This window comes from Eschrichtius robustus, chromosome 4 (assembly GCF_028021215.1).
Source record: "Eschrichtius robustus isolate mEscRob2 chromosome 4, mEscRob2.pri, whole genome shotgun sequence".
NCBI classification, from domain to species: Eukaryota; Metazoa; Chordata; class Mammalia; order Artiodactyla; family Eschrichtiidae; genus Eschrichtius; species Eschrichtius robustus.
This window is the reverse complement of record NC_090827.1, coordinates 79407886-79552064: the sequence shown is the minus strand read 5'-3', so window position 1 is coordinate 79552064 and position 144179 is coordinate 79407886. Positions and strand designations below refer to the sequence as shown.

Below are 144179 nucleotides of genomic sequence, written 5' to 3'. Positions count from 1 at the left end.
GGAGGAACACTCCCAAACTCATTCTACGAGGCTACCATCACCCTGATACCAAAACCAGACAAAGATGTCACAAAAAAAGAAAATTACAGGACAATATCACTGATGAACATAGATGCAAAAATCCTCAACAAAATACTAGCAAACAGAATCCAACAGCACATTAAAAGGATCATACACCATGATCAAGTGGGGTTTATCCCAGGAATGCAAGGATTCTTCAACATAAGGAAATCAATCAGGGTGATACACCATATTAACAAATTGAAGGAGAAAAAACATATGATCACCTCAATAGATGCAGAAAAAGCTTTTGACAAAATTCAACACCCATTTATGATAAAAAACCTTCCAGAAAGTAAGCATAGAGGGAACTTACCTCAACATAATAAAGGCCATATATGACAAACCGACAGCCAACATCGTTCTCAATAGTGAAAAATTGAAACCATTTCCACTAAGATCAGGAACAAGACAAGATTGCTCACTCTCACCACTATAGAAATAAAAGGAATCCAAATCGGAAAAGAAGAAGTAAAACTGTCACTGTTTGCAGATGACATGATACTATTCATAGAGAATCCTAAAGATGCCACCAGAAAACTTCTAGGACTAATCAATGAATTTGGTAAAGTAGCAGGATACAAAATTAATGCACAGAAATCTCTTGCATTCCTATACACTGATGATGAAAAATCTGAAAGAGAAATTAAGGAAACACTCCCATTTCCCACTGCAACAAAAAGAATAAAATACCTAGGGATAAACCTACCTAAGGAGGTAAAAGACCTGTGCTCAGAAAACTATAAGACACTGATGAAAGAAATTAAAGATGATACCAACAGATGGAGAGATATACCATGTTCTTGGATTGGAAGAATCAACATTGTGAAAATGAGTATACTACCCAAAGCAATCTACAGATTCAGTGCAATCCCTATCAAACTACCAATAGCATTTTTCACAGAACTAGAACAAAAAATTTCACAATTTGTATGGAAACACAAAGGACCCAGAAAAGACAAAGCAATATTGAGAAAGAAAAACAGAGCTGGAGGAATCAGGCTCCCTGGCTTCAGACTATACTACAAAGCTACAGTAATCAAGAATGTATGGTGCGGGCACAAAAATAGAAATATAGATCAATGAAACAGGATAGAAAGCCCAGAGATAAACCCACGCACATATGGTCACCTTATCTCCGATAAAGGAGGCAAGAATACACAATGGAGAAAAGACAGCCTCTTCAATAAGTGGTGCTGGGAAAACTCGACAGCTGCATGTAAAAGAATGAAATTAGAACATGCCCTAACACCCTACACAAAAATAAATTCAAAATGGATTAAAAACCTACATGAAAGGGCAGACACTATAAAACTTAGAGGAAAACATAGGAGGAACACTCTTTGACATAAATCACAGCAAGATCCTTTATGACCCACCTCCTAGAGAAATGGAAATAAAAACAAAAATAAATAAATGGGACCTAATGAAATTTCAAAGCTTTTGCACAGCAAAAGAAACCATAAACAAGACAAAAAGACAACCCTCAGAATGGGAGAACATATTTGCAAACGCAGCAACTGACAAAGAGTAATCTCCAAAATATACAAGCAGCTCATGCAGCTCAGTATCAAAAAAACAAACAACTCAATCCAAAAATGGGCAGAAGGCCTAAACAGACATTTCTCCAAATAAGATATACAGATTGCAAACAAACACATGAAAGATGCTCAACATCACTAATCAGAGAAATGCAAATCAAAACTACAATGAGGTATCACCTCACACCGGTCAGAATGGCCATCATCAAAAAATCTACAAACAATAAATGCTGGAGAGGGTGTGGAGAAAAGGGAACCCTCTTGCACTGTTGGTGGGAATGTACATTGATACAGCCACTATGGAGAGCAGTATGAAGGTTCCTTAAAAAACTAAAACTAGAACTACCATAGGACCCAGCAATCCCCTTACTGGGCATATACCCTGAGAAAACCATAATTCAAAAAGAGTCATGTACCACAATGTTCATTGCAGCACTATTTACAATAGCCAGGACATGGAAGCAATGTAAGTGTCCATTGACAGATGAATGGATAAAGAAAATGTGGCACATATATACAGTGGAATATTACTGAGCCATAAAAAGAAATGAAATTGAGTTTTTGTGTGAGGTGGCTGGACCTAGAGTCTGTCATACAGTGTGAAGTATGTCAGAAAGAGAAAAACAAATACCGTATGCTAACACATATATATATGGAATGTAAAAAAAAAAAAAGGTTCTGATGAACATAGGGGCAGGGCAGGAATAAAGACGCAGACATAGTGAATGGACTTGAGGACATGGGGAGGGGGAAGGGTAAGCTGGGACGAAGTGAGAGAGTGTCATGGACATATATACACTACCAAATATAAAATAGATAGCTAGTGGGAAGCAGCCGCATAGCACAGGGAGATCAGCTGGGTGCTTTGTGACCACCTAGAGGGGTGGGATAGGGAGGGTGGGAGGGAGATGTAAGAGGGAGGAGATATGGGGATATATGTATATGTATAATTGATTCACTTTGTTATAAAGCAGAAACTAACACACCATTGTAAAGCAATTATATTCCAATAAAGATGTTAAAAATATAAATAAATAAAATGTAAAGTTACAGCCCAGTTCGGTAGAGCTTGACTTCAGGTGTCTCTACATTGTTTAGGCTTTCACTCTCACGCTTCTCAAAGTCCTTCTGTCCATTACCCCATTTCAAAGTCACACTCATAGGTTCAGGATTTTGTTATGGCAGCACCCCACATCTGGATTAGTTATCAACTACTGAGTAAAATAATATCTCAGAGCTTAGTTTGGCTTAAAACAATTGTGGAATAATGGAAAATATATAGAGTCGTCTTTATCCACAGTTCCTGGCACACAGCTTCTAAGACCCCTGGAATTTCTGCAAGGGTGTGTCTTTTTTTTTTTTTTTTTTTGCTGCTTTCGGGATCTTAGTTCTCCAACCAGGGATTGAACCTGGGCGACCACAGTGAGGGCACCAAGTCTGGACTGACAGGGAATTCCCCAAGAGTGTCTTTTATATGCTAATGAGATGACTGGTGGCCTGGGACCCCTAGGTAGCTTCAGGGTGGGGCTGGTGGCCAGAAAGACCAAGGCATGGTTAGAGGGTTGGAAATTTCAGCCCCACCCCCTCAATCATTTCCCAGCCCCTCCCTGGCCCTCACAGGGGAGAGGGGCTGGAGGTTGAGTTCGATCACTAACAACAAATGATTTGATCCAGCATTCTTATGTAATGCTACCTTTGTCAAAACCCTGAACAAGGAGGTTCAGAAGGGTTCTGGCTTGGTGAACACATCAAGGTGCTGGGAGGGTGGTGCCCCCAGTGAGGGCATGGAAGCTCCACCCGCTTCTTCCATATCTTGCCCTGTGCATCTCTTCCATCTGGCTGCTCCTGAGTTGTGTTCTTTGCAATAAACTGGTAACGAGGAGTAAAGTGTTTCCTAAGTTCTGTGAGCTCTTCCAGCAAATTTTATTATCTCACATTTTCTGTGAATAAGGAATCTGGGAGCAGCTTCATTGGATGGTTCTAGGTTGGAGTCTTTCTGGGAGGTGGCAATCAAGAAGTCTCGGAAGGTTACAGTCATCAGAAGGCTTGAGAGAGTGGGTCAGGAAGATTTACTTCCAAAGTAGCCCACTCACGTGACTGCCATGTTGGTGCTGGCTGTGGGCAGGAGGACTTGATTCCTCACCTCTGGGGCCTCTCCTGGGGGCTGCTCAGGACGTGATGGCTTCCCCCACAGCAAATGTACCCCAAGAAAGCAAGACGAAAGCGATCATGTGTTTTCTGTCTTAGCCTCCTAAGCCATACCCTGTCATTTCCACAAAGTCCTCTTGGTCACCCAGGTTGGCCCCACGGATTATAGAAGGAAACTACCACATAAGAACATAAATAACAGGACAGCCGTCTCAGAGACTGAAACGCAGTGTTCAAACATATTTTTCAAATAAATGAATGAATGATTTAATCAACTCCAAGTCCTCTAAACTCAGTCCATTTGGATCTAGTGTTTAGCATGAGAGCTCAGGCTTCTGGCAGCATGAAACTTTTTATTGGCTTTTGTGTTTTCACTCTGGAGGAGCTCAGACAAATGATCTGCTTTCATTGCGTCTCAAGTCTTAAAACGGGGGTTGTAAAATCACCATGAAATTAAATAATTTTAGAGCCATGAAGAATGTTCACTATTAAAATTCTCCCACAGGGCCAGCCCCGGGCAAAATTGTGAAGAAAGAGGAACTTGGCTTTTCTACCCCAATTCTACAAATCTCCACAAACCCTCCACCCACCACCGTTACCTAACTAACACATGCAATACCCAGCTCCATGGACAGACATGTATTTTGCAGGGTTTGCTTGAGAAAGAACCAGTTAGAAATCATAAAACTATATCACTGCACATTTTAGTAAATTCAATAAGACCAATTCTTCCCCTGGCTTTGAAACACATCACTCAATCAAAGTTGAGCATCTGATAAAATCATTGGCTTACAACTAGGAGTTGAGGCGTATGGAAATCCTTAACACTAGGAAAGTTCATTGTGGGGAGATAATCAATGTCTAGATCTCCCTAAGGTGCAGCAGATTCCCACACCCCATCTCAAGCTCACCTGAAGAACACATGCATTGAGTGGAAAGATGATAGAGTTTACTCATCTGTTCATTTAACAAATCTTCTCTTAGCCACACATTGTTCTGGGTGCCAGGTTACTCTCTCTCACTTCCAGTCTTTGCTCAAATCTCCTTTCAGTGAAGACTAGCCTGACTGTTATATTTTAAATTGCAATTTAAATTGCAGACTTCTTGTATCCTTTACTCTGCTCTATGCTTTCTTGTTTCATAACATGTGCTACCTGCTAACATACTATAATTTACTTTTTTAAAATTTTATATTGGACTATGGTTGATTAACAATGTTGTGTTAGTTTCAGGTGTACAGCCAAGTGATTCAGTTATACATATCCATGTATCTATTCTTTTTCAAGTTCTTTTCCCATTGAGGTTATTACAGAATATTGAGCAGAGTTCCCTGTGCTATACAGTAGGTCCTTGTTGGTTATCTATTTTAAATATAGCAGTGTGTACATGTCAATCCCAAACTCCCAATCTATCCCTCCCCCTCCCCCTTCTCCCCTTATAATTTACGTCTTTATTGCTTTTTATTTGTATCTTTCTCCCCCACCCTGACTCCATGCTGGAAGTTCAGCTCCAGAAAGCAGGAATCTTAATCCATTTTGTTCACTGATACAGGGCCTGGCTCATAATAGGTACTGAATAGTTGGTGAGTGAACAGAATGAGGCCTGGGGGTACAAGAGTGAATAAAACAGACTCAATTCTCTGCCTCCTGCAAACTTACCCAGCTGCCCCACTCTCTCCATCCATGCACAGAGTTGCGATTCACTGGGTTTAATCTAGCAATGATGGATTTAACACATGGTCCTGAACTTTCCGCTGTTTTCTGCAGATGCCCCAGGCAATCTGTGGCTTCTCCTTTCCAGAGAAGCCTAAGTGCCTTGGCTGCAAAACCTACATCCTCTAGGTCACTCCAGATTCTAATTTCACACTTGTTCTTAGGAAAATAGAGTTTGCCCTTCAAATGTAAAATGTTCCAGAGCTCCAGCCCTGCTTCCTGAACTCTCTGCGTGGCAATACTTCTGGGCTTAAGGAAGAAAACCTGCTTGTTTTTACTCTCAAATCATTCAAAACAGGGTTACAAAGCTACACTCTTTTGTCAATAAAGTTAAGATTATCACCCGTCCCTTTCCAAACTATGAAAAAGACAATGCCCGTTCCTCCCCAAAAAGCCACATTAAAGGCAAGAACATTCCAGTGACAGTTTAATAAAAAACAGGGCATGCCAAAAGGAAGCATACAGAGAATGACAACTGGAATTAAACAAGGGGGCCAGAGAGGCCAGATTAAAGATTCTTAGTGAGCATGTCGACAACAGGAATGTTTTAAGGCGGGTTTTCATTAAAGTGCATGAAAATGGTAACTCGCTTAAGTAACATCCATGACCTTTCAACAGAGATAATTACATTAGTGTATGTGATACAGATTAGACACGAGGAAGTATTTTTCCAGGTAGAAAACAAAATGGGAACAAAAAGCATTATATGTGGAAACCAACTGGGCAGAAAACCAGAGGAAAAAAAGAGAAGATATGAATAGAAGAGGAAAGATGCTGAAACCAGCAACGAAGGGCTGTCTCAGGAATTTAAAGGAGTGTTTTAGTGGGAGGGTGGGAGCAGAGAGGAACACACACACACACAAAAACCTTTGCGGCTTTTGTTTCTTTTGCTGAAGAAAGAAAGGCCAGTTGTATGTGGTCCTGCAAACCTGGGACAGAATTATAACAAACCCGGTCCTCTAGAGCTCAGTCCAGTAAGGTAGCCCCCAGCCACATGTGCTATTTAGAATTAACTAAAATTAATGGAAATGAAATAAAATTTAAAATTTAGTTTCTCAGTCACATTAGCCACATTTCAAGGGCTCAGTTGCCACATATGACATAGCATAGTGCAGATAGTGATCGTTTCCATCACTCCAGAAAGTTCTCTAGGGCAGCACTGCTATAGAGCTTGATAGTGAAAAAGCAAATACATGTCAATACCTATACCAGCTTGACCTATTATTCTCTTATCCCCCTAAAGAGAGGCAGACTCATAATGTTGTAGTTGGCAAGGACCTTGGCAACCTAGGTCGAAATTCTTCTTACTGCTCCTAAAGCTTTTTTTTTTTTTAACAAATGAGGCCCTGGGAGGTTAGTTTAAGCCACTTATTGAACATATATTTATAAAGATGCCAGAGACACTGAAGTGAATAAAACACAGTCCAAAACCTCTAGATGCTCACATCTAAGTCAGAAGAATGGACATGAAAGAAACTAATTGTATCAAGTTGGTAAATATTATAATAGATGTGTGTATAAGGCACTGTAACAGATGGTTTTTCTAAAAACAGCCACAGCAGTATTTTCAGTTCCACATGCCTTTCCAGAACCCTCTCCCCCCCATCAAGAGGCAGAATCAATTTCCCCACCCCCTGCAACCTAGGTGGGCTCATGACTGCTCTGCAGGATACAGTATGGCAGAAGTGATGCTATGTGACTTCCAAGGCTGCTAGATCATATAAACAATACAGCTTCTTCCTGGCTCTCTCTCTCTCTCTCTGTACACCTCTGGAGCCCTGAACCACCTTGTAAAAAGTCCAGACACCTTGAAGTTGCAATATGGGGAAACAGCAGAGATATAGAAAAAGATGCCAAGGAAGCCCCACTGTTCCACCCCACAGATGTTTGGCCCTTTCCATCAACCCCCAGCCAAGTGAGTGAACAAGTCATCGGATGATCCCAGCCCCACCATCAAGCCTTCCAACTGAGGCAGGGACAAGCCACCCTGCTGTGCCATGTACAAATTCCACGGAATCCAGGAATATAATAAACGGTTATTTTCACCACTAAGTTTTGGTAGATTGTTACACAGATATACTAAGTGAAACAGCCACTCTGGGAGAATGAAATTCTTCACTCTATTTAGGGAAGTCAAATAAGATTGTCCAGAGCTGCTGATAATTGAGCTCAATCCTGAAGGAGGATGCACAAGGAATTCCCTGGATGAACAATAAAGGGATATTCTTCCAGACACAGAATAAATTGTGCAAAATGCAGAAGCCAGAGAGCAGGTCTGCAAACTGTTAACAGTCAGGTACAGCTGGAGTGTGGGAAGCTGTCCTCGAGGTAGGAGTTTCATTCATTCATTCCCTTATTCATTCATCCAATAAATACATATTGAGCCCATGGTGTCTGGTACCCAACTCATGTTATCACTGAGGATTGCTTTTGACTGCAAATCCCCCCTCCAAAAAAGTGGTTTCAACACTAAGGAACTATTGTTTACTTAATGAGAAAATCAGAGGTTGCCAAGGCAGGCAGCATCAGGTAATGCAATGCAGAGCCACGGAAAGACATGGAAAGGTTGCAGGCAGCACACTGATTTTTTTCAGAAACACAATGGGAAACAAAGGAGAGGGAAAGAAGGGGAAGCAGAGTATAGTAATTTCCACATCACACCTTCACAACAGTCACTCTTACACACACACATACACACACACACACACACATACACACACACAATCATATAGTTATTATTTAATTCAATAAGAATAATAGGACACATTAGAAAACTCTGGTGCAGTATGGTAGATGGATTGGCTGGGACTAAGTCAGAAGCAGGAAGACTAGACTTGTCAAAAAAAATCCACCTTAAATAGATATTTCTCCAAAGAAGACATACAGATGGCCAAGAGCCACATGAAAAGATGCTCAACATCACTAATTATTAGAGAAATGCAAATCAAAACTACAATGAGGTATCAGCTCACACTGGTCAGAATGGCCATCATTAAAAAGTCTATAAGTAACTGCTGGAGAGGGTGTTGAGAAAAGGGAACCCTCCTACACTGCTGGTAAGAATGTAAATTGGTACAGCCATTATGGAAAAGAGTATGGAGGTTCCTTAAAAAACTAAAAGTAGAGTTACCATATGATCCAGCGATCCCAATCCTGAGCATATATCTGGAGAAAACCATAATTCGAAAAGCTACATGCACCTCAATATTCATAGCAGCTCTATTTACAATAGCCAAGACATGGAAGCAACCTAAATGTCCATCAACAGATGAATGGATAAAGAAGATGTCGTATAGATACACAATGGAATATTACTCAGCCATAGAAAAGAATGAAATAATGCCATTTGCAGCAACATGGATGGACCCAGAGATTATCATACTAAGAGAAGTAAGTCAGACAGAGAAAGACAAATATTATATGAAATCTAAAAAAAAATGATACAAAAAAAATGATACAAATGAACTTATTTACAAGACAGAAATAGACTCACAGACATAGAAAACAAATTTATGGTTACCAAAGGGGGAAGGGGGGAGGGACAAGTTAGGAGTTTAGGATTGAAATATACACACTACTATACATGGAGTAGATAACCAAAAAGGACCTACTGTATAGCAGAGGAAACTATACTCAATATCTTGTAATAACCTATAGGGAAAAGAATCTGAAAAAGAATATACATATATATGTATATACATATGTATGTATAGCTGAATCACTTTCCTGTACACCTGAAAATAACACAACATTGTAAGTCAACTATATTTCAATAAAATTTTTTTTAAAAACACAAAAAATCCACCTTAGTTTTAAAGCAAATTTGAAGCCAAGTTTGAAGAACCTAGTTCATTATTATATGATCTACAGAAGCATAAAAATTGCCTTCTCCAGAATTCCTTTCGATTTAAATGTTTTCTATAACCAAAGCAATAGAGAAAGAGGCAGAAGTAAATTTCTTTAGATTCAAACAACTTTCCAGTGCATTAAAAAGGAACAAAGGAACTTTGTAACACAAAGAGTGTCAGCTCCAGAGAGGATGCCCGCCCCCTCCTGTACCAACTGCTCACCTTCCCCCAGCACAGGAGGGCAAAATGCAACTCATTTTTCACTGAACTGCCAAAGCACATTTTCTCTCCACCAAGCTCAGTCCTGAGCTTGATAGACAGAAAGTGTTCTAGTAAGAAATGGCTCTGAGATGTTCTAAAATAGTAATTAAGCTGCATACACAATTGCTCTAGCCAAAAGGGTCTCTAATCATTTTTCTGCGGATAAGAAATAGACACAATTACCCAAAGGCTTCTGAGCGTTGGTGTTCAAAGGGCATATTGAGAGTGTAATTACACTGGAAGGCTAGACTAAACATAAAAGTAAACTGGCTCATTCTTCTAGGAAAGGTTACCTTTTTGCTGAAAAATGAATCTGACTGCTAGGTCTTGCTTTTCTCCCAAATGGGTGTTCAACCAGGAGATTGGAAGTATCTACAGGGATGAAAAAGGAACGTGTGTGAGTGTTGGGTGTATACGGATGGAAGGCAATGGGCACAGCTTTTTGCTGAGGGTGGAGAAGGAGGTGGATTGTACGTAAGAAGTGAAATCTCCCCGCCAGCTGCTCTTGTCCCTGAGTTGCCCCAGCCAGGTGTAGCTCTGGGTGACTCCAGCACAGCAATGTGGGACCCACCTAAGACAGGCAAGTAAGCATCGACCCGGCTGCCCAGGGTTCTTGGTGTCCTGCAGAAGCCACTGGAGCCACACTCTGCCCCTCCTGCAGGCTCCTCAGTCATCCCCTGCATTCAAGCCATGCCCCTCGAAGGAAGGAGCCACTCAGCCGGGGCAGGGTGGTGGCACATGTTAGAGAGTGACCTGTTTGGTTGAGGAATAAGGGAGATGGGAGAGAGGAGTGGCCGGGAAACTGCACCTCCTCCACCCCAAGGTCTAACCCTCCCGCCCTCTCTCACATGTATGCATAGTGGTGGTTCATGTGTCAGCTTGGCTAAGCCACCCTACTCAGATATTTGGTCAAACACTGTTCCAGATGTTTCTGTGAAGATATTTTCAGATTACCGTTTAAGACAGCTGACTTTGAGTAAAGCAGATTACCCTCCATGATGTGGGTGGGCTTAATCCAATCAGTTGAAGGCCTTAATAGAACAAAGATTGACCTCCCCTGAAGAAGAGGGAATTCCACCAACAGACCTCCTTTGGACTCAAGCTGCAGTTCCTTCCTGGGTCTCCAGCCTGCCAGCCCACCCTATAGATTTTGAACTTGCCAGCCGTCACTGTTGACTATTGTGTGAACCAATTCCTTACAATTTTTCCTCTTTTTCTCTCTCTGTCATGCTAGAGGGAAGCAAGCTGCCATGTATGACCAGCCCGACAGAGAACACCATGAGACTAGGAACTGCTATCCCCAGCCAATATCCAGTGAAGTTCTGAGACCTGTCAACAGCCATAGGACTTAGCTTGGAAATGGATATCCTGTAGCCTGCCAATGGTGACCTGAGTGAGCTTAGAAGCAGATCATCTTGTAGTCAAGCCTTCAGCAGCCCCAGCTTGAATGCAGCCTCATCAGAGATCCTGAGCAAGAGGCTCTCAGCTGAGTGACACCCAAATTCCTGACCCATAGAAACTGAAATACTGGATATTTGTTGTTTTAAGCTGCTAAGTTTTGGGGTAATTTGTTACACAGCAATAGATAACTAATACACTGCTGAAGAAAGTACAACCACTTGGAGGGCAATTCGGCAACATCTAGTAGGGCAGACAAGCCTTCGAACCAGAAATTCTAATCTTGGGTATTGTGGTAAACATTTATTATGCTTTTTAGCCACCAAATACCCTTTGAAAACTGTCCTCCATTTGAGGGATTTCCCACCTTTAGCTCCATCTCCACGGGGCAGAGCCTCGTGCTGCCTCTTTCTCAGCCCCCCTTACTGCTAAAGCATAGGAATATGACCCAGGCTTCACCATTTAGATACACTCACGTGAACCTATGATTTAGAAGAGAATAGGGTGGAAATGATTCTGGCAAGGGGAAACCACATGACGCTGGCCTTTCAGAGGAAGTAGACATGGAGTTCCCAGTGATAAGAGCCATGCCTGGCGTCATGGTGAGAACGGCAGTGCCCCTGCTAGAAGCCTCAGCAACGCCTCTCCCCTGGGGCAATCTGACAGTGTTGGTGGATATTTTCCCTCACTATGAGCTTCCAAATCTGCTTCTCTTCCCTTTCTGGAGATTCTGTTTGAGTTAGAATCCTCTAATATATCCTTTTTACACGTGCCTAAGCCAACTAGGGCAGAGTCTGTTTTTTGCTACTAAGACCCTAAAGAAGTTCAAGGAACTGTTGGGTTGAAGGACTTAGTTCCTCACTGGCTGGTCATCAGAGGCTTCTCTGAGTTTCTTAGCTGATTTGAGTTGCTATAACAAAATGTCATAGACTGGGGAGCTTAAATAACAAACATGGATTTCTCACGGTTCTGGAGGCTGGGAAGTTCAAGATCAAGATGCCAGAAGATTCAGTGTCTGGTGAGAGGCTTCTTCCTGGTTTACAGAGGGTCTCCTTGTTGTATCCTCACATGGGAGGGAAAGTGGGGGGAGGGAATGGTGTCTTCCACCTCTTATAAGGACATTAATCTCATTAGGGCAGGTCTACACTCATGCCTTTCAAGTTGGCACTGAACTATACGTTGTGCCTGTGATGTGAACACTGAGTATCCTACATGCAACTGGTGCGCCATCAATGCTTTATTTTGTCTAGCAAGATTTGTGGATTCTTGTGTCTACAATTTCCAGGCCTGGACGCTCTCTGTCCTTTGGTCCCTACAGTGGGGTCAGCCCACTGAACATAACTAGAATCTTTTTTTTTTTGGCTGCACAGCAAGGCTTGTGGGATCTTAGTTCCCCCACCACGGATTGAACCCGGGCCCTCGGCAGTGAAAGCACAGAGTCCTAACCACTGGACCACCAGGGAATTACCCATAACTAGATTCTTAATTAAAGCCGGATGAAGACCAAGCAGTCCCTATCAACCCTCTACTGGATAAGGCAAAATTTCACCACCTAAAAAATTCACCTGATGCCACTGGACACTGCAGAGAAGGTGCAAGTCAGCTCTGGACCTCTCACAGCTCCTCTCCAGTTACCCATGCTGCCATCCCTACCACCCCTTCCCAAGGTTCAGGGACAAGGAAAGTTTTGTGGGAGTAGGTGGTGCCGGCTGTTAGATAGTAGTAAAACTGGGTGTCAGGGAGAGTGAAAGGGCACATCGAACCCTCTGTGAATTTCTTTTTTAATTTGCACTAGAGTTACTAAAGCTATATGATTAGGCTACTCAGAATTTTTAAAGGATGTCCAATCAACGTGATCTTATTTATCTCCTATTCCAAGTAAAAGGGGAAGCATAGTTTTATTTATTTTTTTAGTATATTGGCCAATAAATTTGCATGGGCTCTTAGAAGAACTCTCCTAGTACTCTCCCTTTTCCCCTCCACTACCTTGGCCTAATTATATTCTTGTCCTTTGGATCTTAGCTTAGAAGTAATCCCCTCCAGCATGTTAATTTTACTGCCACACATGATACTGCATGTACTTGCCTGTATACCTGTCTGTTTCCCTGAGAGCAATATCCATGACTTACTCATGATTAAATGCCTAGATCTTGGCAGAATGCTGAGCACATGCTAGATAACTGTTGAGATTAATGAATCTGGCCCAATCCTTTACCATGCCCCAATATCATTTTATCATGTTTGCTTTACTAGGTGGGAACAAGGCACTCCCCGCCCCACAAGACAGCTTGCTCCAGATTTAGAAAGTTCTAGATATCAGAAAAATAAGTCTTCCTTAAAATGGGCTTCCAGCTGCCTTCCTGTAATTGTTTCCACCCACTGGCTCCAGTTCTGCCTTCCTAAGCTACACAGAAGAAGCCCAGTACCTATTCCATCAATCAATCCTTGAGAGTTTGGAGCCACAGCCTCCCTTCCCAGACTGGGCAAAGCTCCTTCTCTTTAGTCTTTAGATCAAGCATCTGGATACTTATCAACACGTGTGAAGTGTGTGATTTCCTAGTGAATACTGTTTATAGGAAACCAAATAGACTTCAGACCCAAAAGAGGTAAGACATTTCTTAAGGCCAGCAATTGCATGTTGCTTTTCTTTATATCTACTTCCCAGGGCTCAATAGACGTTCAAATTCAACTATTTTGGCTATTCTTTTTCTTTTATTGTATAAATGTGAAAAGACAAGCATGGCTCCACGAAGTCTTCCCCTACATTGTCCCTCCTCATGCCCACCCCCAGCCCTGTTGGAAAGAATTCATTGATCCTTCAGGTACTTTCACAGACCTTTGTACAAACCTATGTAAGAGTCCTGATCACAATAGATTATCATGAAGTTTCCTGTATGTGTCTATTTCCACACTAGACCATGAACCCCTTGAGGAGGGCAGGGTCTTATTTGTTATTGTATCACATTACCTAGCACAGTGCCTGGTACATCATAGATAGTCAATATATGTTGCAAGTAAGTGCCATAGAGTATCTAAGCTAAAAATACCTTATTTGTACACAGGATGCCTTGTCTTATCCATTTTGAATAAAGGGATAAAGTTCTGCTTTGCTGGGCCATTTGGGGGCAAGAAAAGATGACTGTACCTATATTGTAGGTATAATGTTCAGATGTTTGGGGGCTCTCAAAAGGGAGTCTTTGCAGGTTTTCAGAAGAAAAGGTATATATTTTTTATGCTTCCATGTAGCAAATTTGCAGAGCACAGGCTACACCCTGAGCTGAGTTTAATGGCATGACACTTCATTGAGGACACTCTGATGTTCCAAAACATGATGCCTGGAGAGTGCAGAAAATGTCCTTGCCCCTTTAAGGAAACCTCTGTGGGAGACAGCAATCCAAGACAAGACTCCCCCCTGGGAGTCAACCCTTACAATGAAATTTCTTTCTTTCTTTTTTAAAAATGAATCTCTATAGTCACTTTAATCTTCTTTAGGGACCTAATGGATTGGTGGGTTAGAAGTCAATAGCCATGAAAAGCTTTTCCCAAGAGGTATCCTCACAGCTGCTATGAAATCGGAAATATGTGTGTAGCATGGAAGTGACGGGTCAGGGAGACTTCAGTTCAAAAAGAACCAGAGGGTACTAGAATTTCATTGAGATGCCCCCAAGGACAGACACTCAAATTTACAAAAGTGAGGTCCAGACAAATTCCATGGCAACCACCGTTAGGAGATGTTGGGTTAGTAAGAGAGAAGAGAGTTGGGAACAACAGATGAGCTTTTATCTTATGGCTATTGCAAAGCATGTAACTGTCCATTTCCCTTTTGCAGTTGGCTGTTGAGTGAGCCAAATCTGTGGTCCACCCTTAGGAAGTGTGAGTTTACATTCTGCGTACAACCTCTTTGCTGAACCATCTTACTTGTCTACCTTATCTTTATCAGTCCTCATAAATTAGTTTGGGAACAAAGTCAGAAATAGTGGAAACTCTCTGTACACAGGGCTTGTTGCCTGGTGGGCTTCTCTGATGGGACAGTAGGCTAGAAATCACTAATTCTTTGCATGCTCGGGCTAGATACCACTAATTCTTTTCTCTTGGGCCGATTGGTTTTACCAGAGAGGCATCTTCTGATTTCCTGCCTAGTAGAGAGGGACTTAAAGCCTCTTTCCCTGTCTGCATGTACTTTCAGAACCCAGTGGGGAAGGGGAACTACGGAAGAGGGTGGTCACTGTTCAGTTGATGTCCTCTTGTGATTTCCCCTTTGGTTGCCCCTTAACTAGATATTAGTGATGGGGGAAGGGTGGTGGACTGAGGTAAGCATGTGTTTTCAACCTACCATGATAAATTGCAAGTCCTTCCAGGGATGCCAGGGCACAGTGGGGCCCTGTAAGTGATTGCATGAGCAGGAACATCAAGTATGACCTGTATCAAGTATCAAGTATGATCTGGAGAACACTCAGCTGAAATTTCTCTTTGGAAACAGAGCTGCTATTCTTCAGGTTACCTACCATTCCTTGGACCATACTAACCTAGTATATTCCTGGGGGACTTAAAAGATCCATCAGTGAAAGTTCCAGAAAAGGGTCAGACACTGTCTGCTATGTAGGTTCTAAGCCACCCCCAATTGATCTGGGGTGGCCTCAGCCTGCAATGACTTGAAGCAGGATTTTGGATCCTCGGCTGGAGATTGAAATCAGGCCGCAGCACTGAGAGCGCTGAACCCTAGCCACTAGTCCAGTGGCCAGTGACAAGGCCCCTGGCCTGTTGTCTTTGTAGAAATGAATTCCCACAAAGAGACAGAAAGTAGTGAAACAAGTGTTTATTAGGAGGAAAAAGGGTACGTGTGAACAGACTCACACAGGTGGGCTCAGAGACAGAGTTGTGCCCTTGTGGTAGTTTGAATCACTTATGTGGGGCATTTCTTCCAGGTTTCCTTTGGCCAATCATCTTGCTTTGCCTGGTTCTGAGTCCGTATTTGGTTTGTCTCAGGGTCCTCCCCTGTGTGCATGCACATCTCTTAGCCAAGATGGGTTCCAGCAAAGAGGCCTATGGGTAGGTTGACATCACTCCCTTTTTGACCTCCAAGGAGCCTTTCTGCGCATGCATAGTCGGGAAGGTCTCACTGACCCTGAGAATGAGAAATATGTGGTTTCTCTTTTATCTGGGCAGGGCCCAGCCTCTCCTATTATCCTCCTGCCATTATCTTCATCTTGGGGTATCTGTCCACAGGGGACAAACTCCAGCTGCTCAGCCTGGAGCCGATCTATCTCCTGCCTCACAATCACTAGGGACCCCATGGTCTTTGGAACCATTATTGAGAGAGGTTTGGGTACATACCAGGACCGTCCTGGTCCACTTCCTCCAAAGGGGTGCTCCAGATTAGATTCCAGGCTAAGGTCCTGCTAGGGGTGCCTAGTCTCCTTCTCTGTGATTATCAACTCTAGAGAGTCCTAGTGTCCTCAGGTGACCCCCAAGCAAACTCAAACCCAGGAAGCTCTGGGAAGCTGGGAGAATGTGGGGAGGCTGCCCACGTCGTACGAGGCACAGTTCTACATACCAGGGATACAACAGGGAAGAACATAGGAAAAAATCCTGCCCTGGTGGAGCTTACATTCTCAGGGGGATGAAAGAGAGCTTAAATTTAAAGGGAGCAAGACCAATTTTAGGAAAAACCTACCCACTCATTCTAATTTGGTAAGAAAAATAAATACAAGTGGTGCATATAGGCTTCTAAATCTTAGGAAACACAGGTCTTTATAAACTCAAAGAGTGAAGGCGGTGGCCACAGGGGAGCAGAATGGCAGGTTAGCAGGTCAGCAGTGAGTCAGCAATGTTCCCTGAGCCCCTGTGAGGTCTGGACTGGATGTTCCTCTCCATCCATTGCTGAGCTGGTGATCTAACATTTTAATTTTTCACATCTGCACTTTCTCTATTGGATACTGAAACACAGGTAAAGTGCTGTACACAATGCTCAAAGGATAAATGCTGCTATTACAGCCACTGTAATGAACTGTCCTGCTTCTACCCCTTATTCAAGTCTTACTGTGTACACATACGTTTCCAGACACACTCCTCTTATCTGAAACTTTGTTCCCTTAAAGCACTTGGATTTATGCTCTAGATAAAATTTCTCATTTAACCCCATACAAAAACATTTGGAAAATTGCAGTCTCCTTTGACTGTTTAGGGTGTTGACTTCTTTTGTTATCTTAATGCAGAGATCAGGTTTAGGCAGGTCTGGTAAAGGACATTTGTTGATTTGGAGTCATCCAGTATCCAGTCACCCTGCTTCCACTAATAGGCCCTGTTCTCATTTTCTTTGGGGAATCCACACTCCCTTATTCTTATACCAAGTAGATCAGATGTACACCACCCTTCTTCTCCCCATGACACCATCACCCCTGCTAAAGCACAAGGGGTGAATCATGTGAACTCAGCTAAGCCGCTCATTCAAACTCCCCACACACAGTGATTGACCTAAGGTACCAACACACGTTCTAATCAGAACTACGGAAATGCAATGAGACCTTCTGTGGAAATGCTAGGATAGAAACCAGTGCTCTTTCCTGATGAACCTGAACCTCAGACATTGGAAGACCTAGGGCCACAGACATCTTGAACCAGGAGGACACTGAGAATAGAGCTAAAATTGAGGAAATAGAGCTGAAAGGGTGAGAGAAAATAGGAGAGACAAAGGATACAAAAGGAAAGAGGAAAGAGAGATTGGCTCCTGTTGACGTTATATGAGCCCTGGATCGACCTGTGCTGGAGGCTGGAGAGAGAGCCCTGGACTTTTCAATTATGTGAAGCAATCATCTCCCATTTCCACTTAAACCAACTTGCATTACACTGATTGTCATTTGCCAAGAAAGAATCTTACTTGATAAGCAGTTGCAGCTACCAGCAGAATGAGGAGGAAAGGACGCCTCACGGATGTGACTTGAAGGACACCAAGTCCAGGACCAGCTGACGTGATGGGAGAGAAGTGCACACATCAGACCCTCCTGGTCATCCTACAGGACCTCGGACTGCTGAGAGCTTGGAAAGAGGATACACTGTTTGTGTCAAGTAACACTGAGCCTATATGGCTATAAATTTGGAGAGGACATGTGATTTGAGAGATTGCAATTAGGATAATAACAAAGTGCTTCATAGGTAGATTTCCTAAGTCTCTCAGATTCCAGAAAGGAAATGATTCTCACAGGGTTCTAACACATGGATTCATCAAAAGATCACTGGGTCAAAGGAAAGAACCCAGTTCCCACATTCTAAACCCCAGAAACTCTTTTTAATGTGAGGTACAAAGTAAACCACTGTCTTAGCTCAGGCTGCTATAACAAACATTAAACAGATGGCTTAAACAACAGACATTTATTTCTCTCAGTCTGGAGGCTGGGAAGTCTGAGATCAGGGTGCCAGCATGGTGAGATTCTGGTGAGAACCCTCTTCCTGGCTTGCAGACCGCTGCCTTCTTGCTGTGTCCCCTCATGGCAGGGAGAGAGGAAGCTCCAGTGTCTCTTTCTTTTCTTATAAGGGCACAAATCCCAACACGAGGGCTGCACCCTCACGACCTCATCCAAACCTAATTACCTTCCAAAGGCTCCACCTCCTAATACCATCACATTGGAGGTTAGGGCTTCAACATATGAACTGGGGGGAGAGGGGAGGCAGGGAACACAAATGTTCAGTCCATGACAATCACCAAGATGCTGCAGATATTCAGAAGATTCCTGGCTGGTGCAGCTATTTAAATTTCATACTATTACAAACCCCTTCTGGTTTTTCAGAGGCTGCTGTGGCGATTTTGATAGCTGAGATTCCAGACCCTCAGTTTTGACCTAGCACCCCAAACCAACGTGCCCCTTTCTCATGGAGTCGGCAGGTTTCCTCCGCGTTTTCCTTCCTTCCTTCAGTTCCAAGTTTGGCCCTGTTTTCTAAATTGGTATGCTGCCCTTGGCTGCTGATCATGGTGACCTGCTAAAGGGGCTTAGCCAAGAGAATAAGCTTCATTCATATGAAAGACCCCTGCTGGAAAAGCTTAACTTAAACCACATTCCACAAATCACACCACCCCCGGAGAACCCTCCGTTCTAAGAAGATGACTGCACTTTTTGTCTATTAGGTAGAGCTCAAACTCCTGTAAATTCTGTCAGGATTCTCCATGGGATAATGAGATTTGGGAATAGGATGAACACCAGAGTATGTATTCCCAAAGTATCAAAGAATTACTATTCTTTAAATCCTGTTTTTCATTTTGTTAGAAAATGAAGTTAAAGGGACAGCAAATTACTCATTGGCTTGTTTGTTAATTAAAACAATATGGAGCAAAAATTCCATCTTTGGTCAGCTTGAACAAAGCATTCTCTACCTAGTGATGTATCCTTAAATTCCAGAGTGTGATTTCCACCTGGTCCAAGCCAAAACGTAAAATAAAAGAGAAGAAAACTAGGCAGAGATTCTCATCTTCTCTGTTAGAGTACACTCACTATTGCAACAAACAACCCCAACCTTAGTGACTTAACATTAGTCAATTTTCTTTCTTGCTTATGCAAAGCTCAGTTGGCTGTAAGGCGGACAGTCTAGTGGGGCTACCGTCTTCCAGCTGAGCCCTGGGGTTGTCGCTACACCCTCTGTTCCTGGCCAGCAGATGAGGGCAGGAGGGAGAAGACGAGGAACACGCAGGAGGATTCAGGGGCAGGAGTCCCTGCTAACTGCAAGGGAGGCTGAGAAATGCAGTCCCACTCTGTCCCCAGGGAGAGGAGGGCATGGGCCCTCTAGCTGGACTCTGTCACCTCTGCTCTGCCCATCACTCTAAGTCAGCATACAGGCTTCTCTTCTGTCTTCTATGTAGTTCTTATCAAAATCACAATATTTGCATCATATTTTGCAGTTTGTAAAGCCCTTGCCTGTGCACTATTTTACTAATCCTCCCAACCATTTTAAGAGACGGTGATTAATGTCAATGATTAATCCCCACTTTAATGATGAGCAAATTGAGGCAAGAGTGAATGAGCAACAGAGCCGGGTCTGGAACCCAGGGCTTGTGGCTCCAACTGCTCTACTTCCCCAGGGGGACAGGGTAGCGAGGTGGCCAAGGGACCTGGCTCTGGCACCAGACTACCAGGCTGCAATCTGAGCACTGCCACTGGTTGACCACATGATCTATGGCACTTGTTGACTCCCAGCACCAGTTTACAACGTGGGGCAATTGGAAAACAGCCCTCGTAGGGCCACTGATGAAATTCCAGCTGGTGATGTCCAAGGGGCCTACAAAGCACCTGGCTTCTAACAAACATCCTCAATGATTGCTAACAGCAGCCAGGGGAAGAAGACTAAGAAAACATCCAGACTCTTGTAGGGCCCCTGCTTAGAGCTCCAGGGTTTGCTATTGAATAACATTTTCATAAATTTCATTTCCATGCAGAGAAAAAGCCCTTCTGACTGCATTTTCACTTTTCATCACCACAGAGGGGTGCCCTCTGGTCTCTTGGTGAGGGACCCACGGAGTTAGTATTCTCTCTCCTGGCTTCCGTCATGACAGCCCTTCATTAATTGCCAGGATGCGCTCAACCCAGAGAGGGAGACTCTAAGACTGGAAAAAACTTCTGAGGGTCCCATGACGAGGACCCATGCCCAGGGACCCAGCCCAAGGTGGCCTTCAAACTGGAGACTCACAAACACTTGGACTATTTCATTTCAACACCGTGGGTAATTACGAATGATACCAAGACCCCACCAAGTTTCCGTAGACTCAGTAATTTACGAAGACATTCCCCACTTGACTGTCCCACACTTCCCCCATGAGGGAGACATGGAAGATGTTATTACTGGCCATTTCTAAGACTAAGGAAACTGAACCTCACTTAGATGACCTTTCCAAGGTTGTATGGTTATTAAATAGCAGGGTCAGTACTAGAACCTTGCTAGAATATAAAGCGTGATTGCCTTTCTTAGTATGGAGTCCTCAGATGCAGACTCTGGTTAAGGATTTGAAGGCAAGTAGTTCATTTTAGAGATGATCCCAGGAAGGGGAGAAAGGAAAGAAGAAAGGGAAGGAGCCAGTGTGTCCCCTGTAGGCAACTGTGCAGTTCATCCTGCTGGGGAGCTCTGGAAGATGGTGTAGAACATGCCACCCCAGGGATGCTTGTCCTGTAACCCCCATATGTCATTGGCCAGGGGGGGTCCCAGGGACATTAACTCCTGGGCCCGTTCAGTCTACCTCATACCCAGGCTGAGAGCAAGTCTCTGTGTGGAGAACCCTGGGGCCTGCAGTAGGATGCTTCTGACATGAGCCCAGATGGGGGGGTGTGAAGGGGAAATGGGTGGGACACCCACAGCATCTGCCGGGCTCAGTGTGGGACCAGAGGCCTCCTGCCAGTGCCCCCTCCTTAGCCCCCAACCTATACCCACTGACAATCTCTACAGGGGGTCCATAATGGAGACGGGATTTTCCCAAGGGCTGCACATGTTTCCTGAGAGAGACGGGATTGGAAATAGCTGATGATAGGGATGTAGATTGAATCCAGCTCTGCCATTTCCTTGGGTAAATCACCTTAACCTCTTAGAGCCTATTTCTCCACCTGTAAAATAGGGATAATATATATTGCAGTGGATTCGGGGGAGGATCAAAAATAGAAAAACTAATGTGTAAGCCCCCATGACAGCAGGGACCATGCGTGTTGTAATCATCAATGTATTCCCAGCATTTAACACAGTGCTTGGGAATGAATGAATGAGTGGAGGGAAAGATAGAAGTAAGGAAAGTGGGGGTGGAGAGAGAGAAAAGAGAGACAGAAAGAAAGAAAAGGAAGGAAGGAAGGAAGAAAGGAAGGGATGATGTCAAGTACCTGGTCCACTGAAGGCTCTCAGAAAGTGCTGGTTCTCATCCTGCCTTCTGGTTCCTGGCCGGGTGGTATACTACGTTATAATAGCTGAACCAGGAGAAAATGAAACCTTTAAACCCTGATAAATATTGTTTCATTTCTCAGGCGAGCCACAGAGTATAAAGTTTAAAAAGTGTTTCCCTAAAAAAGAGGCTCAATGTCTCTTTAGCTGTGGTCTGTCAAGCATTGGGTGGACTTGCCCTCTCTCCTCCCCCTGCCTTCATCCTGTGGTTCCTTCTCCCACCTGGACTGGTGCTTTTTCGGCCCAGGACCCCCAGGTGCAAAGGACAAGGGCTAGGCAAAAGCTCCAATTTTCTTCCTGCTTTCTGCACCTTTCCTTTTATGTCCTGCCTGCCGTGCACCACCTCTGCTCACCTCCCTCCTCTCCCATCTCCCACCTTACCCTAGCGGTGGACTCCAGCAGTGGACCCCAGCAGTGGACTCCAGCAGTGGACCCTGGCAATATACCCCAGCAGTGGATGCCAGCAGTGGACCCCAGCAGTGGACCCTGGCAATGTACCCCAGCAGTGGACCCCAGCACTGTTCCTCAGCAGAGTACCCCAGCTGTACTGCGAAAACTCGCCTCACATGAGAAAACTCGCCTCACGTGGAATCTCCTACTCATCTTGGGTCCCAGTGAGTGTTACTGTGAACACTCATATATCCCCCAAAGCCAGAAACACGCTCTGCATTGACAGTCATAATGACAGTGCTGAGACACCCAGGCTGATTCACTCCTCCCACAAGCCTTTACTGAGCCACTGTCACGTAGCCGGCAGTGTGCCCGCTTGTGGGGAGACAGTGGCAAATAAGGTAGAACCTGTCTCTCCTCTCATGGAACTTGAAGCCTAGTAGGAGAGGCAGATAGTAAACAAGTAATCACCAAACAAATACATATTTACAGAGTCATACACAAGGTGAAGGACACGTACAAGAGCCTCACCTGGGCAGGTTTGCTGCGGAAGTGGCATTTGGTATGCAGAGGCTAACTAAGGCAAGAGGTATGAGGAGGAGACGGGGACTGCCTGGTAAAACCCTAGAGCAGGAAGAAACCCACTATGTGCCGAGACCTGAGGCCCATATGACTAAGGCACCGTAAGTGAGGAGCATGGGACGCCGGTGAAGCCTGAGAATTTCAATGACCTGTCCCGAGGTCACACAACCAGGACATTGGGGGACTGGACTGGATCCTGAGCTGGATGATGCAGAGCATTATAGGTTTAAGTCATTCATTCCATGGACACTTATTGAGCACCTACTGTGTGCCATGCACTGTTTTAGGTATTGAAATAGAGAAGAAAATAAAGTCTCTTCTCTCAAGGAGTTTGATCTTTGTCCAGAGCCCTGGAAGCCCCAAGGAAGGATTTTAGGCAGGAGGTAACAAAATCAGACCTGTATGAGAGACTGGGCTGTGGCAGCGCGGTGAAGGGTGCAGAGCCCATCTGGAAGGCAGCCCGGTGGTCAGGGTGAGAGCCAACAGCAGCTTGGCCCAGAGAGTGACAGAGGACATAGAAAGAAGTGGACACATTCCAGAGACATTTAGAAGGAAACGGTTATAGCACTTGGTGATTCATTGGATGTCAGGGTGACGGTGATAGAGACACCACAGGTAACTTCCAGGTCCCTGAAGATATGCAGTGCCTTCTGAATCACCTAAGAATGAATAGTTTGTGGTAAGGTAGTGTAAATATTTGGATTCCTAAAACCGTGGACACTGGTATGGGACACCATAGTTAACCAGAACTCGCCCTTTTCTCATCTATGTTTAGCTTAGGATAAATGAAAGGTGCGTGTGAGGAGGGGGTGTTATTTGTACTGGCAGAAGTATCCTTGCTGATAAAAAAAAAAATGTTCAGAATGTCCTTAATCATCATGAGGGTTATATTAGTTTCCTAGGGCTGCCATAACAAATGACCACAAACATGGCAGCCTGAAACAACAGAAGCGTATTTGCTCACAGTTACAGAAGCCAGAAGTCTGAAATCAAGGTGTTGGCAGGGTTGGTTCTTTCTGGAGGCTCTGAGAGGGAATCCACCCCATGTGCCCCCCTCCTAGTTTCTGGTCACTAGCGGCAATCCTTGGCCTTCCCTGACTTGCAGATGCAAAACTCTAATCTCGACCTCAGTCTTCACTGGCTTTCCCCCTCATAAGGTCTCTTATAAGGACCCACCCTACATCCAGGATGATTTCATCTCAAGCTCCCTAACTTAAGTACATCTGCTAAAACCCTATTTCCGAATAAGTTCACATTCATGGGGTTAGGACTTGGACATGCCTTTTGGGGAGATACCCTTCAACCCATTACAAGGAAATAACCACAAATATTAGGAAACATGATTGCAGGAAACAGACTCGGAGAGAGACATTTCTGGGTTTCAAGGATGTGCATAGAAATGCACCAGTTTTCTCTTTGTTGCTAAACATTAATTACCATAGTCTTTTTTTTTCTTCTTCTTCTTCCCGAAGTGCCTTAGAGGAGAGATGAGATTTCCATAGTTCTATCTCACAGTTTATATATAAACAGAGGAAACAAAAGATTTGTTTCATCGTACATGGCCCTGGAGATTTATACAAATTATTTCAAGCTAAGACTAATTGTTTAGTTTTAAGGTTGGTAATTTATGTGCCTAAGAGTAAGAAAATAACCAGAGATTAAAGAACAGCTGTGGATGAATTAATTTTATCCCCAATCACATGGCTGAGAGCTGGAAATGTACCAGGAGGAAAAGCAAATAAATGAATTGAAAATCCTAGTCATGTACATCAGACTTAAGCTGATCATTTCCAATCTATTCCCCATTGCAAAGAATAATAATAATAACAGCTTACAATATTGAACATTTACTTTGTGCTTGCCAACTACTGTTCAAAGCACTCTACATATATTATCTTATGTGATCCTCACAGCAACACTATGACAATTATCACCCCCATTTTGCAGAAGAGAATATTGAGGCAATAAGAAACTTGCTCAAGGTCACAAAGCCACTAAGAACTAGAGAGGCCAAGATTTGGACTCAGGCAGACATCAGAGCACCTACTTTAAATCAGTATGCAATGTTTAAAGTCTTCTTTATTTCAAAACTATATAATAACCACTATTTTTTTTTTCTGCTTAAGGCAAAAATGTTGGATAAATTCCTGCCAGTCTCTACCAAGCTCCCAAACTTCTAATCAACCTTCATCTTCCTACCTTCCAAAATGATCATTTGACTGTATTTAATGTCTTTCTACAGAAAACGTTAAGTGTAAAACTGTTTTTTAGGGCAGGCGGTCTCTGTTTGCATATCTAGCCAGTATATAAAGGACTTCAGACATTGGGGCAAGGTCACATAAAGGACACCCTTCAAGATTAAAACCGAGAAAACTCAGACTGTGGATTTTGTTTTAAAAAAAAAAAAAAGGATGAGAAGAAACCTGCTGATTAAAAGAGACTTAAAAGATATAACAATTTTTTAAATGATCAAGTCTAAATAAACCATAGTGTCCGAAGATGCACACCGGGTAATAAAACTATTTTTAAAAACACAAGAAAGTGATAGCAGTTAAGTCAGCAGAGTGGTTACCTCTGGGGAAAGACGGGGTGGTGATTAGGATGGGGCATGTGGAGGGGCTTCTGGGTGTCTCCCCAAGTTCTATCTCTTATCTTGGGTGATGGTTACAGGGAGTTCAGTATGCTCTCCATGTCCCATTAAACCATTCATTGGCTTTATGTGGTGTTCTGTGTCTGTGTTTTATTTTACCTTAAACACGTTTTATAATTTAAGAATAATTTAAGCATATTATTTACAAATACAGAGGTAATCAGGAGAAACGGCTAAAACAGGAGAGGGTAGTTCCTTCTAGGGGGTTGTATGGCTTAGGGGTGATGAACTCCTATATTTCATTGTAAATCTTTTGATGCTGAGTCTTTCTGATTAAAAAAATTAATTAATCTTAAAAATAATATAAACTAGGTATAGTAAAAGCTTACCTGCGGGACTGTCAAAAGGATTTAATGATGAATACGGAGCACCCAGCCCAGTGCCTAGCTCTTAGGAGGCACTCAGTAAATGATGGGGATTCTATTCCTTCTCCCATGCCAAACTGAGGGATGGAGAAATGTGTCCGTGTAGCCCCAGCACTGCCTGGCACGTAGTATGCACTCAATATATATCTACTTACTGAATGGATAAGTGAATATAGGGGTCTCTTTATATAATTCAACGTATTTTCAACATAAGCTTCCTAGCAAATCCTTGCTAGTTCTGGCTGTGAGCCAGCTCGGAAATGCCACATCATATTAAGGCATTTATAATTAGTGTGAGGGAGGTATTGAAGCAGGGTTCGATGAAAATAGTTCAGAGGAATATAGCCCCTCTGCCCCCAGAAATTTTTGAATAAAAAACAATATTAAACTCTAAATCGCAAAAGTAACATGTATACTAAAAAAAAATATTTTTTTTGGCCACGCCCCGTGGCTGGCGGGATCTTAGTTCCCCAACCTGGGATTGAACCCACACCCTCAGCAGTAAAAGTGCAGAGTCCTAACCACTGGACTGCAAGGGAATTCCCAATATATTAAAATTTTTTAAGCTGCCTTTTGCCCCTCCCCACCACATCCCTAAATGTGGGCTGGACTTAATGACTTGTTTCCAAAGAATGGAATAGGAAGAGGAAAAATAATAACATTACAGTGGCCAAGTCTGAGATACCACCTTAACCCAGGGACCAAGATTAACATCTACAGTGATAAGTCCTGTTGATGGCTAGCAATGAGAAGGCTGGACACCTCCTCTCTGTGGAATTCTTTCCCCAGATTCACAACTTCAATCCAATCATGAGAAAGTCAAAATTGAAGGACGTTCTATAAAATATCTGACAAAACTGTCAAGATCATGAAAAAACATGGTAATTAATTTGATCGTGGTAATCATTTCACAGTGTATATATAGATATATAGATATATATATACATATATAAAATCATCACACTGTACACCTTTAGAAAAAATAAAAGTTTGCTGAATGAAAACAAAATCATGAAAAACAAGGAAAGAATGCAAAACTGTCCCACACTAGACTGTGGCACATGACAACTAAATGTGATGTCTGTCGTATCCTGGATTGGATACTGGGACAGAAAGAGAACAGTAGTGTAAAGACTGGTAAAATCTGAAGAAAGTCCAGAGTTTAGTTAATAATAACGTACAATCTTGGTTTCTTACTTCTGACAAATGTACCAAGGTGATGTAAGATGTGAACATTAGGGGAAAGTGGTGAGGGCTGATACAGGAACTCACTGTAATATCTTTGCAACTTTTCTGTAAATCTAAATTATTCTAAAATTAAAAGTTTATTTTTTTTAACCCTGAAATCCTGTTTTTACTAATTTTAGTGCATGTGAAGGTGCATAAGTTTATACAGCCTAAGATCCGTTCACTGACATTACTACTTTTAAATTTATTTATTTTATCTTTGGCTGCGTTGGGTCTTCATTGTGGTGCGTGGGCTTCTCATTGCGGTGACTTCTCTTGTTTCAGAGCGCGGTCTGTAGGTGCGCGGGCTCAGTAGTTGTAGCTCGCGGGCTCTAGAGCGCAGGCTCAGTAGTTGTGGCGCTTGGGCTTAGTTGGTCCGCGGCATGTGGGATCTTCCCGGACAAGGGCTCGAACCCGTGTCCCCTGCATTGGCAGGCGGATTCTTAACCTCTGCGCCACCAGGGAAGCCCTAAAAGTTTATTTATTTATTTTTATTTTTTTTTAATTTTTAAAAATTTTTATTTATTTATGGCTGTGTTGGGTCTTCGTTTCTGTGCGAGGGCTCTCTCTAGTTGCGGCAAGCGGGGGCCACTCTTCATCGCGGTGCGCGGGCCTCTCACTGTCGCGGCCTCTCTTGTCGCGGAGCACAGGCTCCAGACGCGCAGGCTCAGTAGTTGTGGCGCACGGGCTTAGTTGCTCCGCGGCATGTGGGATCTTCCCAGACCAGGGCTCGAACCCGTGTCCCCTGCATCGGCAGGCAGATTCTCAACCACTGCGCCACCAGGGAAGCCCCAAAGTTTATTTTTTTAAGTGCTGCCTTTTAGATTCTCTTTTTGCAAAAAGCTTTCAGAAACAAAAACAAACGCTAAACGTGCCGCATAGGAGAAGGGTTACACTTCGGAGTGCGCTGGGAGCGTTTTGAGTAATGCAGCATGAAAGCAACGAAGCAAAGAAAACAAAAGACAGGTAGACTTAGGGAGGGAAAAATATTTTGAACACAAATCATCTTGCAGCGACTTCCATTTCAAGGGAATGGCAATTCCTCACTCTCTTCCTTGGGTAAACTCCTGGAATGTGCGGACCGGCCGACTGTGAGAATGGAGGGGGGAAGAGCTTTCCACGGAGACGGATTGATCGGCTCAAGGAACTGGAGGAAGCCCAGTAGAGGTGGTGTGGCGAGGCTAATTCAATGACATGCCTCTGGAGGGAGATTAACCCAGCAGAACCACAGGCTGATGACTTTCCATGGTCCCTCTGACCCCTGATGTGATGCTCGGAGAAGGAACCTATCCAAAATGAATCACCCACATTTATTTACTCATGAGGAAACCTCAGAAGAACCCAAGCGGAGGAGTGTTGTATAAATGACAGGTCTGCACTCTTCAAAAGAGTCTCATGTTACAGAAGACAAAGTCTGAGATTAAAAAAGGCTCAAGACATAACAACTAAATGTCTGCTGGGGACTGGATCCCTGAAGAAAAAAGAATTTTATAAAGGGCATTTTGGGGACAATTTGTGAAATTTCAATATGGACTGTATATTAAATAATAGTATTGAATCAATGTCAAATTTCCGAATTCGATCATAGTACTGTAGTTCCTGTGTTAAGAGGATGCCCTTGTTCTTAGAGGATACAGGCTGAAATATTTAGAAGTGAAGGGCCATGATGTCTCCAGTGTACCCTCAAGTGGATCAGCAAAAATCATATACAAATAATAATAGTAATAATAATAATAAGACATATATATTGAAAGCGACAAAGCAGATATGGCAAAATATTGCAATCGGTAAATCCAGGGAAAGGGTAGACAGGTGCTTATTACTCTGTTCTTGCAACTTTTCTGTAGGTTTGCAATTTTTCAAAATAAAAAGGTAAAGGAAATCCCTCAGGCTATTGTACCATGAATGGATTGGAGGAAGCAATAAAGAAGGTTGGTCCAGGTAAGACAGAAAGGTGGCCTGGACTAAGCATTTGGCAATGGACATGAAGTGATGCATGTATGGTTGACGTACATCTGGGATGTGAAGGAATGAAAGGAAGGAGGTATTATGTTTACACTTGACATGTGACAAGTCTACATCTCAGTTGCTTTCGGACTGGTGTATCAGCAAAATATTACCTTTCAACATGTTACAATAATCATTAAAATAACCATAAGCATAAATGTAATAAGTGTTATTGTGAATGTTATTATTACAAACTGCATATTAATAATTTGTTTCCATTGAGATAATAAATGCTCATGGATTAACTGTAACCACAGGCTGAAGTCTATGATCCAGTTAGTGTTGGAGGGAGACCGGGAAATTATGTTGAAAGCTTCCTGCTGGTTCTGATGTAGTCAGGTCACAGAGCCGCTGCTCTAGAAACCCAAATCCATTCTAGTCTGGGTTTGGATTCCAGCCTCTCATCCTGTTGCCTCTCAGTGTTTCAGAGGAAGCCCACCCTCAGGCTAAGTGGGTTTATTAATCACTGTTGCAGGGATTGTCCAACAGACAAACAAGATTATTCAAGAGAACTTGAAGTCAAAGCAGGGGAAGATATCATCACTCTCATTAAGGACTTTGAAAGAGTAGCTTCTTAAATTCTCTCTCCAAGTCCTACTCCTCAACTTTCTGTTTTCTAAATTTTATCTCAAGGGTAGTGGAATAAGAATACATGTTGTGGCATTTACAATTTAAATCATGTGACTTTGGCAACAGTTACAAAACAACCCCAAATCAAGGAAAAACATTGCAGCAAGAAGACAAGTTTCACAACGGGACCTGCTGGAAATTCCAAACCCTGGTGAAAGTGAAGCAATGGAAAAACACACACTATCAACTTTCAAGCCTCTCTCGGCTCTCGGACTCTTGCAAGGATTCCAGACACCAGATGAGGACAGACATCAAGTCCATTACAATGTAATGATGGCTCCTTAGATGATGGCTCCAGGTTCTGCATACATTCAACCAATGTGAATCTAAGAAATCTCTTTTGGCATTCATAAAACCAGCTAGTTCTGAAGTTCAGTGTTCATTCTTGTCCGAGATTTAGAGACCCTCTAATTTCCCCAAGTGCTTCCCTGGACTAATTCAACATGTGCACATAGATACAGCTAACTCTTCCAAGCCTACCGGTGTAAATCCTTCCTGCCCTAAGAGGAAAAGTTTTAAGTTTAAATGAAAAATGCTGTTTGCACAAAGATATATGTACAAAGACACTCACTGCAGGGTTGCTTATAACAGCAAAAAAGAACCTAAATGTTCTTTAAATAAGTTACGGTATATCCATATTATGGAATTATATGCAGTAATTTTTTTTTCTTTTTAATGAAGTAGCTCTGGTACAGAAAGATCTTTAAGACTATTAGGCTGGGGGGGAAAGCAAGTTGCAGAATAACATTTTTTATTTTTTTAAACATCTTTATTGGCGTATAATTGCTTTACAATGTTGTGTTAGTTTCTGCTGTATAACAAAGTGAATCAGCTATACATATACATTTATCCCCATTTCTCCTCCCTCTGGCGTCTCCCTCCCACCCTCCCTATCCCACCGCTCTAGATGGACACAAAGCATGCAGCTGATCTCCCTGTGCCATGTGGCTGCTTCCCACTAGCTTTCTATTTTACATTTGGTAGTGTATATATGTCCATGCCACTCTCTCACTTTGTCCCAGCTTAACCTTCCCCCTCCCCATGTCCTCAAGTCCATTCTCTACATCTGTGTCTTTATTCCTGTCCTGTCCCTAGGTTCTTCAGAACCTTTTTTTTTTTTTTTTAGATTCCATATATATGTGTTAGCATATGGTATTTGTTTTTCTCTTTCTGACTTACTTCACTCTGTATGACAGTCAAAATGGATTAAAGACCTAAATGTAAGGCCAGGCACTATAAAACTCTTAGAGGAAAACATAGGCAGAACACTCTATGACATAAATCACAGCAAGATCCTTTTTGACCCACCTCCTAGAGAAATGGAAATAAAAACAAAAATAAACAAATGAGACCTGATGAAGCTTAAAAGCTTTTGCACAGCAAAGGAAACTATAAACAAGACGAAAAGACAACCCTCAGAATGGGAGAAAATATTTGCAAACGAAGCAACTGACAAAGGATTGATCTACAAAATATACAAGCAGCTCATGCAGCTCAATATTAAAAAAACAAACAACCCAATGCAAAAATTGGCAGAAGACCTAAATAGACATTTCTCCAAAGAAGATATACAGAATAACATTTTAAAACATTTACGTTTAAAAAATCAAAACTAAATACATACGCACATGTTAATATTATCTCTGTGCATATATATGTGTGCTAATGCAAGAAAAGGTCTTGAAGGGCCTTCTACAAACTTTCATTAGCATTTACCTTTGGAGAAGGAAATGGAGTTGGCAGAAAGCAAGGGGAAACTTTCATTTTTAGTCTATTTAACCGGGTCTTGTGGGATTTTTAATTATAATCATGATTTGTACTTCACTTCTGTAATTTTCCAAAAACTTGTATGTAAGTCAAATGTACAGAAAATAAATAGCAAAAAAGCTTTGTGAAGATTATTCTATTTCTACTGTGTTCTCCTAATTGCAGACAATGAGCATTTACTACTTTTATTTTTAAAATAATACAAAGTGTTTTTAAAAAGAAAAGATAATCATGTTCTCCAACTGGAGCTGGGGAAAACCAGGCTGTTTCTGAATAAAAAAGCCCAGTAAGGGATCCCTAAATGGTTCAGGAAAGGGTTGCCAAATTTGTTTCAAATTTGCCACAAAGTTGCTACAAGTGTGGAGCAGTTGGTTTGCTGGGCCGACCTTCTGTGGACCTACAGGGATAGAGAAGCCTTCACCCCTGGCCCTGTTCCCTGTGCCTTTGGGCCCAGGAGGGAACAGTACCTGGGAGTCTGGGCCACTGCAAGCAGACTGCCCCTCACTGAGCCCCATGGTGTGCGCCTCACAAAGGCCTGTAGCCGGCAAGCCCCTCTGTCCTGCAAGGACAGAAAGAGCACCTGAGGGGACAACGCTGACTTCATTAGATGCCAGCAGCAGGAACTGCTCCTGGGGGCCAAACTGCTCCCAGAGTGACTTATAGAAGTTTGCACAAAACACAAGAGTGACAACTTGATGATCTCAGCTCTCCCTGCTCTTTTTTATTGGCTGGCCCAAACAGCATCCCCCTATGCCTGAGACTCTGACCTGCCCAAAAGGAAGATACCAAACATTAACTTTAGAACCAGGCCATGGCAGAGACCCAATATGAGCCGATGTCTCTCAGAGAGGCAACCATACATCCAAAGAATCAAAGAATTAAGCTAGATGGTTTTAGCATCATCTTCTTTCCTTAAATTAATCCAGGCAACGTCACTTATTCCTATTTTAAATATGTGCTTAAGTGGAAGATTTAATGGGTACTGTTTTGTTCAGCTAGGCCTATTAGTGAATTAACAATGACAAAATAATAGCTAACATTTACAGTCCAGCATTGAATGTATTGCACGCACTGAACACGTGGGCAGGTGTTGTGTTATGTGCCTGACATACTTCATCTCATTTAATCCTTATAACAGCATCAGACCTGGGTGTTATTATTATCATCCCCATTTGACTGATGAGGAAACTGAGACTGACCAAGAATACACAGCTGGTAAGTGGCAGACCCTATATCCTAATTTGTGTTCATTTGATTTCAAAGCCTGTGCTCTTAACTGCTGTGTTATTTGGGGGAAAGATCTATTCTTCAGATGAACAAAAATCCTAAACTACCTCATCATTTGTACCTGAAATTCAAACCAGGTAGCTTGAGAGGTCCCAAAACAAAATGCTCCAAAAAAGACTCTCAGTGTGCTTCGTAAGTCCCAGCCTCAGTTTTCTCATCTCTAGATGGGAATGGTAATACTAGACCCTATCTCACAGGGTTGTGAGAACCCAAGGAGGAAACTCACACAAAGGGCTTAGTTTAGTATCTGGCACATAGCAATTGTTCAATAAATAAGTGATCAAAATAACTAACACTTCAAAAGCGTGCCAGTAAATATATCAGCTGGATTAGTTTACCAATACAGCCAGCAAACACCTCAAAGAAAGCAGGGTCCAAGCCATGGGATACTGAAAGGGGAAGTCTTAATGGAAGGACTGAAGAAGTCACGAGAATTAAGTCCATGTACTAGACAATGCTCCTTAGAACTGGAACCCACCCCCTTGGTGCCGGGCAGGGGAGCAGAGAGGAGGGAAGAGAGATGGGAACGCAGGGACCCAGGCAGAACAAGCTGGCTACTGCACGTTCCTCTACATCCTCCCACCAACAGGGCTATCTTAGTGAAATTGAGGTACAATGAGCTCAATGCTATTTGAAAGTTGCTAAGACAGTTCTCACCACAAACAAAACAAAACATTGTAACTATGTGAGGTGATGGATGTGTTAACTAACCTTACCAGTGGTATTTATTTGCAGTACATACATATGTGAAATCTTTATGTTGTATACCTTAAACATACATAATGTTATATGTTAATTATATGTCAGTAAAGCTGAAAAAATAAATTAGTTCAGTGCCCTCTCTAAAAGTGGGGAAAGCCATGAAAGGGCAGCATTAAAGGCCGAAAGATGTTTGGGTAAGGGAATAAAAGGAAGCCTTCCCTTTTTAACATCAGATTGGTGGTTTTCAAACTGTGTTCCATGGAACCCTGCTTCAGGGGTTCCACAAATGTTTTCATTAGGATTTCACTTTTAAAAAATAACTAGGTTAAATAATCAAAAGACATGCTTAAGAGTGTTATAAATCAAATTTAAACTCATTAGAGACCCCCAACTGAGATAATTTGGGAGGTTAACTTATTTTTATGAAGACCTCAAAAGTAAATGTTCTCCTACTACCTTTCTTTATTGAAAAGAATCTTGGATAATGCAAGACAACTGTTTAAAAAACAAGAGAAACAAAACAAAAGCAGTATTTTCAATCATGTATTTGTGTGAACTTGGATTTTCTTAATCCTCTGTGAGCAAAAACAAAATTCAGACACAAACTGGGTGCCGAGACCAATAGCAGACTGCCACGTCCAAAATTTCATGTTCTTCAAGTAGCTGCTTTGTTCTCATTAACTTTATAAAATTAACTTATAAAAGAACTGTACACTAATAAACTACCATATAAAATACTACATACATATGTAGTAAGGTTCTACATAAGATTTTATTTTTCAAAAAGATTGTGGTACTAAGTGGAAAGTTTGGAAACTTCAGCCCTTGATCATTTGGACAATGGGACGGGGAGGGTGAGGTTCCATGCATAAGACCCTCTGCTTCCTGCTCTACCCCTGAATGTCAAGACCACCTCTTTCTCTTTCCTGTCCAACCCCCTGTGGCTCTGCAGGCACCAGGAAGAGACGGAGATTCAGAAAGCTGAAATGGAGCCTGCAACCCTTTTCTGCTGCACGGGTCCACTACACAGAATAGTGAGCTTGCTTCAACGCTCAGCAACTTCCACCAGCCCCTCCTTCCTTACTCTAGGTAATACTGACTTAGAAAACAATGCAAGCCAGTCTTGCTAAGATCTCAGGGCTTCCAGGTCTTAACACAACTATGGAAAGTTTGCACTCTTATCCAGGAACTTCCTTCCCTCTCCGGCATTCTTCAGTTTAATCCATTGATTAGTGAAAACTGCTAATGACACGCCATAAGGAAAAATACCAACAGGAAAAGGTAGAGACAAACAGAAACGTTGAGCTTGGTCATCTCTTTGGGAAAATTCCAGAAGTAAGGGGTAGACGGAAAGGTGAAAACCTACAAGAGAAAGCATGTGGGAGAGCTGTGGGCCTTTTCACTTTTGTATAAATAAACGTAAGAAAATATACGTAAGACCATATTCTATAGTAAAGTGCCGTTATTTTTGTTATAATTTTCCAAGTAAATGTGGTCACGTTCAAACACTGCAGCTTCAGTTCCACTATATTTCATATTATTTAGCCACTGTACAAAGTAAGCCTATTTCAACCATAACATCTCTATATCACACACACACCAAAAAAAGTTTCTGCATTCTGCATTTATGCCAAAACATTTCAAGTTAGAGGAATGACACATTATTTCAAGTCAGAGGAATGACTAAGTAGATAATCCCTTAGAGGTGGTTGTTAATCTGAATTGAACTACACCTCTCATAGTTATCCTCTACAGGCTTAGAGGTTCTGAAAAGTTGGAAGCTTGTTAGTTTGGTGACTTTCCAGTACGATATGAGAATTCTATCTGTCTGAAACAGGAATAGCCAAAGTTAACTGGTGAAGCTGAATTGTGGGTTCGTGGAGGTTCAGAAATGTATTCTATTCTGTATCCTACTTTGTACATGTTTAAAATTTCCCATAATGAAGTTTTTAAAAATAAAATGTATCTGCCTTCCTTGAGATCTATTTTAAAATAGATTCTATCAGCCAGCTTCATCTAACTCTTCCTGTGACAGAAGTCACACACTAACCAGCCTCGCCTACAAAGAATAACACGTTCTTTCTCTCTGTTTCCTTTGGCCCTGCTTTGCAATTTTTCTTTATTGAATGTTCTCACACTTCTAACATTCACTTATTCACACTCTTCAGACGTCACTAGAGACTTTCTGTCCAATACTTCGCTTCCCTATACATCCAAACAGAGAAGAGAAAAATCCTGAGCCTGATGTAATTCAAGTTCTATTACATATCCTAACGTTCGGGGTCAGCAGATATGATTACAAATAAAGGTCAATACAAAAACAATGTAAGACTGCTCCAAAATGCAAACGAATTTTCCAGAAATTCTAAAACCACTGAGTCCCTGTGAGGCCTCACAATCTTTATCACAAAAATCAATAGCTTATAAAGAATTTTAGCCAAAATGCGCATAGAAAATAAAACAGTATATTTGCCCTTGGGTTGGGCTGTAGGGAGTAAAACGATGCCTTGTCACCTTAGCTGGCTTGCTGTGGGTAGCTCTCCTGACACTTCACCAAATAAGACAGAAGCTCTTAGACCTTTGATTTAAACCCTTACCTCAATTTCTCAAAGCTGCCATTTTTCTTTCCTTCCTTATCCTTTCTTCCCTTCCGGCTTTGTGACATTAACAAGCTAAGTAGGACCAGAAATCAATTGTCCTCTACCCTCCTGACTTAGTTCCTCCACGCCAGCCCCTGCCTGATCTCATGCTCTTGTTTTCACTCAATGCCCTTCTCTGGCCATGAAGCTTCAGAGGTGAACAGGACACTGTCTTCAAAGAGGTCACTTTCTTCTCTCCTTTGACCCTGGGTTCCTGTGTTCCAGTGCCCCATCTTGCTGAAAGGTGAGGGCCTGTTTAACTTAAGCCTTGGCATGGAGTCAAGGTAATTGTTGTCAGGCTTTGGGTTTGTTTGTTTCTAACAAAAACCCATGGACAAATAATGTATATAAAATAAAAGCGAGACGTGTCTAGCAGATCTTTTGAGAAAAATCAGGAGGTATTTTAGGCCATTCCCACTAGAGAGCACTAGACCCAGCACAAGTCCTCAGTCACCTCTTCTGCCACCTGCCTTCACCCTTCACTGCCCCGTATCCCACCCCAGCTGTATGATTCTAAAAACCTCTTGCACATACACAACAAGGTCCGTACAGAACTGGGACCTTGTCTGTTGTAGGAAGTTGGAATTCCTGAAATAGATGTTATACCCCTCCTACTGATGGAGCTCAGGCCCCATCTTATTGGCTTCAGACCCTGCCTCAAATAGGGGTTCTGACGCTGCAGCGAATTCAAGGGCTCTAGAGACAGACACAGCTGAGCCTGAGGGATTCTAAGGGTAGGTGTGGAGGTGCCAGGAATAGACAAACAAAGAACAAAGCTTGTCAGTCTTACCATATCCTGCTCATAATCACATTATATACCGCTAGTGCTTTCTAGCAGTTTCTACACATCACAACCCTGTTCTAACTTTATTTTACAGGTTAGGAAAAACTGAGGTCCAGATTCATCCAAAGTTACTTGGCATCCAGCCCACCACCAGCATCCCCTCTGGGCAGGAGTCACTGAAGATGAATTAGGTCTCAGGACACTGATGACAACCTTGCATGTGTGGCCCTTTCTCCTTTGCAACCATGAGATCAGCAGACCCAGGCCGACCCCAGGAAGCGTCTGATCTCTCAGTCCAGCACAGTCCTCTGTCCATGCTCTCCAGCCAGACCTCCAGGAATAAAACTGTGTTTAGCAAAATTGTGTTTAAAGCTCAGAGAGACCACACACCGTGGGGAAGCGTGGGGCATTTCAGTAAGAGGCTGTTAGAACTTACAGGATTGGGGCTTTGGTTTGGTGATTTGCGGGAGGGTTCAAGGAACAGAGTTTCACTCTGGACTGGGTGCTGTCAGGAAGTGGGGCTAATCCTTTGATCATGTACCTTAATAAAGCTCATCTAGGACAGATGGGAGCAGTGCTAAAGCCATCACTGGTGCAGCAGCAGCAGTGACTGGGACTTGGCGGGAGAGGGGTGTTTGGTATTTTGCAATTTGTAGTGATCTTGTTTTTGTCCATGCTTAGGTGAAATTACAAAGTGGTCTTGTTTATTGTTTCACTTCATCATGGTCATACCATGACCTTGTCTGAGGTTGGTGTCCTGTGAGATTGTTTATGTCCTACCAGGAAACACCATGGTCCAGCTGGAGTTGCTGGGCCAGCTCCAGACAACATCCCAGGTGTAGCTATCGCTGGCTATTTCCTGGCTATCAGGGGCTGCTTTTTTTCCCCCCTCAGCTCTCTTGTCTTTTATGCCTGGAAGATGCCGTGGGGATTAGATTAAATGAAATAGTACAGCACAATACCCCACAACTTCCTATTTAAGTAACTCTCTCATGCTCTGTTGTTTTGGCAATTGCGTCTCTACCTCCCTGAGGATCTGAGAAGGGCCCTTCTGACAAATGCCTCTCATTATCATCCCAAACCCAACATTATGGCCAACATCTGACTTAGGTGACAAACCTCTAACATCATCCAACCAGGAAGCCACAGGACTTGAACTCAGACCTTCTGCTTCCTGACCCTTTGCTTTCCGCACATGCTATGACGATGGCACCAGCTAGTGACAGCCCACGCTAGAACCTGGACTTGCAATTCCAAGTCCAGTAGGGCTTTCTCACAAGACTATTGACTTGAGTCTGAAATTCTCCTATTAGAGATCAAGGTCAGGGCAACGACAGAAAGGGCATAGAGTCCGTAGGTTGTCTATCAGATAGGGGCACTTGTGGGGCTTGCTGCAATCCCACCTGACTCTGCAGGGCAAAGGCACAGATTGGGACAGACATTGCAGTGAGACCTGAGGCCAGAAGCTATGCAGTCACATTAGAAGGGTCTCAACCTTATTCCCCTCCTCTTACCCCCTGAGATTCACACCCCACCTCCTCATTCTTCCACATTCTCTACCAATTCCCATCTGAGGGCAGATTCTGCAGCGCGTTTGTTCTTCATGATCTTTGCAGACTCCTCAGATGACACAAAGATCAGGTCATTCAATGGATGTCCAGGAGAAGGGTCCCTCTCCATTCTGCAGCCTTCACCCCTACTTCTGCTGGAGGCTCGTAAGTCAAAGTTGAAAAAGACAACATATTTAGGCTAATTTATACTTATTTCTGGTTCTCTGGGCTTTGGGGTAACAAAGATGGAAAAATATGCAGAAACAACTTCTTTTCAGGGTTTTCAAACTATTCTATGGGGTTGGGGCGCGGCAAGAGAATGAGTTTCTCCTTTACACAGGTTTTATAACCCACTGAAAAACATTTTTCTACCCCTCAGCTTGGGAAACAGGCAATTCTCAACCCAAGACGGGCTCTACAGTGAGGGGACCTAGCTTTCTGCAGAAGACTCACTCTCAAATTTTTCTTGTGTTTATTTTCAGTTATCTCAGCACAGAATGTTCTCTCAGGCAAGGTCAATTAAGAGATACTCTAAAAAAAAAAAAAAAAAGAGATACTCTGAAATACAAATACAGTTGAGTTGGATCATAGAAAGAGGACTTGGTTAAATATATAGAAATAGTGGTTTCAACTATTAAATTATTTTGCTTCCTGCCAAGTCAAATCTACATCTCAGTTTTCTTCTCCAAGATCCCTAACTACCAGGACGAGGTAAGAACAAAACAGGATTTCCACTGACAACACAAATGCCCAACCTCCCTGTGCCAGAGTTTCTGTGGAATTCCACACCACCTTGATACAACCTGTATGCTCACTCCAGGGAGGGGAAAAAAGTGAAAGATGCGTCCATGTAACTTACAACATGGATATGATACCCCCAAGGTTGTTAATAAATACTTTATTATGAATCACCACGTGGGAAATGAGTAGAAAATTAGGAATCCTTTTTACAAAATCTAATGTGTTTCTGACTCTGGTGTCTTAGAACCAAAACGAAGCTATTTTTCATTTGTTTGTAAGCTCCTAATGTGCTTTATTCAAAGCACTATTAAAACGTAAGGGAACCCAAAAAGGGAACATAGGTTGATAAGCCAATAAAATCATTAGTCACATAGCTTAAAAACTCATGCTGGATTGCTTTTGGTTAAGTTTGGATAGGCTCTAATTATTTGGGAATCATGGAAAGAGATCCTTTAGATAATTTATTCATAAAATCCTCTGTTAAGATTGGCTCTTTTAACATGAGAATTAAGAGGCAAAATGCTCAAGTCCATCACTGTAACATAATGGATTTAAGCATTGTTTTAAAAAATGGTGTCGTCCCTACCAGAAGAAGCTAAAGGCAGGCTAAGGCAACATGGAGGGCAGGCAAGGAGGAAAGTGGGACACCAAGAAGGGGACCCAAGGTCAGGAAGGAAGCGGGCTGCTTTACCCACAGCACCAGCTGAGCAGTGTCCATCCGCTCAGGAAGACCCAGGCTGAATACCAAAATGAGCCAGACTGTGATGAATTTCGCCGCCCACATGTTATCTCCACAATTTAAATTTCCTTCCCGCAAACCTTTTTTTCTCTGAGGGAGGAAACTAGAAGAGGGATCCTATCTGCTTCACCTTTTTATCCCCCAACTCCTGTCCCGATGCCTAGCATACAACAGGTGCTAAATAATGGCTTAATTAAAAATCTCTCCACCTGGGACATCTCTAGGACAAGTCTAAGAGGTTTGAGTACCATCCCCACGATCAAAGTCTTCCCTCGGGGATGGGGGGTGGGGAATGACTTAGCAAGCTTTTTTATCTTCATGGGGATACAAGGCATGGAAATGGAAGACTTCTTTCTCTGTTCAAGGGGTTTTAAGTCTCAATGAACAGAGGGAGGGGGATTTGGAGAAATGGGCAACTCTTCTCATTCCCCAGAAACTGTGTCGTGCTGGTGGTGACGGGCCTATCCTATAAACCCTATAGGACAGATGGACAACAGGAGGCCGAGAAAAGAAAAACCCTTTTTCCTGACGTCTTCCATTCCCACGGCCGTCATGGCGGATGCAGGCGCTTCCCCAGCAAGCCTGTCCCAGCTCACCCAGGTCCAACTGAGCTGCCCTGAGAGAAGATGGATGGAAACCGGGAGCCTTCAAGGCACATTGCCTTGCTCTTGGTCCGTGGGATTTTATTCCCATCACTGGGCCCAGGAAAATGTATTCAAATGACAATCTCCTGTCCACACACGGACCCCTTGAAGTGACTGGTTGGGGGGAAAAAGAGCCTTACGCATTTTAACAGCAAGCTTGAGTCTCAGCCCTGGGAGGGCCACACTCTGAGACCATAGCACATGGGCCTGCACTGCCCCGCCTCTGGCAGGCCAATGGAGGGAGCGGTGTGCACCCCGCTGGGGTCACTGCAGCTCAGACCCCGCCCAGAAGCCTGGGGCTGCTGGCAGTACACCAGGGCCCGGGCCACACTCCTACTCTTTCCTGAAAACCAAATGCTGATGGGATCAAAGAGCTGTTAGCCACTTCCTTATTTTGGGAATAGATCTTTTATTTCATAACTGGTAAAGGGCATTTTCTATGCAAAATCATTGCTAAGCAATTCACTGTGATTCCTAATATACCTACCCTGATTCTTTTTCTCACTGATAGTCTCATTTTGCTCTTCCCCAGACACAGGTTTCTGGATTAACTGTGTTGATCTTTCTCAATCAAAAGAGTGGTGAGATATCTCCAGAACACTAACTTTATGAACGTGGACAGTACGTTATTATTACACGTCCATTATTACAATGACCAGAATATTCTTTACAATGCTTCAAAATTGGGTTTGGAATGATTACCTGGACAGGAGGCTTGCCAATGACTCACATTTTATAAAAAGGATTTTAAGTCCATGTGTATAATGCTACCGAGATAGAATTCTCTAGGAAGAGAATTCCTCTTTTATTTATTTATTTTTTGCCAACAATTTTAGAGGCAGGGTGTTCAACTGATTGAAGTTTCACAAGATTGACATTATTGCTTAAAGTGCTTGAGTTGGTTACATTAAAAAAGAAAAAAAAAGGTACAGGTTATTTTAAATAAAAACTAAAAAAAATTTTTTTAGCAACAAAGTCAAATAAATGAATGCCACACAAATATAGTAACTATTTTGGTTATACAGAAATGGAAGCCAAAAATAAATTAATGCAATACCGAAAAACAAATTTAATTAGGCAGAAACATAGGAAATCATTTTCCCTGACCCATGCCACTTACATGAGTTAATCACACTAGTGCTGATAAATGCCTTGACCATATCATATAATAGCAAACGAGGGCAAAACATTTAGTGCACAATATTTTAATACACATGAATATACAAAGTTGATCAAAATGCAATGTTTAAAGATAAAATCTATCTGTAATAAAGCTACACTCCAATATCTAAAATAAGCCCTAAGCTCCAGTTAGAACATAGTTTCATTGTTAGGCATGCCCATGAAAATTTAGGGTATCCATGAAAATAAATGCATAGGGACCATTTCCGTCATTTTTTTCCCCATTTCATCTGAAATCCAAAATATACCAGGCTATAAAACCAATATGACTGGTTTCCTAGTCAAAGCACCACCCTCTTGTGCCGCTCCTTGGCTCTCTTCAAACCAGCCCACTTCGTGTTGCCTCGGAACAGAAAATGCCTCAGAATAACAGGACTGGGTGTCAGCATTCTACCAACATCCACTTTCAAACAAATGAAAGTTTTATCACACTGTAACATAGTCTAGATGTTAAACAAGAAGTAACCAATAAAGCAAATATTCCTTCTCTTTTAAAAGTGGAAAACACTGCCACTTATTTTAAAACACCCAGCAGTTAAAAGAAATACAGCAGGCCTGCTCACTCCTGCCAGAAAATGACACACAAAAACCCTGGCCATTTGAGGGAATATTGCTGAGCCTTTGTGCTATTGTTGACCTCAGAGTGGTCTCACACATCCCACACCATCTCTGCTTCACACAACGAATGAGGGATGGAAAATAAAGAAGTGTTTATGTGCTCTAGTCTTCACACAAAGTGAAATGACTGAGGGGGAAATGTAGCTGCCTCGTGTTTCTTTCGTTCATTAAAGAGGAAGGGGGAAGAAGTTCCCAGAGAGCTCTAAAGTTTAAAAAACTGATGGAGTGTTGGCGGAGAAGTGTGTTTTGGTCTTTTTTTCAATCTTCTTTTCCTGCAACACACAACCATTTTAGTGTCTTTGTATTATCTTCGATACTTACTTTTTTTTATTCCAAAAATGTATCCGTGAATACTGAATTTTAACTAACCTTTTCTACTAAAAGGCATTATTTCAGTTAAGTCACTGGGAAAAACTTTTTACACATCAAAAAAAAAAAAAAAAAGTACTGAATCTATGACTTAGCATTCAGATATTACTTCCATAGGCTTCCAATTGAAACTTTTTTTTCTAATAAGTTAGCTTCAAGAGTCATTTCAAAGATAATTTTAATAGTTTTTCTCATGTATCAGTTCCAAATAAATGAGGGATCAATCAGCGTTTTTTTAAACTTTGCAACCTGCAGTCAAATATATGGTTTATGTATAGTACAAAGAGCTCCCTGTATCAGTCACCTTCAACTGGAAAGCGTCTCTCCTTAAAAAAGAATAAAAACACACCTTCCAGGTACGCCATTACTGCATAAGTTTTGTGGAAGAAAAAAAGACAAAATATTTATAAATATGAATTCACCTCTAAACAAGGCAAGGTATATTTTCATCACTTTTATAAAACAATAACGTGAAGATCACCCTGTTTTTGTCTTCTCCAGTGAAAGGTAAAACATTTCACTTCAAGCATGAACAGATGAAGTGTTGGCATGCTTATGTAAGTTGTGAGCGACAAACAGTTCAAGATACTTCGAAGATAAGAAATCCAGTTTTCATCTAGATAAAGTGCTATGCTCTTAATTGTTGCAAAATGGCCAGTAACATTTTCAATTTCAATTTGAGTTCACATTATGCCACAAGTTTGCATGTTCCTTCGCTGATTTATTAGGTAACAAAATAACAGGTTCACAGTATATTATAGTGTATGGAAGTCAACTGTCTTCCCAAAGGAAGCCAAGATCTACAACTCATAACATTTGTAGGAAACCAAAAACCAGCTCAACAGCAACACACTGTATCGACCCTTTTAATAAAAGGTGCCAATACGCAGAAGATTTAATAAATACATATGTAACAAAAAGTAACTACGGTGAGATGAGGTTCTTCCAAAAAACTCCCACTGTCAAGCATCCTGGGAGTCTGAGCCAAAGAAACGCCGCCATTTTGTTCATCCCTCCACCCGCCCACTGACACTTCCTTTGACCCACTTGCATCCCCAGCTAACTCCAGTATCTCCTGTAGGGAAGGTTCCATGTTAGCCCTGGGACTGGCCAGGGCCTCAGTACACAGACTGAAATGCTAAAACGTGAACAGCTGTACAATGTGGCTGATGGGAGGAAAGGTGCAGAGCCTTCGTTCTTCCTGGGAAAGGACGGTGTTGGTGCTGCCTAGCTAAGGAGAGCTGGGCGGAAGGGCAGTCCCCGTGGTGTCTCAGCCCTGCCACCACTGACTGCGAAACACCAGTAGGATCGGAAAGATACCTTGGGAAGCTTAGCAGCGCCGGATAAAGGAGATACAACTCACAGGACAGAAGAAAAGCATCACTAAAAACAAAGAGCATAGAGCTATTTTCCTGAAACTTGGTTTTGGTAGAAAGATAAGAAAAGCAACTTTCCACTGTGCACGAAAGCTTCCTCCTCTTGGCTTTGCCTGCCCTGAGCTCCACACCTCCTCAGCCTCTGGAATTCTCATGGCTGGGTGAGCTCAGCCCGGGGCAGCCGCTAGCAACCGCGAACGGCTTCTGTTCACCCTGTTCCACCCGGAGGATGAATTCAGTTTCGAGGTTACTCACTTTTCAACATTTTCACTGGCAAAACTTAAAGCTATAGTTGCAGCTCTAAAAGGTGAGCATCTACCCCATTCTTCTGTCCTTCTGTCAGAAAAGAGGCAGAGAAGCTAAAAACAGGAAGCGGTGTTTCCAGGGACAAGTTAAAGGAATGCATTGAAAGGAGACCCCGGAAGCCATTTAGGAAGATGAGCAAAGACCCCAAAAAGACTGTCGACGTTCATAGGAAATGTCTTTCTAATTCAGCCAGACACAGCCAGTGGCATGGCATGTACCTGATCCTAAAATTAGCAAATGTTATTAATCTAAAACTTACTACAATCTGATTGCAGTTAACTCTACCTCAGACTAACATAAAACCACGAGTAGTGCTGCATGTAGAAAAACGAAGGGGGAGAGTCACACAGCCAGACCCCTGAAATCGGAGCCACGCCGCTGGTGGGCCGCTGGGGAAGAGGGACGTCTGCAGAGAAACCAGGTAAGAGTGCTTTGAGCATTTCCCCACTCGAATTAGTCCCACAGTCCTTTAAGTTATTCTCTTGACTGATAGAATAAAATATATCCAGATTCTGAATTTTTTGATATATCTGATGTCAGGCCATAGAATTCTTCAATAGCTTGGGCATCTATTTTCTGCAAGCAAAAGAGAAAACAATACAATGGTTTAACATGATTCCTGGGAGAAGGAAAGAAACACTAATGGAATGCACAAGAAAATGTAAGAAACACTGTCATAAAATTGGGAACTTTCAATAGCAAATGGATAGCTCCACAGACCTGACAGAGGGACATGATTACATACATTGCATATCGTTGGGGAAGAAAGCCACGCTTTAATCTATTAGCAACCATAGATGGGCGCCCTTTGAAGAAGCCAGGACTTCTGTCTTTCAAATGGTCAACTGGGGGAGCTCTTGGGAATAACCTTAATTCTTCCAGGCCATCAGAGTTTATTCCCTTTAGTGCTACCTTAAGTGGGCTAAAATAGACCACGTCTTTAATTCTCTCCAGCTAGTATTCCTTTACAACAAAATGAATGTGTGGAATACTTTGGTATCATATAAAGATTTCCAGGTTTAATAGATTGAAAAAATATATTTTTTAAAATAATAATCAATACAAGAAAAATTTGGTATAATAAAAGAATTTTAATAGAACTTTGAAGTTTATTATTTGGTCCCAGAGAGGGCTTTAGTCACTGTAGGAAACAGGACTTAACACATGGGCGGCAAAGAGATCCCATGTGTACGGCTAATCAATTAACAAGAGCACAGTATTGATGAGTCCGTGATCACACCCCTTCTCCCCTTCCAGAGAGAATGCGGAGCAGCAGAATTTAGTTTTGAGAGAAAGGTAAGCTGCTTTCAAGTCAGATTATGGGAAAACAGGCCTACTTTAGAAAATGTCCACACACACACATCCCAAAACACCGTCTCTGCCCCACTCCTCTCTGATACAATCATCTGCATACCAACCTCTACGATGTCATCATCAAACAAAAGCCAGAAGCCATGACTTTTCACAATAGTAATATAATGCCCACGATTAGGACCACTGGAAAAGAACAGACAAAGAAAGTCACCAAGTTAACATTTATTTCTCCATAAAACTCTATGTAGCTCTCTACATGCAGTGATTTACTAGGAAATAAAACCCTCTATCTTCAGGACAGAGAACTTGGTATATATGTCTATTTCCACATTCCTCTGGCCACAACTCACGGAGGGACACCCAGGGGCCGGAGCTGTGCTGGGCATAAGAGAAAGATGAGAAAAACCTCATCTTAGTCTTCTCAGGACTCGCAATCTACTGGGGAAAACAGACATTCAAGTTCAACAAATACTAATTATGGTACACCCACTATGTGCCAGACCCATTCTGGCTGTCGGGCAAAAAAGCAGTGAATTTAACAAAGTCCCCCCTTTCTTGAGATGAGGGTTGGAGAGGTAATAAAGTAAAATACAAATATATTTCTATTGGTGGTTAAGTGCCGTGAAGAATATAGCAGAGCAACGGGATGGTGAGCGATAGAGGGAAGGCGCTACTTGATATAACGTGGTGAAAGAAGGCCTCTCTGACGACAGGAGATTTGAGCAGAAGGAAATTCCCTGAAGGAAAGGAAAGGGGCGCGCGCGCGTGTGTGTGCGTGTGTGTGTGTATGTGTGTGTGTGTGTGTGTGTGAGAGACAGAGAAAGAGAGAAGCCATGTGACCACGTGATGGAAGTGTCAGGAATGGGAAAGAGCAAGTGCAAAGGTCTGGGGGAGGCGTAGGGGTGGGAATAGTTCTTGGCGTGTTCACCCAACAGCAAGGCAGCCAGAGCCCAGGGAGCCCGGGGTGAAGGAGGGACGGGAATGGGCTATCGTGGCTAAGATTCTGGACTCTGCTGTGAGTGAGCCAGGAAGACACTGGGGAATTTTGAGGAATGACGTGATCTGGCTCAAGTTTTAGAAAGATGTGACACTAAAATGTATAATAACAAGCACGAAAACAAAAAGATACATTACACAAAGCAGAAAGAACAACCAAACAGCTGCTACTATGTAGTTGGATCTGCACAACTGAGGGAATTTTTAACCCTAAATCTAGAGTTTTGTTTTGTTTTCTCAATGCACCATCAAAATTGGAAAGCTGAATTTGCCTTAGTTTGCTTTCTTTAAATACAACGTGCCCCAAAGGGTCTGTTCCCACCTTTGTCAGGCCACTCTCTCCCCCCGCTCCGAGCTCCAGCCCACAGACCTCCTCTGTTTTCATACACATCACCGTTCCCATCTTGGTTCTGTGCCCGCTGGAGCTTGCCTGAAATGGTCTTCACCCATGTTTGCCTCCTTGGCTCTTTTTATTCCTTAGGCCTCAGCTCAAATGTCACCTCGGTAGATAAATCTTTGCCGACCACCTTCCCTAAAGAGGTGCCTCCGCTGCTCTCTGTCATTTCCCCGATCGTTCCTTATAGCACTAGTCAAAATCATAAAGTGATTTTGCAGTGGTTTGGTTTTGGTGGTAGCAGCCTGGTGCGTTTACTTACTAACTATCTTTCCCACTAGATGCTCAGCTTCATGAGGGTAGGGCCCCTGTGTGTCTTGTTCACTGCTATAACTTCAGATCTTGCTACGGAACCCAGGAAACAAGGGTTTAAAAATGCTTGCAGGAGAAATCAATGAATGAGGCTCTGCACCTGGGGCAACTGTGGGCCAGGGGGTCCTGGCACAAGAAGGAAGGGCTGAGCTCCCTAACCTCAGAGCTTTCCAGAGCCGACCGACAGCCAGAAGCCACCTGCTCCGCGTATGAGAACAATTCCACCTCTAGTGGGGAGGAATTTAAAGAATCCTCATTAGTAGCATGCGTGACTCGGCACCAGATCAGCCTTGCTGCCAGGGCTGCTCTGACCTTGTGCCCCAGTTACAGAGACTGACTATTCTAGAACCCAACCTCCTACTTGTCCCCCAGTTCTCATAAGTGGGTCTCTGCCTTGTCCTCACCAGCGTTCCCAGGGACTGGAGTCAGCACCCACAGAGATCCACACTGCAAACCCCTGCGCACCCCACACACCTGACTGCTTTTGCTTCTCCACCTCCCATCCACGCTGCCCACCTCGGACACCAGAGACCCTCCAGGTACCAGGCTCTGCCTGCCCCCAAGACCTCCTCCCAACCCAGTGTTCATGGCTAGTTTCCAGATCGCTGAACCCCTATGTTCTTTAAAAGAATTAACTGTTAGAAGTATTCTTCAGGGGAAACAGAAAGATGGCTTATAACTGACCAACAAAGACAACTTTCTGAGAACGTAAGGCAATAACCTGTGACTTAAAGTTACTCTGCATGGGGCAAAACATGAGGTGCTTCAGATGTGAAGTCACAGTTTCTGATACCATCCACTCAGTACAGGGCAAGAAATCAATCCATCCATCCCTCCACAGGGAACCACGCATCCTCTTGGTAATGGTCTGTGCACCACAACCCAACCCAGGAGAATGGACAGGAAAAGACACCTGCTCTGTGACAGGCCCTAATCTGAAACCTATAAGGGTGATGGCATGCCGATCCCAGGGAGGGGACACGAACCCATCCCAGCCGAGCAAAGGATAGCAAACAGGTGAATTTTCGGCAGGCTTTTCCAGGCTTACACCAAATTATGGAATAAAAAAATACTTCCTCAAAAGACTTCCAGCAAATACACTTTGCTTCTCTACATCGAGGGGCCTTCTCTCTTACTCCCTCCTTTTTTCTGATTAGGTACTTACTATAGAATATTGGGGAAAGACTAAAAACTGCATAAAGAGTATTTGTTAAGAGTACATTTTAATCATTCAAAATGCCAAAAAAACTTTTAAATTCCATCTACTGCTTCCAGTCTTCATTCACACATCTTAAACCACTTTTGAGATCATACTATACGTGCAACCTGGTTTCTTAATTAAAATCATAGCATAAACATTTCCCTCTCCATGTGATTTCAAACTCCATAAGCGTCGTTTATAATCCAACTGAGACTTAGCATTTCCCTTATGAGAGAACATTTAGATTATTTTTATTGTAACGCAATTGTTCTAGTTTTTACCTTTTTAATTTATTTTTTATCTTATTTGATGTATGTACGTTTAGGTTCACTTTGAGGTGATAGATAAACCAGAGCTTGGAGGAGACTCCCCAAAGCACCATTACCGCTGAGTCTCACCGCCCCGGAAGGGTGCGGCGGGGTCTACCTGGCCCGGGGACAGCCCTCCCGCTTCTCCCACGCCGCGCTCCCCACCTGCCCTCACCTGCCGCAGTGAACCACCACCGCAACCAGGTCGTACATGCGGTCCAGGTTCACCGCGTCGCTGGAGGTGTTGAACAGCCGCAGTTCCAGGGGGAAGACCACCCGGTAAGACAGCTTGGTGTACCTGTGGAGCTGTTCCATGTACTTGAATCGCTTGAGGTGCAGGGCCAAAATCATGGGCAGCTTTTTGACTCTCATCCTAAGAAACCATGACGTAGAAAATCAGTGGTAGCCGACCCCCATGGGTGGCAGAGAATACACCGCCGCCTGCACAAACGGAGAGCAGGAGGGGTCCAACAAACTTCAAACCAGCAAACGGCCAAACCACTCGCAAGAATAAAAGGATGCTCGCTTATGTAGAGCTGGCTTCTACAGGCTCGGCCAGCTGGAGCCTAGCCCGCAGAGAAAAGCGCAACGGGGAGGGGGTGGGGGGGGGGTCTCTATTTGGTCCAAGGAGACATCCCGGAACTTTCGTACCAATGAAAATATGTGCAATTGCTCTGCGTCACTGCCCTCCGCCTCCCAGGGAGAACAGTATTTGGACAAACCCCCCCCACCCTGAGATAATGGAGACGAGGGGGACAGTCTCTGAGAGAAGGAGGCTGGGGAGAGGACAAGCGGAAAGGTGCAGTCTGGACGCACAGGTTCTGAGGACCGACCAGCAGGGATGCCTCAGATACTGCCCACTGCGGGCCGTCAGATAACCCGGCATGCTGGGCCCACTCTCCCTCCCTACTCCTGTGCTTCTGGGCAAGTGATTTCCCTTCTCTGGCTCTCAGGTTCCTCGCTTGTAAACGCAAGGGTTGGCTTAGGGCTACATTTACCCCAACAGGCGCACGAGAGCCCTGGAGATGCTAACGGATGTGGGGTTTCTGGGGCCAAGTCTGCACAATGCTCCCTTCTATTCTGAAGTTCCTCCTCGCACATCAGCATACCGAGGGATTTGAGAAATCCTGCAGAAAAGGATTTTCTTTTGTGTTTGATGCAGCATTTCGCCAACTTACATAAACACGGAAAGCTTTTTTCACTAGATGACCACTAATATTCCTCGGTAGGAAGTCACAAAGACCACAGTTTACGTGGATAACTCTGCTAGAATAGAGGATTTTCTGGTTGCCTTCCAGGACCCCCTCTATGAAGGTCCTGAAACAGCGTAAATGCTGTTCAACTTGTGCACATTTTCAATGCATATTATTTGTAAAGGACAAATTTTAAGAGAATATTACTCAGAAATCTATGGAGTAAAAACCCTGTTCATAAAAATAAGCAAAATAACAACATCAGCAGAAACATAAGATTTATAGTGAACCCTATATTTTCCAGGAACACAACATTTTAATGTATAAACCTCCAGGGCTAAACAGAAAACACCTTCATGCCCTAGGAAGACCTAGATTACATGGGTGGGAGCAGAGGTGAGTTCCTCGACCACTAGCAAGTGTTAACTCCTGCCTGCCACCACAGTGACTAACCTTAAGTTTTGATGCACCAAGAAAAGATGTGCATGTCTGAGGATGGAGGGCCGGGAGACTGGGCGGAGAAACTATTTCAACCTCAGCTCTAGACCCCTGAGGGTTTTAGGTGGCAGGAATGGGCGTCTGTGAGTTACCCTGAATATACCACAACCATAGGCAGGGTAAACTTAACTCACAGTAAGGCTTCACAGGATAATTAAAATGTCAAGTTTCTTGGCTTCTGGGGACAGAACACAGGGATGAACTGGCTATTTCACATTGTCCAAGAGCTGGAACTGGCTGGTGCTGGTAAAAAGATGGGCAACCCTGGGTCCTGTATCAACTCAGAATATGATAACTTTCTTATCACCTATCCACAAACTGATGTTATTGATTTCCTCATGATTCCTTATTAAATGATTTTTTTCTTTTTTTTTGCCTCTCTTGTCTTCTAAATAAGAAGTTCCAATGTTTAGGCAATACTAACAATATTATCAGGTGACCACTATGTGTTATGTACTATGCTAAATCCGTTTTATAATTTGCCTTTAATCCTAAGAGGAGAGTGCTTATACTTGCTCACCACTTGTTTACCCAGCACGAGTATCTGGCACATTGAATGAATGAATGAACAGATAAACAAACAATCAGACGAAAGGGCGACTTCCCCAGGTAGGCGTTCTTATCCTATTTTACCAGTGAGGAAGGTAATTGAATTCTCCAAAGCTACTTGGCTACGAGCCCCTGGAACTGGGATTCAAAAATCAGATCTGTCAGGCTCCACAGTCTGGTTCCTTCTGACGACACAAAGCCACCCCCTGAGCTAAACCCTTCACGTACCTTTTCTGGGCTTCCTGTTTGCTGCAACACGTTTCACAATAATACTTCTGTTCACTACACAGTGTTTCTGTGTTGCTGAAGTCTCTGCAGAGAAAAATATTTTCAACTTAAAAGAAGTCCAAAATGCACTCAGTTTACCATGTTTTAACCCCCCTATTACCTGTAGGGTAATTTTTAAGTGAATGTGGGGAAAGAAGTAATGAGAAAAGATCCTTCTTAGAAGCAGGTGCTGTGATGCATTAGAGCATGTCCACTGGGCTGGGTTATGATTTCACCACAAGAGATTTTCAAGTACAGCTTTATTTAATGGGACACAGATAGATCTAAATTAGGATTTCCATCCAACTGATTCAGGAAAAAAACTCAGGGTTTAACAGAGAGTACCTGTAAATTGGAAATAAAAGTACAATGGAAAAATACTAACTCTAGTAAAAGCCAACCATTTCAGTGAAAGTCGAGTCCAAAAATGTCCATCACACAAAATGCAAGGTGTCATTATTATGTGGTTAATGAAAAACGGTCTGTCTCAAGTGCTCTGTATTTTCAAAGAGCACAAAAGTAAAGATAATAAAATTTAAACCATATTCAATGGCCCTTATATTGAACTAAGAAAGTCCCAAATAATCAGGAGATGTCTACCAACCCCCTGCTCCCCACCTCCCCACACGCTGGAAGGTTAACTTCAGCCTGCCTCCTGAGAACAAATGCCACTGGGATGTTATATCTGTATTCACCTTATCACGAGGTTTTACTGTACTACCTATAGTTTTCATTTTTTAAATGTCATGGCTTTTCATTCTTCTCTGGTCACTTAGATTCTACTTAACATTCCTGTGGTACTGCTTCAAAGGCTGAATAGAACATTCAGAATATCATAATACCCCAGAGTCTTGAAAAAGTCCATGACATTTCCTTATTCATAGGGAGTGCCCTAGCGCCAGAATGATCAAATTTATTACATAGAAAATGTTATTTACATGGTGTTAATGACTCAACCACTTAAACAGAGCTTATCAAGAGAAAACATAGGTTGTTCATTCATTAACTTCCCCAGTGGCTACTGACAGTACCCTGGGCTAGGTGCTGGGGATCCGCAGAGAATGCCTGCCCTCACACAGCTCACGGTCTACCAGAGACACGTGCAGGAAGCCACTTACGACACTTAGTGTTCACTGCAGGCTAGACATAAATCATTTCACACGATTGACTCCCCTGCCTAAAATCCTCCAACAGTTTCTCGGTGCAATCAGGAATAAGATCCAAATTTCTTACCGTGGCCAACAGACCGTCTGTCCTCAGAGCCCCGACTGCTCTTCTGACCCACCTCCCGCCCCACCCCATCTCCTTCACTCTGCTCCAGCCCCGCCGGCTGGACTTCTGTGTGGCTCCAGAGTGCCACGCTCTCCCTGCCTCGGGGCACTTGCTGCTGCTATTTCCCCTGCACTGACAGCTTCTTTCCAGATGCTTCCATGGCTGGCCCTGCTCACTGCTCAGAGCTCAGCCTAAATGTCACCTCTTTGGAGAGGACTTCCCCAGCCACTCTCTCCAAACCCATCCAGCCCCTACTCTATTGCTGTCTTGTTTTCTTCTGAGCACTCATCACTATCTGAAGCATCCTCCCATTCGTTGGGTCACCCGCCTCCCCTCTGTGTGGGCAGTGACCCTGTCTGTCTCACTCACTGCTAGAACCCCAGCACTGAGAACAGGCCCAACTCATAACGGCGCTCAATAATGTGTGTTGGCTGAACAAAGGAACAAAGAGACAATCATGCGTATAAAGTCCAGGGGAAAGCACAGAGGACAGAGAAATGAACTGGGATTATTCAGGATGTTTCCCCAAGGGGTGATATCTGAGTCAGGTTCGCAAAAAGGGAAAGTGAGTCACGGGAATAAGAGTCCAGGGTCCCAGACAGAGTGAAGGCTGCGGCCCAGAGGCATGAATGCAAGGTATAGAGCACGCTTCTTAGAAGCTGTGTGGACCGTGTGGCTCTCTAACTGGTCTCTGCAGGGGCGACAGCATCAGACAGTGCTTTTTGGATCACTTCTGGCAGCGCTCTGGGGGAAGGACTGGAGGGGATCGAAAAACAAGGAAACAATTTAGAATGCAATTAACACTCAACCCTCAGATTTCAAGTGCCTGGTGCCTAATACAGACTCAAACTTAGCTGAATGCATACTAGCCAGCTCTTCACGGAGTAACTGATGTGAAATCTCTTCTTGGCCCACACACGGTTTATTGGGGTGGAACGGAACAACCAAGGAGAAAGGGCGGATGAGCCTGGGTGACGGTGGAGAGTCACATTTTTGGAATGTCTACCACAGACAAATCTCTTTATCCAACTAAAGAATCAGAATAACTAAGGCAAGCACAACAACAAATAAGGAATTAAACACTTTCTACTCTCTCTTATTCCCCCCTGCCAAAAAAAAACCCAGAAGTTTTTGTAGACCCACTACGTAGAAATATAGCAGAAGTTGGTACCTAATGTAAAGACCTGATTCACAAATAACCACCATCCTGCCCAGCCCTAGCTGGCTGGAAGCTCAGTGACACAGGAGAGACAGCGTGATGCTTTTGGAGCATCTGTGAGTTGAGAATTGGAAAATGCGCCTAAGTTAGGAAAACAGAGTGGCCCCGGCAAGAAACTGAGGCAGAGCAGATCTGTCAGGTGATGCTATACAATTGTGGGAACAAAAGCAGGCAACAAAGGTTGAGGAAACTTTTCAATGAGAAAATCAAAGAGGAGAGAGTAGAGAGGTCTTTCTGACACTTGGGATAAATTACAACAAAGCACAGAGGAGAGGTTACTGGGAAAGCACAAAACTCCTTGTATTTCTTTAAAAAGAGTCAAAGTGGCAATGAAACACTTTTTAAAAATACACTTTGGGAACAAATCTACTATGAAACACATACCTTCATACGGAAACTATGAAACCTAATGGAAATGTATACAAGAAAACTTGAAAAAAATGGAGAAAGACTATGTTCCTGGGTAAGATGGCTATAGGTTGTAGAGACAGCTACCATGTCCATGTTTAATGTCTATGTTTGATACATTTCTAATTAAAATCTTAACTTTTCACTCAACATAAACAGCTAAAAAATTGAATTTAAAAGAATTCTCAAGCTAGGCTTCCCAATAATTTTCATGTCATGACCCACATAAAATAATGGTGCCACATAGAAATGAGCTGGGGTACACCGACACGGCTGCTTCTCTGGCAGCTCCAGGCTCTGCCCAGCCTCCCAGAAGCTGAGGGGATCTACACGCACCTGTAACCCATCTTCTGGGGCACACCAGCTGGGAAGCTTTGTTCTAGAATCTGCAGCAGTGGTTCACCCAGCTGCTCATCAGAATCACCTGGCGAGCTTTAAAAAACAATCTCAATCCCCCCCTCCCCCTCCCCCAAGCCTAATTACAACAGAATCTCTCCAGGTAGAACCCAGGCACTATTGTTCTTAAAGCTCCCTAGGTGGTTCCAGTATGCTGCCTGGGCTGAGAGTGCATACTGGAGTCACCGGGAAATCCTGTTAAGACGCAGGCTCTGAGTCATGCACTCATTCTTGGAGGAGACCTGAGATGCTGCCGTACTAACGAGATCCCAGGTGATGTCAACGGCACTAGGCCACAGACCCCTGTTTGAGTAGCACAGATCTAGAGCAGGGGTTCTCAAACTTTGGTGGTATCAAAACCATCCAGAAAAATTAATTAAAAATAGATGCCCAGGCTCACAAAAGTCAAATATGGCCTGGGCCTCAATTTTTACCAACTTCCCCAGGTGATTCTGATATGCACCAAAGTTTGAGAACTACTGACTAGAGTATTAAAGAAGGTCAAAAAAAGAAATCCAAAAGAAAGACATGTCAGATATTAGCAAACACCATATATATAAATAATAACCAAAACCAAGACATAAGTGAGGGAAACAGAGAAACTAATAGATGAGCAAATGGCAATGGATGTGTGACGAGGACGCGTGTAAACTTAGCACACAGAGCAAGTTTCCAAAATGAATACAAAAGACATTTCTTTAAAAAGAGAGTGATTGTAAAAATAGAGCTTTGGGAGAACTAAAAGGCTGACCTCCCTGGCCCTGGGAGAATGGGAATTTTTAATGACAGGAGGACACAGGAAGAGGAGAGTGGTTTCAGAACGTGGAGCACTTTGAGGAGAAAGGTACGTTTCTGTGCAGGAACCACAGGGAGGGACTAAGGCCCTGAAGCGAAAGACAAAAAAATACCAAAAAGGACATGGGGGGGATAATTAAGATAAACTTCACGTATTTTAAGGTTTCGCCTGAGGCCATCCCTGAACTTTTTAAAAGAAAAAAAAACTTTCTCAGTATCCTCCTATGATACAGATGCTCACTCTGCCTAAGACACAGTGCTGAGATGTGAAATATTAGAGTCATAGCTCAGCTACAATATGGCTTTAGTGCCTTCTCTAGACCTGTAGCCTGAATTAACCACCATTTATACCATCATTTCTCTGGGACAAAAGTTCACTGAAAACACACTGTAACTGATCATCTAAAGCCCTTCAGGAAGGAGGTGGCAGAGATCTTACATTTAAATCCTACAATGTTAGCCTGATTTTTAACTTTTTTCAAAATCAAAACAAATGATAAAATATCACATCGGAAGAGCTATGCAGGCATGATGTTAAAGAAGAAAACTCATAATTCTAGTTTGAAAAACAAACCCTCAAGAATGCAAAGCAAATTAAACCATGAAAGGGGCCAAAAAAGATCATAATCATTCTTTCTCTTTGGTCTCAAATAGAGAAAGCTAATGGATCAGCTGGCATCATTTATTCCCTGGAACTTTCTCCTGCACTTTGTTCTTTTGGGAAAGGCTGGAAAGCTGCCACCCCCATCACAGAACTCTCAGCAGTGAATGGCAACACCTGGCAGGCCTCTCTTTATGTTGGGGAGGTGAGACCTTAGGCATACATGAGGGCAGGTCTAGGTAAGTCAGTCAAGGTCTATTTTAAGGATGATGTAAGATGGGGTGGGGCAGGCACTTCAGGAATATCAGCCTGGACAGTCAGATGAGAATCTGATGTTGTTTAAAAGGTATTCTGAGGCTATTCTGTACCCACCCATCCTGCTTTAATGCCTCCACGTGCCTCTAACCTGCCTTCACCAGGTATGCATCGCCAATATATACGTTTCTCCAAGGAAAAAAAAAGGGGGGGGGGGAACATAGTTCTGGGTTACATTTGTTTCTAACAAGGTTTCCCAAAGTTTGGAATTATAACTAACTAAAGTTAGCCCTTTACCTGGTTGGTCTCAAAGCTATAGTCGCTGCCATCTGCCCTTTTGAACAGCCCAGAAATTTCTTAGAGGGGAGGGCAATAGTCAGCCTCCCAAACTAACTCCCCTTCTCAAAGAAGCAGAAATGGGCAAGTAATAGCTTTCCTCCCACCCCCTCACCTACGACCAGCGCTGGCACAACCTTAACTTTTTCGACTCCCTGTGAACACAAAACCCTGAGGAAATCAAAACTGGCTGTTTTTCACAGGAATATTAGGAGCCCATGCCATAAACTGAACCATTCAGAAGAAAAAAAGGCCATCCAGGCCCACAAAATGCTTTGCAAACAAATGTATCCTAGACACCTGGACCCAAGGCATTTGGAGGCAAGGGATGAAACGTCAGACCAACAGGAGGTGTTGCAGTAACTCTAGGGGGTGAGGGTAGGCTCAGAATCCTGGGAATTGGAGAGTAATCAGCCCCCAGCTCACACAGTACATGACGCTCAGATGGACCAAGATGCTCTTCCAGGGTGGAGTTGGTGCCTTTGCCCTGAAAAACGACTTTCTAACAGCCAAACGGCCACAGCAAGTCTCTTTAATCTAGTCTAAAGAGTTCTAAGTAACCTGAACTGATAGAACAAGTCTGTTACACAGTTCCCACTGATAAAGATCAACAGTGGCTTGAAAGAGAAAGACAAATACCATGTGGTATCACTTATATGTGGAATCTAAAACGTGACACAAATGACATAGAGAACACACCTGTGGTTGCCAAGAGGGAGGGGAGGTGGGGAGGGATGGACTGGGGGTTTGGGATTAGCAGATGCAAACTATTGTATGGAGACTGGATAAACGACAAGGTCTTACTGTATAGCACAGGGAACTGTATTCAATATCCTGTGATAAACCATAATGGAAAAGAATGTATATATATGTATAACTGAATCACCTTGCTGTACAGCAGAAATTAACACAACACTGTAAATCAACTATACTTGAATAAAATAAATTTTAAAAAATAAACAAAAAAATAAAAATCAGTAGTGTCTTGTAGTGACACTATAAAACGTCTCTGAGCTGAGGTATCATAAGCAATGGGAAGGCCCACCTGACCACCTGGTCTACACTGGCACCCCCAATACCAGGCACTCTCTAGACGTGTTTAATGTCCTTCACAGCACTGATCCCTGTTCGTGGATTCCCACTAGACTGTAAGCACCATGAGATGCATACCTGCCGCTCACCCCCGACCTCCAGCGTCCAGAACAGAGCTGGGCTAATTATAAGCGCTCATGACCACTTGTCGAAAGGAGGAGAAGACAGTGAGGACAGGAGAAGGGAAACTGTGTCTCTATATCAACTCTGAGCACATTTTCAACACACAAGTCAACGCACAATAGCTACAGTAATCCTGGGCATGTGTTGCTCTTATACTCTGGGCTCCTTGCCTTTCCTCAACCCTAATTAAGAGGAAGTTTTTTTCCGTAAATGAGCTCCATACAATGCTGAAAGATGGAGGAAAAGGTAATGCCCTCATTGGTTCTCAGCTCAAAAGTGCATAATTTTTTTTTTTTGGCCACGCTGCACAGCTTGCGGGATTCTTAGTTCCCCGACGAGGCACTGAACCCCGGCCGCAGCAGTGAAAACTCCGAATCCTAACCACTGGATCGCCAGGGAATTCCCATAATGTTTTAAATAATAGAATAGATTAGCTTATAAAAAGAAAGTAATGGTAGGCATCTGTAGCACTTTTTAACTTAATTGTGTGACTCTGTGACTGTGTGTGTCTCTGTGTGTGAGAGGGAGAGAGGCTGATGAGAGCCCAAAGCACACATGTGTATTAAAGATTAAAACCTTATTTTTAAACTTAATGACTAATGACTTCCACTTGATCCTCTCTCTCCTCAGCAGGACTCTTCTCCAGAACACATACACTTATTTTTAATCTCTCTTAGGAAAGAAGAAATAGAAAATAATAGGATTATATTGGTTTAACAGAAAGGAAGATTATGTCCTGAATAAACACAAGATTCTTCCCCCCATGTACCTACTAGCCTGATCAAAAGCTCAGACCACTGTCAGAATTCATGAGGTTACCTTAGACAGTGGGTAATAGATGTATTCTGCTCCACATCAACAGAAAGGTCAAGAAAATCTTCATCTTTGCTACTAACCTGGAGCAAAAAAAAGAAAAAAAAGTTATTAGGCACAAAATACATAATAGACAAGTAGATAAAACTTTGAACACCTACAGGTAACCAAAAACCATAACTGCAGTAAAAGTCAGGTATGGCTTTGTATACTCTCTAGCTACCAGTTACCTTGAAAACAATCCAAAACAAGAGAAAATCCTAAATTCTCCATTTAACCTTATCTGTGTCCAGCTTTGATTCAGGCTTTTCATAATTAAAACTCAACCAGATTTCTCTTCCTGTCCACTCATTTCCCCCACTGTTTCAAAGCAGGAAATATCAAACAGGTATCCACATAGCTCGGCCTGGCAGAATGATAACAATGGAAATGGAAAAAGGACAAGAGCCTTAAAAAACCTACTGCTCAGATGACCGCCCTCCATTCAGCTGTCTGCAATTCTTGCCAGTGCCCTGAAATCACTCCCTTCCTCCTGTGCCTAGTCATTCAAACTGTGTGGGGGGCCCGGGGGCCGAATGTGCTATGGGCTGGAGGGTCTCTCTCTCCCTCTCTCTCTCACACACACACACAGAGCTGTCCTCTGGCCCAGGAAGTGTTGTCCTTTGTAGAACACGCCCATGCTGTCTGTGGCACCACCCAGACCTGGAGCTGGCCGGGAGCCTGGGCTCACGCGGGCCCAGCAGACTGGACTGCTTTCAGCCACACCCATCACCAGCCCTGGCTGTTTCTTGGCCTGCACAGCTGACACCACACCAATTCTGGGTCTGTACTTATCAAAGCTCACCGACTGGTGCTTGCCTTCCAGCAGCTCACCAGCTAGCCTGGCATTTCACTGTCTTGGAGTGGGAGGGACAAACTAGCCCAGCAGGAACTTTGAGGTGCCCAGTCAATTGGCAGCAAAACAAAAATAATACTCCTGTAAGTGAGACAACTATCCTATGACCCAATACTCCAATAGTCAGAGATGTGGACACAGTCCTTTATACTTTTATTAGCACACCCAAGAATGGGTATTGGCAGACTGCCCAACTCCATATCCTGTCTCTGCCACTTATAAAGTGGATGACAGTAGGCAAGGTACTTAGCCTCTCTGTACCTCAGTTTCCTCATCTGTAAAGTGGGAGCAGTAAGAGTGTCTATTTCATAAGGTTGTTGTAAGGATGAAATCAGATAACACATGTAAAGTGCTTTAAGAAGTAAGCACTCAACAAATCGAGGATGGAAAAAACATTTAAAATGGCCTAAAATGGTCAAAAAGTTGGGAATGGTTTGCTACATTATGAGTATCATATTAAATGAAACATGAGACTGCTCTCCTGCACTTCCACCGTCACCATGAGAAGGGCAACCCAGGCTAGCCCACTGCTTCCCAGAAAAAGATGAGAGACCCACAGAGGAGAGCTGTTCTCACTAAGGTGCCCCAGCCAAGCACCATCCCCACCGGCCTCAGACACATACGTGAGACAGCTGAAATGCAGACGTACAGGCTCAGCCAAGGCCAGTTGGATCAGGCGACCCCCCGCCAACCCACGGTTGCATGAACTATAGTAAAAAAATCAGAGTGGATTTAAGCCTCAGAGTTTTAGGGACGTTTGTAACAAAGCAACAAATAACCAATACAACTACTTAACGTGACAGGCATTCCTCCTTTTACTGAACTTGGCAGATAGTGTGTTTCTTACGATTTGAAGTTTTGCGGCAACCCCGTGTCGAGCAAGTCTACTGGCAAGAGCATTTGCTCACTTCGTGTTTCTGTGTCACGTTTTAGTAATTTTCACAATATTTAAAACCTTCTTCATTATTATTGTGCTTTATGGTGATCTGTAATCCGTGATCTTTGATGTTACTACTATGACTCACTGAAGGTTTGAATGATGGTTATCATTTTTTAGCCTTAAGTATTTTTCAATTAAGGTATGCACATTGTTTAGACATAATACTATTGCACACTTAATAGACTACAATATAGTGTAAAAATAACTTTTATATGTATTGGGAAACCAAAAAATTTGTGTGACTCGCTTCATTGTGATAGTCACTTTATTGCAGTGATCTGGAACCAAACCCACAATATCTCCAAGGTATGTCTGTATGTATATTTTATTTTTATTCATTTATTGTCTATTTCCCCCTTACTAAAGTGAAAGTTCAAAAGACTGGCTTCTGTAATAACTAAGATCCTGCCCTTCCAACACTCCTCCAGAAAAGTATAAACTCAAATAACTATAAACTAACAGCAACTACCTGAAGGCAATGGAGGCAGATGGGGAGTCCACACGTGGAGGAAAAGAGCTGCAAATAATGAGTTCATGGTCTCAAAGCCTTTAGCGGGATCCATGGGGGAAAATACAGTCTTTCTGGTCTAGGAGCCAGAAAAACCAATCTGGGAAACCATGTCCACTGAGAAGAAGGGAAGGAATCTGAGAAGGTATCCTCAACTCTGTCTACCCACATCTCTGGCTGACCCCTGAGCCACACACATGCACAGAGTACACTCACAGCAACTTGGCTGGTGACAAAAGGGATGACCCAAGAGTCAAACTGCTGCCTAGGAAACAGTTTGTAGTATGAGTCCAACCAAGATAACTACCTGCTAAAACTAAAGAAACTCAAAACTAATTGAAGAAAAAGAGCAGAACCCAGAGTCTCTCAAACTGAACATTCTCAATGTCCTAGATATGATCCAAACTTACAATATGTGAAGAACCAGGAAAATGGAAGATATTCTTAAAATAAAAGGAGGCAACTGAGACCAATCCTGGGGTGACCCAGATGTTGGAAGTAACAAACAATGATTTTAAAGAAGTTTTTATAAATATCTTCAATAAAGTGAAATATATTCACAGTGAACCAAAAAATAAGACATCTCAGCAGAGAAATAGAAACAAACAAAAAAAGAATCCAATGGAAATTCCTGAACTAAAAAATTAATACACTGGATGGACTTCACAGAGAACTGGAGATGACAGAGGAGACACCAGTGGACTTGAAGACAGAACAATGGAAATTATCCAAGGAGAAGAATAAAGGGGAAAAAAGAAAGATTGAAATAAAAATTAACAAATACTCAATAAACCTGTTAGATATCATACACATAATTGGAGTCCCAGACGGGGAGGAGAATAGGGCAGAAAAACGATTTGAAAAATAATGGCTGAATATTCCCAAAATTTGGTGAAAGACATACATTTATAAATTGAAGATACTCAACAAACACCAAGCAGGATAAATACAAAGAAGGCCAGCCAAGGTCAAACTGTTGAAAGCCAAAGGTAAAAAACCAAATCTTAAAAACATCTAGAGAAAAATGACACATTACAGCGAGCTTCCTGGTGTCCTAGTGCTTGGAATTCCAGGCTTTCACTGCTGTGGCCTGGGTTCAATCCCTGGTCGGGGAACTGAGATCCCACGAGCTGCATGGTATGGCTACAAAATAAATAAATAAACAATTTTTTTAAAAAATGACACATTACAAGAGAATGATTCTGTTGGAAGCTGGCCTCTCATCAAAAATTACAGACGCCAGAAGACACTGAACGTCTTTGGTATGCTAAAAGAAAAAGCCATCAAAACAGAATTCCTGTATCCCATAAATATATCCTTCAAGAATGAAGATAAAAGTGAACAGAATTCATTATTAACACACTTGCACTACAAGAAAGGTTACAGGAAATTCTTTAAACCAAAGGGAAAAGCTACCAGATGGAAATCCAGATCCTCAAGAAAAAGTGAAGAGCATCGGTGGATTAACCAAGATGGCGGAGCAGAAGGACGTGCTCTCACTCCCTCTTGCGAGAGCACCAGAATCACAACTGTCTGCTGGACAATCATTGACAGGAAGACCCTAGACTTCACCAAGGAGGATACCTCACGTCCAAGGACAGAGGAGAAGCCACAGTGAGACGGTAGGAGGGGCGCAATCAGAGTAAAATCTAATCCCATAACTGCTGGGTGGGTGACTCACAGACTGGCGAACACTTATACCACAGAAGTCCACCCACTGGAGTGAAGGTTCTGAGCCCCACGTCAGGCTTCCCAACCTGGGGGTCCGGCAACGGGAGGAGGAATTCCTAGAGAATCAGACTTTGAAGCCTAGTGGGAATTGATTGCAGGACTTCGACAGGACTGGAGGAAACAGAGACCCCACTCTTGGAGGGCACACACAAAGTAGTGTGCGCATCGGGACCCAGGGGAAGGAGCAGTGACCCTGGGGGAGACTGAACCAGACCTACCTGCTGGTGTTGGGGGGTCTCCTGCAGAGGCGGGGGGTGGCTCTGTTTCACTGTGGGGACAAGGACTCTGGCAGCGGAGGTTCTGGGAAGTGCTCCTTGGCGTGAGCCCTCCCAGAGTCTGCCATTAACCCCACCAAAGAGCCCAGGTAGGCTCCAGTGTTGGGTTGCCTCAGGCAAAACAACCAACAGGGAGGGAACCCAGCCCCACCCATCAACAGTCAAGTGGATTAAAGTTTTACTGAGCTCTGACCGCCACAGCAACAGTCAGCTCTACCCACCACCAGAGCCTCCCATCAAGCCTCTTAGATAGCCTCAACCACCAGAGGGCAGACAGCAGAAGCAAGAAAAACTACAATCCTGCAGCCTGTGGACCAAAAACCACAGTTACAGAAAGATAGACAAGATGAAAAGGCAGAGGGCTATGTACCAGATGAAGGAACAAGAAAAAACCCCAGAAAAACAACTAAATGAAGTGGAGATAGGCAACCTTCCAGAAAAAGAATTCAGAATAATGATAGTGAAGATGATCCAGGACCTCGGAATAAGAATGGAGGCAAAGATTGAGAAGATGCAAGAAATGATTAACAAAGACCTAGAAGAATTAAAGAACAAACAAACAGAGATGACCAATACAATAACTGAAATGAAAACTACACTAGAAGGAATCAATAGCAGAACAACTGAGGCAGAAGAACGGATAAGTGACCTGGAAGACAGAATGGTGGAATTCACTGCTGCGGAACAGACTAAAGAAAAAAGAATGAAAAGAAATGAAGACAGCTTAAGAGAACTCTGGGACAACATTAAACGCAACAACATTCGCATTATAGGGGTCCCAGAAGGTGAAGAGAGAGAGAAAGGACCAGAGAAAATATTTGAAGAGATTATAGTCGAAAACTTCCCTAACATGGGAAAGGAAATAGCCACCCAAGTCCAGGAAGCGCAGAGAGTCCCATACAGGATAAACCCAAGGAGAAACACGCCGAGACACATAGTAATCAAAGCGGCAAAAATTAAAGACAAAGAAAAATTATTGAAAGCAGCAAGGGAAAAACGACAAATAACATACAAGGGAACTCCCATAAGGTTAACAGCTGATTTCTCAGGAGAAACTCTGCAAGCCAGAAGGGAGTGGCATGATATACTTAAAGTGATGAAAGGGAAGAACCTACAACCAAGATTACTCTACCCAGCAAGGATCTCATTTAGATTTGATGGAGAAATCAAAAGCTTTACAGACAAGCAAAAGCTAAGAGAATTCAGCACCACCAAACCAGCTCTACAACAAATGCTAAAGGAACTTCTCTAAGTGGGAAACACAAGAGAAGAAAAGGACCTACAAAAACAAACCCAAAACAATTAAGAAAATGGTCATAGGAACATACATATCGATAATTACCTTAAACGTGAATGGATTAAATGCCCCAACCAAAAGACATAGACTGGCTGAATGGATACAAAAACAAGACCCATATATATGCTGTCTACAAGAGACCCACTTTAGACCTAGGGACACATACAGACTGAAAGTGAGGGGATGGAAAAAGATATTCCATGCAAATGGAAATCAAAAGAAAGCTGGAGTAGCTATACAAGGAAGGACACTACATAATGATCAAGGGATCAATCCAAGAAGAAGATATAACAATTATAAATATATACGCACCCAACATAGGAGCACCTCAATACATAAGGCAACTGCTAACAGCTATAAAAGAGGAGATCGACAGTAACACAGTAATAGTGGGGGACTTTAACACCTCACTTACACCAATGGACAGATCATCCAAAATGAAAATAAATAAGGAAACAGAAGCTTTAAATGACACAATAGACCAGATAGATTTCATTGATATTTATAGGATATTCCATCCAAAAACAGCAGATTACACGTTCTTCTCAAGTGCGCACGGAACATTCTCCAGGATAGATCACATCTTGGGTCACAAATCAAGCCTCAGTAAATTTAAGAAAATTGAAATCATATCAAGCATCTTTTCTGACCACAACGCGATGAGATTAGAAATGAATTACAGGGAAAAAAACGTAAAAAAGACAAACACATGGAGGCTAAACAATACGTTACTACATAACCAAGAGATCACTGAAGAAATCAAAGAGGAAATAAAAAAATACCTAGAGACAAATGACAATGAAAACACGACGACCCAAAACCTATGGGATGCAGCGAAAGCAGTGCTAAGAGGGAAGTTTATAGCTATACAAGCCTACCTAAAGAAACAAGAAAAATCTCAAGTAAACAATCTAACCTTACACCTAAAGAAACTAGAGAAAGAAGGACAAACAAAACCCAAAGTTAGCAGAAGGAAAGAAATCATAAAGATCAGAGCAGAAATAAATGAAATAGAAACAAAGAAAACAATAGCAAAGATCAATACAACTAAAAGTTGGTTCTTTGAGAAGATAAACAAAATTGATAAGCCATTAGCCAGACTCATCAAGAAAAAGAGGGAGAGGACTCAAATCAATAAAATCAGAAATGAAAAAGGAGAAGTTTCAACAGACCCGGCAGAAATACAAAGCATCCTAAGAGACTACTACAAGCAACTTTATGCCAATAAAATGGACAACCTGGAAGAAATGGACAAATTTTTAGAAAGGTATAACCTTCCAAGACTGAACCAGGAAGAAACAGAAAATATGAACAGACCAATCACAAGTAATGAAATTGAAACTGTGATTAAAAATCTTCCAACAAACAAAAGTCCAGGACCAGATGGCTTCACAGGTGAATTCTATCAAACATTTAGAGAAGAGCTCACACCTATCCTTCTCAAACTCTTCCAAAAAATTGCAGAGGAAGGAACACTCCCAAACTCATTCTATGAGGCCACCATCACCCTGATACCAAAACCAGACAAAGACACTACAAAAAAAAGAAAATTACAGACCAATATCACTGATGAATATAGATGCAAAAATCCTCAGCAACATACTAGCAAACAGAATCCAACAACACATTAAAAGGATCATACACCACGATCAAGTGGGATTTATCCCAGGCATGCAGGGATTCTTCAATATACGCAAATCAATCAATGTGATACACCATATTAACAAATTGAAGAAGAAAAACCATATGATCATCTCAATAGATGCAGAGAAAGCTTTTGACAAAATTCAACACCCATTTATGATAAAAACTCTCCAGAAAGTAGGCATAGAGGGAACCTACCCCAACATAATAAAGGCCATATATGACAAACCCACAGCAAACATCATTCTCAATGGTGAAAAACTGAAAGCATTTCCTCTAAGATCAGGAACGAGACAAGGATGTCCACTCTCACCACTATTATTCAACATAGTTCTGGAAGTCCTAGCCACGGCAATCAGAGAAGAAAAAGAAATAAAAGGAATACAAATTGGAAAAGAAGAAGTAAAACTGTCACTGTTTGCGGATGACATGATACTACACATAGAGAATCCTAAAACTGCCACCAGAAAACTGCTAGAGCTAATTAATGAATATGGTAAAGTTGCAGGATACAAAATTAATGCACAGAAATCTCTTGCATTCCTATACACTAATGATGAAAAATCTGAAAGAGAAATTATGGAAACACTCCCATTTACCATTGCAACAAAAAGAATAAAATACCTAGGAATAAAGCTACCTAGGGAGACAAAAGACCTGTATGCAGAAAACTATAAGACACTGATGAAAGAAATTAAAGATGATACCAACAGATGGAGAGATATACCATGTTCTTGGATTGGAAGAATCAACATTGTGAAAATGAGTATACTACCCAAAGCAATCTACAGATTCAATGCAATCCCTATCAAATTACCAATGGCATTTTTTACGGAGCTAGAACAAATCATCTTAAAATTTGTATGGAGACACAAAAGACCCCGAATAGCCAAAGCAGTCTTGAGGGAAAAAAACGGAGCTGGAGGAATCAGACTCCCTGACTTCAGACTATACTACAAAGCTACAGCAATCAAGACAATATGGTACTGGCACAAAAACAGAAACATAGATCAATGGAACAAGATAGAAAGCCCAGAGATTAACCCACGCACCTATGGTCAACTAATCTATGACAAAGGAGGCAAAGATATACAATGGAGAAAAGACAGTCTCTTCAATAAGTGGTGCTGGGAAAACTGGACAGCTACATGTAAAAGAATGAAATTAGAATACTCCCTAACACCATACACAAAAATAAACTCAAAACGGATTAGAGACCTAAATATAAGACTGGACACTATAAAACTCTTAGAGGAAAACATAGGAAGAACACTCTTTGACATAAATCACAGCAAGATCTTTTTTGATCCACCTCCTAGAGTAATGGAAATAAAAACAAAAATAAACAAATGGGACCTAATGAAACTTCAAAGCTTTTGCACAGCAAAGGAAACCATAAACAAGACGAAAAGACAACCCTCAGAATGGGAGAAAATATTTGCAAACGAATCAACGGACAAAGGATTAATCTCCAAAATATATAAATAGCTCATTCAGCTCAATATTAAAGAAACAAACACCCCAATCCAAAAATGGGCAGAAGACCTAAATAGACATTTCTCCAAAGAAGACATACAGACGGCCACGAAGCACATGAAAAGATGCTCAACATCACTAATTATTAGAGAAATGCAAATCAAAACTACAATGAGGTATCACCTCACTCCTGTTAGAATGGGCTTCATCAGAATATCAACAAACAACAAATGCTGGAGAGGGTGTGGAGAAAAGGGAACCCTCTTGCACTGTTGGTGGGAATGTAAATTGATACAGCCACTATGGAGAACAATATGGAGGTTCCTTAAAAAACTAAAAATAGAATTACCATATGACCCAGCAATCCCACTACTGGGCATATACCCAGAGAAAACCATAATTCAAAAAGACACATGCACCGGAATGTTCACTGCAGCACTATTTACAATAGCCAGGTCATGGAAGCAACCTAAATGCCCATCAACAGACGAATGGATAAAGAAGATGTGGTACATATATACAATGGAATATTACTCAGCCATAAAAAGGAACGAAATTGAGTCATTTGTTGAGAAGTGGATGGATCTAGAGACTGTCATACAGAGTGAAGTAAGTCAGAAAGAGAAAAACAAATATCGTATATTAATGCATGTATGTGGAACCTAGAAAAATGGTACAGATGAGCCGGTTTGCAGGGCAGAAGTTGAGACACAGATGTAGAGAATGGACATATGGACACCAAGGGGGGAAAACTGCGGTGGGGTGGGGATGGTGGTGTGCTGAATTGGGTGACTGGGATTGACATGTATACACTGATGTGTATAAAATTGATGCCTAATAAGAACCTGCAGTATAAAACAACAAACAAACAAAACAACTAATACTAAACTTTCATTGGGTTATTTGTATGGAAATATGTTAATATAAATGTTTCAGACATTACATGAAATTTCTAAAAATCTTATATTTGTATTTCTATGGAAATATGTATGGAAATATGTTAATATAAATGTTTCAGACATTATATGAAATTTCTAAAAATCTTATATTTGTATTTGTATGGAAATATGTATGGAAATATGTTAATATAAATGTTTCAGACATTACATGAAATTTCTAAAAATCTTATATGTTATGGTATAATGTTAAAAGTAATAATCCTAGTTATTACTTTAAAATGTATATCTCAGAAATAACTAATTTTCTTGTCAACTGCATTATTATGAACTTTCATCAAATCTTTAACAGTGGTCATTTTTAAGTCTTTTGTCATTTAAACACAGTTCTGGGTGTACTCTGATGCTTTTGCAAATATGTTCCTATAAAAGGCTTTCATCTTCAAGAAATTCATGGAAAAGACTCTGACAAGTACAGGTTTCTGGTAACTGACTGTACTGCTGAACTGAATGAATAAGCATTTTCAGAACTCTAATGAAAAACTGATGAACTCATAAAAGTGCTAACAAAAGATCAAGATGAAAAAAAAAAATTAATTACATGGGACTGAGTGAACTGATGAGGATGAGTATAATTTTTGTGACTTTCTGTCTGAATTAAAAAAAAAAAAATCCCACAAGGACTCAGAGGCAAAGAATATACAAACCAATTTTCACTGCAAAGTAAAGGAGCTGTTACAGTGGAGGATTACTGGACTGAATGTCAATATTATGACATAGTATGAGTGTGTTTCATGTTTGGTAATTGCAATCATTGTTGCTTTTGTTGTGGTCATCCATGTACAATGCTTGGTGTCAGTCTATTTATCTCTTGTAAAAATAAAATACAGTGTGTGTGTGTGAAAAAAAAATAAAAATAAAAAAAATAAAATAAAATACATGAAGCAAAAAAAAAAAAAAAAGTGAAGAGCATCAAAAATGGGAATTATGACATTGTCCTGTGGGGGTTATAATATACATAAATGTAATACATGTAGCAACTATAGCATAAAGGACAAGGCAAGTCAGGGGTGGAAGGAATATGCACCTACACAGTTATCAGTTAACTATGTCTTATGCGAAATGGAACATTATTAATCGTAAGGGGACTGTGAAGAGTGAAGAATATACTGTACTCTCCAGAGCAACCACTAAAAAACAACGTACAAAGATATACTAAGAGGAAAATTAAAATGGAATTGTTAAATGTAATATACACACACAGAAATAACCCAAGAAAAGGGGAAAACATTTAAAAAGCAGAGAAGGAGGAATAGAGAAACAAAAAGCTCCGGGGGAATAAATAGAAAACAAATAATAAAATGGGAGCCTCAAATCCAACCATATCAATAATTATATTAAACACTAATGTAATAAACTTTTCAAGTAAAAGTCAGAAATTGAGTTGAATTTTTGTTAAAAACCAAGACCAGCTACATACTGTCTACAAGAGCTATACTTTAAATATAAAGAAACAGATAAGCTGAAAAAAAATGGATGGAAAAAAATATACTATGTAAAGAGTTAATATACATATATAGTGGGCTATTTAATATAAGAAAATAGATTTTAGACAAAATTATGAGACATAAAAAAAGGTATTTCCTAATACTTGGGTCAATTTACTAGAAAAACATAATCAAAAATATGGAAGTACCTCATAACAGAGCCTCAAAAATATATGAAGCTGGAGCAGTATTCACCAACAAAATGGAATGAACCACATGCTACAACACAAATGAATCTCAAAAATGCTATGTAAGTGAAAGAAATCAGACACAGAAGACCACATCTTGTATGATTCCATTTATATGAAATGTCCAAAAAAGGCAAATATCTAAAGACAGAAAGTAGCTTAGCGGTGGCCTAAGGCTTGCAACAGAGATTAACTGCCCAATACAAAGGATCTTATTGGTGTGATGGAAATGTTTTAAAACTGGATTATGGGCACAAAAACAGAAATACAAATCAATGGAACAGGCTAGAAAGGCCAGAGATAAACCCACGCATATATGGTCACCTTATCTTTGATAAAGGAGGCAAGAATATACAATGGAGAAAAGACAGCCTCTTCAATAAGTGGTGCTGGGAAAACTCGACAGCTACATGTAAAAGAATGAAATTAGAACGCTTCCTAACACCATACACAAAAGTAAACTCAAAATGGATTAAAGACCTAAATGTAAGGCCAGACACTATAAAACTCTTAGAGGAAAACATAGGAAGAACACTCTTTGACATAAATCACAGCAAGATCCTTTCTGACCCACCTCCTAGAGAAATGGAAATAAAAACAAAAATAAACAAATGGGACCTAATGAAACTTCAAAGCTTTTGCACAGCAAAGGAAACCATAAACAAGACGAAAAGACAACCCTCAGAATGGGAGAAAATATTTGCAAACGAATCAACGGACAAAGGATTAATCTCCAAAATATATAAATAGCTCATTCAGCTCAATATTAAAGAAACAAACACCCCAATCAAAAAATGGGCAGAAGACCTAAATAGACATTTCTCCAAAGAAGATATACAGATTGCCAACAGACACATGAAAGGATGCTCAACATCACTAATCATCAGAGAAATGCAAATCAAAACTACAATTAGGTATCACCTCACACCAGTCAGAATGTCCATCATCAAAAAAATCTACAAACAATAAGTGCTGGAGAGGGTGTGGAGAAAAAGGAACCCTCTTGCACTGTTAGTGGGAATGTAAATTGATACAACCACTATGGAGAACAGTATGGAGGTTCCTTAAAAAACTAAAAATAGAACTAGCATATGACCCAGCAATCCCACTACTGGGCATATACCCTGAGAAAACCATAACTCAAGAAGAGTCATGTACCACAAATGTTCATTGCAGCTCTATTTACAATAGCCAGGACATGGATGCAACCTAAGTGTCCATCAACAGATGAATGGATAAAGAAGATGTGGCACATTTATACAATGGAATATTACTCAGCCATAAAATGAAACGAAATTGAGTTATTTATAGTGAGGTGGATGGACCTAGAGTCTGTCATACAGACTGAAGGAAGAGTGAAGGAAGTCAGAAAGAGAAACAAATACCGTATGCTAACACATATATATGGAATCTAAAAAAAAAAAGTGGTTCTGATGAACCTAGGGGCAGGACAGGAATAAAGACACAGACATAGAGAATGTAGTTGAGGACACGGGGAGGGGGAAGGGTAAGCTGGGACGAAGTGAGAGAGTAGCATTAACGTATATACACTACCCAATGTAAAATAGATAGCTAGTGGAAAGCAGCCGCATAGCACAGGGAGATCAGCTTGGTTCTTTGTTACCATCTAGAGGGGTGGGACAGGGAAGGTGGGAGGGAAGTGCAAGAGGGAAGGGATATGGGGATATATGTATACATATAGCTGATTCACTTTGTTATACAGCAGAAACTAACACAACATTGTAAAGCAATTATACTCCAATAAAGATGTTAAAAAAAAAAAAAAAAAGCAATAAATGGCTGTAAGAATCTCCCCCCCCAAAAAAACCCTGGATTTTGGTCATAGTTACACAACTCACCAAATCACCCCAAAAAAAAAAAAAAATCACTGAATGGATGAATTTCATGGTATTTAAATTGCACGTCAACAAAGTTGTTTTTAAAAAGTAAAAAAATTCATGAAGCAAAAACTGACAGAATTAGAGGGAGAAATAAGACAAATCCCACAATTATAGTTAGAAATTTTAACATTACTTTCTCAGCAAATAATATAAAACTATGGGGGAAAAAAATCAAGAAAAACACAGACAATCTGAATAACTCCACCAACCATCATGACCTACTGATAACTATAGAATACTATACCCAACAACTACAAAATATAAATTATTTTCAACTCGGTGGTTCTTAACAAGGGAAACTGCCTTTCAGGGGATATTTGGCAATGTCTAGAGACATTTTTGTTGTCACATCTTGGGAGATGTTACTGGAATCTAGTAGGTAGAAGCCAGAGATGTTGCTAAACATGCACAGGGCAGCACCCCACAAAAAAGAATGACCTGATCCGAAAGGTTAATAGTTCTAAGGTTGAGAGACCCTGTTTTCAAGTACATTTACCAAAATAGACCGTGTGTTAGGATACAGAACATGTCACGATAAATTGTAAAAGACTGAAATCATACAGAATATATTCCCTAACCAAAACAGAATGAAATTGGAAAACATTAAGACGCCTAGGAAAAGACCAAATATTTGAAAATTAAACAACATACTTCTAAGTAATACATGGGTCAAAGAAAAAAAGTCACAAGAGAAATTAGAAAATAATTTGAACTAATGACAAAGAAAACATATCAAAATTTGAGAGATGCAGCTAAAACAGTGCTAAAAGGAAAATGTATAGCTTTAAGTGTGTATATTAGTAAATAAAAGAGCAGGGACTAGCTTTTCTGTTTGTTTTAACTGCTATATCTCTAGTACATAAAATAATTCCCAGTATTTAATAGGTACCCAATAAATATTTACTAAATAAATGACTATATGACTGAACAAATGAAAAGATATCTAAACGCCAATAATGGCATCTGGGTGGCAGAATTATGAATGATTTTCTTTTTATACATTCCTGTGCCTGGTTTTTAAAAAATAATTCACAGGTATTATATTTTTTAATTAGTAAAACTTTTTTTAAACCTAAATGGCCCTTCTCTGAGAGATAATAAAATGATTATAGCCAACTGAAGTCATACATAATTTAGATAGTTCTACTAAAGGTCTTGTACTTGAAGGGGGATGAAAACAAAGAAACACTGTCTCCCTTTAGATGCAAATCTTTTCCTCTACTTGTTTCAGGGAGAGGGAAGAAAGGTGCAAATCTAATTAAAGAACTGGATAAAGTTACTGTAACTTTCTCAATTCCCAGTGCAAACTGCTTCCAGAATTAAGAGTGAGAAGCACTGCTCAGGTGGATCGCCCTACCGGGGACATCAAAATATGGCACTAAACCCTTCCATTTGGGCTTTTCTCTCTCCCCCTGTCTCAGACTGGCATAGTCAAAAGCAATGAGTGATCAAGCAATTTTTTTTTTTTTTCCCTTTTCTCTCTTCCCAGAAAGCTGCCAGAAAGTAAAACCATTTTCTTCCCACACACAAGGATCTCATTCTGGTCTAAGTGAAAACACAGCTTGTCTCCAAGGAAACATATGTATCACTAAGACTCTGATACTCTCAGCAGGTACAGGGTACATCTTATTCTCCTTTCTTCTCGCCCGATTTTGGGCATGGAGTTCCCCCAAAACTAGTTTTAAAAGGGTGCAAGAGACCCTACTTGCTCTTGTTTTTAATTCATTACAAATCAATTAATAGAACAAATTAATATACAAGGCTTTGCTAAGTTCCTGAGTAATTTAAAAAAAAAAAAAATCATGAACTTTGCTAAGCTCCTGAGTAATTAAAATCCTATTCAAATGTGCTTCTAAATCCCCAGCCACCCAGCCTTTGCTGGGCTTAGCAGAAAAGGTGACCAGGTGGCAGCTCCACACTGTTCAGCCAGGGACTGAAAATGTGCTCGCTCAGAGTCGGTGCCAAATTGTTGGGCTCAGGAAGAGTGGCAAGCACAGCCCACCTGAGTCCCGGGAACTCAGAACCACCCCTCAGCGAGTGACTCCACCTGACCACAGCGTCCATCCCCACTCCTCTTCTGTGAAGGGCTCAGAAGCTCTACTGAGTCAATTTTAACCTCTGCAAACAAAGCAAGAAGGGGCATACAGTTGGTACTTAATAAAGCAGCTCTTTAGACAACCTTTCGGCTTCTCAGTCTTAAAGCCACTGAGAAGCACTGAAAACCACAGATCTGCAAAGCAAAAACTCAGTTGAAAGAGAAAGGGTGGGGGGGGGGTGGAAATTAACAACAACAACAAAATTAAGCTCCAACTGGCCCAGCAAATTGTGTTATCCAAGCAGAGGACAACCAAGGGAACACTGAGGCTAGACTGGAAAATCCCCACGCCTCGGTTCTGGAGTGCCTTGGTTAAGGTTATCTGGGACAGTCAGCACTGAATGACCCCCCTTAAAACTGTCTCTCTAAGTCTACTGCAGAGTGAAACCGTTTGTCTCCATAAACCCCTCAGTTGACATCTGCACTGCAATCACAGGCAACATTTACAAAGGGTGAGACCCAGAAAAAGAAAAAAATTATTGTCTGAAAGCATGAAGACTGGCACAAAGGGTTTTGCACAATTGGAGGAACTACCAGCTGAGGCCGCCCCTACAGCGAGGCTCCCCCAGGGGCTAATTTGCTGCTCCGGATCTAGTGCAGTTCAATCCCACTGTGAGTGTTCACTAATGGTCTTGGCAATTCTGCTGGAAGCGCTCTGTAAAGGCTGCTTGCCCTGGGCAGAGGATGTTACTTAAACGGGGCCCCATATTTCTCATCCTGTGAAGGAAAACTTTAACTTTAGGTCTTCTTTTACACTAAGTTCTCAACATTGTACAGTAACAACAACTAAAAAGCCTGCAGACTATGCATTTTCTTAGAAAGTAGAGGGCTTTCTAACAATTAGAGCTTTCTAAAAATGGAAGGCATCGCCTGGGAAGATTGAGTTCCCTATCTCTGGACAGGATCCAGCAGATGCTGGTGACCAACTGGCCAGGACGTCACAGAAGGGACTCGGGCACTGGGAGGGGAAGGATTAGGTGACTCGTAGGATCCCGTCCAGTTAAAGGATCTAAGAAAATGGAGGTGATTATCCAAGTAACTCCAGAGCGGGGAAGGTGGGAAGCACTCCTGCCTCAAATCTAATCATTTCAGGGGATAATAAATGTAGGTTTCTCAGAATGCACCATCCTCCACAAAGACACACCCACACACTCTCATTCTCTTCCACAAACGAAGTATAAATGGTTGGAATCCCACTAAAACAAACTCTATGGTATGATCCAAAAGTTTTGGAGGAATCTTTGGGCACAGGCTTCCGATCCATGGTAACCCTCCATGAGAAAACAGGCTCCGTAACAGCTTCTGCAATACAATTATCTGCGGGTGCAATATTTGCATTTGTTGGGATCAGCTGACCTGTTCTTAGACAAAAAAAGAAACTACAAATGTGACTGAGCCTTTCTGAAAATCCACACAGAGAATCACAAGACGGATGTAGTAACTGTTAATTTCAAAGACAACCAAAAGGATTAGACCAGCTGTACAGTCTGGGGCAGGTTTCCTGGCTAAATGTAGAGATGTGACACCCCATTGTTCTGGTTCCTGTATCTAAGCTCACAGAATACTCTGTACTCCTTCACGGAACTTTGCAATTGTAACCACAAAATGAATTATTCACTTTGTTATTAATGTCTGTCTTCCACGCTCAAAGTTTCAGAAAGGCCAGGCTCTCACTGCATCCTCAGTGTCTATACCTTTACTTAGCAGATGTGGGAAGAAAAAAAAAAGTACTTATTGAATAAAAGAATACTCGTCTATACAACAGCCACTATACTGCCAAAGTGAAGAGACATCTGAGAATAGTGGGTATAGACAAGAATGCGGAGAATAAGAATGCTCGTGCACTGGGTGTATAAAATGGTACAACCACTTGGGGAATTTGATATTTTCTAATGAGTTTAATGATAAGCCCATCTTATGACCTAACAAATCTACTTCTGTGTATATATCCTAGAGAAACCAGATTTATGTACACTAGATTATATATGTATTAGAATGTTCACAGCAGCATTGTTCATAGTTGCCCCAAGTTGGATACAACCAAATATCCACCAACACAGTAAAATGGATTCATGAATTGTGGTATATTCAGGCAATGGAATACTATATGACAATGAAAATGAATGAACTAAAGCATCACGCAACAGCACAAATAAATCTCACATGGGATAGTGAGGAAAAAACAAAAACAAAAACAAAAACAGGACACTAAAGAATACACACTGTATAATTCCATTCATATAAAGAGCAAAAAAAAAAGCCAAACTGAACTATTTATTTTAGGGATGCACAGCTAAGTTTCGAGTTCTACCAAACAATCAAAGAACAGATAAATCAAAACGTATACATACTCTCCCAAAGAAGATAAAGAAAATGGAGGCCACTACTCTACTTTGGGCAGGAGAGTAACATGGAAAAGGGCAAGAGGAAAGCAAGAAAACCCAGTAGGAAGTTACTGCTGTAGTTTAGTTGAGACTGCCAATCAAGAGCTGATGGGTTCCTCTACCCTTCTAGGTTCTTCTGGCTGCTCTAAAAAAGTAAATTGGCATGAGACATTAACAGGAGAAAGTGGCGATGGGTGGCCTGAGCCAGGGTGGGAGCAGGAGGGATAAAGAGAAGCAGAGGATTAAAGAGAGACACAACAAGACAGGACTTGGTGACAGAATAGATACAAGAGGTAAGGTGAGGATGGTACCAAGGAATACTCCCTTATTAAAAGAAGGGAAGAAAGCAAAAAGACTGCAAGTCTGCAGATTATACTATGTACAATATAGCCCTAATTTTGATGTTTAAAAAGGACATGAACTTACTCTAAAAATAAATTTAGTATCAAAAAGAATAAAAAAACTGCAATGGATTAAAACACATAAAATGTTAAAACTCATGAGTTCATCACAAAACTATAATGCAAAAGAAGGAAAAGGAGATGAAGGGTTCCAAAGGTTCTAGCATTGCTGGGAAAGTGGAAAGAAAAACAAACCAAGTTAAGGATGTGTATTGTAGTCTCTAGAGTAACCTCTAAAAGAATTTAAAACTAACAACAACAACAACAAAAAAATAGAAAGGAAGGAAGGAAGACAGACGTTTCATTGATACAAAGAAAGGCAAGAGAAAAAAAAAAAAGAATATAAAATAGGTGGGTTAAATAGAAACAAAGAATAGGATGGTAGAAACATACTGCCATTTCACAATACAAGTTAAACACCACAGGATGTTTCCAGAATGTGGGAAATTCTTTCAGACAAACAACCTGATTTCTTCAACAACTAAACTACAAGGGAAAAAAAGGAGGGGTGGTAACTCATAGATTAAGACACATACTGACCAAATGCAATGTGTGGACCATGTTTGGATACTGATTTGAATTAACCAGCTGCTTTAAAAAAAAAAAAAAAGTGACATAATCAGAGACACAAACACTGAGTGAACAATGATTTAAAGGAATTCTTTTTAGGTGTGATAATGGCATTGTACCAATGTTTTTTTAAAAAAGATTTCTTACCTTTTGGAGATATATAACAAAGTAATGAAGAAATTACAAATGAAATGATGTTACCTGGGACTTGCTTAAAAATAGACCAGTTCAGTGAAGTGGGAGGGGGCGTGAAAGGAAAGATGATTGAGATGGGCCAGTGTGTTAACAATCATTGATCCTCAGTAATACACATACGGGATGTATTATACTATTCTATTTCTGTATGCATTTGAATTTTACTGGAATATAAAATATAAAAGAACAGAAGGAGAAAGGGAAGGAGGAGAGATCTCTAGATAGATAAGTATGTGTAGAAAAGGTTTTGGCAGGATATATTTCAAAATGTTTAAATGGTTATCTCTGGGCTAACGTGATCACAATTTTTAGAAAATGTTACAAATTTATCATTTCTGGGTGGGGAGTTACTGGTAACTTTTAGTCTCTTTTTGCTTAGCTATGTTTTCTAATTGTTTCTACAATGAACAAACCAGAATGCTTCAAAAATTGTTTAGAAGGATAGAAGACTGCCAAAAAACAGAGCCTCCCACTTAAATCCACATTTCTTAACCATTTCTGGGTGCCAGTCCCTTTGCAGAATCTGATGAAACTACTGTCTCTCTCCCCAGAAAGATGCACAATCCTACAGAATTTTTCATATGACGTAATTAAGAAACTCTGAGACCCCAGATGAACCCATACTTTCTATGTTATTAGTAGTCATAATAAATAGTAATAGTTGGCTTTTATTGCACAGTTGGTATGTGCCAAGCATGGTTCTAAGTGCTTTCCAAAAGCTAACTCATTTAATCCTCCTAGCAACCCTACGAGACAGGCACTCTCATCATCCCCAATTTACAGATGAGGAGAGGGAGGTCAGAGAGGGTGAATAATTTGCACAAGGTCCCACAGCTGCTGACTGGCAGAGCCAGCATACAAGCTTGGCAGCCTGGCCCTAAAGCCTTTAAAAAGCGTTTTTTTTTTAGTTAAAGCTGGGCTTTTAACTACCACATTAAGAGGCCACTCATAGAGTTAAGTCAAATATACAAAGCCAAGGCAACATCCTGAATCACGCCCTGGAAGATGTCTTCAAATTCAGCGAACACTAAGTGCCTACCTACCATGTGCCAGACTCACCCAGACACATAAGCTAACCCAGCCCTGGCAACAGTGCTGTCGGGGACTTGTCCCATACACCCAGCTAACTGCTAGAAAATCAGAAGTCAAGCCTGGGGGCTTCCCTGGTGGCGCAGTGGTTAAGAATCCACCTGCCAATGCAGGGGACACGGGTTCGAGCCCTGGTCCAGGAAGGTCCCACATGCCATGGAGCAACTAAGTCCGTGCGCCACAACTACTGAGCCTGTGCGCCACAACTACTGAGCCCACATGCCACAACTACTGAGCCCACATGCCACAACTACTGAAGCCCGTGCGCTCTAGGGCCTGTGTGCTGCAACTACTGAGCCCGCGCCTAGTGCTGCTCCACAACAAGAGAAGCCACCGCAATGAGAAGCCCATGCACCACAAGCAAGAGTAGTCCCCGCTCGCTGCAACTAGAGAAAGCCCGTGCACAACAACGAAGACCTAAAGCAGCCAAAAAAAAAAAAGTCAAGCCTGTCTTCTGATTTCAAGTTCACCATACACAGCTGATTCCCTTTATGTTGGGGCGGTGGTCTGTTCTAAGTCACTCATGACCTCCCCGGGGCCAAACTCATTTCAAGATAACCAGTGGAGGTCCAGTTCAATACTTCCAATTGGTAGACCCTAAAATTAGCCCATGATGCATAGCAATCTAGTCTTCGAGATTTTCCCTCATCACTCTGCTTCAGCCAGCTGAGACATCTTAGATGGAGACATGCTTCCAAAAGTTTGCATCTGAGGTTCATACACATAAACAGAACAGTCTGCATATACTGAAGACAACTGCTAGGTGCTATGATACCACACCACACTCACGCACAGGATAGTTAGTACAACTATACACGAGCAGATTACATGAAAGCCCTCCTGACGCTTACAGTTTCACAGTTCAAGCATCGAGTTTCATTGGTGAGCGTTCCCTGAAAAATCTCATGGACCCAGGTGAGTTCCGGTTTATTATTCTCCGCAGGTTCGTTCATGTTGCCATTTTTTAATTTTCCGTTTTGTTTCTCCTGTTTCTTCTCCTCCTGCAGGATGTCCGCAATAGTGTTTAGCAAATAATTTAAAAATTCGTGAGCATCCTGCTGCATGTAGTTATCAAAGAGATCTGGAAAGGAGAGGGTCGGTATTTCAATCTCCGGCTCTTGAAAAGCAAAGAAAATGCTAATTTTACAAACCACACTTCAATTTTTATATTGAAAGAGTGGACAGGAATGGAATATATTCACCTCTGTTTTGCAACTTCAATGGATACGTTTTTAAAAAATTTTTGTTCACTTCCACTTTTTACCACCCACGAAGAACTAAATTTCCCATATCTTCCTTAAGTCATCATATATATAAAAAGCTACCAACATTTTTATTTGTTCTACAAAAAAAAGAGAAAAAGAAAAAGAACAGGAATTACTTGATAAACTCCCTGATAAAATATCAGTATTTAATATGATGTGACCACCAATGATCAATTATTCACTTCGTAATTTAGCCAGAGCAACAGGGTCTCTTCCCAAAGATCATATTAAACCCTGGACCAACCTGGAAGCAGCTTAAGTGAAACACATAAGGGAGATGAGGGGTATATATGAGAATGTATCTATCTGATAGTGTTCTGAAACCAAATACAAAAGATTCCAGCAGCCTGTACTGTTCCCTGCCATAAGGACAAACAATCAAGAGATGAATGCAGCTGTGAAACTTCATTATTAATCATGTTCACAAGGAGACTTGGGAGGGCTCTGCTTCCTTCTCAGATTATTTCTATTCTGGTGTGTATAAACTACAACAACTTCAAAAGACGGCAATCAAATTAAATGAGACTTTACAAAACAAACATCTGATTAACTGTGCAAGTCTGTTGCAGTAAGGCTGAAATCTAGGCTAAACACAAGTTGCCATATCAAATATTTCTATAGTCATAAAAATTACCCATGCAAAACTTCTGGAATAACCTCATCTCTACCACCACTTCTCACACACAAAAAGAAGAATATAGAAAAAAAAGAAGAAAATCAGGTGACAGCAGGACATTTTTTATCACAGAAAAATATCAGTTTGATATCCTTCAACTTAGTTAGGCAAGTAAAAATCAAAGGTACTATTTTTAAAACAGCAGAGGCTCTGATTAGACAATCTGCGTTTAGTTTAATCACTTATGACAAGTTTATAAGATAGTACTATTTTATTCAATTATTGCATCAACCTATGTATTCCAATCAGTGTCCTGCCTTGGGCAATTTCTCCTCTTACAATGATCCTACCCAGAAAAAACTCCTTCCAATGTGGACCAAAAAGAAAAGGTCATTCCAAAACGGAATGATAAATTTGAATTTTTAAGTATATTTTTAATCCAGTTTTGTTTTATATACTGGGTGGTAAAGGAGAAATATCTTTTCAAATGATATTTGAGTAGTTGGCCATACTATTTTCCCATTTAAAAAAAAAAAAAGGTTTCGTTTTGAGGATATACAGAACTGTCAGTTCTCCTTATTTCAGAGCCTGAAACCCATGCGTCTCCATGCTACTCACCATTTTCTTTTCTCAGCCTCGAAATGAACTTCTTTGGTGGGATCACGCCAACCTTCTTCTTCTGCGTGGCAATGCTGTGGAAAAGGTCTGCCAGGCACGTCAACAAGTTTTCCTTCTTTTTTTGCTGGGCCTTGTATGCCAGCACATTCTCCCGGAAGGGCCGGCAGAAGTACAAGGCCTGAAGCACGGAGTTACAGTAGCATGTGTTTCCAAACTGCCAAAGGACAACAGGGATGGTTCAAATCAGGGTCCCGGGCTGCACCACCTCCGAACCAGGTGGGGCAAGGGAGAGGGCCACCCTCCGTGTGAACCAGCCCAGATTCCGCGTGTCACAGCCTTGCTCACGGTGGTAGAAGACCAGTATGCCACTCTGAACACCACCAGGGAGATGAATGCTAGTATATGCAAGCCTGGTAGCTCTCTAGCCCATAAAAGTCTCTAAAATGATACGAAGCACTCGGCCTTGATTTTACAAAATCTAATGAAACTTTCTGGTGCTTAAAAAAGAGAGAGACACTGAAGAAGAAAAAAATCGACATGATGTGGAGACGCAGAAAAGCAGCTGGCTACACAAAAGATGTCACAAGGCAACACATCAAAACTCCTATGACAGGGAAAATAAAAACCCCAATCAGAAAGAAATCCAGGAACTAGGAACCACTTGCTCAGCTAAAACAGTCTTCACCGAATGGGGTCTTGTTTCAGTTTCTCTCTTTCAAGATTCCAGCACACCTGCCATTGGCTTCAGACCACATTTCCTCACTTTCTCCAAAGCAATCTTATTTCTGCCAAAGTAGCAACTGTCTCAATACAATGGTACCACCTAGTTCCTGGTCTCCTGCAATCTGATTAGGGCCCACAGAGTAATATTCTGACCTCTCAAAAGCCACAGATACTCAAGATTATGATTAACGAGGGAAAAAGTCATCATCTCCCTGGTTTTCAACTGACTATATAACCAACTCTGTGGGTGAACATGTAGCTGAGACATTCACTTTAGAATTTTTCATGCACATTAAAATGCAAAGGAAAACGATCTAAGGAAATCAGAAGATTAATAAGAGATTACTAACTGCTGTGTAAGATTAAAATAGAATATGAACATCTCAGGATCGGTTGTTGGCTTGTGTGTCGTCTGCCCAAGAGCAAGGCAGATGCACCACCATCCTTAACGTGACATTTGTACGTATGTTAAGATAGAACACTTCCTATTTTTATATATTTTAATCTACTTTGACACAATTACGTAATAAGACAAACCTCTTTTTAAAGAGAAGCTGTAACTTTCATGAATTACCATTCGAAATAAACATAAATGAAACTATTAATAAGTTTAGGTCTCACAGTGCTTCCACAGACTAGGAGATGGCCTTAGTTCTTTTTTCCTCCATAGTCTGCACTTGTCTTTTCCCTGCACAAGGTAGAATTCCAGCAACTTGCATAACTATCCTCACAGAGCTTAAGCAAGAGGCCTTTGCACTATGCCTAAAAAAACTGCATTAAAATTAGGAGTCAGTATTTCATCAACACAATGTCCTATATTCCAGTACTGTGGCCTCCTCCTACCATTCTTTTCTCTGTTACTCAGTACCTCACCTTCACCCGGACACCCTTTAGTAACACTTGGCCCTGGGCCAGTGGACAATGTCTGGGAAAGAAAAGGAACTAACATTTACCGAGTGTCCACAATGTGCCTCAGCCTCATGTCAGTACCTTCAATAGGAGCTCTCATGGATCCTTCATTATAGGCCAAGAGGGAGAAGCCATTATGACCTCCATTTTACAGGCGGGGAAATGGAGACACAGAGAGGTCAAGTGACTTGCCCAAGATCGCACAGCTAGTGAACGGCATAGGCAGAATTCAGACTTAGGTCTGTACTACCGCAAAGCCAACGTCCACTCCATTATCCCACAGGTGGCATTCACTCAGAGAATAGTCCCAGTGGAAATTACCACCTATCACACCTGAACTGACAGACCACACTCAGAGCAGTTGTTCCAGAAAACCAGGTGCTTATGAGTTGACACCAGATGTCACTTAAATCCTCCACCCCAGAGAGAAAGGATCAGGTGGGGAAGAAAGCTCATGAGGGTGGTGGGCAATACTGCCTTACTACTTGGTCATAATCAACTTGTCTAGGACACAGGCCCTGGCAAGTATGGCCATCTACAAGGAGACCATTGCTGAACACAAGCAAAATGAGGCCAAGGGATTTTGAGATAAACTGGCCCCAGTTTTCCCCTGACTCCCCACCCATGCTTCAAATATCAAGTTGTGCTGTTAAGTAGCTACTGGTGATGAGCTGGAAACTCTTTCGATGCTCTGGTTGAACTGATGCCAACTGAAACAGAGCTACCAAGGAGCCCACCCAGATGGTGAAGGGAGAACATACAAAAGCAGATATTGCTACGAAGGCTAATAATATCACTGTGAAATGTATGTGTGCAAAAGAAATCTTTTAAAGCACAGGGGAAAAAATGAGAATCTGACCTGATAATGCACTAATTAAACACTTTCTTCTGGGGCAACTCATACTTTCAAAAACTGGACTAAATTTCCCCTACCCCAATATTTGCCACGTATGGTAACCAAGGAGTATGAACGATTATTTAAAGCTTGATAATAACGAAAATGGGAATGGAGTTGCTTCAAGAACTCTAAAACATCTGAATAAGGTAGTACATTTTAAAATACTTACATTGACCAATCCGAAGTAGTGTTCATTGATTGGAAACTGCTCTGGACCAATGTCTTTTTCCAGAGCAGAGGCATTGGTGCCCTAAAAGAGAAAAATAACAAAAGTTCTGTTGTGTGTAAAATAGACAAGAAAGCAAAATGATACTTGAGAGAGGACACTATTGAGACCAGCATCTCCCCGGGTGGCCTGGAGTTTGGTGACGGTCACGCTGAAAGAACAGGTGTCAGAAGTAAACCGTAGATGAGGTAATGACATCAGCCTACTCCTCTCCTCATCCAACCTCATCATCCCCTCAAACCTGTTCTACCCGGCTTCATTATCTTCTATTAGGAAAGGAGGTTTGGGACAGGCAAATCAGCAAATCATCACTCAGAACTTCCGAATAAAACATTCTAAGCTCAGCCAGCTGCAGTAGCTTTCATACTACTGGTGTATAGAATCGTACCACCACTTTCAAAGTCAATAGCATCATCCTGATAAAGATTTATCTACTGTGCACCCACTATGTACCAGGTGCTATTCTGGGCTCTGTCAACAGAACAGTGGACAGAGACAGGCTGAAAGAAAAAGCAAGTACACACTGGACAGTACATCAGAAGGTGACAAGTGCAGTGAAGAAAAACAAGGCAGGAAATGAGGGTGGGGACTCCAGGGAGTAGGGGGTGAAGGGGAGGCATGGAGGGGGAAGGAGTGGAGGGTAGATCATTGCAGCTTTAAATAAGGTGGTCAGGGGGGCCTTACTGAAAAAGTGAAATGTCCAAGGAATATTGTAAATAATGGAGAAATACAATTTAAAATCTAACAGTTCCCAAATGCATCAAATTGGTAAGCCATGTGTACTCAAGTTCAACACTCCAACATGATGATAATAAGTTCCTGGGTACTCCCACTATATGCCAGGAACTGCACTATTTATTCTCACAACATCCCATTAGGTAAGTACTTACTATCGTAATCCCCATTTAACAGACAGGAACTTAAGACTTCGAATGGTTAAGAACCTGCCCAAAGACCACAATCAGTAAGTGGCAGAGCTAGGACTTGAAGCCAGGAGTCAGACTTGGGAGCCCACGGTCTTAACCAAAGGCTATGCAGAGCAATCCTATAACAAAACCATTTACTGAGCCCCGTTAAGGGCCAAGGGGTCATTGGCAAAAGCACACTGATTATCACTGCCCCCCCCCCGCAAGGCCTGGAGGAGTCTGCTGGGATTAGGAAAAGCGACCAAAGTTCAGTCCAATCAGGTGAGTAGTTTGGGGGTGGGTAGGACCACAGGCCCCATGTATACCCGTGGCTCTAACATCATTCTACAGCTTCTCACGTCCTCAGGCTATCACGGAAGACTCACAGCTCACAGAATCTCAGAGATTTGGGAGACAGGTATTTTAAAAAGAGACTGTTATGTTTTGTAAAAACTAAATCTGCTGCTGCTACTTATTCTGGGTTCATGTAACTAGAATCTCCCATCACAGAAAGAAATGGCCAAAAGGTGGGCTGAGAACCAGTTAAAATGGTCACGTGTCAACAAGCAAACATGAAATGCAGAATAACTCAATTCTAAGCAAACACAATCTCAGCAGAAATAGTACATTCCATCCCCTTATCATAATATCCTTTGTTTCCACTTGTTTTCTAGGTCCACTATACTGTTCCACCAATCTAAATTCCTTTACCCGTCATCGGAGACCTTGAGTTTAGCAGTCATCTTTGTGCACAACAGTTTCACTATCTTTTCATGGGGGCGGGCGGGGGAGATAGGGTTTCACTGCCTTCACAACAATGTGACTCCATATACAGGCTGAATTTTTAAAATAGTACTTATATTAGAGCCAGGATTTTATGGTATAGACAAAAATCACTAAAAGTTTTCAATAAAGCTACATCTCGGGGCTTCCCTGGTGGCGCAGCGGTTGAGGATCTGCCTGCCAATGCAGGGGACACGGGTTCGAGCCCTGGTCTGGGAGGATCCCACATGCCGCGGAGCAGCTGGGCCCGTGAGCCACAATTACTGAGCCTGCGTGTCTGGAGCCTGTGCTCCGCAACAGGAGAGGCCGCGACGGTGAGAGGCCCACGCACCGCGATGAAGAGTGGCCCCCGCTTGCCGCAACTAGAGAAAGCCCTCGCACAGAGACGAAGACCCAACACAGCCAAAAATAAATAAATAAACTCCAAAAAAAAAAAAGCTACATCTCAATCATAAATTGATGTAAACAATGTGTATTAAATATACCCACAGCCATTTTTGAAACATTAGAATATATGGCTTAGAGCCCAGGAGGAATGTCAGATATAAAAGTATAGCACATGGAGACAGATCTCATTAAATCTAAAGATTCAATCCATGACTTCTGTTATCTGGGAATTCTTGGATGGAGTGCTTTTTTCTATCTTAATATTTTCCCACTGGAGAGGGAGCTGGTAGGGGGTGGCTTGCTGTGACTCAGGCTAAGTACAGTGGCCCAGGGGCCGTGCGTAAGAGGAATAATACCCTGAGTGGGAGGAATAAGATAATAATAATTATTATTATAATAATATGATAATACCATGGAGGTAGCAGGGCAGGAGCACCCACAGCACAGCTCGGGGGAGAAGAAAGTGAGCTAGCCGTGTCTTCAGTGAAACCTGGCCCTCCCTCCGGTCAGGTCTGCTCATCCCCTCTCACAGCCCCCGCACACACAAGGTCTGGAAGGGTCAGGAGGGGAGGTCAACCGGGTTCTGATCCCCAGTGTCGCTTCCACACCCCTGCACTGTCACCCATCTCATCAAAACATCCACCCTCTGCAGCCCGTGCCTCCCAGCACCGTACAAACCCCTTCCTTTCTCCTCGTCTCGCCTGACCCCTCCAGGCCCCGACGACCTACCTTTACACCCTGCCTCCTGCCATCGTGCTGGGTGGCTTCAGGATCCACGTGGTGGCGCCTTCCCATACCCTGCTCTCTCAGCAACTCATGTCCTCTTTTCTAGCTGTCTTTTACTTCACTCCGCTCCAGCTACCCACTCCCAAAGACGCACCCCGGATCTGGTCGCCACCCCAAAACCCAGCCAGGCTGGACTCTCTGTCTGCCGGCTCATCCCATCACAGCCACACGTACACCCGCCAGGACCCGTCGCTCCGCTCCTTTCTCATTCAGCTTAGAGCCCATGGATCATGATGTCAGTGGCTCTTATAAACACCCCTTACCTTATCCTTTGCTCACACCACCTGGCAAAAAAACCCACCCAGTGGGAACCAAATTATTCACCTTCTCTGAACATACGCCCAGACAGATGTGCAGCGCTAGGGGGGAGAAGTCGCACCTCAGGCTGACTGCATTCGCTCGAACTCACCAAATTCAAGCGGCCCACGTCCCCACATTCCAAGAGCCTTTCTCTCTGATGCACTCATTCTCCACTCCACAGCGACCATTTTCAAACTTCCCCAAGCGCCTCAAAACTCTATAACCTCCCTGCCCCTCTCACTGGCTTTCCACTCAACAGGAAAAAGAAGAAAAAGAAACACGTTAAGCCAGCAGAGAGGAACTCTCTTAATTTCACACTCTCAAACCTTCAAACCTATGCGCCTACCTCTCTCAATGACGGAGACCTCGCTCTCGTGCAGGTCAATTGCTCCCGCACTATTAGATCCTGCCCAGCGGAATTTAACATGCCTCCGTGTCTCTCATGTTAAAAATACACATACACATCTTCTTCCCACCTCCCCAGTCCCCACCCTCTTTCTCACCTCCCCTTCATAGCTAAACTTCTTTAAACAATTGTCTATTCTGACACATTTACAAATGAATCAGATGATTTCTAAGATTTATTTCAAATGATCCAGTGGGGAGAAGTGGGAGGTGGGTGTGTGGGGCTTATTATACTATTCCATTTATACTTTTACATATATGTTTACAGGCAGAGTAATGGTCTCCCAAAGATGCCCAGGTCTTCATCCCCAGAACTTGTGATGATGTCACCCTACATGGCAAAGGTAAATTTAGATTGTAGAAGGACTTAATTTGCTAATCAGGACTTAATTTGACCTTAAAATAGGGGGACTGCCCTGGATTATCCAGTTGGGCCCAACATAATGACAAGCATCCTTAAAAGTGGGAGACAGAGCAGAACAACAGACCGGACCGCTATGATGTGTGAAGGACTCAACTTGCCTTCGCTGCCTCTGTAGGCAGATGAAGGGGCCAGGAGCGAAGGAACTAGGCAGCCTCTAGAAGCTTAAAAGGCAAAAAAAAAAAAAACCAGTTTCCGCTAGAGCCTCCAGGAAGAACACAGCCGCACACTGCCTTCATTTTAGCCCGGGCAGGCCTAGTTCAGACTTGTGACCTCCAGGTAATATACTTGTGCTGTCTAAGCCGCTAAGTTCATGGTAACTTGTTACAACAGCAATAGAAACTAATACGTCTGAAGTTTTCCATAATACTCACTAAGACCTGTCTCTATTTCCTCACCTCCCCAACTCTCCTCAAAATAACCCCTTCTGGATTCTACCCCTGATGAGCTCCACACATGGTCACGTCAGGAAGACACATTTAGCTGTTGGCTTTCTCCAGGTGCTGTCTAAGGCCCTCTTCCCCCCCTCCATGCCTCTTTCTGTAGGGTCCAGGCAATAACCAGGCTTCAATCAGCAGCTACGTGCCAACCATTTCCAACGCTTCACCTTCATCCCAGAAAGCTCACTTCTGAGCTCATTCAGGTGGGGTCCTCAAAATCACTCTACCCCAAAACTAGAGCTTTCACTTCTCCTGCCCCTCAAATCCAGTCTCTTCCTGGTGTTTCCCCACTTGTCCATGATGATGCCACCTTCCTCCTGGCTCCTGCTAGAAACCGGAGGGCCATGCCTTACGTCCTCCTCCACACTCGACACCCATCCACCACAGCATACTACTGACCGATTCACTCTCCTTAAATCTCTCAAATCCCTTTGCTTCTCTTGAACCTCCTGCCACCAGTGAGACCAGGCCACCAGCATCTCTCATCTGAATTACAACAGCCTCCTAAATGGCCTCCGACACCCGCCTTGCTCACCTCTAACCCCACCATCAACATGGCAGCAAAACTGCTCTTTCTAAATACAAATCTGCTTTAAAATGCTCCAGTGACTTCCACTGCTGTCTCCAATGTCACCTCCTACCACCCATTCTCTCATACACTTGGCCTACTAAGATGGCTTTTGTTCTGGTCCTCAAATACCTCAAGTTCCCTCCCGTCCATCACCTGAATGCTCTTCCCCTGCTTCTTCACCTGGCTGTACCCTATCATCCTTCTCAGGGAATTCTTTACCGGCCACCCCTAGATTCAGGTAGTCTCTGTAATGGACAGAATAATGGCCCCTCAAAGATGTCCACACCCTAATCCCTGGAACCCGTGAATATGTTAACTTATGTGGCAAAAGGGACTCTACAGGTATGATTGATTTAACAATCTTGAGATGGGGGGAGGGCACTTATCCTGGATGACCTCAATGGCCCAGCGTCATCAAGGGTCCTCATGAGAAGGAGGCAGGAGTATCAGAGTCAGCGAGGAGATGTGATGACAGAAGCATAGTTCAGAGACAGACCGGAAGATGCTACACTGCCGGCCTTGATGATGGAAGGGGCCCAGAGCCAAGGAGTGCAGGCAGGCCCTAGAAAATGGAAAAGGCTCCCCTAGAGCCTCCAGAAGCTGTGCAGCCCTGCCGACACCTTGATTTTAGAACTTCTGACCTCCAGAGCCCGAAGTAATAAACTCCTGTCATTTTAAGCTGCTAAGTCTGTGGTCCTATTTTACAGCAGCAACAGGAAACTAACACACCCCTCCCCCAACAACCTCCACTCTCCACTCATAGCATACTGTCTCCCTTACACTGTTTACTCCAATTCTTATTTATGTAATTATTAATATCTGTCCTATCCCCTCAACTACATGTCTCACAGGAGCAAAGACTTATGTCTGACCTGCTTAATACTGCACTCTCAGAGGCTAGCACAGATTAGGCCCAGGCCTGCTGGGTGGGTGGGTGGGTGGGTGCGTGGATGGATGGATGGACGAATGAGTGGATGGTTGGTTGGATGGATGGATGGATGCCTGCATGCATAGATGGGGATGGTTAGGGCTGTGCGAGTTGCTTCCATGTCCATGATCATTTGGACACAGGTGTGTGAGCTCTCCCGATCTACTGTTCAGTGAGGCCTACATGGTGCCCTCTTCCATTTCCCCATTCTCCCTTCCCTTTTATAAATATACGCCCTAGGAATTCCTTCCCATGGATACAGGATGTCACTGATACTGACATTTGGAACCAAACTCTTGCTTCACATGCTAGCATTTTCCACTGGTAACATGAATTTTTGTGCATCTTTAACAGATTTTGGAGTTCTCTACGTTAAATGTAAATCTCTGTATGATAAAAGGACACACACATGATGGGGAATGTTTCATGAGATGATGATGGTGGGAGCTTAAAGATCAAGTAGACAGTATAAATCGAAATTTTAAATGAGCACATCCTTCAATCCTGCAATTCTTCTTGAAGCAATTTGTTCCACATCTATACTCACACAGGTAGAAAAGATACAGAGACTACAGCAAGGACCAAAATAATCCAGGCCTGGCTTAAACAAGACGGAAGTTTAGTTCAAGAGGAAGCAGCACAGGCCTGATACGGCAGCTCTGCAGGGCCGGGGACTCAGGCTCCTTTTATCTTGTTGCTCTGTCATCCTCAAGAATGTATCTTGGGGACCAACATGGTCACTCCAGCCCCTATCATCAAAGAACCTCCGCCAGGGGGAAGCAGACAAGACAGGGAGAGACTGCGCCTTCCCTTCCAAGAATGTTCCTGGAAGTCGCATACATCACCTTTGCCCATGATCCCGATGGCCAGAATCTCACCCAGCCACACGGCCACACCTAGCTGCCAGGGGAGCCTGGCAAATGGGCTCTATAACCAGCCAAAATTAGAGATGGAAAAAGGATACTGAAGGAACTATCAGCAGGCAACCTCTCAGATGGTCCTCCCCGGCAAGGTTTGCAAGAGGAAAAAGTTGGAAATAACTGGTTAAATAATTACAGTAATAAATAGGATGGAATACCAAGTAGCTACTTAAAAAAGTAAAGCTACTCTATAGGTATGGCTATGAAAATTTGTCCAAGATACAGCGATAAGTATCAATAAAAACGTGTGAGAGAGTAAGTGTGTGCACAGGACAATTACTGGAAACGTCCTCCTTTCAAGCAGCAGACGCTGAGCCCTCTTCGTGTCCAGCACGACTCTACTTCTGAGGGACACAAAGGGACAGAGCGGCTCGGGCCTGCCTTCAACACCTACATTCTAATGGAAATTCTACAATGAATACTTGAGAAATTATTAACACTTGTCACCAGTGTCTAGGAGTGGGGCTGGCAGATGACAAGGCCACCGGGGGCTTTTTGTTTTCTCAACTGTTCAAATTTTTTACCATGAGCATGTATTATTTTTGTCATAAAAAATGTAAAAGAAAGTTAGCAAACTAATATCCTGCAGACCAGTTATCTAAGGCCCACAGCACACAACTCAGAGCTTTATTTGGCCATTTTCCCCCCCAGTATGAATTTGCTTTCCCCTCTCTTGGCCTTAGCTTCCTGGCTGAGCGGTGGGATATTCAGCCTGCCTATGGCTCAGGTGGCAGAGAGAATCAAGCAAAACGGGGAACATTATCAGCACTATGTAAACTGCAAGGTGTGCTGCAAACCCAAGAGCCTGCAGTTCTACTGCGGGCACCAAGCACAGTGACACATAAGGCAAACGGGAGGCGCTGAGAATAACTGACCAGATGCTGAACAAAAAACTAATCTATAGCAGTAAATCACAGGGTCTGGAGGTGTAAGAAACACACTTCTCATTTTCGTCAGTAAAAAATTTGGTAACCTTTGAAAACAATGCACCGCACTTTATTAAAAATAGAATCTGGGCTGGGACAAGTTCCAACAACAAGACTGTAATGCTAGCTCTTCACAGCACTTCTGAAAGCAACTGTGTGACTGCCAAGGGGTGCTACAAAAACACAAAACCAACAATAACAACAACTTGGGAAGGATGAATCATAAATGTATAAGACGGGTATAGAAAGGCATTTCTTTTAAAGCAATTTTAAAAGCAGTTTATAGGAAAACATGTTAGAATGTCTTCCTTCGGGGGAGGGGGGGAAGAAGAGAGATTCTTGCCCAGGAGGATATAATCAGAATGATGGCACTGCTAGGTCTATAAAAACCAATGAGAGTATCACCTCACACCAGTCAGAATGGCCATCATCAAAAAATCTACAAACAATAAATGCTGGAGAGGGTGTGGGGAAAAGGGAACCCTCTTGTACTGTTGCTGGGAATGTAAATTGATACAGCCACTATGGAGAACAGTATGGAGGTTCCTTAAAAAACTAAAACTAGAACTACCATAGGACCCAGCAATCCCACTACTGGGCATATACCCTGAGAAAACCATAATTCAAAAAAAGAGTCATGTACCACAATGTTCATTGCAGCTCTAGTTACAATAGCACTATTTATTTCCAAAAATGGAAGCAACCTAAGTGTCTATTGACAGATGAATGGATAAAGAAGATGTGGCACATATATACAATGGAATGTTACTCAACCATAAAAAGAAATGAAATTGAGTTATTTGTAGTGAGGTGGATGGACCTAGAGTCTGTCATATAGAGTGAAGGAAGTCAGAAAGAGAAAAACAAATACCGTATGCTAACACATATATATGGAATCTAAAAAAAAAAAAAAAAATGGTTCTGATGAACCTAGGGTCAGTACAGGAATAAAGACGCAGATGTAGAGAATGGACCTGAGGACACAGGGAGGGAGAAGGGTAAGCCAGGACGAAGTGAGAGAGTGGCATGGACATATATACACTACCAAATGTAAAATAGATAGCTAGTGGGAAGCAGCTGCATCGCACAGGGAGATCCGCTCGGTGCTTTGTGACCACCTAGAGGGGTGGGATAGGGAGGGTGGGAGGGAGACGCAAGAGGGAGGAGATATGGGGATATATGCCTACATATAGTTGATTCACTTTGTTATACAGCAGAAATGAACACAACATTGTAAAGCAGTTATACGCCAACAAAGATGTTAAAAAAAAGAAAACCAATGAGAACACTGTATTATATGCAGGAGCCTAAACCAAAAACAGAGACCAGGAAGGGGTCTTGGAGATCAGCTCCATTCCACAGATGAAAAAAACCAAGGCCCAGAAACGTAAACCTCCTCCCCCAATTCTGCATCCTAAGGCAGGCAGGATCTCTTTCAAGTTTGTACAAAGTGGAGAAAGGCCCGAAATAACATGTCAGGATTTCTAAGTACACAGAGAAAAAGTCACTGATTATAAACCATGAATTAAAATATATGACAGGGGAGGTGAATATTGTTGCTAAAACTACATTTTAAGTCTACATTCAAAAAAGGCTATTTTACTTATCAAGTACGTTTTCAAAGTGCAAAAGTACATAGAGGACTAATTCTCAAAAGCACTAGTATTCCCAGACTGCTGATGACAAAAGGTCATTCCTAGAGCCTTAAGGAGAAAGTGAAGCAAAAATGAAGTAATGCAGCTCAAGATTTCAGGATGAGTCAGGAGCCACTTGCCAGAATTCAAGGATGGTTAAGGAGGAATTATAGTCACTGGCTTCCAGCCATAATTAGTAATAATAATAGACATCACAAAAATAACACTTACTGTGTCCAGTCACTGCTCTGAGGGTTTGATGTATATTTTCCTCATTTTAATCCTCACAATAATGTTGTGAGGTGGATGTCATTATTGTCTCCATTTTAAAGATAGGAAAACTGAGGCACAGAGAGGGTAAGTAACTTTATCCAAGTTCACACAGCTAATAAGTACTGGAACTAGGTTTGAACTCACACCATCTGACTCCAGAGTGTATGCTCCCAAGCACTACACAATATTGACTCTCAAGGTGGCAGGGTCCCCTCAGAGCCCCAGAATTGCAGGAATGAAAAACCGAGGAAATAGAAGGGGTCACAGAGTTATACAGGTAAACCCCTACCTCTGAGGCACCATTCAAAATATTCTAGAATGAGGAGCACAGGTGTCCTTCTCTGTAAAATCACCACAGAACACTGCAACCTGTTTAAAGAGAATATAAAATTGAGGTTGAAAATCAGGAGAAACTTGAGATGTAGTCAAGAGGAAATAGATTTTTTTTTTCAACATGGTTTCAGGCTGTGGATTTTTATCTAGCCAAATAGGAAAAGAAAATAATATTGTTTAAAATAGGAGAAAGCGAAAACAAGATCAAAAAGCAGAAATGAGTTCTAAGAAGTAAACCATTTTACACCTAATACTAGAAAAATGTGCTCTCTCACTTCCCTAACTCCTAAATTTTTGGATACATACTGACAATAGAAGGAAAAAAAAAAAAAAGGAACAGAAGGAGAAAGGACCCACCAGAAGTATGCAGAACAAAATGTGTTAATACAGTTCATCTCTCAGTGCTGGGATTATTTGGGAAGGGTGAGTGGGGAGAAGTAGTATGAATTATATATCAGGGAAAAAACTGCCATTATTTTCTTATCCAAAGAAACTGGCAAAGCATCTGTTGTGCCTCTACAGAGACAGAAATGCAGATTGCAATTCTGAGCCTCCTGGCTCAGAACTAGTGTGGCCAGTTCTCTGGCCCCTCAGAGCCGTCCCCTCTTTCCCCGCATCTCCTACTCAGCATTTGCCTTCAATGTCACTTCTTCAAAACTACCTTCCCTGACTCTTCCCTCTCTCAGAATCCTGTGTGTCTCTTCATACAACTAATCACAATTTGTAATAACTTAGTTATTTGTGACTATTTAACACCTGTCTTCCCACTGGACCACAGGTTGGCAAATGACAGTCCATGGGCCAAATGTGGCCCACCAACTGTTTTTGTAAATAAAGTTTTATTGGAACACAGCTGCGATCACTCATTTACTTATGGTAGCTACTTTCACAGTACAACAGCAGAGTTGAATAGCTGCGACAGAGATATCATGGCCCACAAAGCCTAAAATATTTACCATCGAGCCCTTTACCAACAAGCTTGTCAACCCCTACACTAGACCATAAACTCTATGAGGACAGGGTTATGACTGACTGGTCTCCTAGGACCATGCAGAACATCTGGCATACAAAAGCACTTACTAAATTTGCTGACTAAATAAACTTGGTAAACAGGGTAAGCAGTATGTGCCGCTCGTTGTTCAGAGAACCTCACGTCTCTGTATTCATCGACTCCACTGTCTGCCAACCAAGACAGTCCCACTTACTGTCCCCATGCCACTCATGCAAGAACAGAGGGAACCTGCTCAGGCTCACTCAGCCCGTAAAGGCAGCGCCAGGACTCAACCCCAGGCCACTCTGGTCCAGAGCCTGAGCTCCTGACCACAAGTCAGAGAAGATGGTCTTCTCATTCATACAAAATTTTAGTAATTCCTTAGCTGCAGGCGTAGAGACAGGGCAGAGGGCCGCTGCTTCTGAGAGTGTCCTCTTCGGCTGCTGGCCATCACACATCACCTAACCACGGGCGGGCAATACCCAGAGGGGCTATGAATGCCGCCCGTCCTGCTCAGAGAGCGCACATTACCTGGTCCCATTGGGCAACACTGACACCCTCCCTCCAGGTAAGTCACACACTCACACTCACTATCCCCATTTCATAAGTGAGGGAAATGAAGTTAATGGAGGTTAAGTAACTGGCCAAGGTCAAGTGTTAGCATGAGGCAGAGGTCAGCTGTGAACCCGCAATCTTAATACCATCACGACTCCAACTCCTGGCTCAACAGTGCTCCTCTGCCTCCCTGCAGGCTTCCACAGGAAGGCAGTTAAAGGGCATTTTCATTCTGCACCAGGATAGCACGTCATTTCCATGCCTTAAACGGTACTGGGGAGAGAGAAACAACTCTGGAAAAACCCTCAACGTGACTTCACTTAATGATGCAACGCAGAAGCAAAAATGCCTGCAACTGAAGAAAGATGACCCTGGGACACATAATGATCCCAAGTCACCATAGGAAGGACAGTAAACAGCAGCTAGAGCCTCTGGCTTGTAAAACAACTCTCTTTGTGGCTAGATACAGCATAACAAAGTCCTCAGGCAGAGATGACATTTCAACTCAAAAGGAGAACGAAGAGCTGGGTCTGTCTTCTAGCAGAAGGCGGAGGAGGAAGTATTTACCCAGTCCCTGGATTCAGTGACCTGGAACCAAGAACCTCACTCCCAACCCAGTGTTCTGCAAAGGCACCAAGCTACCTCCTCGACGATGAGGTCTCTTAAGCTCCTACTGTACCCAAAGGGACCCTTCTCATCGTTTCCCTGAAAGGCAGCATTGGTGTCGCAGGGTCCTGGCAAAGCCCCAGGTCAAAGAGGCCAAGTCCTCAAATTTAACTAATAGGGTGATTTCAAGTACTTCCCTCATCCTCCTCTCTAGTTCGAGCTCAAGGTCTTCATCAGTGAAAAACCAGGACAGCAGTATCCCCACCTCACAGTGTGGAATCCCTGCCCTTGCATCGGTACTGCACTATCAGAGATATTTTAGTCTAATGTACTGAAACCACCCTGTAATGTATTGATTATGAAACATAAAATATAAAATTCTGTGCTCTCTTCTGCCCTCCCCAGACAGGATGGCAAGGGGAGAAAAGAGAGGGAGCAGGAGGTCTTCACAGCGGTACTGCTCAAAGCATTATTGCTCTGCCCGGGAGCAAAGTTCAGAAACTGAAAACGTGTACAATGAATGGACCGGGTAAGTTTGCACCTGTCGAGTTTAGTAATAAAACAACTGGACTTGGTGTTTTAAGCATCTTTGAGGTTTCTATTCCATTTTGCAATTAATGTTTTATTGTATTTTACAAAAGTATCAGTCTGTGACAGATTGAAAATAAAAATAAAACTGGTCCTTCCCTACAGACTTTGAAAATAATTGCCAACAGCAAAACAGTTAAATGAAATTGAGCTTGTTTTCTGAAATGTGTGAATAGCTGCTCAAGCTCACTCCTAATATGAGAAATGCAAACTAAAAATATACCAAGACACCATTTTTTCCCCCACTGGCAAAGATAAAAAAGCTTTTGGATAGCACCCAACTTTGGCAAGGCTGTGGGCTACGAGAGTCACACATTTTGATAGTGGAGGGCAATTTGGCAGTTACAAATGCATCAAAGTTACAAATGCAGATCCATTTCTAGGAAGTCAGCTGACAAGATACACCCCAAAGTATGCAAAATGACGTAGGGACAAAGTTGTTCCCTGCAGCCTTGTTTGTAAAAAAACAAAGACTGGAACACTACCTTCAAGCCCATCAGTTGGGGGCTAGTTAAGTGAATTCAATATGTTCAGGCAACTGAATACTCTGCAGCCATAAAAAAAGAATGAGGATGCTCTTTATATACTAGCACAGACCCAACTCCAAGATACAAAAAGCAAAGGGCAGATCAAGACTGTTCAGTATATGCTACAAGCACTATTTGCATTTTTAAAAACTAGGAGAGGGCTTCCCTGGTGGCGCAGTGGTTGAGAATCTGCCTGCCAATGCAGGGGACACGGGTTCGAGCCCTGGTCTGGGGAGATCCCACATGCCACGGAGCAACTAGGCCCGTGAGCTACAACTACTGAGCCTGTGCGTCTGGAGCCTGTGCCCCGCCACAAGAGAGGTCGCGACAGTGAAAGGCCCGCGCACCGCGATGAAGAGTGGCCCCCGCTTGCCGCAACTAGAGAGCCCTCGCACAGAAATGAAGACCCAACACAGCCAAAAATAAATAAATAAAATTAAAAAAAAAAAAAACTGACTGTACTGCTGAACTGAACGAATAAGCATTTTCAGAACTCTAATGAAAAACTGATGAACTCATAAAAGTGCTAACAAAAGATCAAGATGAAAAAAAAATTAATTACATGGGACTGAGTGAACTGATGAGGATGAGTATAATTTTTGTGACTTTCTGTCTGAATTAAAAAAAAAATAAAAAATCCCACAAGGACTCAGAGGCAAAGAATATACAAATCAATTTTCACTGCAAAGTAAAGGAGCTGTTACAGTGGAGGATTACTGGACTGAATGTCAATATTATGACATAGTATGAGTGTGTTTCATGTTTGGTAATTGCAATCATTGTTGCTTTTGTTGTGGTCATTCATGTACAATGCTTGGTGTCAGTCTATTCATCTCTTGTAAAAATAAAATACAGTGTGTGTGTGTGAAAAAAAAAAAAGTCTACCTCAGCCCTTTTTTTGGAGATGTAAAAAACTGATATAAATTTTCATAATATTTAGTAAGCCTTTTGTTAATAGAATTACTCTTATTGAGATAGCAGTAATAATTCAGTATTTAGAAATGTTTTAATGGATATGACAGTTCTTACAAAAGTCATGTGAAGCAGGCAGTTTAGGGATAATACATTCATGTTATAGCTAGCAAATGGGTACAGAGTGGTTATGTGATTTATCCAAATTCAAATAGCTAACTAAACTGAGGAAGCCAGAGGGAATCCAGACCTCCCAAGTATTCCTCCAAGGCCTCTGGATGATCTTCCTTCACTTGATTCAAATTTTATAATTAGATAAATATTTCTCATATTATGTCTGACTCAGCAGTACTCCCTTGGATGATATGTGGCAGCCTTTTTGCCAGTGGAATTGGCAATATATATACATTTAACCATAAAAACAGACTTGATAACCAAACCCAACTAAGATACAGCATAGGGCCTTGTCTCTAAAGTCAAACCATCTGCGTTAAAAAAAAAAAAAAAAAACTAGGAGAGAAATATAAACATTCTTGCTTGGGTATGCATAAGATACCTCTGAATAGAAGCGGAAGAAACAGCAAATACTGCTGGATGCCAGAGACAAGAATTGGATGGTGGGTATAACTGCAACATACATCCTTTTGTACAATCTAAAATTTCTACCATGTAACTCATATTCACCTTTTCAAAAACTTTCTTTAAAAATTCTTTTAAAAAAGGAAGAAACTGAGCTTAGCCGCCTCACGTGTTTTTGTTAGGAATACCTAACTGTACACCAGATAACACAAGAGGGTATGTTTATGCTTATCAGATGACTGAAAACCGTTTACTACATGATATGCCCTCGTTACCAGGAAAGGAAAAACACAGTATCCTGACTGATGATTACAGAAGCTTTGCCACACACCCTCAGTCCTGCGTCTTCCAACAGCACGTCAGTCGGAAATCACAGCTCCTTCCTCCTTTTGTCCGCTCCACGCACTTCCCCTCCCCGGGCCTGTCTCAGACTGGAAGCCACAGTGAGCTTACAACATGCTAGTTCATCTTCTCGGCACTGCTCACCAGGAGGAATGGCTCTCATACAGACCCAGAGACCTAACTCACCTGCCCGATGCCACAAAAGCAACAAAGTGGCAGGATCAGGATTGGAACCCGGGACCTCGGATCCCGAGATCAGGGCTCTTTCCACTACAGCCTTTGGACTACTTTGCTCGTGGGAAGGAGGGGGCTCTACAAGAAAACTGCAATAAAATGGCCAGGCACCGGGCTAAGCGCTAGACACAAATGATTCCACTTACGCCCCACAATGCCCCAGGGAGGGAAGTTCTCTCATCACCCACATGCCATGGATGAGAAGCAGAGTCTCCGACAGGGTGGATGATGGCGAGCTCTCACGCCCGACCAGCCAGATCCCATCCACACGCTGACCTGCCTCGGGAGGAAGCTCGCCAGCCTGCCGTCCGCAAACCAGTTTAACAGGGCTCCTCCAAGAGCCAGTTAGGTGAACCACCATAAAGAACCTCTTATCGGAGCCGATGTCTCCCGAACTACAGAGCATGAATGCCCAAGGGAGGGGAGACAATCTTAGGTGGCACGAATATGAACATTTTTAACTTTAGCAGCTACGCTTTTGATATGTATTAAAAAAGCACATAACCAGCGCATCAAACCCGTTCCTTCCCAGATGTCATAGCACAGAATGAGGCCAAATTAAAAGAAGCTGAACAGATTTAAGGACAGCTACTAAATAAATAAGTTCAGGTGGTTCTGAGATAACAATGAAAACGTGAAGGGCAACAAACTGACACTTGAGAATCACTGGTCTAAGGGAGTGGATCCAGTCCGAGGCTTTTCTCTAGAGGAAGAGAAGCTTGGGAATACCCCAGCACACAATACACCAGAGTTCTAAATGTCACTTTATTTATATTTATTTTATTTTCATCCGCCCTCCACTCTCCACACCACCCGGCCTCTCTCAGATGGATGAGGCAGGACCCCAGTTAGCAAAGCATCCTGAAAACTTGTATCTAAATGACAGTGTCCTGTGGTGGTTTAACCTTGGGTTGACCACAGGCCTAGTTTGCCCTGAAGAGCTCTGATTACACCTATAGATCAATTAGTGTCGAATAATTAGTTTGAGCGTGCCCCCTCTCACTTTAAGTGTCTGACCTGGGGAAGAAATTGGAGAGCTGACTGGGAGAGATGTGACCTCCTTCTAGCCCTTCACACTCAAGAAACAGTGAGAAGGGACCCCCACTTCCCCAGCACCCGCAGTCAGAACCGCACCATCTGATGAATTTTGCCTCTGCTCTTGCCCAACCTCCTTCCCCAATCCTATTTTTCCCAAAATGCCCACTAAATGTAGATGGCAGGTCAAAATGAAAGGATCCCATGGGCTCCTGCAATACCAACAGCTCTGTGCTTTGAACAAACTGAAGGAAAATGTTCATTCGCTAAAAGAGAATTATGAAAAAGTAATACGCGTGAGGGCATCACAGCTCACAAAACGCTTCCGCAGGCAAGATATCCTTTGAGTCTCCAAAAAAAAAGCTGTGAGGAGGGTATTTCATCATGCCATTTTGTGTTGTAAAGAGATGGGGAAACAGGCCTTGAGATTTACCAAGCAGGATTTTAAACCCCAAACTGCTCCACTTTAGAGCTGTATGGAAAAAAGAAATTGTTTTCCTTTTCTCCCTAGGGTCTTTTTTTTTTAATTAATTAATTTATTTATTTATTTTTGGCTGCATTGGGTCCTCGTTGCTGAACACAGGTTTTCTCTAGTTGGGGCGAGGAGGGGCTACTCTTCGTTGTGGTGCGCGGGCTTCTCATTGGGGTGGCTTGTCTTTGTTGCAGAGCACGGGCTCTAGGCGCGCAGGCTTCAGTAGTTGTGGCTCGCGGGCTCTAGAGCGCAGGCTCAGTAGTTGTGGCGCACGGGCTCAGTTGCTCCGCGGCATGTGAGATCTTCCCAGACCAGGGCTCGAACCCGTGTCCCCTGCATTGGCAGGCGGATTCTTAACCACTGTGCCACCAGGGAATTCCCTCTCCCTACGGTCTGAAGTGTGCTCCCCAAACCAGGAGCATCTGGTCACGAGAGAGGATGCTAGAAAAGCAAAATCTCAGCCCCACTCCTGACCTACTGAATCAGAATTTGCATTTTAACAAGACCCCCAGGTAATTCCTGCAGACAAGACAATTTGAGGAGGGATTTCCCTGGCGGTCCAATAGTTATGACTCCGTGCTTCCACTGCAGGGGGCACGGGTTTGATCCCTGGCCAGGGAACTAAGATCCCACATGCTGCACGGCATGACAGGGGAAAAAAAAAAAAAAAAAAAGACAATTTGAGGAGCACTGCTTTACTGCAAGGCAATCCTTCCATTCTCCCATGCTGCATCTCTTCATTCATTTATCCAATAATTATTTACTGTGAATCTACCACACTGTGCTGAATGCTGGGAAATTCCCAGTGAATAAGATAAACATAGCTCCTGCCCTTGTGGGGTTGCCAGTGTAACACAGTGGTTTTTTCAACCTTGGGTGCTGATCAGAATCAAGGGTGGCACTTAAGGAAAAAATGCAAGTGCCTAAAACCCACTCCAGACCTACCTACACCTCCATACAGTCAGAAACTGAGACTGAAGCCCTAGGTGCTGCCTATCAGACAAGCTCCAATTCATGCAACTACCTTGGAGAACGATTTGACAATATCTAGGGAAGCTGCGGGTGAGCGTATCCTAAGAGCAGCATTTCCACTTCCAGGACTATATCCTGGAGAAATGGAGGCATGTGTGCAAAGAAGACAGGGACAAGAACATTCACTGCAGCACTGTTTCCAGACAGAATATTCTGGAAACTATCCAACTGTCCCTAAATAAGGGAATGAATAAGTAAACCATGGTGAAGTCAAAAAATACTGTTAAAGAGCCCTTAGAATGAATAAATAGAAAATAAATAGATGTACATGTGTCAACATATTCTCGAATATAATTGTTGAGTGAAAAAAAGATAGTCACAAAGGCTATACAGTTTTACACACACTGATATACTGCTTATGGATTCATAAATAGAAGTATAAAGACATGCATGGTAAACACATACCATCTTCAGGAAAATCGTCAGTTCTAGGAGAAGGGGATAGGAAAGAGATAGGGGTGGTTAGCGGTTTTTTTAAAGTAGCATATCTAAAAAATGATCTTAACCAAATACGATTAAAGTATAAGTCTGTTAAATCTGAAGGGTTGGCATTTGGGTATATAACATATATTAAATTACATTCTTTTTTTCCATACTTTTTTGGGTGCTAATGTTTTGTGATTTAACTTCTTTAAAATGTCTTTCAAAAGCTTCACAGGGGGTGTGATATATAGCCAGGGTTGGGAATCCCTGTTATAGGAACATAAAGCAATAAAACTCTACTATTTAATATCAGGAAATATATCTACAGAATGGCAATGATCTATAGCTCTTGAAGTTAAATTACTACCTTAAATAATTTTATATAGATTTAAAAAAACCTTTCACATGGCAGATAATTTCTATAAGCTATATATTTTTTTTAGGAGGCCAAGGTTATTACCCAAGGAAAGCAACATTTCTCAAACTGTGATCCTTAGCTCACCTGCAACAGAAGGAAGAGGGAGTGAGAAGAGGAGGGAATATTTATTAAAATGCAGATTCCAGGTTTCCTGCCTTAGACCTACTTAATCAAAACCTCTGAGGGCAGAAACCCAGAGGCTGAATTTTTAATAAAAGAATGCACCTGTGGGCACAATTCTTTCGTACACCAAAGAACCACTCAAGTATATTTTTTAAGTTAATGTTACTCATATTTTTAAAACCATACGTGTCTGCGTTCAATAAGGTGACATTCATCATACTCTGAAAATTAAAATAAAGCACAGGGAATGTTTTCTAAATACTTGAGATCATAATTCCACAAGGACATTCAAGCAGATCCTGATAAAAACTGGTTTCCTGCACAGTGTATCTAACCTGAAGGACAAAGAAATGTATTTCAGGAAGAAGAACATAACTTCACGTTGCCTTTCTAAAAGAACTTCAAAAAGCAACTGGGTAAACAAAGCTCCACAGGTCCAGCCTTGCTGCTATTCTCACCGGCAGAGGCCCCAGACACGACTTTCACCAAAGCCAAATTCGATTAAACAAGGCATGAACGATGTAACTTGAACTGAGGCCTGGCTAGCACAGTAAAAGATCCCAAATTTCCTCTCAACACTCAAGACTATCTTCTCCATTCTAGTCTATAATCCTTTTGCTACATTTTCCCCACCTTGTTATCATGTCCTCAGCCTCTATCTTCCATTCCATCCTTATCTTGCTTGACTTTTTCTTTGGTCTCCCTGATGCTCCCCTTCATTTTCCTTTTCCCTACGTGCAGACAAAACCAACACCGCAATCCTGACTTTCAAGCCCTGGAAAACTGCTCTGGAGCCCCTGGATTTAAAACAACCCAGGGCTTCCCTGGTGGCGCAGTGGTTAAGAATCCGCCTGCCAGTGCAGGGGTTTGAGCCCTGGTCGGGGAAGATCCCACATGCTGTGGAGCAACTAAGCCCGTGTGCCACAACTACTGAGCCCGAGCACCACAACTACTGAAGCCTGCACACCTAGAGCCCGTGCTCCGCAACAAGAGAAACCACCGCAATGAGAAGCCCGTGCACCGCAACGAAGAGTAGCCCCCGCTCTTGGCAACTAGAGAAAGCCCGCGTGTAGCAACAAAGACCCAACACAGCCAATAATAAATAAATAAAATTTAAAAAAATAAATAAATAAAACAACCCAGCACAGGGACTTCTCTCGAGGTCCACTGGTTAGGACTTGGCGTTCCCACCCCCAGGAGCCTGGGTTCAATCCCTGGTCAGGGAACTAAGATCCCACAAGCCGTGCGGTGCAGCTGAAAAAGAAAAAAGAAAAGAAAAAAGAGAAGAAAAAAAAAAAACAGCACAAAGGGTGGTGGAGGGGGGGATAAATTAGGAGTTTGGGATTAACGTATACACACTACTGTATATAAAATAGATCACCAAGAAGGACCTACTGTGTAGCACAGGGAACTCTACTCAATATCTTGTAACAACCTATAATGGAAAAGAATCTAAAAAACAATATATATATATGTGTGTATAACTGAATCATTTTGCTGTACACCTGAAACTGACACAACATTGTAAATCAACTATATCTCAATAAAAAGGTTTTTTTTAATAAAATTAAAAAATAAAAACCACCCAGCAGGGACGAAGGGAGAGAGTGGCATGGACATATATACACTACCAAATGTAAAACAGATAGCTAGTGGGAAGCAGCCGCATAGCACAGGGAGATCAGCTCGGTGCTTTGTGACCACCTAGAGGGGTGGGATAGGGAGGGTGAGAGGGAGACGCAAGAGGGAGGGGATATGGGGATACAGGTATATGTATAGCTGATTCACTTTGTTAGAAAGCAGAAACTAACACACCATTGTAAAGCAATTATACTCCAATAAAGATGTTAAAAAAAATTAATAATAAAAGAAAGAAAAAAAAACCCAGCACAATAAACACATGAAAAGATGTTCAGCCTCACTAGAAAACAAGAAATTGCAAATTTTAAACCACAAAGATATCATTTCACACCCATCAGACCGGCAAAACATTAAATCTAACAATATTGAGTGTCTGCAAGCACGTGGAGCAACTGAAACTCCCAAACCTGCTGGCTGGAATGCAAATTGGAGGGAAATAAGGCAATATATTAGAGTCAAAGATGCCCATTTCCTTTGACCCAGCCATTTCCCTTCTAGGTATGCACCACAGAGAAACTCTAAACAGATGCACAGGGAGACATGTTTAAAACTGTCATGGCACACACACAAAATTCTAAATCCAACAATAAAATGAATAAATATATTGTAGCACATTCATGTGATGGAATATTATACAGCAGTTAAAATAACCTAGAATTACATGTGTTTGCATGGATAAACCTCAAAATTATTTAAACAAAAGCAAACTGAGAAGGAACTGTTCAGCATTACAAACATGAGGAAGCAATACTCAAATCTGGTTTATGAATACCTACATATCTAGTAAAGGTATAAAAACATGTGATAAACACCAAATTCAGAATAGTGGTCATTGCCTGGTGGGAAGGGAATGAGATGGGGAAAGGTTCACTTGTATTTGTAATATTTTATTTCTTCACAGGATGGAAGATACTGGGTGTTCATTCTTATCAGTCTCCATATTTTTCTGTATGCCTGAAATTTATCACCACCTAGAAAAAGGGTCCCAAGTCTGAGCTACTTGAAAGCATTTGGAGGTTCTGACAGTGGAATCAGAACTTGATGGGGACTTCCCTGGTGGTCCAGTGGCTGAGACTCCGCACTCCCAATGCAGGGGGCCCGGCTTCGATCCCTGATCAGGGAACTAGATCCCGCATGCCGCAACCAAGACCAGGCGCAGCCAAATAAATAAATATTTTTTTTTTTAAAAAGGAACTTGATGGGCAGGAGGAAGGTTGAACCTACAAATGGAAAGCTTAGAGAACCAACAGGGTTCCCCTCTCACTCTTCAAACTATCCATGGCAAATAATTATGCTCAGAATTGTGGTAAAATTCCATGGAGAGGACTTACGACGTCCCCAAAATTCGAAGCCACAATCCCAGAACAGAAATATTCCAAAAAGCCTTTAGTGCCGGGGCTGGTTGCTGACACAGAATTTATTTGCCTCAAGAAAACGTTTTTGCTGGTTCATTTTGGGGTGGCCTATTCTCTTAAAAGATCAGCAAGGCCTTTCAAACCCTTAGACTAGCATTTGGTTCCACCACAACTGAAGGTTTATTGTAAGAAGTTACATTAAAATATTTAGGCCAGAAAAGTTAACTAGACTAAACAACACTATTTTTTTACATCTCTCCCAATCGATGTGCTTTGGGCTGGCTCCATGGGTAGGCCAGAGATAAAACCACCAAGAGATACCTTTCTGATGATACCACAGAATTAAATACCATCATAAAACCTCAACTCATTCAAACTAACTAGACAGACTTGGGCAGGGGGAAGGGGGAGGGGGAAGATGTGAACTAGACAATTTTCTCTTAATTGCTCAAGAGAATCAAAACTGAAAATTACTTTCAGTTACAACCCAAACACACCAAAATTCCACATTAATGAAAAATAAATAAACAGGTTTTATTGTTTGGGTGAACTGGAACACACATAGTTGATATCCAGAAAATGGTATCACATTAATTCTAACTAAATATTGTCATTCAGCTTTGTCTTCCCTTACGATTCCAAGAAAAACAAAGAAGAATCTGTAGACCTAATTGTCAGGTCCTAACCCAACACAAACCTCCATATTAGATCTGAGAGGCCAGAAGAACAGAATTTTTCTTTAAACATTAACCCATGCCACCTCAGGCTGCAATTTCTAAATCTGACAAGTATCAGTGGAGACGCTCACACATGACCTTAACCTCTCTGAGCTGATATATTAAACTCAACTTACGATGTCCAATTATCTTTGACAACGGGAAGGAGTAACAGTAATAGAGGAAGAAGCAAGTTATCTCTTCCAAATTTTGAGATTTACATATTTTTAAATAACTTAAAAAAATTTTTTCAACTATTCTCAAAACACTTGCCTCAAATAAGTAACTGACTTACCAACATAAAGTGATCTCTATAAAAATCCTCTAGCTTTGTTACAAACGTTTACTAATTTTACTTCCCCTTCATATCAAGGTGACTTCATCTATTTACAAGAATTCAAATCTGGCACTCATAGTGGTGTCCAATAATATCCTGGGGTTGTTCAATGAATGCTGAAATGGTAATATCTGGTAAATTCAACACAGTTTTAAACAAAGTAGTTAGCCACTCAAGTAAAGACTCCAGAAACTACTACTCACTAAGAAGTTTTTGACAACCAAAAATATATATATCAGTTTTACAAGCTGAGGAAAAAAACTAAGGTCCCAAGAAATACAACAATTTGTCCAGAGGCACCATTAGACTCAGGTTTAGGTGGAGAGACACCCAATGGCACAGATTCCAGTTCTAAGTTATGCTGACTGTAATCATGTCCTCATATAAAATAAAAAAAATAGTCAAACTTGAGTCAAATGCAAATTATATTACAGAAACATCCTGCTGTGTTCATCAGTCCACTGAACCGCTTCTGAGATTTTTGTTCAACCTTTATCCCTGCGGATACCACACTGTATTGAAATTGTTTCATCTTTACCAATGTTTTACCCACAAGATAAGAAACCACTGAGCTCCTTGGGGACAGGGACTCACCTCATTCAATTAAGTACCTGCACATAATATGTGCCAACACTAATATAAAGGTCCTCAACAGATGGCCATTTTCAGGAACAAAATGTAATCTATTTGACACACAGCATTTCTTCCATGGCACATCTTACAGCGCTATTAACATGTGAAATTAAGATTTGATGATTTAGGCCAATTTGCATCAGTACAAGTCACATTTCTAGAGGGCACATTTGGTTTCTCCTAACAAATGCTTCCTCTTTAGAAAATTATTCAGGCTCTTCAAACAGAAAATCTATCCCCAGAAAACCTTCCATTTGTAGGGCCATAAAAATATGTAGGAAGTTAAATCCATTGGTCTGGACAAAAATCAGAGGATTATCAACAAGGAACATTTCCTTATGCTTGGTAGCAGCTAGTACATTTTAAAAATTACAACACACCAGCCAAACAAGCTTTACTATCTCTGAACCAGACATGCTGTGTGGCTAAGCTGACAAGCCCTAAGCAAGTTGATCAAGAATCACTATGGCAGGAATTCACACGAAGTGAAATTAAAACAAATGGGAACTCGCATTAAACTGCCAGTGGACTATAAAACTTCAGGGGGGTAGGGGACAAGTGGAGGGATGTGAATATTTTCCACAACCCCTGTATCTAAAACTGGCACAAGAAGTGTGGGGAAAAGAGAAGGTGTTTATTTTTCAATCACACAAAGGATTTGCTACAAGGTTTTTCCTGCTCTGCTGGGTCCTTTCTTGTCGGCTGGATGAAACAAATCCACTTCTCAATGCTAGGTCTTGGTTTGTACAAGTCTTACCAAGAAGGATGATATCTTTTAACACTCTTTCTGGACACACATCAGCCTGTTTAAAATATGCCAAATGACCTGTTTAAAAAAAAAAAAAAAAAAACTGCCACTCATTCTTACTATGACTCAGACCAGCTGGGACCAAATGGAGTTGGGAGTGGGAAGGATCAGTAAGAGCCCCAGAGAGAAATGAAAGAAACAGTGAGGAGAGACCCATAGAAAACCTACCTGGAAACAATTCATCATCAAGTGAAGAATCTAAAGAGAGGTCCAATGAAAATGTATGTTTGATCAAGTGAAAAGACAGCAGTCTCCTCATCACAGAGCCTCCTCTGTGGGAAGCAAGACTGGGAGGGGCCAGGATGACCTGAGCAGCCTTTTATAAGGGGCGGAGTTAAGGATTCCCATCCCAGCCTGCCTATACTGCAGTCAGCTTGGTTTGCATAAATGAACATGTGGGTTATCTTAGTGGCTGCTTCCATCAGGTACAAGAAGACATCAAACCCATTGTCCTTTAAACCATTGAAGATGACATAATAATGAGAAAGATGATGTTGATAACAACTGACACTCAATGAGTACTTGCTACATACTAGGCTCAGTAACTCATTTAATACAAGAGTCCCATGAGGTAGGAACCATTATCATCCCCTTCTTATAGATAAGGAAAGTAGCAGGGAGAGCAACTTGTTCAAGGACAAAAAGCTAGTATATGTTAGAAGCAGGTCACTGAACCCAGGAAGTCTGACTTTAGAGCCCAAGCTCTTCATATCACTTACTCCAGGCACAGTGTCCATACAGAAACGTAAGACTCCCTAGTTATGAATTATTGGTTCCTCACCTCACCTGGGTGATGACCCTAAATTTGGTGCCTTTTTAGGGACTCCATAAGAGGCGCCAACTTTCCAGACACAGTGCTAGCCCGCTCCTCTCACGTCCTCCCTGCAGCTTGCCTCCCTGGCCAAGTTTTACTGGATACAGGTTGTGACATTCTACTCAGGTGTGCCAAGAAGCCCCAACTGCACTGAGGGCCAAAAAAAAAAAAAAAAAAAAAAAAAAAAAAGCAGGGGACTGACTTCATCTTGGGACATGCTAGCTCTCAAGTTTCCAGCCTGCTTCAATACAGAGAGGTGTCGCCACACACAAGCAGGACAGGAACACCACCAAGAGCTTCACTGCCCTGTAAGCCCGAGGCCACCCCAGCAGGCACAAAAGAGAGTATTGGAGATGCTCTGGTTTCAGAGTTCCCCTCAGGAGCTGGTCTTAGCAGACAGAGAGACGGAGAAGAAAGGCATCATCTTTTCACTACACCAAGCAACGTTAATGCCACTCGACAGGAAGGAGCAGGAGACCTGTCTCTGTGTGGAGAAGGAAGGAAGAGAGGAAATGGAAACGTGCCAGGAGCCACTCACCACATCTGGTCCTGCACCAATACCTTTGCAGCTATCACTCTGGGAAGGCCCAGCATCTGCTCTGCCGACCACAGCGGTAGCCGTGTCCAACGGTGCTGAAAACTGAAGCCAGCACCAGTGGGTTTTGATTCCACCCCTGAGCTAACACATGGCTCCTTAATGCTCCTTTCCCATGTGTTAATCTTGCAACAGAATGTGGGACAGAAGATTTATAAAGCTTGGTGATGGGGGAAGGGCAGCCAGATCACCTTACTCCCAGGCTTCTTTCTCAATCAAGCCTCCTCAGATTCCCTTTAGTGGCCTGTATTATTAGCTTCAAGGGAGGTTCCCCCAAACTGTCATTAAAAGAGCATGTGTTCCATTCAGCCGGGGGGAGGGGAGACTTGATGGGGGGCGGGGGAACCCTGGAGAGCCAAGGCAAAGCACACACTCTCTCATCCTGCACAGGAAGGCAATGCCTTACTCCAGGGGGCGAGCTGTGCTCTCCAAGGCTCTGACAAGTAGAGGTACCAGCAGGATGCACCCTGGGGACTCAAGGGCTGGAGGCTGTTCCTGCAGAAAATGAAAACGAAGGGAAAGCAATGGGAGAAACCCAAGTTAAAGTGATCACCACGTCATGGACCCAGTCCAAATCGGAGCCCAGCAAGGTCCCCTTGCTGTGTCCACGCCCACCAGTCCGCGCTTGGGTCTACAGTGGATCAGGCAGGATAATCCTGGAGACCTCCTCCACGCCCCCAGCCGGCCCCACCCTTAGGGCCTCTAATTGTTACTACCTTATAACCTTGTCCCCCTTTCACAGATGGGAAAACTGAGGCATCCAAAGCAAATGCCGTGCTTTCCTAAACCAGGTAGAAGTTCACTTCCCTAACCACAATTTTGCACTTTTTTACAGCTCTATCACATTTCAGATCTCACCAGATACACCTATTGCCTCTGCAAAGTGAATCTTAAATACAGTTTAAGGAGTTAACTCAAAAATGAGATGAGGGCGGTCAGGGAGTCTGGCAGGGCTTTATCTGTGGCAAGGACAGGATGGGTGCCCCCCCTCCCACCAGCTTCTCCTCCAACCCGGTCCCCCGGGACGTCCGGGTTCTGCCTCCCCCGCAAGACGCTTCCACCGCAACCCGAGGGCGGAGGCGCAGCGGCTCGGCCCGGGGACCGGCAAGCGGGGTCCCCGGTCCCGGGGCCGAGAAGGGGGCGGGGGGCTCGGGGCCGCGACCGGCCCGCCCAGCCCGGTGGCCGGGAACTTCTGGCGGCGCCGCGCCGCCCCCGCCGCCCTCACCCCCACCGGCCGCCGGGCGGGCGTGCGGCTCGGGTTTCCCTTTCTTCGCCTCGCCGCGCCTGGGGCGCGACCCCCGAGGCGGCGGCGGCGGCGGCGGCCACTCACCATATTACAGATGGAGGCGATGTTTCGGACAGTCATTAGTCTAAAGGTTACAGCGATCCCGCACCGCCATCTTTATAAGGTGAAAACAGGACCGGCCATGGTGGAGCGCTCGCGGGGAGGCCGGGCGCGGCGGCGGCGGCGGCGGCGGCGGCGGCGGGGAGGCGGCCTGGGGTCCGGCTTTCAGTTTGGCTGGGAGAGGGAGGCCGGGAGGGAGGAGAGGAGGAGGGGAGGGCGGGGAAGGCGGGAGGCGGGAGGGAGAGCGGAGGGGCGGGGAGTGGCGGAGCGAGGGAGCCTGGGCCGCGGCCGGCGGCGCCGGGAGGAGGGGCGGCCCGAGCGCCGCGTGCAGCCCGCGCCCCGAGCGCTCCCGTCGCGCGCCCGGCCCCGACCCGGCCCCGGCCCCGGCCCCGACCCGGCCCCGGCCCCGGCCCCAGCCCCGGCCCGGGTCCACGCGGCTCCTCCTCCCTCCTCCGCCCGCCCGCGCCCCCAGCCACCCCGGCTCGGCCTTTTTCTTTTTCTCTTCTGATGTCCTGCTTCACTCTGAACGGGTTGGAATGCGCGGCCAGGCCCTCGCTCGCGCGGCTGCCGCAGGTCCCCCGCGCGGACCCCGACGCGTCGGCGGCCTCCTCCGGCCCGCGGCACCGCCCGGGAAGCAGGGACCGCGCCCGCGTGGGGTGTCGGCCGGCGGAAGGGGCTGCCCTCGGGCCGGGGAAGCGAGGCACGTCGCCGGGGACAGGGGGCCGCTTTCGGTCTTCATTTGTTCTTCTTTCCTGCCGCGCGGCCCCCAGCAGCCCCGGGTTTTTATGTTTGGGCGAGTGGAGGAGGCAAGGGGTAGGGGTGACTCCATCCAACTTTTCGTTTCTCCCCGGGGCTCCAGCCAAATGGCACCCGCAGGGACCCAAGAAGTAAATGGGGTCAGGACACGGGAATGTCCAGAGCCCTAGCCAGCCGCGGGCCGGCTGCCTGATCGAGGGCGCCGGGAGGGGACAGGAATCTGGCTCTGAGGGGAGGCCAGCCACGGCGCGCTCGGGCAGTTTGTGACATTAGCAGGTACAAAGGGAAAGTCTCGGTTCTGGACAAGGACTAGGGACGGTCCAAGGAGCGATTTGAATCTAGAAAGAACGAAAACCAAACTTTTCTGCGTCTTCTAGAAATAGCTACCTCTCTTGGGGGCACCCAACCTCTTTAGGTTTCGAGAAGGGTCATTGTATCGGCTTATACACATTTCCTGCATAAAAGGTCGTGGGTTTTGACTCAAAGCGCGAATCCACACCATTTAAAAGATACGTTCCTGTGAAGTGGAGGAGCCCATTTCCGAAGGTGTGAAACAATTCTCATACAAGGTTGCAATTCAGTGCTTTCAACAGAGAAGTTGTACAAGCGCAACGCGTGATAATTCTTAAACCAGTATATTTAATGACAAATCGAATTAGAGGAGAAGTTAATATAATTGAAGATAGCTTATATCTAACCAAGAGGAACATACTGGGAAAATAGCACGCTTCCTGTCCTCCATTATCTATTTAGTGTTAGGCATTGTAAGATTTGAGAACCATCGATTGCTAACATCCCTAGGACCTGGGATGGAAATAAGACAACAGCGACTAAAGTTTCCTTGGGGTCATCTTGGCTCTGTATATTTAATGGATTTAAGGAATAAATTCCTACTTATGTTAAGTCATTCTGCCTACATCTTATTTCCAAACAGATCCTGAGGATGATGATAGCTCGCTTTGATTTTTTATCATTGTCAGTCATGATGCCCTTTACATTCATAACCTATAGGCACCAACATAATCATCAGGTAATAGATGCTATTATAATCGCCTTTTGTAGATCAGTAAAATAAGGCTTAGGGTATCAAGTATCCTACCTCAATCATGTTCCCCAAATGTTACAACTGAAGTTGGTGTGCTAATCTGGCTGAGCACCTTAAAGAGAGGAGAAGGCAGCAAAACACCCAACCTATGGCCAGTTGGGTAACTGATACCTGGAAAGGTTTAAATACTTGAGGAAAGTCATAAAACAAGTTCAGGAGCAACCTCAAGGCTAAAACGCAGGCCTTGGGACTCAATTTCACAGACATTCCACTACGAAGGCATTCATCCAAAACCTTAAATGATATGGAAATTTTATACCATAATAGAGTTCAGTATTTCTGCCAACATTGGCATAATGGATGGCAAAGTCCACAGGATTGAAAATGCCATTGACATAATGAAAATTGGACATCACTCGATTACTGAGTGCTATGTTAGCAAGGCATCCTTTGCATGCCTTTTAACAGCCTAAAGCCTAAAACTGAAGTGTTCAATATAGACAGACATCCAGATTGAAACTCAGGCAGTGAATTACAAACACAGCAAATCAATTGAACACAGCACATCTTGTCAGACTCATGAATAATTAAATACATTTTTACACTACTACAAGGTTGGTTTTCACAGATCTAAATTGGAAAAGGCATCAGTTGAAGAAGAATAATTGTAACCTCAGCCTTGTTCAGGGAGGAAACATTACTTGGAGGTGGTAAGAGGTAAAATGATGAAAATGTTGACAAGCTAATGAGAGAACTTTGAGGAAAAGTGTTCCACATATAGGGGCCAGCTGGTATAAAGGTATAGCGTTAAAACTGGGAAAAGTGGGCAAATGGAGAGACGGAACATAGGCTAGCACTAAACAGATGAAGGCACATGATCCAGGCCTGGCCAATGAGAGCACCTCATGGCCCAGCCACAATGATTGGTTCAGCTAGGAGGATGTAATATAAACTGAGCCAATGAGAGTTGGCCCTGGGTCTTTGGGGAAAGAAGTGCTCCCCTTCCCGAGTTTGCTGAGCTGATATGATAAAATCTAGAGCTGCCAGCTTTCCACTTCCTGAGAATGAAGAAAAATAAAGCTGAGAAATGTAAAAGAGATCCTAACGACATCATTTATCCTGTGGCTGCCAGATCTGTATCCTGGACTCTTCAGCACCTCAAGGTGGTAAAGTCCTTGTTTTCTTTGGTAGTTCAAATTGAGTGTCTGCTGCTCACAACTGAAACAATTCTAATACACCATTGTCTCCCTATGTCCAAAATTCATTAGGTTCATTCTGAATTCATGGTGTTTCCTCTTCCTCTCTTCTCTACCCACTCCATGGATTTTTCCAGGTCTTCCTCCTCTAGATCTGCCTCCTCCGTGATGCCGTCCAAGATTGCTTCCCACCACCACCAATGAACTATATCCAGGTGTTTCCATGCTTACCCTTCTGTCGTTACCAGTTTTGTGTCAGTGCCCCCTCCTGCTTCCCCTCTTTGCGTAGTTAACACCACTCAGCCTTCAGATAACTTGAGACAAGATGGGATGCCTTTGTCATATGTTCTTACAGCGCCATCAGTCTTCCCTTCATGGACCTTATATTTGTGAATATGCTTATGCCATCTAGCACACAGCATGGAGGCAGTAGAATGGGTGGTTAAAAAATGAATCCTGGATCCAGACTCTCTGGACTAGGTGTATGATCTTGGGCAAGTGTCAACTTCTCTATGCGGAGATTTCTGTATCCATAAAAAGAAGAGGCCCCTTCATAGAGTGTTATTGTGTTAGTTTATGTAGAGTACAAAAAATATGCCTGGCATGCACTAACCACTACATAAGTGACACTGCTATTATTATTGTGCATGTGATTGATTGATTAATGTGTGTTTCCCAACCCTCAGATGTGAAGTGAGAGAGAGGTCTGTTTTTGCTCACCATTTTACACCTAAGAAGGACACAGTGCCTTGTCCATAAGAGCAGCCAAGAAATCAGATATTAAATATTTGGACAGTTGCCTCTCTCCAAGTGGCCTGGAAGCTACTGGAGGGAAGGAACCTTGTCTTGTGCATTTAAAAAAATCTCATCCAGTCTCAGGCACTGTGCCTGGCACATTCGTTCCTTTCCTTTTTTTCCTCATTGCCAAATAGGTTATTGCAGCTCATGTGAGATGCAAGTGCTAGTAAACATTTGGCTGTCTCAGGGGAAAACATTTTCCTGACTGTACTTTAAAACCAAACTGGTTTCTGAGGATTATATTTCAATTCTGTGAGGAACTTTATGACAGCCTTTTCCCTTTTTCATCATGTATCAAACAAATCCTGAAGACATGCTTTGGGCCAGATGCTGTGTGAGGCGCCGGTGGTCCGAGGATAAGAGAAGGCAGTCACAGCACTCGTACTGCTCAACTTCTAATGTGAAATTGTTGTTTATGAACGTCTTCACTACTTTTTGCATGCACTTAGTATAAAATAAGGATAAGCTAACTTTGGAGTGAGTTCCTACAACGGGGAAACTGCATCTAAAACCATGCGTGTACTTATGCGTGGTTAAGATTCCCTAAGTCTTTGAAACAATTGGCTTATTTTGAAGTGCCGATTGAAACGCCATTGAAGGACTCTTAAGCTAGGTTGGAACATGATTAGATTTCTATTTGTTAATACATTTTGATTAACTGAAAGAAGAGATGACTGTAGCTGGCTACTGTGTGGGGAAAGAGGGTTGAAGGAGAGCAAAAGGGGTCTAGGGGAGGCCAGTTAGAAACCTGTGGAGAGGGAGTCCCAGAGCTGCTGGGAGCCTGGGTTTAGGTAAGGAATAGCAATGGAAAGGGGAGAAGCAGATAGATCGAAGACATTTTTTTGGAGGTAGTTAGCTGAATTTGGTGATTTACTGGGATGAGGGACAAGGATAAGTCAAAGATGAGACCCAAGTTTCTGACTAGAATGAAAAGGAATGTCATTTTTTATAATAGAGAATGCTGGAGGAGAAGGTGCAGGTGTAGGTGGTTGAGAAGAAGTGAACTTGGTTTCAGAGGTGTTGAGTTGGAGATAACCATGAAACACCTGAAAAGTTATATCAGGTACCACTGGGGCTCAGAAGAGATGTCTGGACTGGAGATAAACCTAAAGGTAATTAATATATAGAAGATAACAGAGGACATGTGGTTATGGATGAAATTGCCTAGGAAGAGTTTTGCCAAGGAGGTTTTCTTTTTTTATGAATTTATTCATTTTATTTATTTATTTTTGGCTGCATTGGGTCTTTGTCGCTGCGCGCGGGCTCTAGAGCACAGGCTCAGTAGTTGTGGCATGCAGGCTTAGTTGCTACACGGCAGGTGGGATCTTCCCAGATCAGGGCTCAAACCCGTGTCCCTTGCATTGGCAGGCAGATTCTCAACCACTGCGCCACCAGGGAAGCCCTGCCAAGGAGTTTTGACTGAGAATAGATTAAGGGATAGTCAGAAAGGGCTCCACTATGCAAGATCAGACGGAGGAAGAGGAGCCAAAGAAAACTAACACAGTGCTGCTAACATGGTAGAAGAAAAGCAAACAAACATGCAACATCGCAAACTCCAGAGTATTTTAAGATGGGAGGGGGTAGTCAAAAGTATCAAATACAGCTAAGAGATCAAAGAAGATGATTAATAATAGTAACAATGTTCAATTCTTGAACAGAACTTTAACATGCATTTAATCCTTCTGACAGCCCTATGAGGAAGGCATATATATAATCCTCATTTTAGAGGAGAGAAAACTGAAGCTCAGAGAGTTTAAGTAACTTGCCCAGATTCATTTAAGCATTATTTCACCAGAACCTATTACTCAAAAGTTCTTTGAATTCTATCAAAGGCAGTTTGCATGGAACAGTTAGGATATTGGATATTAGATAATCCATATTGGAATGGATTAATAAATAAGAGGGAGGTGAGAAAACAGACTAAAGGTGTTCGGCTTTCAAGGGAAGAAGAGATAGGGAACTAGACAATTGAAGAGCTCAAAATTACTTTCATGGAATGGGTCTCTGCCTGGTTTGCAAGCACCTCCTTTAAATCAAATATTTACATCACTCTCCATGCTTCCAGGCCTGCAGCCTCACCCTCCGATGATTATTCTTCCTTCTATTTCAAGTCCACTCACTCCTCAAAACTCCGTTCAAAGCTCACTTCCAGAGGAAGACTTCCCAGTTTCACCTTTCTTGATAGGTTTTTATCAGAGGTCACTTTTGACGTTCCTTTAAGATTTTTTTTTTTTTTTTTTTTTTTTGATGTGGACCATTTTTAAAGTCCTTACTGAATTCGTTACAACATTGCTCCTGTTCCATGCCTTGGCTTCCTGGCTGCAAGGCATGTGGGATCCCGGCTCCTTGGTCAGGGATCAAACCCACACACCCTCCCAGCGCCCCCGCATTGGAAGGCAAAGTCTCACTCACTGGACTGCCAGGGAAGTCCCTTGACGTTTCTTTAGAAACCTGAAATGCCTGGCACAATGCTAGGTGCACACAGGAGGCTCTCAGATAATTGACAGGTAATTAATTCTTTACCTACAACACTTGGCTCACTTAATCAGAGCCATTTTACTCACCACCCTGCTTTCCTGGTGGTTTTCTCTTTCCTCCAAGTTCTGATCTGAATTATATAGAATTTACAGCCCTCATGGGTATGAGGAGGGCAGGGTTTAGAAGGTAAGTGTGTGGTGAGGAAGTTGAAGCAAATGAGCTTCCCTCATTTAGAAATAAGACTTCTAGAGAGATTTGGTCATAAAATAAGGAGAGATCTCAGCACCTTAAGGGAGGCAAGGGAATCAATGGAAGGGTTTGGTCATCTTATTTATCCCTTTTACCATAATTATTAGTACATTCGTCATCAAAATGTGAGGAGCTAGTGAATCTACAAGTAAGGCTTGATGGAGTGCCCTTATGGGAAGGGTAGGGGTCATGTCAAGGGCCCAAGAGCTTTGGAAAGGAGGAAGTACATCCATTAGATTGAGGAAATTAACATGAGATGGCCTCCATCTTCTTAGTAGACAGGAATGGACGCTCCATCGCCCCCTAGAGGTTTTGACTGCTTTGTTTACTGCCATACCCCTTAGAATAGTAAGGCACATAGAAGGCACTCAATAAAATATTTGTTGAATGGGCGATTGAAAGGATAAGATTAGAAGAAGACTCTCTAGGGTAAGAGAATAGTTGTTCTAATAGCCTAATCAGATTTAGAACAGGCTTTCTTTGGGGGCATTTACATTCTGTCCATGTCCATAAACACTATTTACAATAAAGGAAAGATGTATGCCTTCTCACCAGATTATACCCTAGTGTGCTCCCAGCCCATATGTGATCACTTCCATAGTTTTAACAGCCTCCCGACCACCACTGCCACCTGGTGGAAGGGCAGGGATTCACAAGTGGCACCTGGAACGAGACTTCCCTCAGGCAGCAGCACCTGTAATTCTCCTTTTGTGATCATGCCCTTCTAGAAAGCTGGCAACCATGTGGTTCATTGAAAACAAGATAAGACTGTCCTGAACTCTCTCACTGTACAACTTTGTCCCCAGTGAAGGTTTAGGGTTCTACTCTTGCATTTCTTCTCAGAAAATAGGGTCAGACAGCCAAATTAAGGGTGACACTGATAAGGCCACATGAGCAGATCCTCCTACTGGTGGCTGTGGTGCTATGTACCTTGAAAAGCACTATACACATGCCAGTCATCACTCGCTGTCACCAGTGACCAAAAAGAGATAGGCTCTGAGGAGCTGACAGCTCTGAATGCTATACATACTCAAGCCTTTCAAGCTCTGCATGAACTAGGTAAATAGATTCAAAAGTTTCAAGAGTACTAATTGATTCAAATGATTACAAGTGATTTATGCTGTTTTTGATGGAATTCTGGTTCGACTGGAACCTTTGAAACAATGATCCTGTCGATGTTTCCATTTGAAGCACACTATACTCATTGCTGTTTAGACTTTATTTTTGAATAAAAAGGACAATTCAAGATAGCTTAGCTTCTTTTGGGGGGGGGTAATTATGAGCCATTTAGTTGAAGTCACTATTATAATGTTTCAGCAACAGCTATTATTGATTCCTATAGGTTATTACAACTTTTTAAAAGAGCTGTTGATATCTTGTCTAAGCACAAAGCATGAAACTTTCCTATGTTTTTAATATTTTAAATTAAAACATACATTCAGAAAATTTAATTTTTAATTAAAACATAAATACATGCATAATTCTTAAGTGAATTGTCACAAAAGAGGCACACCTGTGCACCACCACCCAGGTAAAGAAATAGAACATAACCAGCATCCTGAAGTCCTCGCCCATACTCCTCTCAATCACTATCCTCTCTCCCCCAAAGGTAACCCTACACTGACTTCTAAATCCATAGCTTAGTTTTGCCTGAGTTTTCTGTTTGTGTTTCTATAAATAAAATCACGCAGTGTTTAACTCTTTTTTGCCTGGCTTCTTCCGCTCAGTATTATGAGATTCAGGCATGTTGCTCAGAAAAGCTGTAGTTTGTTAGTTTTTGTTGCTGTATAGTATTGTGTTGTACGAAGATGTCACAATTTATATGTAAATTCAACACCATCAGATATTTGGTTTGTTTCCAGCTTGGGGCTATTACCAAAAATGCTTCTATGAACGTTCTTATATGTGTCCTTTGGTGAACATGGGCACACATTTCTGTTGGATATACCATTAAGTGTACGTTGCTGGGCCATAGGGTAGGCATGTGTTCAAATGGGGTGATAATGCCAAACCGGTTTTTAAAGTGGTCATACTAATACTTGCACTAGCAGAGTGTCAGAGTTCCTGTTGCTTCACATCCTACCTATACTTAGTATTATCAGACTTTTTTTTTTTCATGGTCTAAATCAGCATTGTTTTAGGTCTGTGAAGATTGAGAAGTATAAAATACAGGGACTGCCTCGACCAATTATTGCATTTGCATAATTTTTAAGTGAATGCTCTTCCCTCTTTTCAACCTGAAGAACTCCTCCTTTTCCTTCAAAATGTACCTCATCTGTCTCAGAAGCCTTCCTTGATCCCTTCCTGCAGTTAACCACTTCCACCTTTGAACCTCTTTTTTTTTTAATTAATTATTTTATTTATTTACTTTTGGCTGCATTGGGTCTTCGTTGCGGTGCGCGGGCTTCTCATTGTGGTGGCTTCTCTTTGTTGCAGAGCACAGGCTCTAGGTGCGCAAGCTTCAGTAGTTGTGGCACATGGGCTCAGCAGTTGTGGCTCGCGGGCTCTAGAGCACTGGCTCAGTAGTTGTGGCGCATGGGCTTAGTTGCTCCGCGGCATGTGGGATCTTCCCAGACCAGGACTCGAACCCGTGTCTCCTGCATTGGCAGGCGGATTCTTAACCACCGCGCCACCAGGGAAGTCCCAGAACCTCCTTTTCATAGCATTTATTATGTATGATGAATTTTTTAAAATCCCATTCTTATTAAGCCATTTCTTGGTGTTAGGGACTTCCTCATATGCAGCCCCTTGCATATGGACATACTCCCTCCGTCCTACATATACAAAACATTACCTATCTTTCAAAGTGTGGCAAAATATTACCAATATTAAACTGCCCCTGATCTTTTAACTATAAAAAATTTTCCTCTTTTTGTTGATCTTTCATAATATTCTCAATCAGCGCCTCTCAAGCTTTAATGTGCATATGAATCACTGAAGGATGATCTTGTCAAAATGTAAATTATGATTAAGGCAGATTCTGCATTACTAGAGCCCAGTAATGCCAATGCTGCTGGTCTTCCGCGTCTGCTGAGGAGACAGAGGTGAAGTCCCCGTTAGTGGGGGACTACGCCGGGGGAGGGCCCCGCGGCTGCATCTCGCGGCCCCTCGGAGCCCGCTGCGGAGGAGGAGGCGGTGGCCGGGCCCAGGCCCCAAGGCCGCCGCGCCGACCCGCGCGCGCGCCCGGCAGTGCGACCCGCGAGCCGAGATGGGTATCCCAGGAGCGAGGCCGGAGACCTATCAGATTTTTTAACTTTAGCCATTTTGGTGAGTGTGTGTGTTTGTGTGTGTGTGTATTTCATTGTGGTGTTAAAATACTGTATTTTAATAAACGATTGTGTTTCCTTTTATAGCAGAACAGAGGGAACCATATACAACTTAATAATGCTCATCAAAATATTTTTGGTACTGAGTCCACATCATCCTATTTCCTTTTAAGCTCATCTCAATGAGCAGTCCATGTCCCAACTAGTATAAAAATAATAACATATGTATGTGACAGGTCCATCTAAACCATCTAGCAAACAGAAGGATTCATCTAATATCTCCTCGAAATGAAACAAGATAGAAAAATGACTAGTCAACGACTATAAGCAGTAACAGAAAACAGCCAGCTTTAAAAAAAAATGAAGTTGTAGAATAATTGAATATTACAGTTAGATTCATCTAATTCAACCAACTTGGAACCAGGAGAGGTTAAATGATTAAGACCCATATCGGTTGCAGACAGAGATAGAACTAGAATTCTAGTCCATACACCCCTGGTCTTTTATAGGATACCCAAAATTTTATTCAATGTGCTTTCTTTTTTAAAAAAAAAAAACTTTTTATTTATTTATTTTTGGCTGTGTTGGGTCTTCGTTTTCTATGCGAGGGCTTCCTCTAGTTGCGGCGAGCGAGGGCCACTCTTCATCGTGGTGCGCGGGCCTCTCACTGTCTCGGCCTCTCTTGTTGCGGAGCACAAGTTCCAGACGCGCAGGCTCAGTAGCTGTGGCTCACGGGCCTAGTTGCTCCGCGGCATGTGGGATCTTCCCAGACCAGGGCTCGAACCTGTGTCCCCTGCACTGGCAGGCAGACTCTCAACCACTGCGCCACCAGGGAAGCCGCCAATGTGCTTTCTTAAGTCTAAAATTTCTCTTTAAACTCAATTTAATTTCCCAGAGTCCAGATTAATTTTGTAAGTGCACTTAGTTAACCATGAAAGAACACTCTGTCCACATGTTGTAATTATATAGCCATGCTTTCTCTCTCTGACTAATTAGAAGACAACTCAACACTGAAATCCAATCTCAACAGAACATGCTATCTGGCTATCACTCTTCAGAAAGGCAAAGCAGTCTGCCTAAATTCTCACTACTTTCCTTGCCAGCAAGTCAAGGCTTAGAGTTTTATAAAGCAATCCATGTAAATACTCTGCTCTGTCTTCCTCTAAGGACTCAAGGGGGTCAGGGGGCTAGCTCTATAATGTGATGGCTTTCTTGTAGGAAGATGTCACCATTGACCCACAATCAATAGACCATGGACTTTGAATTATGGTTCTGCAATGATCTATATACATTCATCCAGAGCTTCTAGATGACAAATGGCACACAATTACAAATGTCTAGCCTCTGGCTACTCACCAAAATATAGCTAATTTATCCCTATAAAGTTCATGGTTTGAGGGCTTCCCTGGTGGCACAGTGGTTAAGAATCCGCCTGCCAGTGCAGGGGACATGGGTTGGAGCCCTAGTCCGGGAAGATCCCACATGCAGCGGAGCAACTAAGCCCGTGCGCCACAACTACTGAGCCTGCGCTGTACAGCACACAAGCCACAACTACTGAGCCCGCGTGCTGCAACTGCTGAAGCCCGCGTGCCCAGAGCCCGTGCTCCGCAACAAGAAAAGCCACCGCAACAAGAAGCCCACGCACCACAACGAAGAGTAGCCCCCGCTCACCACAACTAGAGAAAGCCCATGCGCAGCAACGAAGACCCAACACAGCCAAAATTAAAATAAATAAAATAAATAAATTTATTTTAAAAAAGAAAGAAAGAAGACATTCTTGTCTTCTTTAAAAAAAAACGTTCATGGTTTGAGTTTCTGCTAACAGCATCAGCAAACCATCTATAGACTCTAACTTTTACCATCTTGGTCTGGATGGGACCATCTGGGAAATACAAGCTCTCCTCTATTTCACTGCGGTATTAATTTAAGGTACTGTATTCCCTTAAATCAAAAGCCCCAAAACAATGATGCACAGACATATTTAGTTTAACCATTGCAGTGTTTAAAATCTATTTGAATTAATGCCAACATTTGAAATCTAGAGAATCCACATAAAAATTCAGATTATCAGCCTTTCTTGAAATATCAAAAGCTCTAGCCATTCAGGGACCTTGTTCCTGGTAACAGCCAGAAGCTGACGGGTGGCTTCCTTCAGTGGGGACATATTTCCCTAATCCACCAGTCTCCTGTCCAGGCCTCTTCACTCCTTTATGCTGCCTTCCTGGCCCCCATAGGCATTTGAATTTATGACTCCTGCCCTTATCAAATAGTATCAAGGCCAGGTTTCTGCCTGGAGCTCCATGCCAGGGCTTTGGCAGCAACTTGAAGAATCTCAAAACAGTCTGTGTGTGTAATTCCGGTCCCCTGCAGAGCCCTGCTGGATTGCCCAATGCTGTCGTTTGCCATGCTCTTTCCATGGGCTGGATATTGGCATAATACAGAGCTTCACTGACAGACAATGGGGCTGCGCTCATTCAGGGAGGTCTGGGACTTCTGTTATGCCCCAGGAGCCTGATTCCCATTTTCTCTTCCCAAGTACATGGGTAGAAACATGCTGAGAGATGTAGTTTAGCTTTCTCTAATCTGTAGAAAATTCAATTGGCAAGGTCTGCAAGCTTGGCTCTTCTTCTAAGCATCTGTATTCCCCACCCCCCAACCCCGGTGAGTCAGTGCATTCAACAATGCTATTTAAAATTCAATAAATAAAGGCAAATAAAATTTAAAAAATGGATCATCACATATAAAAAACCAACTAAACAAATCTTTTGCTCAAAATGTCAAGCATTCAGGGACTTGAATAAAATATTGAAAGTATGTTCCCTAGAGGAGATAAGCAATTCAAAAATAGGACGTATGAGAACGGTACTAAGTGATCCTTCAAATACAAATGGCACCCCATGCCCTAATGGATACAGTACCATGTTACCTGATGCAATGACGCATATCATGCAGTGGGAGTCTCTGGGGCCCAGAGGACAGCAGCTGTGCAGGATCTGAGGCTACAGATGTGAACAACAGTGGTCCATGGGAATCCACAGGAGAGATTAGTTCAATGTCACGTAGAGCCACGCTGTACAGGAGTTACTGTTGTGAAAGGTTCCCAGAGTTCTAGTAACAATGGGTAGTCAGAACCTAGATTGTCTCAACCAGGGTAGAGCACTGTACGGGGTCCAGGACTGCATAGGACTACTCTTGTCTGTTGGGCCCTTCTTGAAGGAGTTAATGTATCCACCCTCTCTTTTCTTGAATTATCAGTGGTCATTGATCTTGTGACCTTATTTTGAAGTAACTGCTCAGGTGTGTACCCACTTGGTGTTTTGTCCCCAAGCTCTGATGAGGTTGTCCCAAAAGGCTATCCATTCCACAGCTATTTTAGAAATCCCTAGAGAAGTTTGTTAGAAATGCAGATTCCATGCAGATTCCAGGGCTGTACTCCCAAAGACTCTGACCCAGTAGGTCTTGATGGGGACCAGGAATTTACATATTAACCAATGCCCCAGGGGATTCTGATATATATGGTCTGTGGCCATACTTTGAGAAACGCTGTCTCAGAAGGCTGATGCCAACGCTTCATGGTTCCATCTCCAACATCAATTTTAAAAACATACTTTTGATGAATATAAAACCTGAATATAAAAATCCAGAATTCATGATAATATGAAACCCTCCTGTAATTATCGAGGTTGTATAACTCTGAAATTGTGGGGGGGGGGGGGGGGCGGGGCGTAGGCAAAGAAAAAGAGTTTATCCTGCCTTTCCCATATGACCTGTTTTTTGGGGGTAATCAAATAGTGTTTGAAAGTTGTTTGTTATAGAAGTCCAGCTGATAAATGCAGAAGGAGTGATTTTTTAAAATTTGTAATTTATTTTACAGCTGTGAAACAAGAGTTTAAGGAATGAGCATAAGTGGAAGCTAGAGCCATTCAGTGAAAGGGTAATGGCTAACTTAGTAGTGGGGGACACCACCTCAACCCACTAATAAAGCCTAGAAAAATGGGACAGGTGTGCCATTACGGGCCTTGCAACGTGATGCACCAGAAGTATGGAAGGTTTTCTCGACCCAAAATTCAACTTGAATCTCCAGTTTATAGAAAATAAACAAGTTAAAAAAAGAAAAAGAAACAAGTTAAATGAAGATAAAGAAACACACTAAATGCCAGTAAGGGGAAACAGACAAATCCAGAATGTGGGTCATTTTACAGGAGAAATTACCCAAATTCTTCAACAAATCAGTGATCAGGTAAAGGAGGAGGATCGTTATCAAATAAAAGAGACTTAAAGACATAGCCAGGGCCTCCCTGGTGGCACAGTGGTTGAGAATCTGCCTGCCAATGCAGGGAACACGGGTTCAAGCCCTGGTCTGGGAAGATCCCACATGCCGCGGAGCAACTGGGCCCGTGAGCCACAACTACTGAGCCTGCGCGTCTGGAGCCTGTGCTCCGCAACAAGAGAGGCCGCGATAGTGAGAGGCCCGCGCACCGCGATGAAGAGTGGCCCCCGCTTGCCGCAACTAGAGAAAGCCCTCACACAGAAACGAAGACCCAACACAGCCATAAATAAATAAATAAATAAATAAAAATAAAATGACTAATACTCTAAAAAAAAAAAAAATTAAAAAAAAGAAAGACATAGCCAAATGCTATGTGTGGATCTTGTTTGGATTCTGATTGGAAAAAACCAACTGTAAAGAGAGAGTTTTGAGACAATCGGGAAAATCTGAACATGGACCTGGTATTAGAGGATAATAAAAAAAATTATTAGGTGTAATAATAGCAAATAGTTATGGTTTAAAATGTTTTTATCAATCTAGAAATGCATACTAAAATGTTTACTGGTGAAATGACATAATGTCTGGAATTGCCTTGAACGACTGAGTAAAAGTAAAGGTAGGTGGGCAGATGAAATGAGATTGGCAAAATATTGCTAATTGCTGAAGACTGGTGCTGAGTATGTGCAGCTTCTCCTTATTTGGGGGTATGCTTGAAATTTTTCATAATAAAAAGTTTTTTAAAATATACTTTTGCTGTAGGCACTCACCCATTACAAGTCAGGCTAATGAGTCAAGAAGTTGAGGTTATTATTACTCAGGAATTAAGCATTCCCTTCTACTGGCAACTCCCCTATAAATGCCCAGAACTAAGTTTTCATATCTTGAAATCCATTTTTTTCTCTCACATCCCAAAAAAGCACTGGTGGTTTTTTTTCCCACATTACTCTCTTCTGTAATAGCTTAATGAGATGCACAGAGTAAATGGAACTCCATTTGCTATTGCTACTTTGGCTGCTCAAGAACCATTAAAAGACCTTTAAATCATCACTCATCTATTAAGTGAAAGAAAATCCTTGAGACTTCCCTGGCAGTCCAGTGGTTAAGACTTCGCCTTCCAATGCAAGGGATGAGGGTTCGATCCCTGGTCTGGGAGCTAAGATCCCACATGCCATGCAGCCAAAAATCCAAAGCATAAAAACAGAAGCAATATTGTAACAAATTCAATGAAGACTTTAAAAATGGTCAACATCAAAAGAAATTAAAAAAAAAAAAAGAAAGGAAGGGAGGGAGGGAGAAAGGAAGGAAGGAAGAAAACCCTTGTCATTAAATTAAGGGAAAACCACTCTTCATACTCAGGAGTTTGGGGTGTTTAAAATGCACTACTTAGATAGTGAAAAAGTGTTGAAGCAAACATGGCTGTACTTTGTTGTAGCCTATTTCTAGAGGAAAAGAGGATCCCTCTTAGAATATTTACAACCTACTTTGTTCTTGGTTACCTAACAGAAAATGGCTTCAGATTAAGAACTAAAATTTCCTGAACCAAGAAGTATTCTAATTAATCAATCTGAGCACATTTGTAAATGTTGAGGTCAATACTGTAAAGATTGGTGCAGTAATTTAATTCTTAGAGGCTATTTGGCTTTCATTGCCTTTAAAACTCAATTTGGCTACTTCACTCACTCCAGGGTGGCTAATTACCAACCACAACACAATTCTCCTGGCCATCATTCCTGCAAACGTCTATCTCCAACCCAGAAGACATCAGCCAGGGTATTAACTTAGGCCCTTTTTATTATAGTAATTCTATGGTAATATTTCCAACTTTGTTTTTTAAAAGTCTTAGTCAATAATCTACCAGTTGCTATTATGGCTTTTCTGTGAAATGTCAAGTGCTATTAAAATCAAGGTTTAGGGACACCTGGCAGAATTTCTCAAAGTGTATTCTGGGAATACCTACATCAGAATCAACTGGTGGGTTAAAAAATGCAGATTCCTGGGTCCCCTCTCCAATCAGACTACATCAGACTCTCCGCTGATGAGCCTGGAATTCTGCACCTTTAGCAAGTGCGGCAGGTAGTTCTTTCACACGCTAAATTCTGACAACCAAGCTTTCAAGAATGTGAGGTTTCTCTCAAGTCTCTGAGAACAACAGAGGATAAAGACCCAAGTTAAACAGCAGCAGGAGGAAGCAATCAGCCAGCATGTGGAACACACCACAGCACAACTGACCTGTCCACCAGCTGATAAACAGGTAAACAAAATTTAGTATGTCCAATCAATGGAATATTATTCTGCCATAAAAGGAATAAAGTCCAGCACTGCATAGCACTACTCTTGTTTGTTTAGCCTTGGAAACATTATGCTAAGTAAAAGAAGCCAGAAACAAAAGACCACATCTTGTATTATACAATCCCATTTATGTGAAATGTCCAGAACAGGCAAATCCAAAGAGACAGGAAGTAAATTAGTGGTTGCCAGAGGATGTGGGGAGGAGAGAGGTAGGGAGTGGCTGCTAGTGGGTGACAGTTTCTTTTTGGAGCGATGAAAATGTTCTGAAATTAGATAATGGTGATGATTGTACAACTCTATGAATATACTAAAAAATACTGAATTGCAGACTTTAAAAGGGTGAATTTTATGGTATCTGAATTATATCTCCAAAACTGTTATTTAAAAAGTTAAAGGTGTTGGGATTAAAAAAAAAAAAAAGAAAAAAGGAGGACATTTTTTTCTACACCATAAGAGGCTTAGGCTTTGAAGACATAACTAAATACAACAAGTAAACCTTGTTTGAATCTTGATTCAAACAAACTGTAAAACAGACATTTTTAGACAATGGGGGAAGTCGAATATGAATTTGGAATTATTGTTTACTTTCTTAACAATCATGCTGGCATTGTTGTCAGGTACGATTATGTCTTTTCTTTTGAGATTAATACTGAAATATTGAGGGGTGAAATAACATGATATCTGGGGGTTTTCTTTAAAATACTTCAAGGAAAAAGGTAGATAGATGGAACAAGTATGCAAAATAAATGCTGGTTTTGGTTGATAGCTGTTGACTGGAAGATAAATACACAGGGACTTGTTGAATTTTATCATTGGGCATGTTTGGGAATTTTCATGATAAAAATTTAAGAATGAAGGAACTCAGGGCTTCTTGATTATTTTAATGTGTTTTGATTCCAAAAATTTCAGTTGTACCTGCAGTGTTAGGGTGAGATTGAAGGGCAAATGTTAGAGGCAGGTTCTTACTTTTTAGCTTTTCAACAGGAAAAGGTCAGAGGGAGAATTGAGAATAATTCCATAAACTCAGAGAAATTAATGGACAGACTAGAAAGGCACTGAGCTCAAAGTTCCTTGGTCATTTTTAACCTGGTGGCGCAGTGGTTAAGAATCCACCTGCCAATTCAAGGGACACGGGTTCGAGCCCTGGTCCGGGAAGATCCCACATGCCGTGGAGCAGCTAAGCCCACGCGCCACAACTACTGAGCCCGCGTGACACAACTACTGGAGCCCATGCACCTAGAGCCTGTGCTCCGCAACAAGAGAAGCCACCGCAGTGAGAAGCCCCTGCACCGCATTGAAGAGTAGCCCCCGCTCGCCGCAGCTAGAGAAAGCCTGCACGCAGCAACGAAGACCCAATGCAGCCAATAAATGAATAAAAAAAATTTTTAAAGGCCACTTTAAGTTCTAAGAGGATAAAATTCAGGGGCTTCCCTGGTGGCGCAGTGGTTGAGAGTCTGCCTGCCAGTGCAGGGGACACGGTTTCGAGCCCTGGTCTGGGGGGATCCCACATGCCGCGGAGCGGCTGGGCCCGTGAGCCACAGCTGCTGAGCCTGCGCGTCTGGAGCCTGTGCTCCGCAACAAGGGAGGCCGCGATGGTGGGAGGCCCGCGCACCGCGATGAAGGGTGGTCTCCGCTTGCCACAATTGGAGAAGGCCCTCGCAGAGAAACGAAGACCCAACACAGTCATAAATAAATAAATAAATAAATAAAAGAACGTGAATCTCTTTAAAAAAAAAAAAAAATAGTACTTCTCTACCCTTGTTTCATATGAGATACAAGTGGGGAGCTTTAAAAAAAAAAAAAATTCAAAAAAAAATTTGTACTTTGATGTGCTGTGCTGGATTTAGGATTTTATTGTTGAGAACTTCCTAATTTTATAATCTTGTTAGAGATTTAGTTGTCTTAAAAATCTAATGCTGTACACACACACACACACACACAGACACACACACACAACTTAATGCCGAATCTTTGACCAGGGAATTAACCCAAATTGCCACGTCTTTCTTATGGGAGCATCCTACTTGTTTTCGATCACTGATTACAGTATTTTTATAGAGTGTGGCCTATCTGCTTCATAATCAGATGCAATTCCCTTCTCAAATGTCACCTGGCCTGACTGATAACCATCTTGCCACATGATAATTAGGACTTGGGGAAAAATTGCTTTAAGTGAGTTTAAGTGTGTGTCATCACCTTGACTAGGAAATCCTCTGCCTGGGTGTCAGAAATCTCGGACATGTGAATTACAAACATTTTTTTAGGTTATTGATATTGAGGAAGTTGGTTGCAGTGCCCTCTTTATGAAGATCCGTGGAGGAAATTTCCTTCAGGAATCTTTGTGCTTCTCTTGAGTGTCTGATTTGTTTCCATTTTCTGATTTTCGCATTGACCGCTAAGCAGCTCAGAGCAGAATTTTTGGCCTTCTTTCAGCAAGTGTACAGCGCTTCATGGGTTATATTTTGTGTACTAGCCCCAGACTTTATCTTATTTTTCCTGCAATCCAATTTCCTCACTGTTTTTAAAATATCATTGTAATAGAGTCTTATAAACTACATTCATATTCTTTTTGGACTAAAATGGGATATAAACAATGAATAAATGAATGAACAACAATAAATTATTTAAAAATTACAAATATCAAAACAAATACAAAAATATTACAAACATACATTACAAGTCATTTTCATGTTGCTGGTTAAATCCATCTCACTTTTAACATGTACCACTTCTTTCTTTATACATGGATGTCAGCCTCTCTTCTGACATTTATCAACTATGAACGAGCTGGGCTTTACCACAAAAATGGGACTAAGAGAGCTTCAGATTTATTATTAGGACTTTTCTACATTGAAAAAAAAAAAAGTGGATTAAAAAAGGTCTGAGGAAGGAGACTTCCCAGGCAGTCCAGTGGTTAAGACTCCACGCTTCCATTGCAGGGGGCGCGGGTTCAATCCCTGGTCGGGGAACTAGGATCTCACATGCCACGTGGCGCACCCAGAAAATTTTTTTTAAAAAAAAGGTCTGAGGAAGATACTAGGATAAATCCGTGTTTCTGTGCAAGGCAGTAAAAAAGAAGAGGAACATGTGATATATATTCCATCCCAAAGAGGGTAGAGAAAAGCAGTGTTAAACTGTTCCCAGATCACTTCCCAGCAGCTTTTTGTCCAGAGGGCTTGGTGGCTGCATAGAGAGTGCAGGCAATTGTCCATTTTTATGTTTGAGTCTGTGGATCTCAGGGAGCCTTTCTGTGGGTTGACCCATCATTTCTAAGTAACTAAAACTATCTTCATTTTATGTAGGGGAGATTGCTGGGCATCAGAACCAAGCTTCTCCACCTCATCTTCCAAATTTGGCTGAGACCTTCTACCCACTTCTGGTAACTGGATCCATCTCCTAGTGATCTATCAGGTCACTTATAGCCCCGCCTGCTCTTAACCAAGTTCTTCCTCCAGCCAGGATCATGTTGTTGAATCTCAGCTTGGCAATCCAGACCCTGCTCCCTGCTACAGAGTCTCTGTTTGGAAGACTCTGAGAGAAGAAAGATGAAGGGACAGTGAACGGGTGTTCCCTCTGCCACCTTAACCCATTTTACTGTGATCTTATGAATATCTGCAAGGTAGTGACTGGCTGCTAGGATTTATTGGTAAATTTTATTACATTTCTTTTCCTCAAATCATCTTAATCACATCTTTAAATCACAGCTTGCATCAGGTCCTATCATCCTCCATTTTAAAATGCTTGAACATCTACACACTACTATATATAAAATAGATAACTAATAAGGACCTACTGTATAGCACAGGGAACTCTACGCAATACTCTGTAATGACCTATACAGGAAAAGAATCTAAAAAGGAGTGGATCTATGTTTATGTATAACTGATTCACTTTGCTGTACAACAGAAACTAACACAACATTGTAAACTAACTATACTCCAAAAAAAATTAATAAAAAATAAATAAAATAGAATGCTTGAACAGCTTTCCATTGTTCTCAGCATAAAACACAAACTCCACCAGGGCCTCCTGCATGGTCTAGCCCCAATCTCTTCTCAGGCCACTCTGCTCCTACATCCTTAAGTTCCATTTACACTCTGGGTTCCTTAACAGGTCAAGCGCTTTCCATTCTACCTCCGGGCTCCACCATAAGCTGTTCTTTGTGCCTGTAGGCCCCCAACTCCACTGGAGATGCCTACCTTGATCAGCCAATCAAACGCAGGCCACTTGTTTCCCTTCGCTCCCGACTCCACCCACCTGAGGAGAGCAATGTAGTACAGCGTTTTCAGGGGCTCTGCCTTCAAACTGTTTGGGTTCAAATCCCAAATCCACCACTTGTTAGCTTCTCTGTGACTTTGGAAAGTTACTCGACATGTCTCGGCTTCCCCACCTATAATCTGGGGATGATTAAAAATATTTTGAGGATTAAATTTGTTAACAGAATGTAAACTCTTATAACAGGAATAGAAGTTCTCACTTTAGCACATACTCCAATTTAAACCCACTTAATCGTTTGCCAAGTTTGAGTCCGTCACCCCGGGAAGGATTATAGTGCCTCCCTCCCTACCTCCCACCTCACCCCCAACATAGCCCCCCCGCGCCACTCCCACCCCCCCCCCAATCTACTTATTGAACCCTGCGAATGAATGAACAGAGAGCATGAAGAAAGGAGGCTGGTCCTCCCAGGTTTAGGAGGGACCATGGGGTGAACGTTCAAGAAGACGTGGTCCGAGCCTGTCTTTAAGCTTACAGTTTAGCAGGACAGGTTCTAAACACATACTGAACTTGAGTAGTCGTAAGAAGGGGAATCTCTTGGGTCCTGGCTCAGCCCTGGGGTAACGGCTAGAGCCTCCTAAGGAGAGGCCAGAGGAAGGCACGTTGGCCTCAGAGAACCAAATCCACGAGCGCCAAAGCCTGGGGAGGCGTCAAGACTCCTGGAGCTTCCGAGAAGCTTGCTCCGCGTAGGCTTAGCTCATGCTCCCGCCACGGAAAGACCAGAAAGACCCCGACCTGCCAGGGACCGCGGGCACCAATGGCCGGAGCCGCACCACCCTCTTCCGGAGACTTCCCGGGGATTGGCTGCCCGCTCCGCCCCTACCCCTTCCTTCTCCTCCTCCCGCCCCGCCCCTACCCTCTCTTTCTCCTCCTCCCGCCCCGCCCGGCCCCTACTGCAGTATCTCGGCGCCGCACGCCCGCACCGGCCTCAGTCTTGCTGAATTGAGCGGTGAGTGTGGGTCAGCGCAGTGGGGGCAGTGGGGTGGGGGTGGGGGGGTGGCACTCGGCCGGTCCGCGGGCCCGGGTGGTGCTGGGCTTGCCCCTTGTCCCCTCGAGCTTTGCCCGCCCGGAGCTCCACTGTTCCCGGCGGCCAGAACGCAGGGGTAGAGCAGCCCTCGGCGGCCCGGGGTGGGGCGGGCGACCGTGCCCGTCCCGGGGCCGCGCTAGGCACATACGCCGCGCCGAGCCGCCCCGAGGCTTCCCGGCGGCCAGGCCCGGGCGCGGTAACAAGTTTGCCCTTTGCTTCCCCAGGGCCCAGCCTGCGGCGGCAACAGCGGCTCTCGGACCGACCGTGAGCCTGGGGACTTTGTCTCCAACGACTGCGGGTGCAGCGGCCTGAGTTCTAAACGCAGGTATGTCCCCGTCCTTGAGTGAGGTGAAATGACCCGGGCCTGAGCACGTGGCCAATGGCGACCGGAGGGTTCTCAAGCACGTGTTTGGTGCAAAGGCCCGAATCCGGCTCTCCTTTAACAAAGGAAACGGACGTTCACAAGCAGAACAGCTGCTTCTAGTGGGTTTTCAGACTCGGTTAAAGAAACTGCTGAGGTCCACGTACACTGACGAGAGAGGAACGCAGGAAATCGTAGAGAACCCTGTGAAAAACCCAAATCGCCCTTTCCTGTGCCCTTTTAAGGTTGACGCAGTGCCTTAAGAGGCTAACACAGAAGGGTAAAGAAAGTCTCCATAAAACCCAGAGAAGAGATTGTAGAACTCCTCTTTGGATCCTGTCTGGAGTCACAGCTGAACCAGAAGATTTTCTTTCAGTTTTAGCACCTTAGTGATATTTGTATAGTTAATAGCAAAGTGATAAACTTAACCTTAGGTTTGACGGTACCTGCAGGCCTGCTTTTTAGACTCCTCTGGGGATACCATCTAGTGTTTTCAAATAGAGAAGGGAATTTGGATATTGTGGTTATCTCTGAAGGTGGAAAAAAATCTAGGTGATGGAACAGGTGTACAAAAGGCTTTTTCTGGATATCCTTTGAGACAAACTGAAAAGAATGTACCTCAAAGGTTTTTTTTGTTTGTTTTTCTCTATTTGTTCAGAAAGGTAATTTTAAAACTTTTCTTTTTATAGGTTGAAGACAACAGGTACAAGCCAATGAAGCTGGAATGCCCTGACACTGGTATTTTAACTGACTTACACCAGCTATCACTCTGCAGTTTACAACACACAAGTGCCTCCAGTTAGGTCAACTATTCTCACATAACTTGTAGCAACCATGTATCTGCACTGGCTTAGGAGTTTAGGGCAGTGGGATAGTCCTGGTGGTTTAATTCTCACAACTCTGTGAAGTGGATACTGTAAAATTACAGGTGAAGCAGTAGTTCAGGTAGTGAATTGAGATTCCATCACATATGCATAGCCCTGAACAAGGAGCCTCATATGTACCTTTTTGGCTATGTAAACTATGAAAAGTCACTTATCTCTCTTGAGATTTAGTGTCCTGGTTAAACGGTAGAAGTATTCAGATGGGGATTAGGTCAGTTGGAGTGGGGGGGGGGGGTGCGGGGGGAGGGGTAGTGTTAAGGACCAGAAACTTATTGTTGAGAATATAAGCTCTTTATAGTATATAATTACATTGAACCTAAAAGAAGTCAAAATTTGGCACAAAAGGAGCATCCATCAGCATGTTAAATGCTTCTGATGAATGTAGCATAATGAGCTGTAAAAAGGAATTTAAAGGACGCAATGATGCTAGATAGTTAGAATTTGAAAGTATTGGAGGTGATGGGAAGGTTTTCATATGAGAAGAAATGTGTCAGTGTAGCAAGGTTAACAGCCCAGTGTGTGCTAGGAGTTCTTCCTGTTGATCAGCTCTGAATGTTTACAAATACCTCATTTTCCAGAAGTCTTAAACGTATTCACCTTGGGTTCATTTTTAATGCTTATTTCAAAATATTGTATTAGCCTCTGTTTAAACTTCATTTCTTGTTATATTCCATATTATTCTGTAAAATCTAGCCTCCTAATATAGGAAATTTATTGAACAAATGTTAGCGTAATTGCTAGAGGGAAAACAAGGTAAGGGAAACAGGAAGGGCGTATATATGCACTGTGAGTGGAGGACATGATAGTCTCAGATAGAGCTGGTCGGAGAATGACTTAACAGAAGACCTGAAAGAGCTGCGGGAGATAACATGGTTATATACAGTTGATCCTTGAGCAACATGGGTTTGAGCTTCATGGGTCCACTCATACGCAGATATTTTTCAGTAGTAAGTACTACAGTACTACATGGTCCATGGAGGGCCATCTATAAATTATTCAGATTAACCCTTGCATTGTGCAAAGGTCAACTGTGTATATTTGGGTGAAGAGCATTTCAGGCAGAGGAAAAGTAAGTGCAAAGGCCCTGGGGAGGGATGTGTTTAAAGGTTTGGGGGGAAAGCAAGGTGAAGATGCAGAGAAGTGACCTTACGGGAGGATCTGACAACAGTTTGTGTGCAGGGCTAAGGTGGATATTTTAGACCATTCTAAGATGGCAGCTTGCTCTCTGGCCTCTCAGGCCTCTGAATGCTGTAACTCAACCTCGAATGCACCCATACACTTTCCCACGTTTCTATAGGCACTATCTTTCCTCCCAAGTGCTCTTGTTATGGATTTCTGTAGCACCCTGTAATGGCCTTATCATACTTGGAAGCACATTTTGTAGTTGCTTGTGAGCTTGCCTGATTGCCCCTGCCCATAAAGTCCCTCCTGGTTCCCACTAAATTCCTGGGGTCTAACCAAGTGCCTGGCATACTATAGGTTCTCAGATATTTAACTTGAGCCCTAAACCCATGATTATAGTACAAGGAGCAATATCATTTCTAATTAAATTTACTACTATCATTAATTGTGTTGGAATGAATTATGAATTGCATTCAAGTGGGTGGCTTACTTAGGAGTGGCATAGTAACAGCCTAGATTCAGATCCCCACCCTATATGATCTTAGACCAGTTACTTCTTCAGTTTCTTTATCTGTAAGTTGATAGTAATGACAGTTACTAAAAAAAAAAAACCCTGGTGAGTAGTAAGCACTTAGTAGTGCTATAGGGCCATTTTGACAATACCGTATGATCATTGTAATATTGAATGAAAATGAAAATACTGATATTTGATATTTATATGGTACTAAAATGCTGGCTTTAATGTTCATAAAAAATGGTAAGAGTACCTACTAGGGCCAGGTACTATTCTAGGTGAACACATCCATGAACAAAGCAGACCAGTGGATGTGATTGCGACTGGTCCATTGACGGGAGGCCTCCAGTGTAAAGGCTTGTGATGCTTTCTTAATTGAGTGCTGTGACTAGTTAGCAGTGTGCTGGCGGAGAGGGTATTCGGTAGGCTAAAAGCCTAGATGAGGTGACTTCAAATGCTAACTACAGAAGTCTGAAGGCTCTAGCAAAGATCCCAAGGATAACCACTGGTTTCACAAATGGCTCCACTCCACTGAGTCCTGGTGTTGGTTCTTTGCCCCTTGAGGAGTTACTTGGGCTGGGTAGACAGGTGGAGACCCTGGGTCTGCCACAGATCCTCTCTCTCCCACTAACCAACTTCAGCCAGTTACAGTCTTGTTCATACTTTGGTTTTCCAAAATTTTTTTTTGTTTTTTTTTAAAGTAACAAGGATTTTGGCTAAAAAGCTTGAAGTCCACTAGACTAAACAATAGCAGGTGAAAGATGTGAGCAGTTTTATAGCCAGGGGGTAAAACTTTGGAGGAAAGACAGAACAACTTTTTAGTTGCTTCGGAGTCCAGAGTTTAGAACTATAGAAACACTAGAACTGCACTGCCCAGTAGGACAGCTCTTAGTCACACGTGGCTATTTAAGTCAAAACTAAAATTAAAAAATCAGGCCCCCAGTTGCATTAGCGCCGTTTCAAGTGCTCAGTAGCCCCACCTGTGGCTAGGGGCTACTGTACTGGACAGCAGATACAGGACATTTCCATTGCTGCAGAAAGTTTATTGGCAGTACTGTTCTAGAGGTGATATGGTGAAGACAGAAGGAAAACCTAGAGAGATGGTGTAGTAGGCTAATGGCCCCAAAGAGATCAGGTTCTCGAACCTGTAAATGTTACCGTATTTGAAAGAGGGTCACTGCAGATGTGATTAGGTTGAGGGTCTTGAGATGGGGAAACTATCCTGGATCATCTCTGTGGGCCCTAAATCCAATCACAAGTGCCTTTATAAGAGGCAGGCAGGAGATTCCGTGAACAGAGGAGGAGGCCATGTGAAGAAGCAGATTTAATGTTGGCCTTGAGATTGGAGTGATGCAGCTTCTAGCTGAGGGACGTTGGCAGCCGCCAGACGCTGGGAGGTGTGAGGAACATGCTGATTCCCAGCCCCCCAGAGCCTCCCGGGGGAGCATACGCTTGATTTGATCCAGTGGAGTTTACTTCTGACTTCTGGCCCACAGAACTGTGAGAGAATAAATTTCTGTTGTTTCAGTAAGCTACCAAGTTTGCAGTAATCTGTTACAGGAGCCTCAGGTATCCCAATACTGATGGAAAGCTTAAGATCACAAATACAGCCAGAGCTGGAACCTCACCACACCACCTCCTACACTGTGTTTTCACTAATACCTTACTGGTGGGTAGGTGAGGGTAGATCTTAACTATTAGTCAATTTAAACATTTTCAGAGGTATGGTAATTAAGTTAAAATTTATTTAGATTTGAATCACAAGAGATATCAGCATGTGGCTAAAATATGGAGGATTAGCAAATACTTCATAATAAAATACAGATTATCAAAACAGATATAAGAAATCAATGTATGATTTATTGGACTGTCATTTATGTATACTTTTAATAAATTTCATTACACAGTACAAAACACCATCCACGTTGTAAAAATTTGGTAACGGAAACTAAAACAATAGGAAAAAATTATGTTGGTTATATAATTTTTGCCTTGTAGGCCATACAGCTTTGGCTAGCAGGGTCCCAGAGGTAACAAAGACTTGGCTCATGTTTCCACAAAATGTAAAACTGAATTTCTGGGAGGTTTAAAAAAAACAGTATAACTAATAGAACTAGTTTTCTCAGGGTCACTACCACAGGGCTCTGACTTGTCATCCATACATTGGAATTTTGATGTACTGAATATCTAGGTTATGACAATACTGATACTGAATAATGGCAGCTTCATGCTAGAGACTGTTAAGGAAACTAGGGCAAAGACCCAAGTTTCTGAATAAGAAATTCACACTTGTTGAACTCAGTATTCTTTTGGGACCATCTCACTCAGTCAAATAAAACATGGAAAACCTGAAGGTCAAATCTCAGTCCTTGTTGAAAAGATTGTGTGTTTACATGTTGCTATTTATAGTATTGCCTTTTGAAACTCTTCTCAACCTATGGAATCTCATTCTGATGAAAGAAGTTAGGATCAAAACTGAGCCCTATTTGTCTACCTTTCATACCAAGTTGCAGACCTGAACAGTTTGTATCTGAAAATTTATTTAAAATTGGAATTTACATAACGAATAGAAGGTTTCATTAACTTTTGACCAAAACCAGGTCCTGATTGGGGGCTTGGGGGAGGGGGTGGTAGAAGAGGAAAGTGTCATAAACTGCCCACCATTCCTTGCAGCCTCTTCTATTTCCTTCTTGCTAACAGACTTGAATACCTGTTTCCAACGTCTCCCCCAACAAAAAAGTTTCATTATTACAAGTCTGAATATTTCTGCCTGAAAGTGGCCACTATTTTTTAAGATGTTTCCACATAGTTACATTGATCTCTAGCTCCCTGTTTAAGGTTTAACTCCCAGCCTGCAGGTAACCTGATTATTCAGATGACCTCAACTTGAAATAAGATAGAAATGCTCCCATGTTGAGCTCCTCATTCCGAGCTAATGGTTTGCTAGGTTCCTCCTAATAGACTTCTAGCTCCATGCTATCTACTTGCACACTCAACTCTACAGGTTTCACTCTGCTTAAATCACTGTAAGTGGCTTAAATCTACAGAGCCAGTGAAAAATGTCTGAAGAAGCTCAGCTCATTTTAGTTTCTCCAAGACCAATGAAACAAAATTGTAGGACTGCCCTGAATATGCACCCAAGTGGCAGGTTCCTGTGCCGCTCTATTTTGGTTTGGCCTCTACGGGATCATTGACCACAACAGCAGGAGAGATCATCTTGCCAGAAAATTTCTTCAGGTGCAAGTTTTCTTTCAGAATGAGTTTGTCTAAATTTTTACCCGTTTTTTTCTTAGTCAGTTGGTTATTTAAGCAAACCAAATTCCAACCCTCTCAAATTTTCATGTGTCCTGTGGTGACTGGCCAGCCACTTCCTGCATCATCGTGGGTATCATCTCTGCCTTCTTTGAACCTTTTATGCCAAAGACTCTTGCTCTTGACATTACTTCACCATAAACTACATATAACATTTCAAGTGTCTCGCTTGCAGATTTACTTAACTTTACACAAAGTTTAATGTGCATTATTTGCTCTAAATTACGGTCACTCATTTTTACGGTTAAAAAAACTGTCATATCTACTCACAAAGATAGCTGGCAACCTTGAAAAAGCACTGTTGTGGCCAGCTGAAACGTGTTACAATATCCGTGCAACAGTCACTCTGATTTCAAAAGCCACACATGAAAACTTAGTCAAAATTAAAACAGAAGAGTGCAAATAATCTTTGAAATACATTACATTAACTACGTGCAGGGAGCATTTACCCCTACCCTCCCCCAGCCAAAGAACCTAAGATAAAAATACATCCTAATGACATTATGGAAGCTGCCACTTGTCTTGGCTGTATATTTAGAATGAGCTAGTTCAAAATGATCTTTTTTCTGTTGATTGATTGATAGGCCAAATGCAAGATACCAAAATAGTTTACTTCCAAATATATAACAAGAGACTGGATGCTGTTGTCTCCAGTCTGCTTTCAATTTTGGTTATATACCAAGAAGCAGAGTTGCCGGATCATATGGTAACTCCTTTTTTGAGAAGCAAACTGTTCCACGGCAGCTACACCATTTTACATCCACCAGCAACGCACAAGGGTTTCAGTTTCTCCTGCTCCTCGCCAACACTTGTTATTTTCTACCAAGTTTCACAGTGGTACATGAAAATTCAGGTATCTACAGGTCTTAAGTATTTTCTTCGCAATCCCCGTCTGCCTTTCCCCTCCTTCTTGGCAGTGCTTTTTCTTCAGTGAAAATACAGACTAAGGCTCAAGACTTTTAGTTAGTATTAAGTATAAAGTACTTTAAGATAACTTTTTGTTGTTTGCCACGCGCAAGAATTCAATACATACACGCTCCTTTACTGGAGGAATCTGCATTACCTTTTTAGGAGGTGAACAGGGCTGCTTTTAAGTGTCTGCATTAGAAATGAACTTAAAAATGTAGATGTGACCTTACGCTGCCTTAACTATCTGTATAGCAGCCGAGTAAGCACGAGCTAGAAACAGGCTGGGACAAGAACCGACCACTTATGCAAGGCGGTTCATTTCTCTGAGCATTGTATCTCACCGTACTGCGTGCACTCAAAAGTGCGTTAACCATAGAACCACAAACTCGCCCACTATTTTTAATTCAAATGTCCCTTCCAAGGTTGCAAACCGTTCAACACAGATGGAGCGAGCGTCAGTACCCGGCAAGGCCCAGTCAGGTCGCGCTTTACCACCTTGGGTTCCTCCTGCCAAGCGGCAGCAGAGCCGCGCGGGCCGCGAATCTCCGCCCGGCGGAGGAGAAGGCAGGGGAACGCGAGGAAAAGCCCGAGCTCGGTGGGCTAAGAGACCCCCACGGCACGGGACCCGCCTCACATCCGCCTTGGGCACCGCGGGTCCGGGGTTCGAGACAGGCAGCTACCTGCCTGCGGCTAGTCAAACGCCCAGGCCGCACCCACTGTCCCTCGACGCCCCTCGGCCCAGGTTGGGAGCGGACGGAGGCTACCAGGGGTCCGAGGTACCGGAAGTGGGCAAACACCCCCTCAGCAGCGAAACCAAGTGCCCAAGGACCGGAGGAAGACCTGCACCCTCGCGAGAGTTCTGACAAGCCCCCACAGGCCGCGAGAGCCCTGGGGGACGCGGTCTGCCGATCACCAGATGGAGGCGGTCCTGGGCGCACCCAATTGGCTAAACACGGGAAAGCTCGCGTCCCGTTGGCATCTTTTCCGGCCCCAACTTCACCTCCTCAGCCTGAATCCCCGCCCCATTTAGCTGCCCCATATCTCACAGGAGAAGGTGGGGAGCAGGAGGGGAAATGCTTACGCTTCCCCCACTTCCCCCCCACCCCCGGTCCTAGTGCAGGAGCTCGGGCTACCTGAGTAGAATCCCAGCTCTTCACCCGTGGCATTTTAGGACCATTTCACGCCCAGATTCTGACATGACCTGTCTCATTCCTAAGCTCAGCATTCTACCCTGTGTCCCCAAACTGACCCAGTCCTGGGCAGAGAGCTGATTTTACCTGTGCTTGGGAGAAAGCAGGCTTCCATGGACTTTGCCAAATTAAAATATTTCTCTACATGCTTTCTCATCTCCATACCTACGTCTTGCTCTGCATAGTATGCAGTGAGAATTAAATTAAAATTGCTTTTTTTTTTTTAACAATCGCTAATCCTCCTGTGCCTTAACTCATTAAATCATCAAAATAATCATCAATGAAGTAGGTACTGTTAATATTTTTCAAGTAAAGAAACCAGAAGCACAGGGGAATTTAGTGACCTGCCCAAGTTCTGTGTTTGCTCTCCAAATAGGAACTATACTCTGTCCTCTTCATCCCTATCTCCCTTACTTTATTTCGGGACTTCGTAATTGCTGGATTACTTCTACAAACAGCCCCTTAACTCCTCTCCTTGCCATCCTCTACAAAGCCAAGGATTAATCTTCCTAATGCAAATCTGATCATGTCTCTCAAATCCTTCTGAAGTCTCTGAAATGTCAAATCCTTCTGTGGCTCCTTATTGCCACTCTCTGGCAGACAGTGCTATTTACTGAAATATTCACACCTACAGATAAGTACACAAGCCATGTTGGGTATATACCCAGAAGTGGAATTGTTGGATCATAGTTGTGCCATGTCCAAATTTAGTAGATATTTTAAAGCAGTTTTCCAAAGTGTTCGCACCGATTTACACTTAATTATGTCTCCTGTGATTTTAATTTGCATGTCCCTGGTTAATGAATTTGAGCACCTAGTCATATGTTTACTGGTTATTTAGAAATACCTTTATGAAATTTCTGTTCAATTCTTTGCCCATTTTTCTGAGTTGTTTTTTATTTGATTTTCCCTAACATTTGATTATAAAGAATTTCAAATATTTAGCAAAGTTTAAGGAATTTTACAGTAAACACAAGTAAACCTACCACGCAGATTCTACCATTAATATTCTACAGAACCTGCTTTATTACATTTCTATCCTTCCCTTTATCCATCTTCATGTTGTTGCATTTCAAAGTTAATTGCAGATAGCAATACATGTCCTCTAAATACTTCAGCATATATGTAATTAATTAGAATTCAGTATTTAAGGTTTGTTTTGATGTAAAACTTACATCAAATTAGTGTAATGTAAAACTTACATTAAATGCACAAATCTTCAGTGTAGATTTGCTGAGTTTTGAGCAAAGGAGTTTTTCAATGCCACCTCCCAGTCATTCTACATTTCCACTTTCCTGGGGGCAATGACAGTTCTGATTTATTTCTTCCCTGCTGTAGATTAGCTTTACCCTGTTTCAGAATTTCATATAACTAGAATCATACAGTATGTGCTCTTTTGTGACTTCTTTCACTCAGCATACTGTACTCCTCCATGTTGTTGCATGTGTCAGTAATTCATATCTTTTTATTGCTGAGTAGTACTCCGTTGGATAAGTATACCACAGTTTATCCATTATAAGAGGACTTTTTTTTATATGCATCCTTTATCAAGTGTATGTGTTGCAAATATCTCCTCCAATTCTGAGTTCCTCTTCATTCTTTTAAGGATGTCCTTTGAGGGGAAAAGTTCTTAGTTTTTTTAAATTTTATTTTATTTATTTATTTTTGGCTGCGTTGGATCTTTGTTGCTGCACGCAGGCTTTTCTCTAGTTGCTGCGAGCGGGGGCTACTCTTCGTTGCAGTGCGCAGGCTTCTCATTGCGGTGGCTTCTCTTGTTGCGGAGCATGGGGTCTAGGCGCGTAGGCTTCAGTAGTTGTGGCACGTGGGCTCAGTAGTTGGGGCTCGCGGCTCTAGAGCACAGGCTCAGTAGTTGTGGCGCATGGGCTTAGTTGCTCCATGGTATGTGGGATCTTCCCAGACCAGGGCTTGAACCCGTGTCCCCTGCATTGGCAGGTGGTTTCTTAACCACTGTGCCACCAGGGAAGCCCCCCAAAAGTTCTTAGTTTTAATACTCCAATGTATCAACTTTTGATGGTGACTGGTTTTGTTTAAGAAATCTCTGCCTACTCCAGGTTATGAATATTCCTTCTCTGTTTTCCTCCAAAAGCTTTAGTTTGCCCATTTAGAATTATAATCCATTTTGAACTGATTGTTGTGAGTGATGGGATATAAAGCTGAGTCCACACATCTTTTTTTCTATGTGGCTATCCAATGAATCCAGCGTGGTTACTTAAAAGATCACTTCCCTCCATTTGCAGTTATCATAAATCAGGTGACCACATACATGTAGACCTATTTCCCACTCTATTCTGTTTGATAGGTTGGTTTTGTCTATCTTTGCACCAATACCACATGGTCTTCATTACTACAGCTTTATAATTATTCTTGAAAGTGTACCAGTGAACTGAATTTTTAATTAAATTTAAATTTAAATAGCTATGTGGCTAGTGGCTACCATATTGGACAGAGCAGATATAGAACATAGGAAGTTCTGTTGACAGCACTGCTTTAGAAGACAGCTAGAGGCCAATACCAGATAGTTCATTTCATAGCCACAGGTCATCTTGAGTTATGGCTGGGCTGCTCCTCAAAAATATCTGTGTAATATCTTTTTAAAAGAAATTCAAAGTGCATCTTCCCAAAGATAGGTAAGACATCCAGCTCTTTTGACCTTGCACTTTTAGCAATGAAAATATTATTTCAAGTGTGGGAGAGCTTAATGCTTTGGGAGACATTTCCTGTGATCAGACACCATAAAATTTGTAGCCCCAAATCACAGGGAAAGATTCTTACTCTAGTACCATTACCTGTAGTTTATTATCTGCTGTCATCCAAGGTCACACTTAACAATTCTCTTTCAGAGGGCTTTCCTGGGCTGTCACTAGCTGTGCTTGAGGGTTTGCCCTCAGACCTGCAATCAGAGGTCTGAGTCAGATCTGGCTCCTGTGTGTAAGGGATTCCTCAAACCATATTGTCCTGTTTATTCCATCAGTGACATTGGAGTCTTTTGACTTGTAAATGATACATATGTACTTATTATGTCCTTCAGGTGTTTCTTTTTACATTAAATGTATTTATTTCTCCCCACATT

At 42.7% G+C, this 144179-nt stretch overlaps 1 protein-coding gene, 1 long non-coding RNA gene and 1 other non-coding gene across 3 annotated transcripts; 2 read left to right on the top strand and 1 right to left on the bottom strand.

Moving 5' to 3' along the window:
- Positions 1-41628: 41628 nt before the first annotated feature.
- Positions 41629-111311, bottom strand: USP46 (ubiquitin specific peptidase 46). The gene is made up of 9 exons (XM_068542985.1): positions 111133-111311; positions 83998-84078; positions 81299-81512; positions 79651-79880; positions 58774-58850; positions 51419-51502; positions 49126-49323; positions 45844-45922; positions 41629-45001 (listed from the first exon to the last, which is right to left on the bottom strand). Exons 1-9 carry the CDS (start codon positions 111166-111168, stop codon positions 44900-44902), a joined length of 1101 nt encoding a protein of 366 aa, XP_068399086.1. The 5' UTR covers positions 111169-111311; the 3' UTR covers positions 41629-44899.
- Positions 111312-132649: 21338 nt separating this feature from the next.
- Positions 132650-134254, top strand: LOC137763749 (uncharacterized). Its single transcript, XR_011073841.1, has 3 exons — positions 132650-132718; positions 133021-133121; positions 133847-134254. It is a non-coding gene; the product is annotated as an uncharacterized lncRNA (long non-coding RNA).
- Positions 133390-133511, top strand: LOC137764490 (small nucleolar RNA SNORA26). Its single transcript, XR_011073995.1, has one exon. It is a non-coding gene; the product is annotated as a small nucleolar RNA SNORA26 (small nucleolar RNA).
- Positions 134255-144179: the final 9925 nt, after the last annotated feature.

Excerpts from the sequence above, each read along its gene's own strand:
- USP46 (XM_068542985.1), bottom strand. The coding sequence starts at position 111,168 with ATGACTGTCCGAAACATCGCCTCCATCTGTAATATG. Across the intron at positions 51,503-58,773 it reads TCTATTACCCACTGTCTAAG|AGACTTCAGCAACACAGAAA; the intron begins GTAACCTCATGA and ends TTTTCTCTGCAG. Across the intron at positions 45,002-45,843 it reads TTGATGATGACATCGTAGAG|AAAATAGATGCCCAAGCTAT; the intron begins GTTGGTATGCAG and ends TTTTGCTTGCAG.